This window comes from Narcine bancroftii, chromosome 8 (genome assembly GCF_036971445.1).
Source record: "Narcine bancroftii isolate sNarBan1 chromosome 8, sNarBan1.hap1, whole genome shotgun sequence".
Lineage (NCBI taxonomy): Eukaryota > Metazoa > Chordata > Chondrichthyes > Torpediniformes > Narcinidae > Narcine > Narcine bancroftii.
In genome coordinates this window covers 153,715,692-153,859,870 of record NC_091476.1, presented here as the reverse complement: position 1 = coordinate 153,859,870, position 144,179 = coordinate 153,715,692, and the positions used below count along the sequence as shown (strand labels likewise).

At 40.7% G+C, this 144,179-nt stretch overlaps 1 protein-coding gene across 1 annotated transcript; it reads left to right on the top strand.

Moving 5' to 3' along the window:
* Positions 1-55,443: 55,443 nt before the first annotated feature.
* On the top strand, positions 55,444-125,976 carry LOC138742133 (beta/gamma crystallin domain-containing protein 2-like). The gene is made up of 21 exons (XM_069896316.1): positions 55,444-55,731; positions 72,380-73,170; positions 84,590-86,402; positions 90,534-90,581; positions 93,528-93,646; positions 95,939-96,113; positions 96,230-96,369; positions 101,679-101,805; positions 103,490-103,525; positions 105,715-105,851; positions 106,663-106,789; positions 107,865-108,007; positions 109,487-109,613; positions 111,934-111,966; positions 114,326-114,438; positions 116,585-116,714; positions 117,874-118,013; positions 120,031-120,154; positions 121,242-121,400; positions 123,016-123,178; positions 124,647-125,976. The coding sequence occupies exons 1-21, from the start codon at positions 55,444-55,446 to the stop codon at positions 124,733-124,735; spliced, it is 5,022 nt and encodes a 1,673-aa protein (XP_069752417.1). The 3' UTR covers positions 124,736-125,976.
* Positions 125,977-144,179: the final 18,203 nt, after the last annotated feature.

The window sequence follows — 144,179 nt, the reverse complement described above, 5'->3', positions numbered from 1 at the left end:
CCGCTGCAATCGTGTCTGCCTGTCCCGCATCGGACTGGTCAGCCACAAACGAGCCTGCAGCTGACGTGGACTTTTTACCCCCTCCATAAATCTTCGTCCGCGAAGCCAAGCCAAAGAAGAAAAGAAAGAAGAAAGAAGAATGTTAGTTTGACATTGGAAGAGTGTGAGAGATAATAGATTATAGGAAGTAAAGTTAGTATGAATAAAATAAAGAATAAAATAGACTAGACTAGAGGAAGTTAAGTAAGTGCTGAATAGGGATGAATTCCGATAAGAGTGTGAGGAAGGGTTACGCAAGTACAATAGAAGAAAGGTCTTATAGTGATAGAAAGAATTAGCAGGTTCTGCATATAGAATTAGTAAGTCCTGGGGGTTGAGATGTGTGAATAAGGACAAAGGCAGAATCGTGAATAAGGACAATGACATGATGGGACCCAGACAGGATATCCCATGGTCTTCCAAGTTTACAGAAACTGCACGTAGGCAGACAGAATTACGAAATGCCAAACCAATCCAGGAGGCAGAAGAATGTTAAGGGGGGGGGGGGGGTGGGTATCTCTACACTGAAATGAACTGTATAAAAGTTGGCTGAGCCCCAGTATGTGTGTGTATTCCCAGGGTAAGGGGAAGCACCCAACTTTGCACTGTTGTATAATAAATGTTCTTTGTTCTCAATTTTTGTCTTGAGTGAAATCTGTGAAGGTACTTCTGTTTCTCACAGGAGTAAGTCTCAAGCAACCGCAAAATCCACTTATCCGGCATCATAGGTGCCAGATACCTGGAATTTTACAGCTCTTTTTCCCTCTGCCATTGTCTTGCTGTTCCGCTCTCTCTTTCTGTCCTGTTTTGATTCACTGTCCCTTTTGCTCTCTCTCTCTCTCTCTCTCTCTCTCATACTATTTCTGACTCTCTCTAACCCCATTGTGGCCCTTTCCTGCTTCCCCTTTCTCGCATCCAGATTCTATCTCTCACTCTTATTTTCTTTCTCCCCTTGCTCTCCTATAAATCCCACCCCACCACCACTCCTCAACATGTTTGTTTTTGGCCTGTTAAGTTCAAGCTCAAATCTATTATTATCATTCAGTTGTGTAAGTTCGACTGAATGTAACAGCCTTTCTTTAGTCAATGGTGTGAAAATATGCAAACACAAATAAATCCAGTTCTTCTGTGAAGTGTGTGTTGATGCGTTCCATCACCAGATGCTTGAAGCATTTGATAATGATGGAGGTCAGTGTCATGAGGCTGTAGACATTGAGGCCTTTTACTGACTCCCTCTTTGGTATCGAGTTGTTGGTGGCTGTCTTGAAACCCTTGGGGATGATGGACTGCTGTAGTGACATGTTGAAGATATCTGTTGAAGATACCTGTCAGTTCGACTGTTTAGTCCTTCAGTCCCTGACCAAGTATACTGTCTGTTCCCGCTACCTTGTGTAGGTTAACCTTGCACTGTGTTCTTATCTTGCCGCCTAATTAACCCAATTGACCTACAATCCCCTGGTATGTTTTGAACAGTGGAAGAAACTAGAGCCCCCAGGGAAAACCCATGAAGACTTGGAGAGAATGAGCAAACTCCTTATGGACAGTGTGGGATTTGAACCCCACTCCCAATCACTGGTGCTATAACAGCTTTGTGCTAACTGCTACGCCGACCGTGCTGCAGGTATTAAATCTCTGAAGTCTATAACCTGTGAAGCCTGGACATTATTTTCTTCTGGGGCATCAGTCAGCAATAGGGTTTTTGCTCAGTCGCCCCGCCCCCCCGCATCCCGCACTGAAAATGTACCCACTCAATCAGATAGCAATGTCAGCAGCTTTTTGTCCTTTCACTGGTCTTGGCAAGGAGAAAGTTGCATCTGGCTTCCTTCAAAAAGAAAAAATTCTAGCAGCAAAGCTAAATCATGGATATATTATTAGTAGCAAGTTCCCCCAAGATGTATGGACAGGTACAACATACATTCGAACAAGTAAGAGCACACATTCCTGGAAGTGGGATCAAAGAGTGCCAATGAACAGATGGTAGTGTAGAATGACTGATTGGCTGAGAGTGTAGCCACACCTACTGGCAGGTCTTAACGGATTCCTCCTAGCCAGACCAGGTCATTCTGGACTGGTCAACCTACTTCGGATATGCTCCAGTCTTTTAGTTAATAAAAGCCTTGGTTTGGATCAGCAAGTCTTTGGTTCTTTCGATGCACACTACAATAACATTTACCCCCTCCATAAATCTTCGTCCGCGAAGCCAAGCCAAAGAAAGAAGACAATAACCATATAACCATTTGCAAAGCAATTGAAAATTAGGGACTTACCCATCTTGAAAAAAATCTACAGATTTGGATTCAGTACTTCTGCCCAGCCACCCACTGGGGGTGGGAGTGGCCCAAGCACATTCTCTGGTAGTCTAAATCCTCAATTAGAAGACCCTTTGCTCCAATTCGCATTGCTTGGGAACCCTGAAACTGACAACACTCAAAGCCTTGGAATGTCGCAAATACAAAACCAGTGCCATTTGCTGGTTTAGTAGTTCATGTGGTCACATTTACAGTTAAATTCCATTCCATCCACCTACCTTTGTGGCACTGAGCTTTACCCTTTGTTGTGGTTGATTGCCGCCAACTGCTCCACGCTCAACGATCCAGAGCTGGCTGCAAGGTGTTACAGACAAACCCTGTGCAGATCCTTGCCCCTCTCCTCCCTCTCTGCCCAGCCACCCTCATCCATGCCCTCATCCATGCCACTCCCTGGAGCAAGTTCTTAGTCAGTAGGTATCCAGACCAGAAAAATCTACATCAGGTAACATCCTATTTCAGATTTTCTTCCAGTTGGGTTGGGGACCGAGGACTTGGGGAATGAAGAGTGGATCATTGCCTGTGGCTGTGTAGAGGAGGGAAAGAGAGAAGGTGAGATTCAGGTCTCCCTGGCTTTGCCCAAATTTTCCCCGTTTTTTTTCTAAATTCCCCCCCAACCCGGGTGATATGCCTATGTTAGGGACAGTGATCGTGATATGACCTCAACTTTCAAAATAGTTAAGGAAAAGGATAAAGAAATTAGGAATCTGAATTAGGGAAAAGCTGATTTCAAGATCATAAAATAGGACCTGGCTAAAGAAGACCAGGATAGGTGTTTGAGGCAAGGCTACATGGAATAAGTGGGAATCATGGACAAGCAATATAATGAAAGGTCAGGGTCAAGGTGTGATTAGATGGTAGCATTAATGATTACCTAGTATGAGATATAGAATTATACTGAGTAGTTGATAAAATTCGCAGAGTAATGGCTAAAGATGAAGTGATGTATCTTAGGAGGACTAATAAGATAAGGATATACTCAATGAATGCTAAGACGCTGGGGAGCATTGACAAACAGATGTTTCTTAATGTACAATTCCAAGGATCTCTGAAGGTCACTATCTTCTGAAAGAAAGGCCCACTTTATGCTGTTCGCTCTCCATAAGGAGACTATTTGGGAAATCCTGACCACTTCTGCTTCAACCCCAATCAACTCAATAGACACCACTGTGTCACTGTGACCTTTGGTCAAAGTCCCCGTGCTATCTATCCAGTCTGGTAATTCAAACTGATTGTTGGTCTATTGGGAGATTGTTAGGAATGCCATTTCCATAGAAAATCGTCCCAGCAATTGGAAGACAGCTGATAAATTTCCCAGCTGTTAAAATGGAAATCTAGAAGGCCGAGTGTAGTTTCCTGAAGCACCTGCAGTGCAGAAGTGTACTAAGAAAGTCTTGCTCTGTTGGAAATGGTGATGTTCGGTGGTGATTCTAAATATCTTAGGAAAGTGTAAACCATTTCATTCTGATAGTGAAAGGAATTTCTTCTACATATTGTGGTCACATTTATCCCTCAACTGCAGATTATCTGGTAATGCACTTACTGTGTGTAGAATCTTGATGTGCATATTGGCCTTTGCAATCTCTAAATGAATAGCTTAATTTCACAAGTATGAACAAGAAAGTGTGTTATGAATGCAAGCTACTTTGACAATTGAAATTCTGGGAATTTGCTGTTTTCAGATGGTTATATTTGCTCTAATATCAACAAATCAAAAGTACTTTGTTAAGTGTGAGATGCTTTTGATGTCCTTAGAACTGATTTTTTTTCTTATTGAGTGGACAATTGAAAAATGTGTTATCAATTTTGTTGATTACAATGGTAAGAATGATACAGAGAATTAAAAATGTAGTTTCTTCCCCACCCAGTTAATCTCTTGAGGGAAGTTAGATAATAGCACTTCCTGTGGTCCAATTCAACAAGCAAAACCAGTCACATTCCTCCATCCCTATGGTGTGACTCAAACTCCACTGGGTCACATTCCACTGTAATGTTCAATTACCGTATATTTTGGTGTACAAGTCAAGTCTTGAAATCTTAACTGGAATGGGAGAAGTCTAAGCTTAAATGGGAAAATGATTTAACCTTTATTTTTCCGGAAGATAATTGGGCGGATCTGTGTTACGATGGTGTAACTAAATTGACGAATGCACGATATGGAATGGTTAATTATGATTTTTTTTACATCAGTTAGATTTAACTCCGAAAAAATAGAAAAAATATGGTTTTAGTAATTCGGATTCTTGTTTTAGTTGTGGTTTACGTACTGGAACTTTTTTACGTGCTGTTTGGTCTTGTGTTAAAGTACAATCATTTTGGAAAGAAATTAGGTTAGTTTTGGAAAAATTATACAATATAAAGTTACCATTAGACCCATCTATTTTTCTAATGGGCTATATGAATTCCTTTAAGGGGATTAGGGTTGGATAAGTTTCAAATTGCATTTATATGATTAGTGTCTGTGTCCCAAAAATGTGTAGCTAGTACATGGAAAGATAATATAGCGATTAGTATAATGTGTTGGGATAATGAACTGAAAGCTTGTATTGTTATGGAAAAAAATACATATAATCTGCATGAGAATTATTCTTTTTTTGTTAATAAGTGGCTACCTTATTTGGAATATATGCATTTGGATATACTTTGATTTATTAAATACTTTTAGTTTTTTTTGTTTATATTTTTGGCTCTCCTTAAGAGAGCTGGCTGATGGGGTGGGAGAGTGGGTGGGGGGTGGTTTGTTTGGTTATTTTTGTTGTGGTTTTTTATGTTGTGGTTTTTTTGTGTGTTTTCTTTTATATATATACTTATACAAAATTGTTCTTATTCGATTGTATACTGTTTTTTCTTAATGATCTTTTAAATAAATAAACTTTTAAAAAAGTCTTGAAATCTTCAAAAAGCACTCGAAAGTCAGGGGTCAACTTATACACCAGATACAGAAATGTATCTAAAATCCAACTAATAAAAAAAATGCTCAACATAGATTTGGCATATAAGACAACCCTTGAAACACCAAAAAAGAACCCAACCTTCATACTTTCATCATTTTGATGGAGGCTCCATGATAACAATTACTTTCCCACAACACTCAAAAGCTCAGTCAAAGCAATTTTTTTTTGGGGGGGATAGACTTGTATACCCAATATATGATAAAACCATGAAATTGAAACTGAAAATGGGAATCCAACTTATCTGAAGGTCGACTTATACGTTGAAATATACAGTAAACCATCAGATGACAATTAAGTTGGTTTAGAAAGTGTTTTGTGATGATGTTCCTTAACCATTTAATTCATTTATTGGCAGCCTCGATAGCCCAAGGAGACTTTGACCTGCTCTCTTCAAGTGTGGATCTCTGTTATTGAAGAAGAAAAAAATAGATATAGCATTTGTGCAGGAAACGCATCTAACTGAAGGTGAACATAACAAACTAAAGAGAGACTGGGTAGGACACATAACAGCAGCATCCTATAATTCAAAAGCTAGAGGTGTAGCCATACTAGTTAACAAAAATGTACCAATCAAAATAGAGGAGGAAATAATAGATCCGGCAGGGAGGTATGCAATGATAAAGTGTCAGATATACTCAGAATTTTGGAATTTGCTCCATATATATGCGCCTAACGAGAAGGATCAAAAATTTATGCAGGATATTTTTTTGAAGAGTGCAGACACACAAGGAAATATATTGATAGAAGGGGATTTTAACCTTAATTTGGACACAATGTTGGATAAAACTGGACAAAAGACAAGTAAAAAGAATAAAGTAGCCAAATTTATGGTTAAATCAATTAAGAAAATGAAATTTATGGATATATGGAGGAAGCAACACCCAAGAGAGAAGGAATTTTCATATTATTCAAGTAGGCACAAAACTTACTCAAGGATTGATATGTTTTTGTTGTCGGCCCATATTCAAGGAAGAGTCAGGAAAACTGAGTATAAAGCTAGACTACTATTAGATCATTCACCCCTGTTATTAGCAATAGAACTGGAGGACATCCACCAAGAACATATCGATGGAGGTTAAAGTTAAACTCCATGCTACTTAAAAGACAGGAATTTAGGGAGTTTATTGAACGCCAAATTAAAACATATTTTGAAATAAACACAGAATCAGTGAAAGACAAATTTATATTATGGGACCCAATGAAACCCTTCATTAGAGGGCAGATAATGTTATGTGACTAAGATGAAAAAGGATTACAATCGGGAAATAGAGCAGTTGGAAAGGGAGATAGTAAGTACAGAAAAGTAATTAGTAAAAATGAATGATATAATGAAAAGGAGAGAATTGGCGGACAAAAAAAATTAAATACGAAACACTACAAATGTACAAGGTGGGGAAGAACATAATGAAAACAAAGCAAAAGTATTACGAACTGGTAGAAAAAAAAAACACATAAAATATTAGCCTGTCAACTTAAAACAGAACAAGCTAAAAGAATGATACTGGCATCAAGGAAAAAGGACAAACAAATTACATATAACCCAACAGAGATTAATGAAAATTTTAAGGAATTTTATGAACAATTATACCAAACTGAAAATGAGGGAAAGATGATAAAATAAAGGAATTTTTAGCTAAAATTGAACTGCTGAAATTGCAAGATGAGGAACAAAACAAACTAAAAAAACCATTTGAAATAGAGGAAGCACAGGATATATTAAAAAAGCTGCCGAACAATAAAACACATTGGATTTCCATAGAATTTTATGAAACATTTAAAGAATTATTAATTCCTCCTCTCCTGGAAGTAATGAACCAGATAGAAGAAACACAAAACTTGCCAGATTCATGTAAGACAGCAATAATTACAGTAATAACAAAGACGGGGAAGGATCCATTAACACCAGCATCATATAGACTAATATCTCTACTTAACTCAGACTATAAGATAATAGCGAAATTATTAGCAAACAGATTGGCCGACTGTGTACCAAAAATAGTAAAACAAGATCAAACTGGATGTATTAAGAAAAGACGAACAGCGGATAATGTCTGTAAACTTATTAATCTAATCCACGCAGTTCAAGGAAATAAGAAACCAACAGTGGCTGTTCCTCTAGACGCAGAAAAAGTCTTTGACAGACTAGAGTGGAATTACTTATTTAAAGTATTACAGAAGTTCAATCTACCAGAAAAATACATAAATTGGATTAAAGCATTATATAATGGACCTTTGGTGAAGGTAGGAGTAAATGGATATGTATTGAGTCACTTTAAATTAAGTAGGTCAACTAGACAGGGATGTCCACTATCCCCTTCATTGTTTGCCTTAGCAATAGAACCTTTGGCAGAACTGATAAGAACAGAAAATAAAATAAAAGGGATAAAAATAAAGGGGAAGGAGTATAAAATCAGCTTATTTGCAGATGACATCATAGTATACCTAACAGAACCAGAGGTATTAGTAAAAGAATTACATAAGAAATTGAAGGAATATGGAGAAATTTTGGGGTACAAGATCAACGCAAATAAAAGTGAAGTGATGCCAATGAGTAATGCGGATTATACAGAATTTAAAAAAAGAATCTCCATTTAAATGGCAAACACAAGCAATCCGATACCTAGGTATTAGATTGGATAATAATTTAAGCCACCTGTGCAAATTAAATTATCAGTTACTAATAAAGAAATTGCAGGAAGACTTAGAACATTGGAAAGAATTACACACTAACGTTGATAGGGAGGGTAAATTGCATTAAAATGAATCTCTTCCCAAGGATACAATACTTATTTCAATCATTACCAATTCCCTTAACAGAGAAATTCTTTAATGAACAAAAGAGAATAATAAGGAAATTCTTGTGGAAAGGGAGGAATCCAAGGGTAGCATTAGATAAATTAGCAGAGAGGTGGTTTGCAGTTACCAAATTTTAGAAATTATTATAGAGCTCCACAATTAAGGTATTTATCAGATTTTTACTAGACAAGGGAAAAACCAGATTGGACTAAGATAGAACTATATAAAATAGGGGAAAAGATACCAGAACGTATACTTTATAGGTGAGATGAAAAGCTGGTGTAATATAAAAGCTCACCAGTACTGCATCATTTACTTAATACATGAAAGAAGATCCACTTATAAAGGAAAAAAATCAAATTATCAAATACCAAAATTACTATTGATGCAAAATCTGCTAATCCCTTTTACAATAGACAACCTTTCCTTTAGAGAATGGGAGAGAAAAGGAATCAAAAGAATAGAAAATTGTTTTTTTGGAAATAATTTATTAACATTTGAACAGTTGAAGTACAAATATGGAATAACTCATGGCACAATGTTTGCATATCATCAATTGAAAGCATATTTAAAGGATAAATTGGGAAACAGCTTGAGATTACCTGAAGGAAGCAGCTTTGAATATGTGATTGCAGACACAATGATAATTAAAAGATTTATAACCAACATGTACATTAAGCTGCAATATAAGGAAAATGAAATAAACTATAAACCTAAGCAGAAGTGGGAAAAGGATCTAAACATAAAGGTAAAAAATGAAGTATGGGAAAAGTTATGTTCTGGAACTATGAAAAATACAATAAACACAAGGTTACGCATGATACAGTATAATTGGTTACACAGGGTATATATTACTCTTCAAAAATTAAAAAATGGGATTCAACATTATCAGATAGATATTTTTCACTGTAAGAAGGAAATGGGAACAGCATTACATACAAGTTGGGAAGAATTCTATATATTTCAAAGAAATATCTCTGGTTTTTTTGGTATGTTATTTTTTGTAATTTCATTTAGTATCTGATTTAAGTAACATATGAAGTAGAGAATTAGGCCTCAAATTGGATAAAGTGCAAAAAAAATTCATTATGATAGCCTTAGCGAATACAAAAAAATGTATAATGTCAACTTGGATAATGGAAGAGAGCATGAGTATACAGCAATGGTACATGGAAATGAATAAATGTATTCCATTGGGAAAAATAACATATAATTTAAAAAATAAAGTCACAATGTTTGAACAAATTTGGGAACCATACATGGAACATATCAGAGAGAGCTTGCCTACGACCTCCATCCCCTAAAATGAGAATGAAAATGATAAGAAGACAAAATAACTAGATTCAGTGTGTAATAAATAGATGACAAATTTTTCTTGTTTATTTTCCTTTGTGTGAAGATATTGCTTTATGGTTTTATTGTATTGTATATGTTGAATATTTAAGGGTTTTGGAGGGGGATGGGTAGAGGAGAGGGAGGGCAAGGGGGAAAAAAGGGGAGAAAAGACCACTGTGTAAATTTAATGAGAAATGTTTGTACATATTTTGGTTGATATGGTTCATAGTGTGAAAAATAAAAATTAAAAAAAAAAGTGTGGATATCTGCTCAAAGATGGAAGCTGATGCCTTACCGCACATGGAGCACCATCTGCACACCATTGAAACAGTAACATTCAAAAATAGAATTGGGGAAGATTTGGGAAGGAGAAAAAGTTGAAGGTCAAAAGGAAAATGGAACCACTTGATCTCCTTGGGACATGCAAGTGGATTCTGGATATTCACTGACTGAGATTGTTAGACTTCTTGGCATTTTGCAAATCAGCAGATTTGGGGATTGAACAAATGGTGGACAAGGTACAGAACCAGCTCTAGCTTTGTTGCTTTGGCACCAAAAGCTTGAAGTCACGTCCTCCTTCTATTTCCGATATTCACATTTCAAATAGCAGCGTGAGCTACTTGTAGAATCTTACCACATATAGTGATCAAAGAGCACTTGCACTCTGTGTCAGATCTTGCTTGAGGATGTGATAGCAGTTGCGTTATCAGCGATCCAAGAACAAAAATGAATGATACAGTAGCACTCAAAATGTAGCAAAGTAAATGAGGGATAACTAATGATTAATGGAGTAATAAGGGTCCTAAGTTGAATTCTAAGAGAATGAATGCATATGGCATGAAAACAGCTAGTTTCAAAAAAGATGAGTCACTCATAGAGATATTCTTTCTCCTGCTGAGCAGTGAAGATGCCTGCTAAATTTTCAACTATAGCCTCTCTGGGTTAATTAACAACAATTTGTATTTGCATCACACTTTTAACATAGTAAAACATCTTATCAATTTTCACAGAAATATAATCAATCAATATTTGATTCTAAGCCATAGATATCAGGTTAAGTGATCGACCATTTCACTTTAAGATAAGCTAAAGCAGAATCTTTAAGAAAAACACAAATAGAAAGACAAAGAGGTTGCGGGAGAGAGATCCAAGCTGAGGGCACAAAAAGAGACCAGAAATTGCAAAACAGAAAGATTTGCTAAAGTTTATAACATTGCAGATGATTCAAGGACAAAGGCCTTGGAGAGATTCGGAGTCCTCTAACAACACATACAGTATGTGGGCTGTGTAGGCGATGAAAATTCTTGTGAGTGGCCTCCAGGCTGATGTTACATAGTAATGAATCCCATGCCACATGTCTGAGTACCATATAGTACTATCGTATGATAGTCGATCCCGTGTAAAAGTCGACCCCCTCTATTGGCCCAAAAATCGCATATTTTCTGTATTTTGCATGTAGACATCACCCCCCCTTCCCCCACCTTCCTTTTTTTGGCCACTGTATTGGACGCACAATGAACCTCGAGGGAAACAGCAATCCACATGGTAATTCACCAGTTTCCACCAGAAAGAAGTCTTTCAGGGAAATTGTATAGCATAGTGTGGTGAATGTCTGCCAAGCTGCCTGTCTCCCCCCCCCTCTGGTGAGCCTTGCTGTACTAACATTGGCTGTGCATTATCTCTACTGTTAAGGACACTCCCCTTGGATATAACTGTATCTGCATCTATTGTCTTTCATTATTGTGCCATGAGTTTCCGCTAATAAAAGCCATGATTATTGTTTGACCACAACGTCTTTGTCTACTTCATCAACTGGCATTTCACATAGCACACTACATGACAAATTTCAAACTTGCAATTTTATAAACTAGGAACATAGAGTGGAGGGATAATCATACACCAGAATCCAAAGGAAGGTTCAGGATGGGTTGGGAATCAAAGAAAATGATGAGCACTCAGCATATTTTGAGGAGGAGTTTGTACAATGGACTTGGTAACAAGTTGTCTAATTAGCATTGAAAACCAAAAAGAAAATCAATAAAAGGATTCAAATCAATTAGTTTTATGTTCCAAATTTTATTTAATTCTTTATTAACTAGTCATGATAACAAGTAGCTGCATCCCCCACATGGCAGTATTTTCCTTCTCCTTACACTAAAGGAATCATAAAGTGTTACAACATGGAAGCAAAGACCTCTTCTCTGTGCTGATCTTGTTATCTACTTGCACTTACCCTATTTACCTGCATTTATCCCTCTACAGTTCCTATCCTTGTACTTGCCCAAATGTCTTTTTAAACATTGCAATTCTACCCACCTCTGGCAGCTCGTTCCACGTACTTACCACCCTCTTGTGTGAAAATGGTGCTCCTCAGGTCCCTATTAAATCTTTTACCTCCCATCTTAAATCCATGCCCTCTAGTTTTAGACTCCCTTAACCTGGGGAATAATAGACTATGACTATTTAACTTTGGCATGTCCCTCATGATTTTATATCCCTCATACACCAATTTCAGCCAACCATTGATGACAAAATGGGCCAATTGACTATTTTAACCCTATCTTTATCAGTAGATACAAATTTCTTCAGGAGCACCATCTAAATCATACTTCTTGGATGTATCACAATGCGGCCTAGCAACATCTTGGCACATGATCAAAAGTAGTTACAGAAGGTAGTAATTGTAGTTCAGAACATAGTGCTATGACTCCATGTATATATTCTACTGGTTTGGAAAGGTAGCCAGCATATTGAAGGGCCTGACACACTCTACACACATTCCCTTCTCTGATCATGGAGAAAGCATAAGAGCGTGAAAGCACACACCAACAGGCTTAAAGAGATTTTCTATCCTGCAGCCATCTGACTCCTGTATGAATCCCATAACACACTGCCCTTGCTTAGTGCTAATTGATCTTTCCCCTCAATGCAATGCTCTACCCTGTAATTATTCTTTTTGTATGCCTGTATGAATGTTAGAGATATCTTAATAGTCAGTTTGTAGAAGAACCTTGCACTACATATTCCGTGACAAGTAAATTTAAATTTAATTAAAGCTTAACTTGGCACCTCCTAAATCCAAAACCTCAGTTTTCCAGAATAACAAAATGCATGGCATCGACACAGCTCGACTTTCTCCAAGTTAAACACCATCCTAGCGTTCAACAAGTTTTGTTCTGCAATGGCCTGTTAGATGATACAAAGGAAAGCAATAAAAGAAAACAACAACTCAAATGAGTGCATAGTTTCGAGCAACAACCGTGCCCTAATTGCACTGACTCAACCTGAAGCCTTTCAACCACAGGCAAGCTGTACAGAAATAGATAGTGACTAACTGCCAAAACAATTCAATAAACACTCAAGAACATGGAGCAAACGTTCACTCCTCATCAAAGGAGAATTTTATTTTCAAATGTCTATTGTTAATCGATTCACATTTCTAACTGTTATCTGCTTACATTGGACAATGAAGATTTTGCTTCCTGAAGACTTTTAGGTGTATTTTATGGATTGTTGGCTGCTGATCATGAAAATAGCCTTAAACATTTCCTATAATGTACTTTTTTTTTGTGATTTCCTGTCAAAAGTCTACTAGTATATTGCCCACAGAGCAAACTGTTTTGTTTAGTCCAAGCGTGCCTGGGCATGCACTCAGTGCAGGTACTATGCAAATGTTATCTTAGGCCTGGGCATGCTTAGTCAGGATAAATGCAGACAGACTATAAAAGCAGCTCACATATAAAAATGCTGTGTATTACATTGATTATAGATTGAACACATGTTGATGCATATGTTCTTCAGCCAATAGCACAGTGAGTGTACTTAACAATAGCCTTTATTGTCTTCAGGAATATTCAATACAGCAGAAATGCTGATTTTGGTGCAACGGTGAAAGATTTCACCAGGACATTGTGACAATGGAAAAGCAATATCAGGGCAACTGGAATCCATCAATGCTGGCTGAGTATTGTTGGACACTAACATGAGAAGCATCAAAGGCTGAGGACAAACAAAAATCAGCGGCAAAACATTTTTAGGTCAGTTGAGCTAATGCAGTGTGTTTGCATCATCATGCAAATAAACATGCTAAATTAAATAAAAGTTGATTTTATGTTTCTCCATCTTCCTACATGATGCAACAAATCTGAAAGTATCTGTGTTCAGCTTGAAGTGGCCTATCATAATTCCCAATTTTTTTCAGAAAGAAAACCTTTTGAAAAAAAAATTGTTGTCCAATGTTTTCAGTTGGGGTATATCTGAGACCAAAATTACTGAGCTTCGTCATCTGGTGAATTTTGTGCTTCTGTGTTGGTTAGTGAGACCTTGCTGCATTATAGCAATGCCCCAGATAGGGTTAAAATAGTCAATTGGCCCATTTTGTCATCAATGGTTGGCTGAAATTGGTGTATGAGGGATATAAAATCATGAGGGACATGCCAAAGTTAAGTAGTCATAGTCTTTTATTCCCCAGGTTAAGGGAGTCTAAGACTAGAGGGCATGGATTTAAGATGGGAGGTAAAAGATTTAATAGGGACCTGAGAAGCACCATTTTCACACAAGAGGGCGGTAAGTACATGGAACAAGCTGCCAGAGGTGGGTACAATTGCAATGTTTAAAAAGACATTTGGACAAGTACAAGGATAGGAACTGTAGAGGGATATGAGATAAATGCAGGTAAATAGGATAAGTGCAAGTAGATAACAAGATCAGCACAGAGAAGAGGTCTTTGCTTCCGTGTTGTAACACTTTATGATTCTTTTAGTGTAAGGAGAAGGAAAATACTGTCATGTTGGGGATGCAGCTACTTGTTTATCATGACTAGTTAATAAAGAATTAAATAATTTCATTTCATTCCATGATTAAGTTGTTTTCAATGTTTTTTCCTATTTTAAATAATTTATTTGGATTGCTTTTATAGAAGGGAACCCTGGACTTGAATCTCCCTGTGACGAGTTTGATAGTTAGGTTTTATTGTAGTGTAACCATTGTCAAGTGGGGGCACAACTCATTTAAAGGGGGCTGAAATCATAAAATATTCTTTATGTTTTCTTATGTAATCAGTAGTAGAGAAATCAACGCCCAGCAGATCAATCCGCGCGATCTATGGGTTTTGTCGTATACTCCAGTCAACGGCCCATCTCAGGTATCGCGAGCTTTGGGGGTCGACTTATACACTGGTCAATGGGGCATCTCAGGCAGCCAGAAAATTGGAGTCGACTTGTATGCCGGACATACCATAAAATGAGGCTGAAAAAGGGTGTGGAATTATTCACTGATCAACTTATACGCCAAAATAAATGGTAAATTGATCCTATCTGGTTTAATTATTGATTGTCCTAGATCATAACATTACTTAGATATGATACCAATTGTTGGTATAATGTAACTCAAGTGGTTTATATTCATAATTATTTTAACAAATGATGTCAAATTAACAATTATGGATGAAATTTGTTGGAAAGTGCATTTATATTAATTATTTGATATGTATATGTTACGACATTCCTTTGTTATGTTAGTAGATCATGTATATAGGATTATTATGTTAAACTCAATAAAAATATTTTAAAAAGAAAGTACCATTCTGAGGTGCCATAGATATTTCTGCCATTGAAGGAGGCCCTTTGTCCCATCATATCTATTGCAATCAGAAGAGTACTCTAGTCAGGTTCATTTCCCAGCTGAAGTCTGTAGCACTGACTCACAGTGTCTTCACTGTGATGAGAATTTCTCCTTCCACTTCCCCCAGACAGTGAGCTGCAGACTCCTACCAGTCTGTGGATGAAAAATATCTCCTTGGCTCCTATCAACTGTTCTATCCATTACAACAGCCTCTTGCTCCTTTAGGACTTTGCTCAATGTTTATGGTCCCCCTTCCCTGCAAAGCAGTCAAGTTACCTTGACGAAGGGCTCAAGCCTGAAACGTTGGTTAGGTATCTTTATCTTTGCTCTATAAAGTACACTGTTTGACCTGCTGAGTTTCTCCAGCCTTGTGTTTTTATTTCAATCACAGTCTCTGCACACTTTCCTTTTTTTTTACTCTTAAAGCAGTCAGTGAAGACACTGTGAGTCAGTGCTACAGACTTCAGCTGGGAAGTGAACCTGACTAGAGTACTCTTCTGATTGCAATAGATATGATGGGACAAAGGGCCTCCTTCAATGGCAGAAATATCTATGGCACCTCAGAATGGTACTTTCTTTTTAAAATATTTTTATTGAGTTTAACATAATAATCCTATATACATGATCTACTAATATAACAAAGGAATGTCATAACATATACATATCATATAATTAACATAAATGCACTTTCCAACAAATTTCATCCATAATTGTTAATTTGATATCATTTGTTAAAATAATTATGAATATAAACCACTTGAGTTACATTATACCAACAATTGGTATCATATCTAAGTAATGTTATGATCTAGACAATCATAATTAAACCAGATAGGATCAATTTACCATTTATTTTAGCGTATAAGTCGATCAGTGAATAATTCGACACCCTTTTTCAGCCTCATTTTAAGGGTTTTATGGTATGTCCGGCATACAAGTCGATTCCAATTTTCTGGCTGCCTGAGATGCCCCATTGACCAGTGTATAAGTCAACCCCCAAAGCCTGCGATGCCTGAGAAGGGCCGTTGACTGGAGTATACGACAAAACCCATGGATCGTGCGGATTAATCTGCTGGGCGTTGGCTGGAGGTGATGGCTATCATGGAGGGTCCATCAACATAATGAACCACAAAACAAAAATAGTTTTAAGTTGAAAGTAATATAAGTGGCCAAGAAAACCAACAACCGAGCTGCTGAAAGAAAATTTGATGTGCATGAGAAATAAGAGATTGGAGGAAGAAAGAAGAGACTTTAAGAAAAATACCAAAAAGGCATTGTTCTTTGAGAAAAGGAATCACTCATTGACCAGAGTTGGAAAATCATGTTTCAGAAAGGGTAGATGAACAGAAGCAAGATTGGTATATAGTCACCTGAAACAAAATAAGAACATTTGCTCTACAGTGGGCCAAGTTGCACCCAGACCTCAGTGATAATTTTAAGGCTACAGAAGGCTGTTGCAATCTTTTCATGAACAGGAAAAATTTGGCATTATAACCAAAATAATGCACAGCAACTACCAAAAGATATTGATCATAAAGTTATGTTATTCCTCAAAATCCACGGTTCTCTATGCCTGCTAACCTTGCCTTTAATCCTGACAGGAACATACAAATTCTGTACTCTCACTTTTGGGGCTTCTCCACTTAACTCGCACATCCTTACCCAAAAACAACTTATCCCAATTCATGCATTCTAGATCCTTTCTCAGTTCTTCAAAATTGGCCTTTCTCATATTTAGAATCTCAACCCTAGCCCCAGACCTATCCTTCTCCATAATTAACCCAAAATGTTCTTGTACACATACTTACGTCACCTGTTCTGTCTCATTCACTAATATATCCAGTATTCTTCTTCTTTGGCTTGGCTTCGAGGACGAAGATTTATGGAGGGGTAATGTCCACGTCAGCTGCAGGCTCGTTTGTGGCTGACAAGTCCGATGTAGGACAGGCAGACACGGTTGCAGCGGTTGCAAGGGAAAATTGGTTGGTTGGGTTTTTCCTCCTTTGTGGTCTTCTTCAAAGGAGGTTGCTGCCCGCTGAACTGTGAGGCGCCAAAATGCACGGTTTGAGACGATATCAGCCCACTGGCTGTGGTCAATGTGGCAGGCACCAAGAGATTTCTTTAGGCAGTCCGTGTACCTCTTCTTTGGTGCACCTCTGTCTCGATGGCCAGTGGAGAGCTCGCCATATAACACGATCTTGGGAAGGCGATGGTCCTCCATTCTGGAGACGTGACCTGCATGCCAAACTGCATGAGTTTTTCAAGCTCTGCTGGGACCAAGGAAAGCTGCCTCAGGACCTTTGTGATGCGATCATCATCACCCTGTACAAAAACAAAGGCGAGAAATCAGACTGCTCAAACTACATGGGAATCATGCTGCTCTCCATTGCAAGCAAAATCTTCGCTAGGATTCTCCTAAATAGAATAATACCTAGTGTCGCCGAAAATGTTCTCCCAGAATCACAGTGCGGCTTTCGCGCAAACAGAGGAACTACTGACATGGTGTTTGCCCTCAGACAGCTCCAAGAAAAGTGCAGAGAACAAAACAAAGGACTCTACATCACCTTTGTTGACCTCACCAAAGCCTTCGACACCATGAGTAGGAAAGGGCTTTGGCAAATACTAGAGTGCCTCGGATGCCCCCCAAAGTTCCTCAACATGGTTATCCAACTGCACGAAAACCAACAAGGTCGGGTCAGATACAGCAATGAGCTCTCTGAACCCTTCTCCGTTAATAATGGCGTGAAGCAAGGCTGTGTTCTCGCACCAACCCTCTTTACTATCTTCTTCAGCATGATGCTGAAACAAGCCATGAAAGACCTCAACAATGAAGACGCTGTTTACATCTGGTACCGCACGGATGGCAGTCTCTTCAATCTGAGGCGCCTGCAAGCTCACACCAAGACACAAGAGCAACTTGTCCGTGAACTACTCTTTGCAGACGATGCCGCTTTAGTTGCCCATTCAGAGCCAGCTCTTCAGCGCTTGACATCCTGTTTTGTGGAAACTGCCAAAATGTTTGGCCTGGAAGTCAGCCTGAAGAAAACTGAGGTCCTCCGTCAGCCAGCTCCCCACCATGACTACCAGCCCCCCCACATCTCCATCGGGCACACAAAACTCAAAACGGTCAACCAGTTTACCTATCTCGGCTGCACCATTTCATCGGATGCAAGGATCGACAACGAGATAGACAACAGACTCGCCAAGGCAAATAGCGCCTTTGGAAGACTACACAAAAGAGTTTGGAAAAACAACCAAATGAAAAACCTCACAAAGATTAGAGTATACAGAGCCATTGTCATACCCACACTCCTGTTCGGCTCCAAATCATGGGTCCTCTACGGGCATCACCTATGGCTCCTAGAACGCTTCCACCAGCGTTGCCTCCGCTCCATCCTCAACATTCATTGGAGTGACTTCATCTCCAACATCGAAGTACTCAAGATGGCAGAGGCCGACAGCAGCATCGAATCCATCCAGTATTACACTCTCTCTAATTGGCACAAAACCCAATTCAAGAGCATGCAGCAGCTCCACCTTGCGGCTGATGTGAAAATAACAGCTTTTTCTGGTTTGAGGATATTCCATCAGAAAAGGAAATGATCAATTTTGACACCATCCAACCCCAACTCAAATAGTAAACCACTTTACAAGGAAGTTGAAAGGAATTCTAAATTGACAAGATTAAACAGAAAGGAACCTTGGGTTGAGAGTGGAACAGGCAGGCTTAAGAAGTTATGGAAGGGTCGGCCTAATTAATCTTCTCTGAATAGCCTGTAATGATAAATCAATCCTAAAATAAGGGGTCGAAAACTATGCACTGCTCTCACCAGCCATTCTCAACAGGGGTCAAGGCACACAGCTGGTCAAGGAAGGGCTCTGGCCCAAAATGATGGTAATATATCTTAATTGCCTATGGAGGTTGCGAGACCACTTGAGTTCCTTTGGCGTTTCTGTGATTTGATTACAATCATAACGTGTAAAGACTTTCATGTTTCACTCTCAATGGGGACCCTACAGCTCCCACCCCCCCCTCCCTCCGCACCACCCCACACCCCCGCCCCCCCCCCCCACCCCGGGAGCCACAGCACATTTAAGTAAAAGCCTTGCTTTCCTTTCATCTCATGTGATATAAATATCTTCTATGTTTCCTTATGTAGTTGGCAGGAGTATAGAAAGCAAAACTTAACTGCTTCACAGGGAAGGGGGTCCATAAACTTTCAACAGAGTACTGAGTGGGGGGGGGGTGAGTGGGGGTGGGGGCATAACCAGATAAAAAGGATAAGAATGGCTGGTGTAAACGATGTTGTAAGACATCTCTGTTTTATACTGCAACCCCATTTGAAACAAAAACTAGCATTCTGACCTTTTCCTTTCCTTTAATTCAGACGCCTGTCTTTTCCCACTCATATCTTGAAGAAGGGCTCAGGCCTTCAGGCGCCAGTAATATATCTTTACCTCCTCTGGACGCTGCGAGACCAATTGAGTTCCTCCACTATTTCTGTGTTTTGGCCAACATTCTATTAGCTTTGCTGTCTACTCATTTGCTTTCTGTGTGAGGTTCCAATTTCCCTTCATGATGGTACTTCCTGCAAATAATATCCTGTTTTTTTTTTGTTCCTCCTCTCAAATTAAATTCACTTCACATTTTTGTACATTATAGTTCACTTGCCAATTTTCTTTCCTATTCACTTAACCTATCAATATCTCCCTGTGATCTATCTGAATCCTCCTCACAACTTGCCTTTGCACCAGTTTTGTATTATCTGAAAATGTGGCTATGGTTCACAGCTTCTTTCCTTGATTTACAAAACCTAACACCCCCCCTCCCTTTCTTGTTCCATCCTCTTCCACCCATATTTCACCACTTTATTCTTCACCCTCTTGCATCGGCCCTCCTTTCAGCTCCACCTGGTCTCTCATTTAATTTATTAATGTTATCACCTGCCTTTGTCTTGAGTTTTCAGCCCCCCTCCTCACTCTGTATGACTTGTCTTCCCCTGCTTGACCTCTAATTCTCTGTGTCCTCTTGATGAACATGCCCCCCACATAGCTGCAGCGAAGTGAGAAGAATTCTATCCAAGGTTGACCCACAGTGTACAAGAGCATGCAGCAGCTCCACCTTGAGGCTGATGTGAAAATAACAGCTTTTTCCGGTTTGAGGATATTCCCAGTCAGGTACCGAAGGACTGCACTGACCAATTGATGGAGGTCTTCATGGATATCTTCACAATTCACTGCAGTAGTCCATTGTTCCTGCAGTGCTCAAGACAGCCACAATCATCCTGGTACCCAAGAGAATGACAGGCCTCAATGACTTCCACCCTGTGGCACTGACCTCCACCATTATGAAATGCTTTGAGTGTCAAAGCACACCTCCCAGGGACACTGGATCTATTTCAATTTGCATATAGAAGAAATTGTTCCACAGACAATGCTATAGCCTGTCGCTTCACTCCATCCTGGCCCACCTGGAGAACGACGCCTCATACGTCAGGCTGCCATTCATTGACTTCAGCTCGACATTTAATATAATCGTTCACCAGAGGCTGATGGAGAAGCTGCCCTTGCTGGGACTCAACACTCCTCCCTGTAATTGGATCCTGGACTTCCTAAAGGAAAGACCACAGTCTGTGCGGGTCGGTAGCAAAGTATTGAACACTGTCACGCTGAGCAGTGGCTGAGCAGACTGCTTCTGTTCATGCTACTGACCCACGAGTGCTTCACCAGATCCAGCTCCAATGTTGTCTTCAGGTTTGCAGGTGACACAGTAGTTGGCCTCATCAGCAAGAATGATGAGTCACACTACAGAGAAGAGGTGGAAAATCTTGTGAAATGGTGTGAGAGGAACAACCTTAGTGTCAAAATGGACAAGACAAAGGAGATGATCATGGACTTCAGGAAGACCAGTACACATCAACAACTCTGTAGTAGAGAGAATGGGAAGGACCAAGTTCCTTGGAATTCACTTAACTGGTGACCCATTGTGGACAATCAACATCTCCTCGCTTCTTAGGAAGGCACAACAGTGACTGCACTTCTTGAAAAGACTTACATGGGCAAGGCTATAGGCCATCATTATGTTAACCTTTTGTAGGAGCTCTATCAAGAGCATCCTGACTGGTGCATCACAGTGTGATATGTTGCTGCAGAGAAATGGATCAGAAGTCAATCTACAGGTCCATAAAAGTGGCAGAACGGATGACTGGAGTCTCCCTCCCACCCATCTACACGATCTACTGGCATCGTTATCTGAAGAGGGTGCATGCAATCATTGAGGACTCTTTCCACCCTGCACACAGCGTATTTCAGCTGATCCCATCAGGGAAGAGATCAGCACCACCAGGCTAAGAAACAGTTAAAAAAATTTTTTTTCATTAGACATACAGCATTGTATCAAGCCAATTTGGCTCAATGAGTCTGTGCTGTCCATTTTACACCCAATTAACCTACACCCTGGTATATTTTTGAATGGTGGGAGGAAACTGGAGGCCCCGGAGAAAACCCACGCAGACATGGGAAGAACATGGGATTCGAAACCAGATCTGGTCCTGATTCCTGGCACTGTAAAGGTGTTGCGCTAACCGCTATGCCAACCATGCTGCCTTCACTAACCGTTTCTTGCCACGGGCAATGAGAATGTTGAATGGCCAAAGAAACTGCTCACTGTAAACATCTGATACTCTCATCTGTATGCGTGTTATGTCTGGTTGTATGTCTGCGTGTTTTTGCACTGAGGACTAGAGAACGCTGTTTCATCATGTTGTACTTGTATAATCAGATGAAAATAAACGAATTGAAATGAATTTTCTCTTGCCACTCTCTCTTCCTTTGTCTGGCACCTGCCAATCAACAGCCTTTATCACTCATCCTTCACTCCTCCCCAGTTCCCCAAACCCCTACTGACCCTTGTCCAAACTTACCACAATGTCCTTGCTATACTGGCTATCTCCTATCTGTAGTCTATCTTGATGAGGGGCTCTCATCTGAAATGTTAGCCATTCATTTTGTCCCACTGATACTGCTCGAACTGCTGAGTTCTTCCAGCAGACTGTTCATTGCTCAGATTCCAGCAAGTGCTGTTTCCTGTGTCTCCAACTCTACTATCCATGTTGCCCAACCACCATCCCATTCAACCAGACCTCTCCAACAGCAAATACTAAACCCATGAACTTTACCCTCAATTAGGGCAAGGCCAGATGTTGTGTGAAAACACCACCACATGCAAACACTTCTCCAAGTGTCATATCATCCTGATTCAGAAATACAATTACATCACAATTCCTTTGCCATGGTCGAACGTCAGTGCTGCAACTCCTTACCTGAAGCATTTTAGGAGTACCTTCACCAGAAGCCTTGCAGTCGCTAGGTCACCACCAACTTTTCAAATATAGATGGAGATTTTAATAAATGTAGACATATAGCATGGTAACAGGACCTTGCGGCCCACAAGCCTATGCCACCCACATACATCAATCAACCTATAACCCCTATACAGTACATTTTGAAGGGTGGGAGGAAACTGGAGCACCCAGAGGAAACCCACACAGACATGGGAAGAACATACCAACTCCTTTGAGACAGGATTCAACCCGGGTTACTAGCACTTTAATAGCATTGCACTAAACACTACTGAATTACGGATAAATGCTTGGCTAGGTGCAGTTCCCACATCCTAAAGGTGAAAAAAAATTGGATTTGAATGCACAAGCTTGTTTGTGGCCACTTCACCTGCAGTAACAACAGGAGCAAAACACGAAAGTCTACAGACCCCATAGTTGAAGTAGAAACTCAGCAGGTCAAACAGTGTATTTTATGTAGCAAAAATAAAGATATATAATCAACTTTTCAGGCTTGAGTCCTTCATCAAAGTATGGACAAAATGTGGGCAGGTGCCCCAACAAAATGATGGGGGTGGGAGGGGCAAGGGGAGGAGCACAGTCCCACAGGCTGGAGGTAATAGGTAGATAAGGGAGAGGGCTGGAGGAAAGAAGACAGAGTGATGGAGAAGAGAGAGGAAGAAACTGGAGAAGTCAACGTTAGTGCCATCCAGCTGGAGAGTGCCAAGATGGAAAATGAAGTGTTGCTCCTCCAATTTACACGTGGACATGGTTTGACAGTGCATGAGGCCATGGACAGACATGTCAGGATGGGAGTGGAGCATGGAATTGAAATGTTTGGCCACTGGGAGATCCCTGCCATTGATGTAGACAGTGCCCCACTCCAGTTCTGACATATCTGTCCATGGCCTCATGTTGTGTCAAACCAAGACTACCTGTAAATTGGAGGAGCAACACCTAATTTTCCATCTCAGCACTGTCCAACCGGATGGGATTAACGTCAATTTTCCATTAGCCTATTCCCTGTTCTTCCTCCTTCTTCTCCATCACTCTGTCCTCTGGCTCTCCAACCTCTTCCCTTTCCATTCACAGAACCCTCCTCCTCCCCCCCCACCCCACAGTTTGCTGGTGTGCCCTCCCTCCCTGATCCACCTATGACCTCTTGCCTGTGGGACTGTGCATCTTCCCCTTCCCTCCCCCCCCACCATTTTGTCCCTATTTTGATGAAGGGGTAAAGCTGAAATGTTGTTTATGAATCTTTATTTTTGCTCAGTAGTCCATTGTTTGACTTGCTGAGTTTCTCCAGCATTGTGTTTGCAACAACAAGAGCAGCTACCAAGTCTACTGCCTCTTCCTGAGTAGTGGCTAGGTTAGTTCATTGGCCAGTGTAAATTTACCCTGGTGTGCAGGTGAGCGGTAGAGTTTCGGTAGAATTAATGGTAATGAAGTCAGAATTAAATGAGCTGGGACGTTTTGATGGTCAGTGTGGGCAAAATGTTCTGCGCTGCATATCTCTGTGAGTCTTAGTGGGGGAAACAACGACTTCTTGCCAAGGTGATGTTTAGTCCGACCCTGCTCCTCTGCAGAGAATCTTTGCAAAGAAGAATATCCATCTGATGTTGCTCTATGTTTCCCTTCAGCCATAGAAACTTCAACCAGCTACACCTTGCGTGTGACCTCTAATTAACTTTTCAATAACTGTAACGCCTTGGAGTTTATCTAATCCCCTCCGTGTCTTGTTTAACTTGCTGATATATGCAAGCGGGTGCCGCCCCTCTCACTCTCCCAGGTGCTTCACCTGTGGTGGCTTCCAGCGGAACGAAGAACGTGCGCATGGCTCGGGAAATCTCGCTAAATCCCAGAAGAACTTCTCGGCTAAAGGCTATTTCTCAACTACCCTCTGCAAATGTCCTGAGTCAAAAAGTGCCTGGAAGGAATCGAGAGATCAAGCTACAGTAACACCATGGTGAGTGTTCATTTAATGATCTACTCTGTCTCTGCTCAACTGGAAGAGGGTGGTTTAGGTCTGTTGGCGAAAGGGGTGCGATTAACTGTGTTAATTGTGCAATGACTCAAGCATAGAATGCCAACGTTGAGCTCAGTTTATAGGGTGGACATGCGAGGTTCTGCACAGACATCACTTCCCCATGGAGAATAAGGTGTTGGTCTATGGGAGATAAGCAGAGTACAAGGGTGGAGAGGTATGACACTCTGGTCGCAAACTCTTTACCCTTGGGAAAGGAATTTTTAAATTAAACTTTTCTTGTAGCAAGCTCATTGAGCCCAACAAGTCTGTGTCGCCCAAATTACACCACCGTACGTTTATGAAGGCATTGCACTAGCCGCAACACCAACCCAGCTGCCCTTTCTTCAGAAGGTTCTGTGTAGACTTACTAGAACAAAACTAGAGCTAAGTAATGAAATCTGATTGCAGAGATTAAACTTGTGTGTTCTTGAGTTTGTAAATGATTGAAGTGGTTAAAGGGTTTGATGGGGTAAAATCTCCCAAGTTCTATCCTCTAGTGGCAAGTTCCTAATTGGGAGTTGGCCGTCTAGATGGTGCATATATATTTTATATATATATATATATATAAAATCAACGTTTTGGGCTTGAGTCCTTCATCAAGGTTTGGACAAAATGTGGACAGAGGCCCCAACATAATGATGGGGGTGGGAGGGGCAGGGGGAGGAGCACAGACCCACAGGCAGAAGGTAATAGATGGGTGAGGAAATCTCTCCTTCCCACATCCTACCTCCAAAAGCAAAATTGTAGGGGACTCCTTTTGAAAAATTGAAAAATGGATATTGTTTGATCTCCACTGTTTTGCATTGTTTAAGTAAGGCAAAAGGAATTGGGATATAGGTCAGCTGTGGTTAAGTTAAATGGAAGCTGAGGTTCCTTGCCTCATCTTCTACCTTGTAGAGGTGTCAAAGAATTTCTCTTTGGCCTCCTGAAAGTTTTCTTTGCTGAATTGTGGTTTTACAAAACTGGCCATGACCTTCTAATGTATCTACCAAGTGGTGGTTGTATTTGTGTAACTCCGATTTCTCAAAGGTATTCAGGACAATTGGTATTGCTGTCAAGATCCATCATTGCATCACTCTTGTGATTCCTCTGGCTGACCAGACCCTCTGATTGAAGATCCCATACTCTTTTCCTTGGACCATGTCAACCTTCTCCAGTCAGTAGCAGCTTTTGCCTTATGAAAATGGTTGGTTTGGAGCTTGTGCTTTAATGGATTGCTGATTTTAAAATAGTGTTGAATTCTCAAAGGATATTGATGGAAAGGTTTGTTTGCAGAAGGTGGTTTACCAACTATTTATTTACATCTATCCTCAACTTATCACTTGTCCATGCTTGATTATTTTGCCACCATGTTATTGGTTTTGTGACTCATAACATCACAGACACAATCTGAGTCTAATCCCACGCTATGAAAAGCCCTATTCTTTAAGATTGGCTGATGGCTTGCTTTTTGGTGTGGTTTCACAGAATGCTGTTAATTATGAAGCAAGGAAAAAATACCATGGGACCCAACCCCCTATTTTGGCATTTCTAGTCCATGTGAACCATGATTATACATTGTCTCAAGGCTTTGTTTCTGAACCAGACTTGATATAACCATATAACCGTTTACAGCACGGAAACAGGCCATGCCACTATCTGGTAAGTAAACTACTCAGGAAACAAAGGTTACATGGGTCAATGTATCCTTGCACATGCTAAGTGCCTTGGACAGATTGTATCAAGTAAGCATCTCTGAAGCTGTTGAAATAGAAAAAAGATTATTTGAGCAAATTGCAAGTTTGTCTTTGGTGATTCTTATTTTAATTGTGCAGCACTGGAGTGGATGAATGACCAGAATTGGCCATGGTTTCCTTATTGTATAAACCAATTAAAATTACTAATAATGGTTGGAAAATGCTGGAAATATTCAAGGGGTTACACATCATTTATTTAAAAGTAACATTTAATGTTTGTCAGGTTGGAATAAATTATCAATTGTTGCACTTTGCTGGTGTAAGTTAGGTTAAACAAATTCATCTTTATCTCTTGTCACAAAGTATCATTCAGCAAGTTAATTTGCATCTCCTCAATTTAAAATTTTGGACTAAACCTGTTTTGCAATCTGCAGAAATGCAGATAAAACCCATATTTCCACCAGTCCTTGCACTGGTGTTTCATTTTGATTATGTCCACGTGCAAATTGGCTAAACCAGTTTAGAATTTCCAGTGTGAGTTGCACCTATGCTGACTAGAACCCAGCTTGGGGGTGGGAGGGGGAATGGCCATTATTTTAAAGTTAATCAATTCTTATTGGAGACTACTAATTCTACTCACGTGAGGACAGTGGCAACACTAGGGTTGGTGTCACCCAGTGCAGTAACTTGTGGTGTCAATGCCTCCCTCCCCACCACCCCCCCCCCCCCTCCATGGATGACCTCCTGTACCAGACCAAACAGAATCCTTAGTAATGTTTTTTGCACTAATGTTATTAGTAAATTGTCATAATCGTATATCACTGAATTTCATGGCAATGGTAGTGAGATAAACAACTATCAAAATTAATATTACACCTTTAAATTACAATATCATACATACAGTCTGAATGTATTTACTTTTACATAGTTTCATGTGGTTAGAGTGAAAATTTGGTAAGAAAACAATAGAATTTGAATTAAAAACATTTAAGAACTGCATAAAAAAATAATTGATGTTAACATTGCTAAATGTAGTATTTCTTAGATTATACGACTACTAACAACAATTGTTTTGTAAAATTTTTCTACATTGAATTGCAACATCATTAGTAACTGAGTGGAAGCTCTTAATTTTTCTCCTTTTCCTTTAATTACTAATTCCTTCTCAAAAAAGTTATTGATATAGGTTCACAATTGCTAATTACCACAATATTGTAGCTAAAACACAAAATTTGATAAAAGTGGCAATTATAAAAAATCACCGGCAGTAAAAAAAGCACCAGTGCGTGCCTCGTGGTTCGAAGAATCAGTGTTCTTGCGTAACAATGACTGGAGCACAATAGAAGGTTCAAAAAGTAAATTAGAATTTTAGCCCTGTAAGTATATTGATACATAAACTGGGTTTACAAAAAATGTTTTTGCTGTTATAACTAACTATAGGGAATTTTTTTTTTAAATAATAAATTTCTGCTGAAACACTACAAAATGTTTTATACAGTCATTTTGCTGTTGCCTGGTGTTGTCTGGTTTCCACCCCCACCCCCCCAGTGACGCCAGTGCTTGAGGATCTTCAGGAAGATCATTTTTTTAATTTTTTTAAATTTTTCACACAATAAACCATACTGACCAAAATACATAGACATTTTTCTCTTGACTATATTCTCTCCCTCCCTCTCCCTCCCTTCCCATTTATTGAAAGTTCAATTTATAAGATACATTAAATCCGTTAAACAATGTCGTCACAATAAATTAAACAAGAAATTTTTATCTTTTACTTTTATATACTGAGTCAGTTCATTTCGTTGTCTTCTCCTTCTGTCATTTTAGGTGGTAGGATTTCTCTATTGTATTTCATGTACGGTTCCCATATTTGTTTGAATATTGTGATGTTATTTCTTAACTTGTATGTTATTTTTTCTAATGGAATACATTTATTCATTTCTATGTACCACTGTTGTATTCTCAAGTTGTCTTCTAATTTCCAGGTTGATATAATACATTTTTTTGCTACAGCTAGGGCTATCATAACAAATCTTTTTTGTGCTCCATCCAAATCAAGTCCAAATTCTTTATTTCTTATATAACTTTGTTTAGGTCTGATGATATTAGAAGATATTTTTTAAATTCTGGTTTAGTTAAAATTTGACCAGTGTACATCAGTATAACACAAGTGTTATTGTATAGGTTTCACAGTCATCTAGGTTATCTAAACGCACAATTGTATGTAGTGATTCCTACGTGGAAAAATAATTTTAAGCATTGTTTTTTAAAAAAAGCCTCAAAGGTTATCATCCTAAAAAAAAAAAATCAGCTATACATTTAAAACAAATTATTTAAAGGGAGGTTTGTTACCCAACTCTTGTACCTGGCAAGTGTTTGTATTCAATAATTTTCAAAGCCATTTGAACAGAATCTTGACTAGAAATAATTTCTCATGATCTGAGTAGCTGCTGGTTGTGAAGGCCACAGAAACTTTAAAATGGGTTGTACCTCTGGACAGTAAAACATAGAATCCTAATCTGTTTAGTTAGTACATGTTGAATAGTGTGAGCTTGGCTCTGCTTTGGATGAGATGTGGGAACAAAATGGCAAATATGTAAAAGCCCTGGTCGTGGCATCTGAGGATTTGTAGATGCTGGATAAGTGAATTTGGCAGTTGCTTGAGATTAAATGTTGCATGATTGTCAAACTGCTCGCAAGGGGTGCCGATTTTAAACTTTTGTATTTTTTAAATGTATTTATTTTCCACATTTCTTTTGCTGGTTGCTTGAATTCTGGATAATGGGGATTTTGCAGTACAATAAAATCCTTGTCTTGTCTAATGTTAAATAACTAGGGAAATGTTATGTCTCTGTACTTTTAATGAAAAGTAGGAACCAAATCATCTGGATAGGAAGTTTGGAACTACTTCAAACTGTTAGATCTGTTCAGCACTTTGTCATGCAATGTGATCACTAATTAGTGATCAACTTTTTATCTGAGATTTAGTAAATGTTTGTTTGAAAGTGCCATTAGCTATACAGCAGCTGCAATTGTGGTGAAGCCAATTCTCCTTGTCACAATTAGGCACTTTCAGGTGGCCAATTGACCTGCTTGTAAAGCTGCATATTTTGGCAAAATGCAGCTGTGGGAAGGCCACATGAATGTGCAGGAGGTGCCTGCAAGGAGAGTTTGGTAACCCTCCTCCGAGAGGGATAAACCCCATGGCACAGTGGCCTCCCCAGCCATCGGAATGCAGCCGCCTAAAAGCGGCTGCATTCGGATGACAGTCAGCTAGCTGGCGAGTGCCTGACAGCTTCTCTCCCAGTCCCCACACTGTCGGGCGGCCGGTGTGGGCTGTCAGCACGGGGATGTCCCCATACTGATCCCGCTGCCCTGCTCTCTCCACACTCATGAAATCAGACTCCACACTGTTGGGACTGATTTCGGGAGTGGGGAGAAGGGTGCTGGAGTGGCCGGTGGGGGAGAAGGGGGCTGGCCAAAACAATGCTGGTACCTGACTCGAGCACCCATGTACCCCCCCCCCCACCCCCTGCTGGCCATTCCAGCCTCGTGAGTGGGAGAGAGTGGGGCAATGGGATCAGTGTGGGGATGTCCCCGTGCTGGCTGTCCCAGCTGACAGCCAGCCATCCTGAATTGACAACCCAAAGGACAGGAACCAAAATGTGCTCAGATGTGCATCCGGGTGCAGCTGTCCTTTCAAGTGGCCAGCGCTGTGCTTTCAACGCTGCCATCTGAACTGTAATTTAAAGAGCCGCTTCTGCTTCTTCAGGTGCATTCTTAGCAGAGAATGCACCTGAAAAAGCCTATTGTCACAATCGCTGCACAGCAGATGCAATATCACTGGCTCTCCACTCAGCTCTCGATCACCTCAAAAACAGCAATTCATACATACGGCTGCACTTTATCGACTACAGCTCGGCCTTTAATACCATCATTTCCGGGGGGCGTGGCAAGATGGCGTAAGGATCAGACGTGCCTTCCAGTTCTCTCCTGACTCTATCTTACTGTTTTGTCTAGAAATGCCTGTTAAAATTCTTTAAAAGTTTAGATAATTTCAGTGCTGTTAATTTAACTTATGATGGTACAATTGGTGGAAAAGAGCAAAAAAAGATGTCAACAGATCATCAAAAAACTACATTTTCCAAAAGTTCAAGTTTTGGAGCCTACCTACAGGAAAGACACCAGGACTCGGCGTGAAATGGATCCCAGGAGAGAGATACAGTGTTCGGATGTAGAGCTCTATGTTACATCGGTAGAGCCCCCTAAAGAGGGCGCCAAACAGCCTTTAGAACAAAGAGTTACTCAAAGGCATTTGTCAATTGTAGAGGTGGCGCTGCAAACTGCATCTCTTGAGATACAAGAACCTATACAACTTGATGTACTGGGAGAATTTAATACATTATGGACTGGGGAAAACCCCGGCCAGTGTCCTCCAGTCATTGCTGGAGAGGCTGTGGCTGGGGTTTCCACACGCAGTCGTACTACAAGGATGGCAACCAGAATGAAGGAAGGAATAGAAGATCCTTTGGAGAAGAAGCAGGAATCTGTTGAGCCAAAATCTCTTCCAATTGAAAAGATTTTTGTGAATCTTGAATCTAAATTATCTTATACAATGCAGGGATTATCCAAGATTATGACTGAACTTGGTACTAGGTTTAATACTTTGGTGAAAATACATTCTCAACAGATGGCTGAGTTTGGAGCTTTTAAGCTTGAAGTGAGAGATAAATTTAATTTGTGTGAAAAAGATATAGACTAAATACGGGATCAAGTTTTTGATGTGACCAAAATGGTCGAAGACTTACAAACTCAAAATAAAAATTTGGTGAAAAAGATTGATTATTTGGAAAACCAATCCAGACGGAACAATATAAAGATTATTGGTTTGCCGGAAGGTATGGAGGGACCAGACCCAAGAAAATTTTTTACTGAATGGATTCCGCAGGTGCTGGGTCAAGAACATTTCCCGGAAGGTATAATACTGGAACGTGCTCACAGAGCCTTGCGTAGAAGACCTATTTCAGGTCAAAGTCCAAGACCTGTTTTGGTTCGTTGCTTGAATTATTATGACAGAGAAATAATTTTACGAGTGGCTATTAGAAATGCACAACAGAGAAAATCACCCTTGATGATTCAAAATAATTGAGTTTTCTTCTATGCGGATTTGAGTCAAGAAGTTATGTTCCAACGACGGGAATTCAATCCTGCTAAAGAGTTGTTGTGGAAAAAAGGTTACAAGGCAACCTTTAGATATCCAGCTGTTTTGAAGGTTTTTCAAGATGGTTGCCAACCAAAGTTCTTTGATTCTCCAAAGGAAGCTATAGCATTTGCTCAAGAGCTGCCAATTACTCAGTTTCAACAGAGACATAGTCCGCCGCGATCTCTAAGGAGACAAGAGATGGAAGAAAAGAGTCGTGCTCCAAGAAGGAATGGTTGTAATGGTGACTCGGCAGTTGGAGCTGATTAAAAGAAGAGTTGTCCCTTTATTTTTCTAATTTTTTTTTTTAAAAAAGGGATATTAAATAATGATGATGTTAGTTTAAGAAGTGAGAGTTGGGGGAGAGAACTGGATAGGCACCACTTCCTGAAAGTCATCTGCTACGTGTGAGTTATCCCACTCCCATTTTTTTTTGGGAGTTACCGCATTGCGTGGTTTAGACGGGAGGGGGTATTTTTAACCTCCTACCCGTTTTTTTCCTTTTTTTTTGTATTATTAGATTAAAGAGTGAAGGGGTTTTTTTTTTAAATATATATTTTTTAAAAAAAAGCATAAGAAAGTATTTGATTGTTTAAAAAAACTAAAAATTGATGTGGTTTTTGTAAAGTTTATTCAGTAGATAAGGAATATCTGAAATTTAAATATGAATGGGATGGATAAGTTTTTTTAATATTTTTTCTTTAACTTTAAGGTGAAAGGAGTGGTAATTCTGGTGTATATTATTTTGCTATTTTAGTTATAGAACGAAGGGAATAATGGTGAAAGTTATAAATTGAATTGTACAATTCTTAATGAGGCTTGAATTTTGTTTGTGGTTTATGCTCCATTTGTTGAAGATATAGATTTCGTTGTAGATGTGTTTTTATTTGGATATCTGAATTTTAACGTAATGATTGGGGATATTTAAATGTGGAATTGGAGCTTTTATTGGATAACTATTCAAGAGTAAAAGGGATAAATGGTGGAAGAGTACTAAAATTGAATTGTTCAATGCTTAATGAGGTTTGAATTTTGTTTTAAGATGGTGGTTTATGTGACTAATATGATGATAGATGTGAAGTTGGTTGATATTTGGTGAAGGTTTATCTCTATAGAGAGTTTTTTTTCATCTTTTTCATGCTACAATTTTTTTAAGAATTGATTATTGTTTAAGAATTTTTGATAGATAATGTTACTAACTTTACTAATTTTTTATATTAAGTTTGAGTTAAATATATGTTTCATCTTAACTCTGTTTGTTAAATATATGCATTTAAGTTTGATTTAAATATGTTTTTTAAGTCTGATATCTTAGTATTTACTTTTTGTTAGTATTTTAATCGGTTATGTTTTTGTTTTTGTAAGTGGGTTTTTTTCTCATATTATTAACTTTATTAATTCTTCACTCTTTATTTTGGGGGGAAGGGGGGGTTGGACTAATATGAGTCGGGTTATTAATGTGTAATAATTATTGGGGAGGGTATAGTTTATTTAGATTACTGATATTGTATTGTAATTTTATTATTTTCTTAATTTTTTTTAATGTAATCCTATATGTTATTAAAATCTTAAATAAAGTTTAAAAAAAAAAATACCATAATTTCCTCAATGCTGGTCGAAAAGATACAAACTCTAAGCCTCTAACTCCTTTGCAACTAGATCCTTGATGTTCTCATAAGGAGACCACAGTCAATCCTATTACAAACGAACAAGCCCTTAAATTTTGTTTGGAACTAAAGGGATTTTGTTAGCACTAACACAAGAACAGCAATGGAAAATTCACCAAGCAATTGTAAATTCAAAATAATCATTTTTATTAAACTATTAATAACATAACATTTCTCAAACTTGACTCTAAATTGTGTCTGTGTCTGTGATTAAAATCCCACTCTGAAAAGTCAATTTTAAAACTTCAGCATCATTTTAGACTTGCTTGAAGGTCTCAAATTTTCAGTTCAGAAATAAAATGCTTCTAAACATCATATCTTCAGGTCTCTTTAAACTCCTAATTCTTTCAATGAGTTGTCCTTGAGAGAGATTCTTCAAGCAGAAGTGACCATCTTCTGGGTCACAAATGCGTCTCCTATGGATAGGATAATACAATTCCTGTCTTTCCAGGAGGTCAGATTGTCTTCTTTTGAATGAAGGCTTTGGAATCTGTTTTCCAAATGATTAAATTGTCCTCTTTATCTTGGAGACAGAAGTAGGCTTCTCTTTTGAAATCTACTTATTCTGTATCTCCCATTTATTTGGAGTAACACATAACACGTAATTCAACCCTGTTTCCCACAAGGTTCAAACTCCTGTGTATGTAACAGGGCCTTGACTTCTGTAAACTGATCCAAAAATGACTGAATTTGATCATATATTTCTCCAAATCATGTGAGATTACATTGCCAATGAGGTCAGTCCCAATTCTTCGAAACCATGCAATCACATTACTGGAATCCTTAACAGTTTTAGTTTAATTTCTACAAAACTCTTTTTCTCATCTCTGTTCAAGGGGCTTAATTGCTTTTAGGAACCACACCTGGTACTTGAGTTTCCATTAAGAACATGTCTGTTCCCTTATGGCTCTGTCTTTCTTCACATATCAGCTATGAGAATGAATTCTGAGTACAATGGTTCTGTAAATGTGTTGTGACCTGTGTGTGTAACCCTGTAACCAACCCACAACTAATCTAAGACACATTTGTTAAAAAAAATATAGCTGAACATTAATCTTAATATTAACACAGATCCATTGCAGTATGAATTGGAAACCACGTCTCCTCCTCACTGATCATCAACACAGGTGCACCCCGAGATTGTATGCTTAGCCCACTGCTCGACACATTATACACCCATGACTTGTAGCCAGGCAAAATTCCAATGCTACCTACAAGTTTGCCGGTGACACCACAGTTGTCAGTAGAATCACAAATGGCAACGAGGAAGCACACAGAAGGGAGATAGATCAGCTCGTTGAATGGCGTAATAACAACAACCTTGCACTCAACGTTGGCAGAACCAAGGAGCTGATTGTAAACTTCAGAAGGAAGTGAGAGGAACATGACTCAGTCCTCATTGAAGGCTCAGTAGTGGAGAGGGTCAATAAATTCAAATTCCTGGGTATCAACAACTCTAAGGATCTGTCCTGGAGCCTCCATGTTGATGCAGTCACACAGAAGGCTTGAAAGTGGCTCTACTGTACTTTGTGAGGTGTCTGAGGAGATTTGGAATGTCACCAAAGACTCTCGTAAACTTCTACAGGCACACCGTGGAGAGCATTCTGGCTGATTACATCACTGTCTGGTAAGGAGATGCCAACTCTCAGGACAAGAATAAACTCCTGAGGTTTGTTACCTTGGTCAGCGACATCACAGGCACGACACTTCACTCCATTGAGGACGCTGACATGAGGCAGTGTCTTAAGAAAGCAGACTCTATCCTTAAAGACCCCCACCACCCAGGCCATGCCCTCTTCACTCTGCTACCATCAGGGAAAAAGGTACAGGAGCCTAAAGATGAGCACTCAGTGGCACAAGGACAGCTTCTTCCCCACTGCCATCAGATTCCTGAATGAACAATGAACCACAGACACTGCCCTACTTTTCATGCATTATCATTATTTTTATAGTAATGTCGTAAGATGGTTATAATATGAATGTTTGCACTAAGACGCTGCTGCAAACACCAAATTTCATGACTTGTTCATGACAATAAATTCTGATTCTGAAGTTGTGAATTCAGTCCTATCCCTGAAAGTTCAGAGCAGAAATATAGACTGCCCTCCAAGGCAGTACGAAAGATTGTGGGAGGTCTGCTATTTCGGATGAAACTTTAAATGAAGATCCTGTTTGCACTTTCAAAAGATCCCTTGGGATGACCTCAAAGGAAAATATGGGTATGACTTGGACAATATTTTATCTCAGAACATTAACACAATTAAGAAATTAAGTGCTTGCCATTACAAGACTTTTTAAAAAAAAAAAACAAACTGGAGTTTTCTTAAAATAGTGATTGCATATTGAATTGGTCTTTGGCTTAATATCAGTGGATGATCTTAATTAATGTTTTTCAATCTTTTAGCACCCACATACTACCTTGAGTTTTCTTTGGGCACCATAGATCACCAATATCCAACCAAAGAATCACTGGTGGAGTGGAGGTTGACGAGAGCCCTTTCCCAGAGCACTGGGATTTTTTGTCTTAGTGGGAATATTCATCAGTAATGTTTGACTTCGCCACAGAGAATCCATAACAAATCCATGGACCACAGATGGTCTGCAGTTCTAGTACATCGTTGACTGGCTGAAACCATGCACTAAAGAAAGAAAACTTTTTTAACTAGGGTGGGAGGGGCAAATAACACAAAACCCTACCTATTTACTCAGCACAATGTTGATAATTGGTTTTGTTTTCTAAAGGCAGTTCAGTGTGTTGTGTTGCATGAAAACTTGCTGGCTACTATACATTGATAAACGGTTCAGAACTAAAACCACCTCTTGTGTCGATGTTGGAGGATGTATTGCTATCTACTGATGCAATAGTTGTCAAACTTGGAATGATTGGCTGGATTTTAAATACCCAATGGATTCGTTAGACCAAAAAACACAAAATAGATGGATTATTTTTTGGAAATTTAGCTGATTTATCCTCCTGTTTTTCCCTATTAACCTGGAACTTGTTTTCCATTCTAAATAATAATCAATTTTATTTTTGAAAATCACATGGGATCTGCATCCACTTTCATGTTTTTTTTACTGTATCTCACCATTAAAACAAAATTGTTGTATTTGCCCTCTTGTTCTTTGCCAAAATGTGTTTAATTCAAGTTATTTACCATCCCATCAATAGAAATGTTTTTTTCTCTTTATTAAATGCCTCTTCTCAATATTCCTTCTTTCAAGAAAAGTAGCCACAGCTTATTCCAGTCTCCTCCATTAATGGAAGAACCTCATCATTGATATCATTATTGTAAACCCTTATCCATCCTCTCCAAACCCCCAATATCTTAAAGTGCAGGCATATAAACTGTACCCAATACAGTCGAGGCCAATGTTTTATAACACATCATTATTAACATATTGTCATAGAAGATGTAATTCAGACCATAGTCTATTTCAGCTTTATAGCATTGTTCCTCCCCGTTCCCCCACTAATTCTCCCAATAACAAATTGGTCCCACATTTCCTTCAATTTCTGTCCCTTGGATTCCATTGATCCCATCATTCATGGTGGGACTTCATGGCCAATTTAATTTACAATCAGCATGACTTTGCAACATTGAAGGAAACTTGAGCACCTGGGGAACGTCCATATGGTTATAAGGAGAATATGCAAGTTTGTCATAAATCACATTGGAGGTCAAGGTGCTGAGACATTACTTGTGTCACTGCACTGCATTGGCATAATAATCAAGAGGCTTCCATGTGCAACAGATTTGAAACCAGAATGAAATTGAGCAGGTTTGATTGGTCTGTGGTGAATTGGCTCCTTGTGATTGATAATGCCCCACTTGCCTTTGTCCCCATGCAACCAAGGCTGAGCTCCAGCTCCATTGATGGGATGAAGATCCAAGTTCAACCAGGTTTGTGATTCTGGCTGTAACTTTGCATTTACAGCAGGAGAATGCTTGTGTACAAATTGATGCTGAAATGACTCTCAGTGGAGAAAATCTGCTCTTCTACCATTCATGCCTTGTCTGATCTGGTCGAGAGAAAAGTGTCACCCCGCCCCCCCCCCACCCCCCCCCCCCCCCATGCCCCCCTGCTAACACCATCATCTGACCTTCTGCTTTCCACAAGATCAGACTGGCAGATTTTCCTCACTAAAAGTCCTTGGATGGAATTCACAATATGATTTGGAGTGCAAGTCTTTGATTACTTGAAGATGTTTGAGAACACTGCCAGTAATCTATTGGCAGACTGAATGGAGATCCCTCTGCAGTACCGCATTCAGACTTTAAAATTCTAAATGTTAAATTTAGCCATGCAGCATGGTAACAGGCCATTTCAGCCCATGAGTCTGTGCCACCAAATTTACACCCAATTAACCTATACCCCTGCTACATTTCGAATGGTGGGAGGAAACTGCAATCCCTGGGGAAAACCCATGCAGACACGGGGGAAACGTACAAACTCCTTGGGATTTGAACCCTCGTCCCGATCACTGGCACAGTAAAGACATTGTGCTAACTGCTACGTCAACCGTGCCGGTTTATTGGGGGAAAATAGATGGCACTTGACAGCAGCAATTCTTTGTGATTTCTCTGTGTGCTCTGATGGGAATCATTCAAGTATTCTTGTTTAGAACTACTACAGCTTAATTCTGAAATGGTCACAATTATCTCTGAATTGCCTTGAAATACTCTCCAAATATAGAGGATGTGACTGAAGATACTTTCTCTGAGATTTGTTTCACTTAGCTTTTATGATATTAGACAGTGGAGCTGGATTGATATGGGATGAAGTCAAGCTTGCATCAAGAATGGCACAAAGTGGTTCTTCCATCAGAACTGGCTGCCTCCCCCATGAAAGATCCTCTGCTCTTGATTCTCTGATGTAGGCCTTTGAATCTATGGGAAATGGATGATCTTAAATAATTTGCACTTATTGTGGTGACGTCATGCTCTTTAGATCCATGCCAGCTCCAAATAGACCAATTCCCCTTTTTATTTTCCCATCACTACAAAATTCTCCATTGAGCCCATCAACTCGCCTTGATTACCCATGCCAGGGATCATTTACAGTCGCTTCTTTGGGATAGGAGTGGAAATCAGAACATCTGAAACCTCATTCTAATAGCATGGGTCTAAGATAACTGCAGTCTGGGTGCTGCTACATAGAAGTTGACCTGCACTTCTGATGTGTGTCAGCCCCTGTTGGCATGTATTGCACTTCAGGTGAGAGGCAGGGTCCTGGGGAGTGTTGTTGACTAGGGAACCTAGGGATAAATGTACGTATTTCCTTGAACGTGATGACACGGATGGACAAGGTGGTGAAGAAGGCATATGGCACCCTCCTGAGTGCAGGAGTTGGGAAGTGTTACAAAATATTGGTTAGGAACACTTGGAGGTTAAACTGGAGATCATCCAGAAAAGGTTCACCAGGATGTCACCTTGGATTTGAGAGACAGGGTTTAGTTTATCTAGAGAAAAGGAGGATGAGAGGTGACATGATGATGCACACAAGTGCTGGAGAAACTCAATAGGTCCTGCAGCATTTATGTATAGCAGGGGTGTCAAACTCAAATTCACGGAGGGCCAAAATTAAAAACTTGGACTAAGTCGATGGCCGAACTAAATATTTATTGAAAATTTTCAACAACATCTGCATGTTTTCTCTTCTTTCAACATATGTAATGTTAAACTTTTTCTTATTAAAATAAATGTTTAATAATAGTTTTGGATAAACTCTTTCCAGAAGCATTAACAAATGAGGAATAAAATATTCAATAAATAATATTTCTCTATAGAGGATTTGTCAAATGTTGCTAGTGTGCTGTTGAATAGTAAAATCTGAGGGCTATTGAGAATGTGGGAGAATAACATGATTCCTGAAACAATCAAATGGGTGACTGATTGTGGGCATGAACTCTAGCAGGGTTATTTGCCATGCCCTTTTTCCATTGGTACAGATATCCTTTGATTTACACACTTTTCAAGTTTTATGCCTAATGAGCTTGTATCCAGGTGCAGGACCATTTTTAACCAGGAATATATTTATCACTGTGACATGAAACTATTGGAAGATCGTTTTATCCTGAGATTAAAGTTCATAATCCTTACTCAGGCCTGTGTGCGGGAGGGCAGGGTTTGCGGGCGATCGGGTTGGACAACGACAGTGCGGGGACATCGCCTCTCGCTGCAGAGCGGCATCTCGGCGGATCAGCGGCCCCGTCACCGTGAGTCACGGGTCGGCCTGCGGCAGGGAGTGGGAGTGAGCAACGGTCCTGGCGAGGTCAGGCCCACCCTGAGTTTCTCCCGGACCCCCCTTGACCTGCTGAGTTTCTCCCGGTCCTCCCTTGACCTGCTGAGTTTCTCACGGACCCCCTTTTCTTTCCGTGCCGGTGTCCCAGGACCTTTCCAGGGCAGTCTCCGCCCTCAGGATCGCGCCGGGATCCCGGTCACCAGTGGAGGAGCAGGTGAGCGCGGCTAATCCCGATCCAGCCCACACCACTCCCGAGATTGACAGGGGATTCCACCCTACCTGCCTGACCAGCCTCGCTCTCCACGTGTACTCCGGGCACCCGCCGCTGGTCCGGTGGGAAGGCGCAGGGCGGCCGGCACCCCCATCGCCCGGCGGGGAGCCCCAATCTTCCCTCCGGCGTCCTGACTCCATCTGCAGCTCCAAGAAATGCTGTGCCACTGGGGTTCTGGGCGCTGGGAAGTGGCCTTGGCTTCCCCTGACACCGGCCAGACCGCGCTGCGGTGGGGGGGAATGGGCGGGGGGACATGACAGCGTGTTTATAAAACCACCCACCACTACTTTTCAAGGACCAGGATTTTTCTCTCTCACCCTGGGACACAGCGGTTACTGTGTATGCGCTATACTGGCGCGGCGGCCAGCGGGCCACCTCTAATACATTTTTGATATGATCTTGCGGGCCAGATATAATTATATCGCAGGCCAAATTTGGCCTGCGGGCCAGAGTTTGACATGTGTGATGTATAGCATTTAAAAATGAACAGTATAGTTAGCCAGAGGATGTTTCCCATAGGTGTGTGTGGAGGGGGTCTAAAACCAGGTGAGAGAAAGGTTTAAAGAGGATGTGAAGGGTAAATTTAGTCCTACTTAAATTTGGATCGGGCAAGATTTCTTCCCCCAAAAAGAAAAGGGCAGGAATGCTTTGTTCCATCCCTTATAAGTGGTCATTCTGTCTCGCCTGCAGAAAAAATAATCTTTTGGTTATATGTGATGTCATGATGTACTGAACTCTAACAATAAATCACAGAGGTACTGTATCTAAGTTGGAGTGAGGCCTGGTCGCTCCCAATAGGTGGGTGAGGTCTCCCCAACCTCAGCATTCCACTTCAAGACTTTCAGTGGGTAGACATCCTATATTAACAGGAGGATAGTGAAATGTTTGTGGCCATCAGGTGGCAGTCATGTTCCTTTTCTAAATGAGTTCAATTTGTTTTTGAGGAGTCTGAATTACTGATGATATGTTGGCTCATGCAGACGGACACTGCATGGGTCTAAGATACCTGGAATCCTGAGGTAGAGTTGCTGGAGTCCCATTGAGAAGAGCAGCATTTTGTCTTTTGTTAAAGCATCAACAGCTGATAAATGAACATGTTGTTCTCTGTGCCCAGAATGTGCTCCACTTCCTCCTGTGCTGCCTATCAGTCCTTGAAGGCTTCCAATGAGTTGACTGACTCCACTGGCTCTCTGTGCACAGATATAATCTTGGAAGTGGGGTAGGGAGTCAACTTGGACAGACCACTCAGTGGCCTGCTGCATCGACGTTTGAGTGGAAAATCATGAGGTTGAATTCCATGCCCAGCTCACACAGAGCCAAGTCCATTAGCTTCTAGAACATGGAAATGTTGGGTCTGTGCTATATGCACAACCCATGTTATTCTCCTATATTCCCATCAACTCCCCCTTCCACTGATCCTACTTCACACCTACACAGTTGGGGCAACTTGCAGTGGCCATTCTCTTACTATGTTTTTATTTCCAATCCCCTTGTAGCCTCTCAATTGATGTCTTGAGAATTATCTGAAAGAAGCTGATGAAGGCAGACAATTTAGAAGGAAGATTCCAGCCCTTGGGGCAATTTAGTAAAGGAAGATACAAATGCTACGGTTGGAGAGGAGATTGTAAGGGAGAACATGGTAACAGAGGAAGCAAGCAATTCAAAAATGAGTTTTGTAAATGGAACTAATTGAGAACTAATGGGGTGGCTTGGTGAGTGTAGCAGTTAACATAATGCTATTACAGTGTAGTGACCTGGGTTCTACTCTGGAACCTGTTAGGAGGTTTGTTCTCCCCATCAAAATTGGAATTTTTGGCATGAACATGTTACAAAATGTGTTGTTTTGCAGCAGTATCATTATGCGAACATTTCTATGAAACCACCTTGCAAAATTGAAAAAACAGTGCAAGTAAAAGACAAACCAGGGTAGTGTTAGTGGTTCATTGATCAATCAGGAATGTGATGGCAGTGGAGAAGAGGCTCATCTTCAGGCTCCTGTAACTTTTTTGCTGATAGTAGTAGAGTGAAGAAGGCATGGCGTGGGGGTGGGTGGGTGAGTCTTTGAGGATGGAAGCTGCTTTTTAAGACACCGCCTCTTGTAGATGTCCTTGATGAAGTGAAGACTGGTACCTGTGATGTCGCAGGCTGAATTAACAACCCTCTGGAGAATTTCCTGTCCTGAGCATTGGCACCTCTGCACCAGCCAGTGATGCAACCATCCAAAATGCTCTCCACAGTACACCTGTAGAAGGTTTTAAGAGCCTGGTGACATACAGAATCTCTTCAATCTCCTCCTGCATGATTGTATCGACATGGATGCTGCGGGACTGATTCCCGGAGAAGTTGACACCCATGAACTTGACGCTTTTGACCCTCTCTACTGCTGATCCCTCAATGAGAACAATTTTTTGTACTCATGACTTCTTGAAGTCCACAATCATCTCCTTGGTTTTGCTAACATTGAGTAAAATGTTGTTGGTGGACGCTGAGCTATCTCCCTCCTATATGCTTCTTCGTGGCCGTTTGTGATTCTGCCGACAACTGTGGTGTTGGCAAATTTATAGATTGCTTTTGAATTGTGCCTAATCACGGGTGTTGAGTGAGTAGCGCAGTGGGCTAACCACGCATCCTTGAAGTACACCTGTGATGATCATCAATGAGGAGGAGACCTTGTTTCCAATTCATGCATTCCCTCCATTTGTTCTGCCCATCTTTCAAAGATGTATGGGGATGATAGATCAGCTTCGTGGGCGTAATTGGGTGGTGCAGGCTTGTGGGCAGGAGGGCCCTGTTGACATGCTGAATCTCTTTTCGTAAATTAAAAGGGCATGGGTGGCAGGTTTTTGGTTAAACCCAGGCTTCTGGAAGCAAAGTGAATCGTGAGAACTGAAACATTCCTTCAGCAACAAAAGATGAGCAGTATTGAAGTCTGTCAATGTTGCTCATCTTCTGAGTTAGCACTTGTCAGTTCATGCACCAGTTGATGTGTCCACACCCTAACTTTCGATTCTGGTGCTCATTTTCTGACAAATCAAATTACTCTTGAGAAATTATTTGTGATGTGATTCAGGCAATGTTGATCGACAGGAGATGTGGATGTAAAGGTTAAATTAATTTACTCTAATTCATACATGGGAGTGCCATAAACCGCATATATATATATATATATTTCCAATGTTAAGAAGAAAAATACTTTCACACAACAGCATTTTTTTTTAAAAAAAAAAGGACTCTTGTATGGACAGTGTAAATGGCATCCAAGTTATTTGAAGAGGGATGTGGCAGGGAATTGGTAAATGGTATGAGACTATTAATGGGCTTGAAAGTTCTCAATTAAGTCATTTGGAAAAGTGAACCAACATTCCATCTCTGAAATTTTTCCTTTTGTCCAAGGTTTTCTTGACTTTTCTGATAACTACTTGCATGGCTTGACTTCAATTGTGCCAAATGTCTTGTGGCGCATCTCGAAAGATGAGTGAGTTGTATAAATGTAGTTTGTTGTTTTTGAACCAAATTGTTTTTCAGCAAAAGGAAATCTAATCTTTCATGACCTTCCAGTGTTCTAAAACGGCTCACAGTCAGTCGGTACTTCGGACGTGCAGCCGTAAAAGTAATTTAAAATGAGATCTAAAATGGCGTTGCCCCTACTGCTAATTTGACTAAGACAAAAGCCCCTTTCATACTGCCAACCCTCCTAGGAGGGTTGCTGCACTTTCCCACTTCACCATGATTTACCTGGTTCATTGAGAACCTGGGATTTTAAAGGTGGGGGGTGGGGGGGGGGGGGGGATGGACTCCTGCTTCCAGGAGTGACGGTGCAATTGATGTATTATGTGTGGTGCTCTGACAGACCTGATGACTGCACAGTTATATTTCACAGCGTGGCCAGCGGTAATGTCAGAGCGTGGCCAGCCACGCTGAGGAATATAATTGCATTTCATAGTGCAGCCAGCCATGCTCTGACAGCTCTGCAGACTGCACAGTTTATTTCACAGTGCAGTCTGTAATGTCAGAGCAAGGCCAACCGCGCTGTAAAATATAACCACCAGACTGACGCAGGCACTAATGGTACCCAGCAAGTCAAGTAGACTATTTACACTGCCACAGAATGATTAAAGTGTTAACTTGACTGGGCTCTGACACTTGTCCAGTTGATTTTTACTTGCCACGCCCAGTTGGAACCTTTCACACCACCAGATTACCCGCTAAATTGGCCAGTTCAACCCACATGTACTTGACGGTGTGAAAAGGGCTTAAGGTTCCTCATGGTTACCATATTACCTCTGTAACCTCATTTCCTGATTTACGCCATACCCAAGGTTAACATGTTTTCTAACTCCCTTTAAGAAAAGTCACCATTTTGGATAAAGTAACCTGCTTAATTAGACCTTGGCAGCATACACTTTCAACACTGGAATTGAACATCCCATTAAGGTTTCTTAATCATTACTTTTCAATCCCACAACTTCTCCCATCTTGAAGGATAAAGGTGATGTGTGTACACAAGTGCTATCACCAATGTAGGTTTCGCTCCATGTCGAACTCCATCCTGGAATCCTTTATCACTGGGACACTTTTTAATTTAATCTGAGGACATTAAATTCCCAACACAAACTGCATGAGAGAAAAATAATGCCCCATTTGCTCAATAAATGGAAGATTTCCAGAAGTTTCTTCATCACATGAATGGATAATTTTTAAAAACAATCAATTTCCAACTGAAATTATTTGGATGTATACATAACGAATGAATTATGTCAATCTATTCAAATGCAAGATTAGATGATTCTACTCTCTAACCCATAATCAAGAAGATTGACTGCTCTGTAACCTCCCCATACTAACCTTTCTCCCCTTGCTAATCAAGAATATATTTTTCCCTCATTAAAGACTGATTCTCCAACCCAGGGGAAGAGTTCAAAGGCACATTATCCTCTGAGAAGAAATAAATTGCACTGCCTTTCTATAATGATGTGCTTTCTCTTTAAGCTTCATGCTACACTTCTGGTTAACCAGAGAAGATGGGTTTCCCCATAGAATTTTTCTTTCTCATTGGAATACTGTTTATCTAATGTGTATCCTGAAAAACCTCTTGAAAGCCTGCCACTGCGTTTTGATTAATTGATTCCTTCACCTTGTATGTTGGTTCACTTTAACAAGCTCTGCTTTCATTCCTTTGATTGCCTTATTTAAATTTTAAAAATTAACCTTCCATTGCTCTGACTGAATGCAAAATTTAATCACATTTGAATCATATTTGCTCCACCTTTGATCCTTTCATTAGGAGATCATTAATTAACCTTGTTGCTCGTTTATTTACAGTAGCAGTGCCTAAATCCTATCTACCATGCCTGCAAAAAATCATTCAGAATTAGAATCAGAATTTATTGTCATGAATATGTCACAAAATTGATTGCTTTGCAGTAGTGTCACAGTGCAAACATTTATGTAAACCACCTTACAAAATAAATAGTGGAAGAAAAAAATTAAAGTAAGGCAGTGTCTGTGGTCCATTGTTCGTTCAGAAATCCAAAGGCAGAGGGGGAAGAAGCTGTCCTTGTGCCGCTGAGTGCTCATCCTCAGTCTCCTGTACCATTTTCCTGATGGTAGCGGAGTGAGGAGGGCATGGCCTGGATGGTGGGGGTCCTTGAGGATAGAGGTTGCTTTCTTAAGACACTGCCTCTTGTAGATGCACTCGATGGAGTGAAGACTGGTACCTGTGATGTTACAGGGTGAGTTAACAACCCTCGAATTTTTGTCCTGTGCGTTGGCACCTCTGTACCAGACAGTGATGCATCCAGACAATGCTCTCTATAATACACCTGTAGAAGTTTTTGAAACTATGGTGACATTCCAAATCTCCTCAAACTCCTATATACTTTATATAAAAGTATAGCCGCTGGAGAGCCTTCTCCAAATGGAGGCTCCAAGACAGATCCTCGAAAATGTTGATGCCTAGGAATTTAAGTTCTTTACCCTTTCCACTGCTGACCCCTCTATGAGGACTGGTTTCTTTTCTGAAGTGTACAATCATCTCCTTGGTTTTGCTAACATTGAGTGCAAGATTGTTGGTGTGACACCACTTGAAGATGCGAGAAAATAGGAACAGAAGTAGGCTACGTGGCCCCTCTTTCAATCTGATCGTTGCTCATCTCCTCCCAGCTTCTACTTCAATGTTGTTTGCAAATAGCCTTGCGTTCCTCAGTCTTTCAATATTTCCAGGGATTTTCTCTCCACAATCCTCCTGGGTAGATAATCACAGATGTTGACGTGTTCAGAATTTACAAGTTTACTCCCAGCCTAAAGCTATGGCTTCACTGTAACTGAAACAAAGAGGCTGATTATACATTTTTTTAAACTGATCTCTGCACATCTAACAGCAGGGCAGGAGGATAACCCAGGAAATTTCCCATCGTGGTCTCTGCTTCAGGTAGCAATAGTTTCAATAAGACAAACTTTAAAACAAGAAGAAATGGCAAACTAGAGCAAGTCTCTCTGTCCTGACCCACCTGGAGAACGATTCCTCATATGCCAGACTGCTGTTCATTGACTTCAACTCAGCATTTAATATAATCGTACCTCGAGGCTGGTGGAGAAGCTGTCCTCACTGTGACTTGCATCCCTCTCTGTAACTGGATTCTGTACTTCCTAATGGAAATAGTCCAAAGTCTGTCTGGGATGGCAGCAGAATGTTGAGCACCATCTTGCTGAGCACTGGTGTGCCTCAGGGCGGTAGGCTTAGCCCACTCCTGTTCACACTACTGACCCAAGACTGATCTGGCTCTGACAGTCATCATATTTTCAGATGACATGACAAAGTAGTTGGCCTCATTAGCAACAATGAGTCCTACTTCAGAGAAGAGGTGGAAAATCCCGTGAAATGGTGAGAGAAAAACAACCTGGGTCTCAACCTGGCTAAGGCAAATGAGATGATTGCAGACTTCAGGATGACCAGGAATGATCACCCTCCACTGCAATTGAATAACTTGGTAGTGGGGAGCACCAAGTTTCTGAGTTGACTTGAGACACAGGACATCTCCTCACTTGTCAGGAAGGCGCAACAATGACTATACTTCCTTAGAAAGCTGAGCTGGGCAAGGCCACTGGCCACATTCTATCAATTTTCTGCAGGAGCTTTAGCAAGAATGCCCTGGCTGGCTGCCCCACAGTGTGGTAAGCTTGCTGTAGAGAATTTGATGGGAGGTCAATCCATAGGGTCATGAAAGCAGCAGGGAGGATTACTGGCACTGTTGTCTAGAGGGCTTGTAAAATTAGCCACCCCATATGCAGCATCTTCCAGCCTCTTGTGTTGGCAAAGAAATGCAGAAGTATCAGAACCAGCCAGAACCACCATGCTGAGAAACAGCTTCTTCCCATGGGCAGTGAGAATGCTGAATAAATAATGAACTACTTTAACAACTCCGAGACTCGATGATTTATTTATTAATCTTTATTTTAAACCTATATACGTGTACTATATTTCTCTGTATGACTGGAATAGCGTATTTGCCCTGTGGACTGAATAATGCTGTTTCATCAAGTAGTACTGGTGCAATATGATGATAAATGAACTTAAACTTGATTGGGAGATCAATAGAGTTACTCCATTAACAAAATGAAGCAGCAGCTTTAATGATCATCCATTACTGGCCAATCTTATTATGTCTCACTTTTAAAATATCACCGTTGCTCACATGGTCTCACTTCATTCCTTATTGCAATCTTGAGGTCTCGGATTGCTTCCATTTCTGGTCATCTGCATGTTCTTCCAATTTCCTGTGCACCATGATTTCCAGGTAGTCTTTCAATTGCATAGATAATTATTTTCTAAAACCATTTGCCCCCCCCCCACCTTCCTTCAAGATGCATATTAAAATCAATGTCTTCCACTAAGTTTTAGATGCCTGATCCAATGCCACCTATGTATGTTTGGTGTCAAATTTTTGTTGTTTATGGCCAACAGGTATTTTACTACTCTAAGTTGTTCTTCGAAGTGTTGAAAGGTGAGTAGTTGTCATCACTTTGGAAGAGGTAGAACAATGATGGAAACCCATCTGGTCTCTAAACAAATAACTGGAAGTTTAGAAAGCTTCCGTAGTAGTTCCAAACTGCAGCGCTTTTGTCACACAACATATTCGTTATTGTTGTCTTAGGCTAACCTTGAGAGATGGATATGCTTCAGGGCAGTCTCATCAAATTGGAGGGTATAGACACAAACATAGCTCTCCAGGTTTATGAAAAGGCTTGAATGATCATAACCAAAATTTGGAGGAGAGAGCCATTTGTTGAACTTGCAAGAGTTCATGCTGCAACTCTGAAGAGGAAAGATTACATTTCTCTAAAATCAATTGCGATGGATGAAGACATTGCAGTGAAAGAGATCTGGAAAAGGGTGATTCCGATTAAATTGATTATTGGCCTAAATTATTCAGATTTATTGGTAGACATCATATACCACCCTGAGATTATTTTTCCTGTTTTTTTTTTTAAAAAACTATATTCAAAGTACACATCTAAACAAATAAGGAAATGTAAACTAGAACACCGATTTTTAAAATCACCAATGAAGTGAAAGAGTCCTAAATGAGTCCCTGAATGAGTTTGTCATTGAGGAGTCTGATGGTGGAGGGGGAGCAGCTGTTCCTGAGCTTGGTGGTTTGAACCTTATGACTCTTAAGTGACTTTGGTTACTAAATATTCCCAAGATCATATCCTTGTTAGACAAGGAAACTTTTGCACTTGTGTGCCAGCAAAGGGCTTCACAATAAATGAAGTGGTTTTGAAGTGGAGGTCATGTAAGAAAAATGGTTGACAATTTACATGCTGCAAGGTCCCACAACTTGACTAAGAATAAACAATGGCCAGGATACATTCCAAATGATTCACCAAAAATTAATGGAGTATTTTTCATCCATTGAAAGAGTCCTACACCGTAATGCTGCCACAGCGTGGTACAGGAATGAGTGCTGCAGAACATCGCAACGTGAAGTTTCTAATATCCCCTATATGACTTTGAGATCTGTAGATATAATAGGTCTTTAGTTAGTACAAACTAACATTTAGGAAAGACTTGGTTGGAGAATCACTTGACAATCTCAAAGTACTTTTTTGCTCTTTTAAGCACAAAGATTAAAAATGGTTGCAAATCAACTACAAATCCTGTTTCAAGAGTTAGAGTGGCACAATTTAGTTCAGAGATGCAGCACGATTATAGGTCCTTCCAGCCCATGTGTCTGCAGTACAGAAATATACCGTGACTAGTTAACCTACTAACGTGTGAGGAAACCTGCGGAAAGCCACCACAGGCATGCGGAGAAGGTACAAACTCCTTGCCGACAGTGCCAGATTTGAACCTGGGTCTCTGGCCCTATAATAACTTTGTGCTGGCCTCTGCACTAACCATGCTATTTTTGGATATCTACAAGTAGCTCCATAGAATTGGATATTTACAATGGGAGCATATCATAACTGACAAGAATATCTCTGAATATTCAAACAAGTTTGAAATCTAGACACCCAAAACCGACTTCTTTATCATTACATTGTGAGATGGGTCTCTTGACACAAACAGCCCTTGTATTGATTGACAGAACAAAATTAACATGACCATGTGGAAATAAACACAAAAGACTATCCAAACATTTTCCTCATCTCTTCCTCGGAGTTTCAATGTAGTCCAATTAACACACAAGGAAACAACCGGTAAATATCTGATTTACAATGGTGTACAGCTCAGAAGTCCCATGGCTTAATGATTGGTTTTGATATCTTTGTATCCATGGGTGTCACATTATTTAACAAAGTTTTTTCATACAAATGTCAATGGAACAGATTGTTTTCCGTTTCAAAAGCACACAATTGAAGTGTGTGCTGGTAACATCTCCCCTCATAGACAGTGATGTTTATTCATGCAGCTGTCCTTGCCATTTTTAGAATTGATTGTTTCTTGTCTAATTTACATCTGACATAGATTGAACTTGTTTGTGCTACTGGCTGCAACCCTCTTAATTCCTGATCAAAGTTGCTTTCCTCCGAATTCTCCCTTTGCTGCAATATCCTGCATCAGAATTCACCAGTAAACATCTTGGCTCCTTTTTGGCCTTGTGCCTCTGAACTCCCAAAGACAGCAGAAATAGTATGCTTCTTTGTCCCCAATTAGTTCCCCTCATTAGCTTGAAAACTTTAATCTTCAACTAAATTCTGTGGAAGATTACTTTAATTTCTGCACTTCGAGTCTCAATTCCAGTAACTCTGCACAACACTCCCTTCAGTGCTAACTGTCTTCCTGAGGTGTGGGGCCCATAAATACTTTAAGCACTACACGTGTAGACCAGCCAGAGCATTCAATGTTGGTAGAATAATTCCCACCCATTTGTTTTCCAGCTCTATATGTATATAATATAATAAGGCCTATGTCTTCTTGGTTATTTTCTGTACGTTACATTTTAACAATTTATCCACAAACTTTCAATCCCAAGTCCTATTTCTAGATTCCTCTTTCAGAAAGTTCTTTATCATTTTAAGTCTAAAGTAGATGTCTTCAATTTGCCAACTGCAAAATTTATGTGGTAGATTGTTCATAGTGTGTTTAATTTTAATTTATCTGCATCGGACTTGTCAGCCACAAACGAGCCTGCAGCTGAAGTGGACATTTACCCCTCCATAAATCTTCGTCCGCGAAGCCAAGCCAAAGAATAACTGCTTAGCATCATGTCCATCTTTGCATTATTGTGAATGTGTTCCCTGACTCTTATAAATATGGTGAATGTGACAGCACGCATCCCAGGAGGCCCTATCCTCTCAGTTTGAGTACTTGACCATTGTATTTAATTGGCAGAGAAGCAAAAGAAAACAATGTTTTGACCAGTTCACTAATTTAGGCTTGATTCCACAGATATTTTTTTAAAAACTGTGGCAGGAAATCTACTGGGCCATTCTCCATTTTTCTGCTGTACTTCCAGTGAAAGAACCAGTGGGTTCGGAACCGCTTGGGTAATCTGTGCAGAGATGACTGTTTTCAGCTGGTATAGTTACCCTCCGTGTCCTAAATTTTAAATTTTGCATGCAAACAGGCCATTCTGGCTCATGAGCCAGTGCTACCCAATTGACCTACAACCCCTAGTACAGTTCGAACGGTGGGAGGAAATCAGAGCACCTGGTGAAAACAAGCTGACATGGGGAGAAAGTATAAACTCCTTACAGACAGCATAGGATTTGAACCCCTGTCCCGATTGCTGGCACTGTAATAGTGTTGCACTAACCGCTATACCAACCATGCTACCCCTAGGAACTATTGTCACTCAACTTCTGCAGGAAAAGATATTAAGTAGATGAACGAGCACAAAATGGTCACTTGGTACCCAAGTTGAGGAATGAAGAGTGAGGCTATTCAAATTTTTTTCATTGGAGCTTTGTACAACTCCCTTTAATTCCATCATATAATGAATTCATTAAAATAATTGACAGGAAAGCGTTGTAACGTTGCCTATCTTTGCATTATTGATAGATGGCTCGAGTTCTGTACACTACAGGCCCTTCATTCCACCACATTCATGCTAACTGTTGCCTATTTACATGCTTCTATTCCTTGCATATTCAAGTACTCAAGAGTCCCTTAAATATGGTTCAGTGAACCCTCTGTTATTCGGAATTCAAGCAACTGGCCACCTCCAGACCAGCAAAAAAATGCACAGAAAATAAATAGGTCAAACAAATGTGTAAAATTGGCACACTCTAGCAGTAAGTTCGCCAATCCATGCAACATGCAATCTCAAGCAACTGGCAAATTCAATTATCTGGCATCTACCAATCCTCATACGTGCTGGATACTGGGGGGGGGGGGGGGTTAATGTAATTGTATCTGATTCCACCAGTTCCTCTGGCAGCATGTACAGTATTAACCACTCTCTGGATGTAAAAATAAATTCAGCTCGGATCTCATTTACAACTCTTTCCCCTTAATTGAGATCCATGTCTCTTGTGTTTCATAGTCATGCTATGAGGGGGAAAATCATCTGACCATCCAGTGATTTACACCTTTTATAATCTTGTGCAACTCTCTTGGCTGACCCTCGCTTTCCTTTGCTCCAGAAAAAATGGGCCAAGCTCATCTAATAATTTCAGTTTTATTGTCCGAGAACTTGTATTACATCACATACAACTCTGAGATTCATTTTTTCTGTGGGCAAAGCAGAATTGCCACTTATTGGTGGTGCAAAAAAAAGCTGTACACGCAAAGAAATGTAAATAAATAATGAATGTAAACAAACTGCAATACAGAGAGAATTTTTAAAAAATCAATAAAGTGCACAAGTAAGCGTCCCTAAATGAGTTCCTGATTGAGTTTATTGTTGAGGAGTCTGATGGAGGAGTAGCAGTTGTTCCTGAACCTGATGGTGTGAGTCTTGTGGCACCAATGCCACTTTCCTGATGGCAGCAGCAAGAACAGAGTATGTGGTGCGGATACTTTGATTCCTACTGCTGCTGCTGCTCTCCCTGTGGATGTACTTGATAGTGGGGAGGATTTTCCCTGTGATGTCCTGGGCTGTGTCCACTACCTTTTGGAGAGCTTGTGCTCAGGGGTATTAGTGTCCCCATACCAGATAATGCAGCTGGTCAGGATTTTTTTCCACCACACATCTGTAGAAATTTGCCAGGGTTTCTGGTGTCATACCAAACCTCAATTCCTGAAGATGTAGAGGCTTTCTTCATGATAACTAGTGTGTTAGGTCCAGGAAAGATCCTCTGAGATAGTGACTCCCAAGAACTTAATTTCCTCACCCTCTCCACCCAATAATCACTGGATTGTATAACTCTGGCTTTCCCTTCCTGAAGTCGATAATCAGCTCTTTGGTTTTGGTGACATTGAGTGCAAGGTTGTTGTTTGTGCACCATTCAGCCAAGTTTTCAGTCTCCCTCCTGTATGCTTCCCCTTCCTTTATACTACCCACTACCATGGTATCTTGGGAAATTTGTAGATAATGTGGTGTCTCACCAAGCCACACAGTCGTAGATGTAAAGTGCATAGAGCAGGGGGCTAAGAACACAGCCTTGTGGTGCTCTGGTACTGATAGAGGTTGTGGAGGAGATGGCTTTACTACTTCTCACTGATTGTGGTCTGGCGATGAGGAAATTCATGATCCAATTACACAGTGGTATGCTGAGTCCCAGGTCTTTGAGTTTGCTGATCAGTTTTGAGAGGTGGATGGTTATAATGCCAAACTGTAGTCAATAAAGAGGGAGATGGAATTTAATGCAGACATTAAATGTTACGGTAAAATTGGTGAGGCCATATTTGGAATATTGTGTGCAGTTTTGGTCACCTAACCACAGGAAAGATATCAATAAGATAGAAAGAAGGCAGAGAAAACTTACCAGGATGTTCCCTGGACTTCTGGAACTGAGTTACAGGGAAAGGGTAAATAGGTTATGACTTTATTCCCTGGAGCATAGAAGAATGAGGGAGATTTTATAGAGGTGTACAAAATTGAGTATAAAGTAAGTGCAAGAAGGATTTTTCCATTGAGGGTAGGTGAGATACAAACCAGAGGATATGGGTTAAAGCTGAAAGGGAAAAAGTTTAGGGGGGAACATAAGGGGGAAACTTACTCACACAGAGAATAGTGGGAGTGTGGAAGAAGCTGCCAGCTGAAGTGGAGATGGTGGTCTCAATTTTAACATTTAAGAAAAATTTGAACAGGTCCATGGATGAGAGGGCTATGGACTGGATGCGTCAGTAAGACTAGGCAGAGTAATATAAACAGACTAGAAGGACCAAAGGGTCTGCTGTGCTGTAATGTTCTATGGGTCTATGAATCCCCTCTGTACTATCTTCCCGGCACAACACATTTTTATAATGCTGTGCCCAGAATTGCATACAGAAGTGCAGTCTACTCAGTGTTTTGCAACATGCTATCCCAATTTTATATTCTATGCCCCTACCTATAAAGCAAACATGCTTTTTTCCAGCATTGTCACTTTGAGGGAATGATGGACTTGGAACCGAAAAACCCTTCATTCATCAACATTCCTTGGGGCCCTGACTCAATGACAACAATAAAAAGAATATACCTCTGATAATTTTGTCCTTTCTCTGTTCCTGACCGATCAGTTTAGTGCTCAAGGCCAGGAACATAACCCTTCTGAATCTTGAAGAGAGAATGTTGATTAATAAAGCTTTCAGTACTCTAGCAACCTGAGGGGGAAAAAAGCTAATTCCATTTTGTTTGGCCCTAGGGCAGATGAAAGACAAGGCAACATACTAGGTTGCACAATAATTTACAGTGGCTACCTTGATCTTGTTTGTTTTTCCAATGAGCCAACTTATATTTGCAAAGGTCAAATCTCCCCCTCAGCGCTGAGAGATCTTCAATGTGATTTCTGTGGGAATTTCGCAATATGATACCAATTGACAAAAACCCCAATTATCTGGCACACCCTGCCACCTTGGGAAGCTGCCGATGCAGCTATTTTCATTCACACACTGGATTAAACAAAGTTTTGAAGTTTGACACTTTTAAATGTCAACCAAATGACTCATTCCCTCTGAGAAGAAATGAAGCTCCATTACATCTGAGATTCTGTACTGTTCTTGCTTGAAACACTTGGACAGCAAAGTGGCATACATTAGGATGCTCTTTGCCAACTACTGTCTGGCATTTAAAATTTGAGGACCTCAGCTGGCTTATTTGCATCTATAGGATATTTACGTCAGAGATATAGCCAGTTTTAGACCAGAGCCCTTCTAGGAAAAATCAGAAAAGACAGAAGTAGGATATATCAGAAAGTCTCAATTCAAACAAAGGGGGAGGAATCCAGACCAACAAAAGGCATTAATTGGATGTGATAAGGGTCTAGGTAGAATTTATTGTGTCTGTGTGAAAGGAGACTGGGAATGGAGAGATGATAAGGGAAGCAAGGGGAGGGGGGGAAATTTAACGAAAGTTATCTCGTGGAAGTCCCCAGTCAGAAGTTGAGGTGTTGTTTCTCCAATTTGTGAGTGGTCTCAGTCTGGCAATGCATGAGACCATGGACAGACATGTCAGCAAGGGGATGTGATGAAGAATTGAAATGGGTGGCTACTGGGAGATTCACGCTATTGCAGTTGACAGAGCTGAAGTGCTCCAATGTAGAGGAGACCACAGCGGGAGCACTGGATACATTAGATAACCCCTGCAGATTCACAAGTACAATGTTTCTTCACTTGGAAGGACTGTTTGGTGGCCCGAATGGTGCTGAGGGAGGTGGTGTGGGTGCAAGTGGAGCATCTTCAATGGTCACAGGGTTAGGTCCCAACGGGACAATTGGTGGGGAGAGAGGAATGGACAGGGGAGTTACAGAGGGAGAAGTCTTTGCAGAAGGAGGAGAAGGGAATGTGTTTAGTGGTGGGATCAAGTTGTAGGTGACAGAAATGGCGTAGGAGGATGTGTTGGATGCAGTAGCTGGTGGAGTGGTAGGTGAGAACAAGGGGAATCCTGTCCTTGTTGTGGAGGGGGCCAGGCCAGATGTGAGGGTAAAGGAAGATATGTGGGTGAGTGTTGATATTGATAGAGGGAAAGCCACATTGTTTAAAGGAGGGCATCTCTGATGATCTGGCGTGGAAGTCCTCATCCTGAGTGCAGTTGTGATGGAGACGGAGGAAGTGAGAGAATGGAATGGAATCCTTCCAGGGGACAGGGTGGGAAGAGGTATACTCGAGGTATCTGTGGGAGTTGGTGGGTTTATAGAAGATGACTGTCAAGGTTTGTGTCCTGAGACAACTGGGACACAACACCCTACTGTGTAATTGGATCCTGGGTTTCCTCACCTTCAGACCACAATCCATGAGGATTGGTAAGAAAATCTCCATCAGTACCAGAGCACCACAGGGCTCTTAGCCCTGTGCTGCTCACTTTACACCTATGACTATGTGGCTTGGTATGACAGCAGCACCATCTGGGTTCACTATGGTAGTGGGTTATATGAAAATGGGTGATAAGTCGGCATACAGGAAGGAGATTGAAAAGTTGGCTGAATGGTGCACCAACCACCTCCATCTCACCAAAAGCAATCTGAATCTGATTGTTGCCTTCAGGAAGGGAAAACCAGAGTTTTACAATCCAGTGATCATTGTGGGGGCTCAGGAGAGGGTGAGCATATTTAAGTTCTGGGAGTCACTGTCTTGGAAAGCACATCAGCATCTCTACTTGGAGTTTGCTGAGGTTTGGCATGACTTTGATGGTGTAAAGTATGCTGACTGGCTGCATGATGGTCTGGTATGGGGTAGCAATGCCCACGAGCAAAAAATCACTGCAAGAGGGAGTAGACACATCCTGGGACATCACGGATAAAACCCTCCTCATCATCGAGAGCATCTACAGGGAATGCTGGCATCAGAGAGCAGCAGCAATTATTTAGGATCCACACCACCTAGTGCATGCTCTGTTCTTGCTGCTACCATCAGGAAAGATATTTGGGTGCCACAACATTTGGACCACCAGGTTCAGGAACAGCAGCTTCTCCTCCACCATTCGACTCCTCAAAAACAAACTCAATCAGAGATTAATTTAAGGACTCTTGCACTTTGTTTTTTTCCTTCTTATTACACAGATGGTTTGTTTACATTTTGTATGTTTGCATCTGTATGTTGAGTTTTTTTGGACTTTCAATAAGTGGTAATTCTGCTTTGCCCGCAAGGGAAAAAAAATCTCAGGGTTGTATGTGAAGTCATGTAGGTACTCTGAATCTGTTCACTTCAGAACTCCTCTCCTGAGAAGCAGGATAACAAATGCCATGGGGCCTCGGGGTCCTTTAGTTTACACATCACAGTGTATGTAAAATGCCAGATCCTACCTGGGTACTGAGTGAAACAAGCAAGTCTACAAGACACTGTGCTTCATACCTTGAAGAAAGGCTCTGGCCCAAAACATCGGTAATGTATCTTTACCTCCTGTGGATGGTGTGAGACTAGCTTAGTTCCTCCTGCATTTCTACGTGGTTTTCTACCTGGATGCTGAGCTGACCGGAAGTTGGTGTCACCTGTTCAGTGGGCAACATGCTTACCTCCAAATCAGAGGTTTGTGCATTTAACCACTTGCCCCTCATTCAGGATGCAAGTGTGTCATGTTCAAAATGAATGAGATTCTGATTAAGCCGGTTTCCAATAGCTGAAGAAATCGCATTCGTGCCAGCCCAATAAAGACCCATAGAGACTGAACTCACTTTCCAGCTTTTGATTGGCAACTTTGTTATGGCACGTCATCCAGTTTTATTTTAAATGTCAGGAGGCTGGTACTTCTGTGCAGGACTGATCTGATCTCAGCACAAAAGTGCAATGGAAAAGACAAACAGAAATTTAAAAAAAAAACAGATTCTAGACTAGAATTTCTCTTTTGCAACTAGCAAGTTTAAAAAAAAATCTGACTGCGCATCTCTGTAAATTCAAAATTTATTGTCAGGAACATGTCACAAAATCTGTTGTTTTGCGGCAGCATCAAGGTCCAAACATTTCTATAGACCACCTTACAAAAGAAATAAAAATAGTGCAAGAAAGGGAAAAAGACCAAGTGAGGCAGTGTCTCTGTTTCCCTGTTCCTTCAGGAATGTGATGGCAGAGGGGAAGAAGCTGTCCTCGTGCTTGTCTTCAGTCTGTTCAGTTCTGTGCAATTGCTGGAAATGAATAGCACGGTAACAGGCCATTTTGCTCCACAAGTCCATGCTGCCCAATTGACACCCAATTAAACTACACCCCCAGTACATTTTGAATGGTGGGATGAGACTGGAGCCCCCAAGGAAAACCCACAGGGAGAATCTAGAAACTCCTTAAAGTGCATGTATAAGACCCGAGAATGGTACTGAAAAAGGGCCTGGTCTGAGACTCTTCAGGATTTAAGATGTCTGCCTTTACAATAGTTTTCTTTGTGCTTGTTCTCTCTTTCCCCCACCCCCTGGCACCACCCAAACACCTTGTTGCTGATCTTCTCTTGATTGCCTATTCAAATAGGCCCCTCTCCCTGGCCCACCTCAGACCTCCACAACAATCAATGACATGTCCAGACAACCACTGACCATGAGCCCAAGACTGAGTCCTTTACCCCATTGATGCTACAGTTTTCTCACTTCACACCCACCAAAGGTGTGAACTGTAGCTTTGCCTCCTCTGTCAGCTCCTAGAGGAAAGCCAGAGCTAACAGAAGAAAGAACTGTGTTGTGCACAATGCCTTGGCCCTTGTATATCAAAGTAATGGTCAACCAAATTAGTGGGATTTCAGCAAGACTTTACAGCTAATTTTGTATTATTTTGAGCTCCTAGAATGCAGAAAATTATATCTATACATTCCCAGAAATAAGTTGGAAGTGTTGCCTATGTCTAGTAGTGCTGAGGCAGGGAAATTGCAAAAATCTTCATCTTCGCAGATGACATTGTGTTAACATCAAGTCTTGGCTCTATTTATTCATGGACCAACTCCTAATTTATTTGTTGCTGAAATACGGTCAGGACATTCAATTCAAGTGCATCAAGTACTTTTCTACCTCTGATCTAAACTGCACCATGTCTTGTTCTCTCACCACTTGGACCCTCCCAATTTGACAAATATTGATTAAAAATGCACATCTGAATGTTCAAATCCTCCTTTTAGTTTTGCTCTTCTCTGAAACCTCCATCAAGTCTCCATGATCTTTGCTGATCTAAGGCTAACCTTTTGCACATTACTAATCCGATTAGGGAGTCTTAACAGATGGCCTTCTGAAATGAGAGACTGGGGGGAGAGAGGTGGTATAGATAGTCCCAGAAAGTCCAGAAGAAATAGAAGAACAAAAGTAGGAGCAGGCGTAGGCCATCCGGCTTGTTGAGCCTCCTCTACCATTTGATGTGATCATGGCTGATCTGATGGGCTTATCTCCACCCACCATTTCCCCATGTTTCTTAATTCCTCTGCTATGTAAAAAAAAAAAAATCTATCCAACCTTGTCTTAAATCTATTTACTGAGGTCACCTCCACTGCTTCACTGGGCAGCAAGATCCACCGATTCACCGCCCTCTGGGAAAGTAGTTCCTCCTCATCCCTGTCCCAAATCTACTACCCTGAATTTTGAGGCTATGTCCTCTAGTTCTGGTCTCCCCCCCCATCAATGGAAACAATTTGCATACTTCTATCTTATTTAGGACTTAAATAATTTTGTGTTTCTATTTGTTCCCTTCTTAATCTCTAAGTCCCAGACACCTCAACCACATAGGATGACACCATCATCTGGATTCAACCTGGTGAACCTCCTCTGCACCACTTCCAAAGCCAATACATCCTTCATCAAGGAAGGAGACCAGAACTGCACACAGTACTTCAGATGTGGCCTCGCCAGGACCTTGTGCAGTCCAGCATAACTTCTCTCCTCTTAAATACCATCCCTCTAGCAATGAAGGCTAACATTCTATATGAAATTTTATTGAGGATAAAGCTGCAATCTTGTGTCAGACAATGAACAACAATGGTTACTTGCATTTATATAACACTTTGGAGATTGTCTTAGATGCCTCACATTTATCAATAATAGAGCCATACAGCATCAAACAGGTCTTTCTGTGCAACTTGTGCATGCCAATCAAGTTGGGATTCTGAACTGCCTTTTGATTGTCCACAACCTTCTGAGTCCTGCCTACCCATGTACCCATCCAAATGTCTTGGATCATTGTAAATCCCTTTCTATAACATTCTCTGGTAGCTTGTTCCAGATACCGACCACCCTCTGAGTAAAAGGTCACATTGAGCCTATACCTTCTAGTTCTAAAGATCAATGTTTGACTCTGAGCTTCTACAGTAGGGAATATTTTGGGACGTAATCTAAAGCATAGTTAATGAGCAAAACATATGGGTGAACCTCCGAATAAGAAAGTGAGCGTGATTTCTGGAGGGAATCCGAGACATTGGGGCCTGATAAATTGAAGGTGGTGTGTTGTGAAAATTGAGGCTGTGCAAGAGAACCAATTTAGAGGAGCAGTGAACTTTAAAACTCTGAGCAGTTTGTTGATTGATTAATTTACACTGTATTGACTATTTCCATGAGAGGTTTGCTCTTTCTTTCCAGGTCGGGAGGGGTGCATGAGAGAGATGAAGGAAATCTGATGGTGTGCATACAATGGTCAAATCTCTTTAATGTGACTTCAAATGAACTCCGAGTGGCTGGATAATGATTACAGGGCTGGTTTATTGAATTCCTGGTAAAGTCGCAGCAGATCATACTTTCTTCAAGCAAGTTCTCGGAATGAAACACTGTGTGTAATAGTGAATGCTGTGTTTCTACTCTGTAACTATCAACAAATGCTAAAGAATGAATTGTCCTTGCTTTCTCCTGGTGTAATGTTTCACCATGTGCTTCCTCTGATAGTATTTTGCTGATAGTGCCGAGGCCCTCTCTGATGTTTCAGCACATCCCACAGAAATGAAACCTGGAAGTGCTGGAGGAACTCAGCAGGTCTTCTGGCAACCAAAGTTATATGCCTGACGGTTCTGGCCTGAGCCTTTCTTCAAGGTATGGGTAAAAGAGCCAAAGTTGAGTGCAAAATAAACTTTGCAGAGGCAAGCTCAGAGCTATGAAAGATCAGTAGTGGGCAAACAAGGTCAAAGGCCTTCGCAGACTGTAATGACTCAAAACTTCTATGACGCAACCAAGGTTGTGTATGTCCATCAAAGCATGGTACCTCACAACTCCTGAGCAAAGACAGTACATCAATCTTCACTGAGAAGTTGGAGCACGTGAAAAGATAGCAAGAACACTACTGTTAAATAAACCAGAAACCATCATCAATGTAGCACTGGGCAGAGTACATCCTCAACCTATATTATTCAAGGTAGATGCTCCCCCTATAAGGTCATCAAACAGCTAAAACCCAACAAGGTGCCAGGGCCTGACAGTATTACAGCTGAGATCTACCAGAATAGTGGCAACATGCTGACATCATGCCTGCATCAAAGTTGTGGGGATGTGCAAAACTACCACAAGACTTCAAAGACTCATCAATCATGACCTATCTACAAGAACAAGGGAGATGAGAGATTACAACAATTATTGTGGCATCTTTCTTCTGTCAGTTGCGAGAAAAATGCCTCATGAAGATTATCCTTTGACGTTTGGTGTCCAACATCAATGCCAACATCCTTCCAGAAAGCCAGTGTGGTTTTCGAACAGGCTGTAGTACAGTGGATATGATCTCACTGAGGCAGCTGCAAGAGAAATGTGTTGAGCAGCAGAGATGTCACATTTGATGGTAGAGATGGCCTGTGGAAGCTCTTATCAAAATTTTATTGAACACATGGGAGACAAACAGTGGAAGATGTCAAACAATACTTAATTACTCTACTTCTAAATAATTATAAAGACTTTGACATCAGACCCAGGTTGGACTCCAATACCAGTTGCTGCCTATCTTCTACATGGTATGAAACAAAAACTATAACTGTGCAAGCAGACACATTGGGCACAAGGGACTCTGATACTGGTGGCTGCTTACCCTACCACACTCTTCTGTATGAATACAGATTTCAGACAGGGTCTTTCAAAAACACTCCCAATTCCCCGTACCAACAGGGGTGTAGGTCTCTGCAAGCACTGATCTAATGCAGTAGTGCAGCTCAACTCAGTGCACATCTTACCCGCAACTCCTCCAGCAATGTCCACAGTAGCAACCTGGCGTGGAGTTACATCTGGAGCTTGGACCAAGAGGCAGAGGGAAAGAAATGTGGTGTACATCAATGTTTTTATGCTGTTCTGAGCTGGGCATCTGGCCAGTGATGACATTAAATCATTTAAATGAGCCAAAAGTAAGGTGTGCTCTAATGGTTGGCCAAGGTCCAACCTTGATTGGCGCGTGATGCGACCCCTGAATAGCTTTCATACAGGGAGATCACGTGATCCTCTGATAACCACAATGTTCCAGATAGGGAGGCCACATGTTCCTCAACGATCCACATATAACAGGCCCGAAACATCGGAAATATATGCTATGGACGCTGCGAGACCAGCTGAGTTCCTGCAGCATTTCGGTGGGTTTTTTTACGTCAATCACAGCTTCTGCAGACTTTAATATTTCACTCAACTCCACCAAAACTCTGATGTCTTTAAACTGACCTCTACTGCTTGCATGAAATCCCCTGTGCAATTGAAGACATGGCTCATTCACGTCGGGGACTTTACACTTTTCCAAAATTTGACTCCAAGGAGATGGTCAGGCAGGTTATCAAGAACTTGGCTAAACTGATAGATTCTAAGAAGTATCCAAAATTGCAGAGAAAAGTGGAAAGATTTTGAAGGAACTCCTGAACTTAGCACCTAGACAACCAAATGCACAGCTGTCAAAAGTGAAACCCTTGATGTTCATGAGGTCAGATTTCAATGAATTATGGAGTTTATGATACAGGAGGCCATTCGGTCTATGATGTCCCTGATGGTCAAGAAGGTTACCCAATCTATTCCCACTTTCTAGCATTTTATCCACAGCCCACAGTTCTTTAAGTATAAACTAAGCCATTTAAATGCTGAGGGCTTATGTTGCTAGTAATTATTTCAGGCCATGAATTCCAGACCCTGCCACCTTTCTACCAATTAGTTTAAATCTATGGAAGAGCAGAGGAAACCAAATCCCCCAGATTAACCTTGCCTGCTTGAATCTTGCAGCATATCTGAAGATGCATTTTGCCAGTTTAATGTTTTTGACATTAACTAATATCTCTAAAATTTCCCTCAAATGGACACCCTCAAGATGTTTCAAGGAAGAACTCTCAGATTATACAGTCAGGACAGAAAAAACTGAAATTGATCTTTTCCAGTTTTTGGAATAATAGAGAATCTTTACATTTATGTATTACCTTTATAAAAAGGGAGGCCTCAAAGGCACCAATGAGGTACACATGTAATGTTGCACTGTGGTGATTTGGTGAAGCAGAGCAGCCAGTTTTGCAAGTCAAAGTATCAATAACAACGAACTGTGTGAATGGATCATCTATTTTTAGGCAACACTTTACCCACCTCACCACTATTCAGGGCTGCAGTATTTCTGCAGCTTGCTGCTGCTCTCCAACGGTGGCACTCCCTGTAGATATTCTCGATGGTGAGGAGGGTTTTACCTGTGATGTCCTGGGCTGTGTCCACTACCTTTTTTGGAGGGCTTTATGCTCAGGAGCATTGGTGTTCCCATACCAGTCTGTGATGAAGCAGGTCAGCACACCTTCCCCCACACATCTGTAGAAATTTGCCAGGGTTTCTGATGTCATTCCAAACTTCCGCAAACTCATGAGGAAGTAGAGTCGCTGACATGCCTTCTTCCCGGTGACATTAGGTGTGAGTCCAGGAAAGATCTTCTGAGATCATTGTCATGATAATGAATATGTATGAGATGTACCGGAAATCACGTGGTATGAGAGAGAGAGATAAGAACACAAGCAAGAGAACAAAGGAAACGGGAGAATAAAGCCACTGAGAAGTTTACCGAAGTTTACCTGATAAAACTTGTGTTTAATGTTTTATCAACTTCACATTTAGGGCCACAAATGTGACATTGGCGACGAGGATGAAAGAAGCTTGAAGAAAATTAAAGACTAAACAAGATTACAGAGGTTTACAGACAACTTCAAGGTGATAAGAATTTTCTCTGTGACTCAGTACTTTTGGGGCTGGAATATTTCCTCATGGCTGGTGCAAACAGTGACTTTCTAACACATAGTGGAATTGCTCATTTTGACCCAACGGGTGATGCAAGCACTGTAAGTGTGATGTGGAAGGCATGGCTGGAAGAATTTGAATCCTACGCTGACAGTCGTGGCCTATTTCTAGATACCGGTACAGTTGAACAAAAAGCACAGAGAAGGGCGTTACTTCTTTTCACTGCTGGACCCGCAGTTCGGGAAACATTTAAGACACTTTTGAATACTGGAAGAAAGGATGAGTACCGGAAAGCGGTAGATGCATTAAATGCACACTATGTAGTGACACCGAATGCTACATTTCAACGCCATTTGTTTCGGAGAACGAGACAAGAAGAGGGCCAGACAATTGCTCAGTACGTGACGAGACTACGCCAGCTAGCTATTGGATGCAATTACATGCCAGCTGATTTGGACAACCAATTATTGGATCAAGTCATACAACACTGCAGATCAGATAAACTCAGAAGACGTCTACTGGAAAGAGGGAGTGAGCTGGAACTCACCGATGCTTTAACCATTGCTGCTGCATTAGAGGCTGTTGAAGGGCAATTTCATACCATGACCCTGAAAGACAACTCAAGCCAGCAAATTAAGAGGCTCTCACATCGCCATAATCAGCCAAGATATACGTCGACACAGGACGTGGAGTGTTATAGATGTGGAAACCGAGGTCACTTTGGAAAAGACCCATATTGCCCGGCCAAAGGCAAAGTTTGCAAAAAGTGTGGAGGTAAGGACCACTTTGCAAAGAAGTGCAAAAGCAAGTCCAATGCAGACCAGAAGGGGAAGAGTACAACTTCTAAAGGCAAAGTCTGGGGGAAAGGAAAGTATCCTGGAAAGAAAGATACCATTCGCCAGATAGACGGTGACGATGATGATACCCAGGAGGAACAGAGGTGTTACCAATTCACGTTGAATGAAGTACATCATGAGAAGGTCCCAGTGATCATTGGTGGAGTGACAGTGCAGGTCATTGTAGACTCAGGCAGTGACAGTAATGTGATTGATCGACATTTATGGGAGAAGTTGAAAAGGAAAAAGATCATCTGTACCTCAAAGAAGTGTTCCAAGAAACTGTATCCATACACAGCAACCAAGCCATTGCAGTCCATTGGATGTTTTACTGGAACTGTTGAAGCTGGAGATAAGTACACCGAAGCAGAGTTTATGGTCATAGAAGAGAGGGGAGAACCATCTACACATACAAAATACAAGGCAGCAACTCACCAGACCCTCTCTGCCAGCCCTTCCCACCCTACAATCTCTAACTTGGAAAAGAGTTGGAAAAGTATTGATGTCAGAAATTGAGAGGGTTTCTCATTAAAATGACTGACAGGAGGATGAAAGGCCATGACACAAACCGACTTCTCCTCCATAGTTTGGACCTTCCCTTCCTATTGCTTCACAAAGCAGCCAACAATATTCAAAAATTCCATCCTACCCTGATCATACTCTCTTATCCACCCTCTCAATGGACAGAAGATGCACGGGTTAGTAAACATGCACTGTGATTGAAGGAGAGTTTCTTTTCTGCTGGCATCGGACTCTTAAAAGGACCTCTCATTAGTAAAATGATGTCTTTGCACTTTTTTTAACTTCTTTGTAACATTTTACTCTGCACTTGCTTTATTTTGCACTACCTTTTATATTTAGGTACAGGTTGACTTGCCTAGATAACATGAAACAATATATTTTTACTGTTTCCCATTCCATTCAAATGGAAACCAAACCATAAAGACACCCAATTTTTTTTAAAAAATTGGGTTTATCTGTGTATAACAATGCAATGACATAGAAGGCTCGGCTCGCCAGTGGCTAAACTTTGTGAGGTGCTTGAGGAGATCCGGTATGTCACCGAAGACTCTTATAAACCTACAGGTGTACTTTGGAGAGCATTCTGACTGGTTGCATCATTGCCTGGAAGTGTCAACTCTCAGGACAAACTCCAGAGGGTTGTTAACTCAACCTGCGACATCACAGGCACCAGACTTCACTCCATCAAGGACATCTGCAAGAAGCAGTATCTTAAAAAAGCACCCTCTAACTTCAAAGACCCCCACCACCCAGGCCATGCCCTTTTCACTCTGCTACCATCGGGGGGTGGGGGGAGAAAGAAAGGTACAGGAGCCTAAAGGTGAGCACTCAGTGGCACAAGGACAGCTTTTTCCCTGCTGCCATCAGATTCCTGAATAATAATGAACCAAAGACACTGCCTTACTTTTTGGGCACTTTATTAAAAAAAAATTATTGTTGTACGGTGCTTAATATGAATGTTTGCACCATGATGCTTCAGCAAAGCACAAGAGTTTGTGACTTGCTCATGACAATGAATTCTGGTTCTGTATTGGAGGCACCTCCTTTGAGAAAGTGAAAGGTAGTATTGAGTTTCAAATCCTTCCTTTCTTACTTTTTCAGGTATAAGGTGTCTTAATTTGATCTTTAAGGGTCATTATTATTAGGCAATAAATGTTTTCCTGGCCAGTGATGACAACAATTAAAAGCAAGTTCATTTGTCACCTCCAATATTTCTGTAATTGTTTTTATTTCAAATATTTGACTACTTCCATGTTACACAGTATACAGTAGGGAATGGCAGAACAGAGAAATCTGGGAATACAGATACCCAATTCCTTGAAAATGATACCACAGGTGGATAGGATTGTGAAGAGAGCTTTTGGAACGTTGGCCTTCATAAATCAAAGTACTGAGTACAGGAGTTGGGATGTTATATTGAAATTATATGAAACTTTGAGGCTAAATTTGGAGCATTGTGTGCAGTTTTGGTCACCCACCTAAAGGAAAGATGTCAATAAGATTGAAAGAGTGCAGAGAGAATTTACAAGGATGTTGCCGGAACATGAAGAGCTGTATTATAGGAAAAGGTTGAATAGGTTAGGACTTTATTCCCTGGAGTATCAGAAAATGAAGGGAGATTTGTTCAAGGTATACAAAATTGAGGGGTATAAATAGGTGAAATGCAAATAGGCTTTTTCCACTGAGCTTGGGTGAGTCAAGAACTAGAGGACATGGGTTGAGGGTGAAAGGTGAAATTTTTAAAGGGAACATTAGCTGAAACCTCTTCACAGAGAGAGTGGGGAGAGTGCAGAATGAGCTGACAGTGAAGGAGGTGGATGTGGACTTGAGTTTTTTTACTTTTAAGATTGGATACATAAATGAGGGGGATAGAGGGGTATGGTTCGGGTGCAGATCTTTGGGCCTTGACAGAATAAATAGTTTGGCAAAGGGCCTCTTCCTGTGTTGTAGTATTCTATGGTTCTAAAAGTTGTTCTCATCATTGTTTATGCTTCCCAAGTCCAGGCAATTTTCCAACTAAAAGATTTTCAACTTTTCCCTTTTTTTTGGCTGATGATCCTAAATGTATCCGCTTGTTAACGACTCGTCAATCAGTGGAAACAAATAACCTTTAGTTTCCCTCTCAAATCCTCTCATAGAATTTTTCCCCTCGGAATACAGACATCACTAGCAATCCATCCCTAAATGTTCCTGAATGGAGGAAGTTACCGAATTTGAGAGTCTGGAATTGCATGTTGGGAAGAATGACATAATTTCTCCCCTGACATTAGTAACTAAATGGCTTTTTATAACTTTCCAATCATTTCAAGATCACCTTACTGATTTTTCTTTTTAATTAACTGAATATAAAATGTGAACCTCAGGCTCCGGGTGCTAAATTTGTAAATTGACTTTGATATTGTTATACTCATTTTGAACACCACCTTCGTACTTTTGACTCGTTTAATATGATCTCATATTTCTCTGGGATCTTGATTAAGGCTTTGAAGTTTCCTTTCCTGTATCCATATGATACCTGTTGTCTAACTGTCTGGTCAGGTTTATTAATATTTTCTTTATTTGGAGACAAAAAAATCTGAATTCCATTAGATTTTACCTTAACTGGTTGAGCTTCAAGTGGTTGAGATAAATGGCATGGAGAACCTTGGAAAATGAAGAAATTTGATGGTTTCAGGCTTTTATCTTTTATGTAATGTATCTATGTAATATCTGGGGTCACTTGCTTTATTTTTCTGAAGCAACATTAAAAATAATTTTAGAACATATTGAAAGTTTGAAATAAGTGCTGATTGATTGAAATTAATGTAGATTATATATTTGCCACAGGCTGGAGGTAGAATAACAAATGATCACTCAATAAAACCAGTTTAATCTAAAGACACCCATATTGGGCAAGAGCTATTATGTAGGCGTACCCTAATTAGAATTAAGAAATAACCTATGAAGGAAGTCTTCAATTCTAGCCATTTTCAATTTACTTAAGGATCGGAGTCAGAAATGCACAGATCAAGAGCATAGGTTCCTTTTCAAGATAATGCCACCTGCATTCTGTCCGGCAACACTACTCTTGTAAAGGGCTTGTGTTAATCCCAAGAACATTCCAGGTGCTCCCAAAAGCTGACGGAAGTGTTGATGGAAAGTAATCTAACTATTGAAGGTAAGGGTATTTAAAGGAGAAACCTCATAAAATTAAAATGGGCAACTATTAAGGTAAATACACTAGTGTCGAACAACAGTGAGTCATGTTTTGATGTCAAAGAAAGTGATTTGCAAAGGACATGCATTTTTTTTGACAGTGATTCCAATGTAATTGTTTTCATTCCTGCTTGAGAGAATTCTCAATTATGTCATGAGGAAGTGGGTTAAGTCTTGCTCCAGAGGCTTGAGTAAAAAAATCCAAGCTGACACTTTCTGTTATGCAGAAATGGCAACTTTTATATGGCACTGTTTGAAGATCAGAGGAGATCTCCATGCTGACGACAGATAAAAAATAAATATAAATACTGATGAAAAATAAATATTTAAAACAAAGTACAGTAAAACATTTAGTATCCAGAATTGAAGCAACTGGCAAAAAATAATTCGGGAAAATAAATTTTAAAAATGTAAATAAGTCAAAAAATACGAATGTTTAAAGTTATAAAATGTTCTCTGAAGTAATAAAAATCTTTGGTGAAGATGGGAGTATATTTAGCCAGTGAAGGGCCTTGGTCAGGCTTTGCTTGTAGCGACTGTTTGAATAAAATTGTGTGAAAGAGCAATGGCATCACCCAGGTTGAAGAGTTGGTTAATGTTGCTTGCTGTTGGGGTGACTTTCTTAAAGTGTCTCTTTATCCCTGCTTGGTAATAGTTGCCCTGGTCAGAGGCTTTATCTGTAAACCTGGGGGAGGTGGGATGTTTATTATCTATAATGTTGTTGATTGTCTTTTGGGCAGCTCCATGGAGGGGAAGAACCTGCAGCTATAGTGAAGGTTAAAAATTTTCAAAGAATATGACTGAATATAAAGTTAAGTGCTTTAAGGTTTATATATTCATGCAAGTGAAATTTGATTAGTGTAAGTACAGTATAGTTCTTTTGCCTTTTAAACTGTTTATTCTTAATGCAGGTGTATTGGGCATCACAAGTGTATTTTCCAGTTGCTTGAGACTTTCTCTTATCTGGCATCTACCAATCCCCATAGGTGTCAGATATCAAGGGTTTTACTGTATCTCCATTGAAGGTTAAAAGAATAATTGATAGAAGGGTTCCTATTTGTGGACACAGTGGAGTAGTTAGTAGAACAATTGCCTCTCACAGGTCCAGTGACCTGGGTTCAATCCTGACCTCTGCTGCTGCTCTCTGGAGTTTGCATGTATTCTATTTTTGTTTCACCTGGGTGCTGAAATTTTTACCCCCTCCTCCATCCTAAAGATGGGTCGTTTGGGATGTTAATTGTCCATTGTAAAGTGTCCCTTGTTTGCAGGGTGGATTAGAATCTGTGGGAAATTGATGGGAAAGTGAGTAAATTATTTTTAAAAATGTTATCGGGCCATTTTGGCCCACAAATCCATGCTACCCAATTTAAACCAAATTAACCTACACCCCTGGTACTTATTTTTGAACGGTGGGAGGAAACTGGAGCTCCCGGAAAAAACCCACGCAGACACAGGGAGAAAATACAAACTCCTTACGGACTGCATGGGATTCAAACCTGGTCCGGTCCAATCGCTGGTGCTGTAAAGGTGTTGCGCTAACCATTATACCAATAAAAGGCAATTAGAAGAACATTCAGCGGTGCAGCCCAGGAACAAGCCCTTAAGCTCACAATGTCTGGCTGATCATTATGTCAACTTAAACTAATTTATTCTGCCTGCACAATGTCCATACCCCTCTATTACCTGCCTGTTCATGTCTGTCTAAATACTGTTTAACATTGCAATCACATCTACTTCTACCACATGCATATTATGAATGCTGTAATATGGGGTGGTGGTGGAGGGTTAAGAGAGTTTAGTTTTTTTTTTGTATGTATATATAGGTCACCACAACATGGGCCAAAAGGCCTGTACTGTGCTGTAATGTTCTATATTTATTATCTCTTTTTCTTTCTGCCTTGGTATATTATGGATATGTAATTTCTACTTTTGGAGTTGGTGTATCTTGCATACCTGTGTGGCTGCAGGGAGTAAGAATTTGGTACATGGTAATATGACAATAAACTCTCATTATCACTTTCCCTGGCAGTGTGTTCCAGGCACCAACCAACCTCTTTTTTGAAACTTGTGCTTGTAAATCTCCTTTTAAACTTTCCCCATTTCACCTTGAACCTCTGCCATCTAGTATTTAATATTACCCTTTAGAGGAAAAGATTCTGACCATTTTCCCTGTCTATGCCATTCATAATTTTATATATTTCCGTCAGGTCTTAGTATAGGATCAGTGCAAATGGATTTGCGACATCAGGGCCTGTTTCCAAGCTGTGAATAAATCTTCTCTATTATCTTTGAGGGAGTAAATGCAGTGAAGTTGCTCATAGTAGCAGAATGTTTGATAAACCAGGAGCATTGATTGGCAAAAGGGGCAGAACCAACGAGGAAATAAATGTTACACAGGTGATCTGGAATGCAACCTGCAATTCAATGCAAGCAACACTGAATAGTAGCATTCAAAAGGAGTTGAGATTATTTTTGATTGGGGGGGGAAATAATTGCTGTGGCGAAAGGGAAGGAGTATGGATCTAACAGCATGGCTCTATCATTGTGTGTGATTGGCTGAATAGCCACTCTTCTGTGTTGTTCCATGCTTCTATGATATTTATTTGCATTTATCTTGCCACATAGTTTGATAGGGTAGTTAAGAAGGCTTATGATGTGCTGGCCTTCATTAGTCAGGGGGGATAGAGCTCAAGAGCTTGAGGTAATGTTGCAGCTCTATCGAATTCTGGTCAGACTTCATTTGGAGTATTTGTGTCCAGTTCAAGTTGCTTCAATACAGGAAGGATGTGAAAGTTTTGGAGAGGGTGCAGAGGAGATTTACCAGGATGTTGCCTGGATTGGAGAATGGATCTCGTGAGACAAGGTTAACATTTCTCCTTGGTCTACAAAATCATGGGAGGCCTAGATCTGTTTTGGCTTTCCACCCTATTTCCTGGGGCAATCATAGCAAATACCAGAGCATATTTGCTTAAGATTAGGGGAGGAAGCTTAGTGGAGATGTCAGGGCTAAGTAAGAGTGGTGGGTGCCTGGAATGGAATGCACTGCCATGTGTGGTGGTGGAGCCTGGTAAAAGATTCCATTTGAAAGACTCTTAGACAGGCACATGGATACAAGAAAATAAAGGGTTCTGGATGTGAGGGAGGTATAGTTCAGTTTGTTGTTTAGGTTTATATAGATCAGCACAATATCGTGGGTAGAAGGGCCTGTTTTACACTCTGTTCTATCTTGGGTGTTGGTGTGAGATGTTGCTTTATGTGAATGGCTTGTAATATTTCCATTCATTACAACTTTGACCATTATTCACAGGCTTTATCCTAGTGTTCATTCAACACTGTAATAGGCCCACGCTGACTGGCAATCACCATAAGTGCTTTTTTGTTTTGGTGTGATGCAGAATGGTACCTGATTCCAGGGTTTTCAAGTGTAGTCTTGACTGATTCCAAAAGCTCTAAGCCCCATTGCAAGAACCAACCCAATTGCATATGCACTGAAATATTCTTCCCTTTGTGGTTGGATCAAGTAAGAAATTTGAAGCATCTGTATTTGTGTATATGACAATGAACTTTGTTACAATCCAGTGGTTCCTGGGCCACCTTTGCAGACTGGAACATAAATGGGTCCTCAATGTTTTCAGTTGATTTACTATCTATAAACGTTGGTGCATTTGTTGCAGCTATTTAACCCCCCCTCTGGAATTTTTTTAAAAAGCATTGTGTACACCAAACCTGAACTATACCAACTCAAATTTTTATAAATATAAAATGTAAATAGAAAAAAAAACTCAGTTATATAGTTGTGCTGGGGAAGGTGATATGTTTGGTTGAAAAGGTGAGTTGAAAGTTGTAATTTAGATTATGGTAATGTACTGAAATTCTTGTTTGCTGCCGCTCAACAGGAACAGATAAACTATAACAGTAAACTCTTAAAATTAAAAGAGACAATAAATACATAAAATTGATAAAGTAATCCTAGTGCAAAAATGGTAAAGATGGTGGAAGAAGCTTGTCAAGTCAAGAAAAATCAAGTTTATTCCCATCAGATTGCACAAGTAGCACCAGACAGAACAGCTTTATCCAGTCCTCAGTGCAAATCATGGAAACACACTACCAGACAAGACCGATGCAGGACAAGTATTCATATATGCAAAAAAGATATTGTTTAGTGAATGAGTCCATGGTTAGTGTGAGCAGTTCCTTCGGTCCTTCACCATTCCCACTGCCCAAGTGCTGTTCCTCGGCCTGGTGGACCTGTCTCTGATACTCCTGGATCTCTTTCCGAAGGGAAGATGCTGTGTGCCGGGTGGAAGGGATCCTGGATGATTTTTTTTGTGGCCCACTCACTGAGATCACATTGCTGCGCTGTGAAATTAGGGATGCAGCGGCGTCCCTTATTTTTTTCAGACTGCGAAGGTCTTGAAGGGTTCTAGAGATGGGCAGAGACTTGGACAGAGGAAGCTGCATGTGGCTTTAAGCTTTACAAAACAGTCTCTCCACTGGGTTGTGCAAGAAGACCTGAAACCCTGACTGCTTTTTCCTTCCACAGATGCAGCTTGACCTGCTGAGTTTTTCCATTTTTACCCTTGGGGAGAAGTGCCTCCGCTTATTATGTATCGAACATAGAAACGCGCAGGGGCTTCGCGAGGGGTCGGCCAGTTCCTCCTGGCATCTTGTGAACCCCCGAGTTTAATGATCTCTCTTGTTTTCTTTCCATCCTTAGAAACGAAATGTCATCCCTTCTGATCCGGACCAAAGTAGAGACGGAAAGGGTTCGAACGAACGTGGAAGTTTGGGGGCTCCGTGGGAGAAAGGGAACGGGTTCATCCCCTCCGACTCCTTGGGGGTAGAAACGGGTGGGCAGTCGGAGAAGGGGGAGTGGGAACCCGGCCGGAGGGAGCGGCCACACTCTGCACCCAGACCCGATTCAAAGGATCCCACTGAGTTCCATGCTCCAAGTTCCGGGAGGCTCAAGTTACGCCCAGTGGAAGGCATCGAGTCCCCAAATCTCGGCATTCCTGACACCCTAGAGCAAACGAGTTCTCCAGGGTCTGATGGGGAACGGAACCTCCCTGCTTGGGCTGAGGAGATTTTAAATACCTACCTGGGTCAAGTGGGTGAGAGAGTCCGCAACCTCCCGGGGTCAATACACTTTGCTGCTCGACATTTGGAGGGTGGTTGTCAGCCCCCAGGTCAAACGACCCCAGCCCGGGTTTCGAGGACGAAACTGGACATCGTTATAACCCTCGCTCCAGCGGGGCATGCGGGGGCGGAGATCGGGGACCCAGAAAGATCCGCCGAGGTGCAGATGGCAGAAAGTCCGAGCAAACCTGTGGAGCGAGTTGAGGAATGCGGGAGGTATGCGGCGAATGCAGGGGACACACCTGTTGCTGGTTCCTCCGGGCTGGACGAGCTCTCGCCACACCTCGGGAACCCGATCCCACCGCGTCCCAGTGGCCGGGAGCCGGGATTTAGCCGCTTCCTACCGATGGCGCTCGGTGCCCAGGTGAACAGGTGAGTGCTCCACGGACGGGTCCCACTCGAGCGCTATTGTCCGCGTTGGTTTTCTCTTGGAGCTCGAACCGGGAAGTAAGGTGCGCGGTTGGAGAAGTTACTCACCTGTCCCCGGCTCTGAGCCAAATTCTAGCTGTGAATGACACAAGCGATGCTCCATCTGAAGTCAGGTGTTAATGTGGTTTCGAGAGGAGCAGGCACCTGTCGACCTGTCAAAGGCTCTAACGTTTGGTGGGTACCATTGAAAGTCTGCGAGTCTGGCCGAGTTTGACCCTGGTTCCTCTTTGAGTGTGAAGGGTTACTTTCGCCGTCTCATGGAAGGTTTGATGATGTAAATAACATGGGGTGGTCACTGTTACCTGTTCCACGCTGGAATCTCCTTGCCCCAGCACTGCAGCCCGGGATTGAACTCCCGCTGTAAAGTAGGTAGCACTGAACAAACATCGGCCAGTTCCTCTTCATCCTTTGCCACAGGGATGCAATTTGTATAATTAGCAAAAAAACAATTCGATTCTGATTCCAAATTAAGATGCAATTCTTTTGAGTAGCATCGTCTTGTTCAGAGCTAACTAAATGTTTAGTCTCCTGCCAAATCATCTTTATTTATCCTTCATCCTATGCTTGCACGGTAAAGATGAGATAGTGTTTCTCCAGGACCACAGATTATGTTTACATAAATATAAGTTAGAATAGAAGTTAGCACATTCAAATATATATTAAGACGTGTACTGTAAGAGTCCCTGGTAACACAGTGTCCACATAGGTTCTGGGAATTCAGGAGTCTGATGTCCTGGGTGAAAAACCTTTTGCCCAATCTGGATGTAAGAGCCCAGGTGTTATGGTACCTCCTGCCAGCTGAGTGGTGTGAGGAATCCTTCATAATGTTTATTGCCTTTAGCCTATATCATGTGTTGTAGTTGTTCTTTATGGTAGGAACAGTCCCCAATGATGTTTTCCGCTAACTCTGCAGGGTCTTGTGGTCTGAGCTTCTAAACGGTTTGGGGAATGTAATACTAGAGTAAATTGTGGTTCGAGGGTGTCAAATAAGCAGGTCCTTGTAAATATCATCTAGCACCCATGTTTAGCTGATCCAGCTCTGATGAGCACATCAGTGGTATGGAACTTTTTTTTCCAAAAAAAAGTTGATGAGATTTGGCACTCCAAATGCCTCCAGAGAGCTGCATGAATGGAAGGCATTTAATTTCAACTGCATTTATTTTTTTTAAAGACATTGTATATGGAGAGAAACGTTCAAACATTTGTTTCTGTTTCTAACGTTTAGATGAAACCAATAATATTTCCTTGTTTAAAGAATAGGGAATGAATCATGCAGCATGTTAACAGGCTAAGTCCATGCTAACCCCAGTGGGTATCCATCCCAATTAATCCCGTCATCAGGCACCTAGTCCACAGCTTTCTATGCTCCTACAATTTGACATGCTCATCGAAACACTTAAATGCTGAGAGGTGTTCTGCTTCCAACACTCTCTGAAGCAGTGTATTCAAAGTACAGTTTAAAAAAAAAACACCCTGGTATCGGGTACCTTCAGGGATTGTTAGATGTCAGCTAAGTGAATTTTCCAGTTGTTTGAAACTGACTCTTACAATGCCCAATGAATGCACATGCATTTAAAAATAAACAGTTTAAAAGACAAAAATACTACATAGTACATGAGTGGAACAAACTTCACCTGCATGAATATATAAACCTTTTAAAGCATTTTATTTTCTTTGAAAACATTTAGCCGTCGCTACATCTTCAGGGTCTTCTCCCTCTACAGAGCTGCCTGAAGGACTAACAATAACAATAACCACCCCTCCCCCAAGTTTAACGATGAAACCTCTGACTGAGGCGACTCTTACTAAGCAGCTCTTCACCCTGGGTGACACCATTGCTGTTTCACACAACTTTATTCAAACAGCTTCTATGAGCAAAGCACAACCAAGGTACTTCACTGGCTGATTATTTGCTCGCATCTTCACCAAAGCTTTGTGTTACTTCAGAGAACATTTAGTTTTACAATTTTAAACTTACATATTTTTATCTGTTATTTTATTCTTATTTTAATTTTTTTTTCCTCTTTGCCAGGGATTTTACTGTACTCCGCATTCTCTTCAAAGATCTATTTTTTCCTTGTGATACAGCATAGACCAGCAGCAATAGAAATTTGCCTAGTGTTATTTTTTAAATAATATTTTTATTATTAATTACTAATAATATAAACACCTTATTTGACTTGTCCAAATTTATCCCATAACTATAATATAAATTGTGTGTGTATGTAGGTGTGTACAGCTTAGCCACAATTCTGGAAAGTTATCCCAAAGTCAGTTTTAGAATTCCAGAGTTAATACAAAGAATCTTAAATGGAAGAAAAAGAAGTGCTTATGAATGAGATGAGAAAGACTGGGTGACAATCTGCTGAAAACTCTCAAAACCGTGTTGAATTACTTCCAGAGCTAATGTCCTTTCCCACAGACAGTTGTCACAACTCCCCTTTTCCTGGCTTGGAGGAAATGAATCGAGTGACTTTCACAATACTTCCAGAACCCAGACGAGGGTCAGTCGAAAATGGTCGCGATCCAAAATTCTCATGCTTCCAGTACCTAAATATGGGTCAGTCAATATGATATTTCCTTTGGTCATGATGGGATTTCAGTAGTTCCATTTTAAAATGACCATTCCTTTGGTCACGGTGGGGATCAAAACTTCTCCTGATAAGAAGAAACAAACAAATTTCTATATTCATGCAAGTGAAGTGTGTTCAGTGCAAGTACTGTGTAGTATTTTGAGCCACTCCTGCACAGTATTCCTTCAGATAGCTGCAAGTGAAGTGTGTTCAGTGCAAGTACTGTGTAGTATTTTGAGCCACTCCTGCACAGTATTCCTTCAGATAGCTGCAAGTGAAGTGTGTTCAGTGCAAGTACTGTGTAGTATTTTGAGCCACTCCTGCACAGTATTCCTTCAGATAGCTACAAGTGAAGTGTGTTCAGTGCAAGTACTGTGTAGTATTTTGAGCCACTCCTGCACAGTATTCCTTCAGATAGCTGCAAGTGAAGTGTGTTCAGTGCAAGTACTGTGTAGTATTTTGAGCCACTCCTGCACAGTATTCCTTCAGATAGGTGTTGCACCAAGTGCTGTTCCTTTAAAATGGCCCCTGATATCTTTGCTCATTTAAGTGTCTCTCACTTATCTCTTCACACCTGTGCCTGGATAAAAGCAACAAATGTTCCTTCGCTTCCTCCAGAGGCTAAACCTTGGGCACAGTCTTTCCCTGATTGTCACTTAGTTTTCTCCATAGCTGTGAATATTAGCCCTAAATTTGTTAACCCTAAAAGTGACAATCACTCTAAAATGAAAGGCCTTGTAATAGTTTTTATTTAATTTGGCTAGATATGCTGTTTGCAATCATTTCTCAGTATTAAGAACAACCTTCCCCCCCAAAAAAAATTAATTGCTTAAAAAAAAACAAAGCTTCAAATATTAAAACAATCTAAATTCACCCCTGTACTTCTCTGTTTGTCTCCATGATACTGACCACAAATCTCCATCATAAACATTTCCAGATCAAACAAATGTCTGAAATTTTAGAATTTCTGTTTGGCTGATGTCCTCAGCGTACCATTTCTCTTCCACCTGCCTGAAGCCCCCCACCCTAAAAAAGATTTCAGTCATATAAGCTTGCAGATTACTCTGGGCATGTCTTTGGCCATTCACAATGCCACCCATAATACTTGCAGAGTCACCTGATAAAGGTGGATGAACAGGAACAAGAAACAATAGAAAAAAAAGTTAAGGTTTCTATGAAAGGTAAAGGACAAAAGAACCGAAGAAACATGAGGTTGATTATTTTAATCCAGATTTATTGAGAGAATTGAAAGGAGAATTAAAAGATACAAATAGGTTAAATAAATATTTTGCTATTGTGACTAACATGCAAGTTTGGATGAAAGAGTTAATGTGGAGGATGAACAGGGAAGAGTGGAGAATGAGTTAATGTGGAGGATGAACAGGGAAGAGTGGGGAATGAGTTAATGTGGAGGATGAACAGGGAAGAGTGGGGAATGAGTTAATGTGGAGGATGATCAGGGAAGAGTGGGGAATGAGTTAATGTGGAGGATGAACAGAGAAGAGTGGAGAATGAAACACATTCATGGACTATGGAAAGGGAAAAAACTTTGGGGGGGGAAAAGCTGGATACAGAAAATTTTAGAAGAAATTTTATTAAGACTGTTGATCTCAAGGACTGTATTGAAGGTCAAGATCCAATTTATTTTTTTTTAAGATTGGTACCTGATGTTTTGGAAGTGGAAAAATTTGAGCAAACTATTAAAATTGAGAGGGCACACAGAGCTCTCAGAAGATCCAAAGCCACATTCTAAACTGATCTAAACTGATTAAATGCCTGAGACATCAAGACAGAGAGAAGATATTGATTGCAGCAGCAGAGGGAGCAAAAGCAAGAAGTGGTCAGCTTGATTATCAAGGATGTAGTGTTTGGTTTTATCCTGAAACGAGTGCAGCATTACTAAAGCAAAGAAGAAAATGTAATCTCGTTTAAAAAGGATACAAATTTATACTGCATCATCCAGCTACTTTGAAGATTTTCTTGCCGGACGGCGGAGGAATTTCTTTTCTCTGATAGTGACCAGGCAGAAGAATTTGTGGAATTATTGCTGAACGTTAGACTGGCGGAGTGACTAATTTAAGATAATGTCGTTTCTTTCGGTCTTATTAAAATATAATTTTTATATATGAAAGAATGATTAAAAAATATATGGTGAACATCCAGGGGAGGAGGTTTGGGGGAATCGGTGGCTAACTACTATCAAGTCATGTGTGCTTTTGCGGCATCTGCCACAACCCGTACAATGGAGCGGGGGTAGCGTAGTGCATTTTTTAAACAATGCGGAGGGGGGTGACATAGTCTGTATATTTTTTATTGTTATGTATATTATATTACTTGTATTTTAATTACATTTTTTTTTCTACTTGGATTGCTGGGGAAGGTATGCTCCAACACGGAAGATAATAATTAGAGGAGGCACACAGGGAGAGGTGAAGGGGGTATATAGGGATGAGTAATACAGTGAAATTTATGTCTTAATGTTAACAGGTTAAACAGGACAGTGAAGAGGGAGGTTTTTGGCATACATTTAAAAATGGGAGCTGATTTAGCCTTTTTGCAAGAAACTCGCTTAATTGAAAAAGAATATCAAAAATTAAAAAGAGATTGGGTGGGACATGTTATAGCTTCTTTGTTTAATTTGAAGATGAGGAAGAATCTTCTAGTTAAAATACAGAATGTAGTAACAGATCCAGCAGAGAGATATATAATAGTACATTGTCAGATATATTCAGAACTATGCACCCTCATGAATATATGTGCACCAAATGTTGATGAAAAATGTATTCAAGAACCATTTCTTAATTGAGCAGATGCTTATGAAAATATTTTAGTAGGTGGAGATTTTAATTTTTGTTTAGACCCTGCATTAGACGGATCAATTAGAGTAGTGATGAGGGCAAAAGCCACTTTGGCATTAATGAGAGAACTTAGTAGATGGATGGAGATGAATACATCCAAGGGAGAGAGACTATTCTTTTTATTCAAATAGACATAATTCTTATTAAAGAATCAATTTATTTTTAATATCAGTACATTTTCAAGGTAGGATTATTGAAACTGAATATAAAGTGAGAATTTTATCAGATAATTCACTTTTATTAATGATAGTTACAATGCCTAACAAAGAATTGGTATATAGATGGAGTTTCAACTCTATTGTTTAAAAAAAGTCCAGATTTTTGTGATTTTTATTAGAAGGAAAATTCAAATATTTTGTGATACTAACTCTAATTTGGTTAATAATATATTTATTATATGGGTTGCTCTGAAAGCATATTTAAGAGGACAAATTACAAGCGAAACTTAAAAGATTAAGAAGGATCATATAAGAGAGGTGGAACAATTGGAAAAAGAGATAATATATTTGAGGGGGAAAAACAATTTTCAAAGAAGAGTCTCTGAGGATAAGCGTAGACAATTTATTAATAGAAAAAACTTCAGTATAATACATTGCAAGCATGTAGAACAGAAAAAGCAATAATAAGAACTAAACCAGTATCATGAAAGAGCTCATAAGGTACTTGGCAGTTGAAAGTAAAACGGGTCTCAAGAACAATTAATACAATAAAAGCAGATTTGAATGTTTAAACAATTTTATTCTAAGTTGTATCAATCTGAATTGCAAAGAGATGATAGAAGATTTTTCTGTCACAAATAAGGCTTCCAACATTAAATTTAGAACCACAGGTAGAATTGAATCCTCCCTTCACTCAAACACGGAGTTCATTGCAAAGGAAGAAATCTCTGGGAGAAGATGGTTTTCACCTGAATTTTATAAAGAATTTAAAGATTTATTGATTCCTCTTTTTATGGATATATTGGATCAGCCATGAGAAACTGATACTCTCCCAGAATCTTTTTCAACAGCGATAATTACTGTGATAACAAAAAAATGGGGACCTGTTAAAACTTTCATCCTATAGACCTATTTCATTGCAATAATTTTATAATCTGAATTTAACAAAAATTTTTTAACCAAAATTAATAAATATGGCTCAAACAGGCTTTTTTAAAAAAAAAATATAGTATAATTCACTTGGCACAAAAGAGAGGGGATTTGAGTATGGCAGTGGCTCTAGACACAGAAAAAGTGTTTATTAGACTCTATTGGGACTTCTTATTTAAAGTGCTGTTAAGATTTGGATTAGGATAGACATTTTCAAATTGGATTAGAGCATTTTACAATGATCCGAAAACCAATGTTGCAACAACTGGACAAGTTTCTGCACCATTCCAGTTAAATAGATCCACTAGACAAGGATGTCCATTATCTCCAGCTCTATTTATTTTAGCTATAGAATGCTTGCAGAAGCAATTTGGCATGATCCAGGCATTAAGGGATTTATGGTTAATCAAAAGGAGTATAATATTAATTTATTTGCTGATGAAATTTTGATACATTTAACAGAACCAGCAATTTTATTAGGAAAGCTGCACTTAAAAATGGAAAAATGTGGGAAAGTTTTGGGCAATAAAATAAATTGGGACAAAAGTGAAATTATTCCTCTACAGAAGGGGATTACACTCAATGTCAAAGAGATAATTTAAATGGATGACAAATGGGATAAAATATTTAGGGATACGTATAGATAATTTAATTACTCACTTTTACTTAAAAATGTTGAAGATTTGAATAGGTGAATGGATTTGGCAATAACATTAATGGGTATAGTCAATTGTGTAAAGAGGAATATATTCCCAAGAGTTCAATGCCTTTTTCAAACATTGTCCATATCATTATCTCAGATGTTCTTTCAGGAATTAATTGAATATGTAAGTGTGGTGGCCCACCACCATGGAGATTGAGTCAGCACATGGCGTGCATGGTAGTAAACAGCAACATGACACACTGTACCACGTCTTTTAACACAGTGAAATGGCGTGGTGGAAAGCTGGAGCAGTACAAGACCAGCAGCCCTAAAATGGCACTGGCCAAGTTGCCCAGCTAGCAGATCAATAACAGGCTGGGGAAGAAGGCTATTCATATGCAAGAATATTCCCACCTGCTATTGTTATTCATGCAGCTGATGTCAGCCAATCAAACAAACGACGGGAACTCCAACTGTATAAAAGGAGCCTTTCCAGCCTCCATAATTCTCAGAGTTTAACCTCTCACATTGCGGATGTGTGTGTTTCTTTGTGACAGTCGGCTACAATTGGTGACCACGACAGTTTAGATGGCACCTAAACCCATCGACGGATAGTGAAGGAGTGATCAGTGCAGTTGGCCTCAAGCTCCCGACTTTCTGGACAGTTCGACCTGTCGTGTGGTTGGACCAGGCTGAGGCTCAGTTCCAGATTTGGGACATCACATTTGAGTCTACACAGTACTACCATGTGGTCAGCAGCCTGGACCCAGAACCTGCAGACAGAGTGGCCAACTTCATCCACAGGCCACCATCAGAAGGAACTTGCATTGCCTTCAAAGAGCTATTAACTGAGAACACAATCACAGGGCTGCAGCTTCAGGACATCCCAGTCAGCACAGGTGACACTACTCTCCTGTGCGATGTGGCCACCAGGCAGGCTGATCCTATCGTTCCAATGGCATGGAGGCGAGGAGTTTTCGACTCCATCCACGGGCTGGCACATCCATGATCTGGTTGGTGGCCAGAGAGTACACGTGGCATGGGATGCAGAAACAAGTCGGAAACAAGTATGGAATACTTAATAAAACACTTCTTTGCTATTTTCATGGGAGCATATTTAAGGGATAAATTAGGCCCAACAATGTTATTACCGATGTGGAGACTAATCCACAAACAAAATATAAAGAAATTTACTTCAGCGATGTATCATCTTCAAATGGGAACCCCTAATCAGGGGGTTCATAATTCTAGACAGAGGTGGAAATCAGATTTAAATGTTAGAATTGATGGAAAAAAAACTGGTCTGATTTTTGTCTGGATAGTATAATAAATACAATGAACATAAGGTTCAGTACAATTTTTTCACATCAATTATAGCTCATGCTGCAGAAATTAAATAGGTTGAAGACAGATTTATTAAATCAATGCTTTAGATGTGGTTAGGTATTTTTCTACATTCAACTTGGTCATATCCCAAGATAAGACCTTTTTGGATAGATTTAGGAATTTTTTAGAACCGGTTACAGAAATTAAATTTCTACAAAATCCAGAAATTTTTTTGAGGGGGGAATATTGTAGGGACAAGAATTGAAATTTTCTAAACACCAAACAGAATTTGTCAAAGTGGCATTAGCAGTGGCAAGAAAATGTATAGCAGTCACTTGAAAATCTGATTCACATTTAGGTATGGCACGATGGAATGCTGAGATGCATAGTTATGTTCCCCTTGAGAAGATTTCTTATAATTTAAGAAATAAATACAATACATTTTTGCAAATGTGGCACCTGTATTTGCAAATTTCAGGTATAAATATGTAGACATCTTCCTAATCCTAGAGACTTGTGCTAATCTTCTCCAAAGAATTAAATAGAACATATACAGGAGATCTGTTTGGAGAGTGGCACTTTCTTGGCAATCCTTTCTGCTTTTCTTTCTTTCCTTTTTTCTGTTCTTGGCTTTTTCTTCTTTTGAGGTTTCTAGGGTGGGAGGGGGTTTGAGGGAGTGGGGTGATTTAACCTTCATGAAGTGTATAATGGATTTATTTTTTCTATTTGTATCTTTTCAATTTTGTAAAGGACAAAAATTTCAAATAAAATATCCAAAATTTTTTATAATCATTTTAATAGAGTTTGATTGGACCTGCCAATGACAAAGAAAGGGCGACCAATTTGATATTGCCCCTTTCATGTTTTTGATTAAGGTGAAGAAATTTTCTCTGAATAAATTTTTATGGTTTTTAGTAATTGTTACACCTAAACAGGTAAATTGATTTCTTACAATTTTTAAAGGAAAGTTAGTATTTATCGATGCCAAATTTTTCAAAGGAAAAAGCCCACTCGTATGAAGATTTAACTTGTAATCTGAAAATTGACTGAAATGAGAAATTAAAGAAATTATAGAAGGCAATGAAGTGTGAAGATTAGAAATGTAAAGCAATACATCATCAGCATAAAACGAAACTTTGTGGGCTGTGCCCTTCCTTAAAATGTCTGTGTGGTGCACTGTGGTGCAGCAAGCAGACACAAAACATAGAAAAGACTACTACAGGCTTTAATCCACTGAAGCTCTGATGTACACCAGTAGTAGTCTCGATGGCTCTGCGTGCGACTGGCCCAGGAGAGACTAGCTCCAGTCTATATACAGGTTGGTGATTGACAGCTGGCTAGATGGAATCAGCCTCCCAGGTGGTCTTCCTGTAGGTATAGGGGTTGTCCCCTTCAGTAGGTTGGTGGGCATGCGGTCCAGTGCTTGGTTGTATCACCACAGCCAGTAATATCATTAGATTCTCAGAAAACAGGAGCTAAGAGAACTAATTCCAGCCCAAAAAGCAGTGGACTTTTAAGGGCATCCTTGTCTGGTCTCACGTTGAAGTCAAAATGATTTTTTTTAAAATTAGTTAGAACACAGGCAGAAGTGGATAAATATAATAATTTAATCTATTGAATAAAGCCAGCCCCAAAATTAAAATTTTCTGGTCTTGAATAAATTCTTCCATTCTACTCAATCAAAAGCCTTCTCCACATTCAGAGGTATCACACATTCTGAAATTTCCTTAGGAGAGTATATAATATTTAATAAATGGTGTACATTGAAATGGGAGCACTGTTTTTGAATAAATCCAGTCTGATCATCAGATGTAATATGTGATGAAATATTTTCGAGTCTACAAGTCAAAACTGTAGTTAGAATTTTAGTGTCAACATTGAGTAAAGAAATTGGCCTATATAAAGAATATGCGGCTGGATTTTTGTTCTTTTTTTTTAAGAATTAGAGAAATAGAAACCTCAAAAAGACTGGGGAAACTTGCCAAACTTAAAAGAATCAGAAAGAACAAAACATAAATAAGATGCAAGTAATGAGGGAAAAGCCTTATAAAATTCTCCAGGAAATCCATCAGGGCCTGGTGACTTCCCAGAGTGTAGTGAACATAAGGCTTCGACAATTTTTTCATGGGAAATGGGTTGATCCATTTGCTTTTGATTAGCAGCAGATAAGAAAGGAATATTTAACTTATCCTTTGGAGAACCTATCAAGCTACTTGATCATTTTTAAATTTCTCTATATTCTTGGGATGGCACATTGCAGCAAGTATTGCAGCTGCTGCACAGATTCATTGGCCACAGTTCTCTCTGTGTGAAGTTTGCATGTTGTTACTGTGACTGGGTTGGCTACCTGCAGTATATGAGTTTCCTCCCACATGTAGATGTTGGTATCTGAAATATTTTTCAGAGCTGAAGAGACTGCATATCTAAAACAAAAATTGGAAAATCTCAGCAGACCAGATAGCATCGGTGGACGGAGAACCAGTCAACATTTTGGACCAATTGAGGGTCACAGACCAATTCTCTCCTAAGCTGCTGAGTATTTTCCAGCACTTTCTGGTTTTATTGCAGGCTGGTAAATTAGTTGCCTACTGTGAATTGCCATGGTGTTGGTGTTAAGTAGAAGGATTAGTGGGTTGCAATTGATGGACATGCAAGAGAGAACAGATTATGGGGAAATAAGTCAAGGAATAGGAATGCTGTGAGAGCTGGATTGGATTGAATGACCAGTTCTGATAAGAGAAATGCTTCACTGTCAACTTTAAGATTCAAACTCTTTAACTAAAAACAAATTCCTCCGTAGTTTTGTATTACCTTTCTTGTATTTCAAGGTTTCTGGAGAAACAAGTTATATTTTTAAACATTTGTTTTTCTTAGGAAGCCAGATCTTCAAAAGAAGGTCAGCCTGCCTGGAGGTTTGGCAGTCGACTGCAACAAAGGGGAAGGTGAGACCAAGATAATGAGCACCAACAGCGAAATAGGTCCTGAAACTGACCAGCACCTATCCATTTGCATCCCTTCTCAAACTGCAGATGATTGTCAATTTACACCCATTGCAAACAGCACATCTCAGCAAAATGTCAATGGAAGTCTTGGTGTTGAAGAGTCAAGTGAGACCAATAGCTCTTTGCAGCCAAACAAAGAAGATTTGAAACATGTTTATAAAGAATTCATCAAGGATGAAAGTGTTGTGAAAGGAAGTGGCCCAGTATCAAAGGTTGTCTCTTTTTCAGACCATCCAACACTGAGTGATGGTGCAGGAAACCAGAGTGCCATTAATTCTCTCATCTGCATTGGGACAATAGAGAATGATCCTTCTCAGCTGGCTGTCAAAGATCCTCCATGCAGTGAAAGTTTTACTTTGCAGTATGTGAATCCTTCTGAGGATATTCAGCAGTTAAAGTCTTTGCATCAAAAGGGCCTTGATCAGAATGGTGATGAAATGGTTATTTCTCTAAAGAATGGTGAAAGTACATCAGGAAAAATGAAATTAGATTCTGAACAACAAAGTCTTCTCTTCAATTCCCAACCAGAACAAAATTCTGTAAATTTCCCCATTGATCTGATGAGAGGGCAGGCCACTGAAACCTCAGCGTTAAGTTCACAAAGTATACTGCTGCAAGAGCCTGTGGAGAATTCAAAGGACTTCAAGATTGAAAGCCCTTCAGTGGTCAATCTAGAGTCTCAAGCATATGCCTTCAGATTTGCAGAAAGGAATGGTGACCAAGTCTTTCATCCATCTGGAAGCTCCTTATCAGAGAATCAGCAATTATTGGGAGTCTTCACTGAAAATAAAATGAAGGAAAGGGTCTCAAACAGCATGGATGAACCTGATGGTGAATTAGAAATAGATGGATTTGTAGATGCCATTCGTAACTTGGATGTTCCCATGCTCTTGAGTCGTAATAGAAATTCAAGGAGCCAGAGATCTCATTCCTACCCTTCTCCCCTTTCCATGTTGCCTCCAATTGAAGAAGATCAAATGAATCCAAAACATTTGCCAACTTTGATCCCTGAGGAGCCACCAGACCTTGAGACCACTGATGGAAAACTTGTGTCAAGCTCACACAGCCAGTCAGTTGTGGAAATACCTCGAATAAGTTTCTCAAATACATTGACAAAAAGAGAAACTCTCAGCCCTGGGATGATGATGAAGATGCATTTTGAGGAGAAGCCCAAAATTGGAATTCCGCGTGCTTCTGCAACGAACAGCATAGTCTTCCAATCTAGCCATCTGAAGAGAACCAACGTAGAATTCACTACAAATTTAGAAGGCAATGAGGCCCTCAGTGGAAATGGCAGTTGGTCTCGAATTAACAATAGCATATTGTTTTCCAATTATAGAAAACCGATAGAATCTTTTTCAAGCAAGTCTTTGGATCTCAACCTGGGATCAACTAAAAGACAAAGCAGTGTACCACCAAAATCATCGCAAAACAGTTTGCAGAGAAGCAGGTCACAAGATGATATTGCCACAGCAACAGCTGCTGCAGATAAACTGTCAACATTTAATTTCCTGGCCAACTCTTCCAAAGGGAGTTTAGACACCAATGGGGCATTGAACCTATCAGAGAGACTATTACCTGGATACTCTCTTCTGCTGGATAATGGAAAGAATTTTTGTGCACACAGGAATTCTCTACCTTCTGAAATAAAACCAGGGAAATTGACCGCTTTTCCAGATGGTTGGGTAAGTTGAAAGATACCTTCAAACTAATCTCATCTGCTGGTCCACAAAGCTTCCTGTAAGGTTCCAATTTCTTTATCCACAGATTTTGGTGCTGACCTCCTATGTCTATGTACCAAAACTTGCTTATTTGGCAAGTTAGGGCACAGCTTAAACTAAGTCACCAATCAGGTACCAGCCTATCACTGCAACTCCATCTTTCATTCAAGGCTACATTTAATTCCAAGAAATATGATATTTGCAACAAAATATTTTGTCACTTGATCAAACCATTTATTTGTCTCTTTCATAATTCAATCCCTAAATTATAAGTGTTCAATTATTACTGAGCTATTGTCTGCAACTTGCTAATGCCATGGATTCCTGGGCAGGAATGAATGGTGAATAATATAATTTGTGTATTAATGTGGAATTTTTTTTAGGTTTATCAGTTCTCTGCCGATTAAAGTCTGCATTTCCATGGTGCTTTTCAACTGGTTACTTGATTCCAAAGGAGCTTAGGTCACAGCCCATCCGAAGGAATAGTGCATTATCTGCAGGTTGAGGAACGTCCCCTGACTGAACCTGTTTTCTTTTGGGGGGGGGGCAGGGATGGGGGAAAGAAACAGGAAATATTCCAAAAAAAATTCTGAAAACTTGCGTAAATGGTCGGCCTTCCTACAATGAAATGTTCCGAGGATGCGTGAGTGCACTTATATGGGTCACAAAGGCATTTTGTTGAAGACTTTAATAAAGTAAGTTTTCAGAAGTCTTTGCAGGCAGTTGAAGGCTTCTTGAAGGAATCTGCAGAGATGAAGCTAGTGACTGTTGCAGGTCATACCACGTGAGGATGTTTGAGAGGCGATTGCCTCAAGTGATATCACATGCAATGTAAAACTTTTTTTTAAATTTCCCCTCTTTATCAGTATGGCAACTTGTGAGCAGAAAAGTGCAGTTATTCTGTATTTGGTTTCTTATTCTACAAGTGCAGCGATGTCAATGAATGTGTCTTTGTATTACAGGCTATCTCACTAGAATGATTCCTGGAATGAAGAGGTTAATACGGAGGTGATCTTATTGAAATATGATCTTGAGAGGATTAATAGGATGGATGTTGGGAGAAAATTTCCCCTTGTTGAGTATTTAACATTAGAGGCAGTGTTTCAGAATAAGGGGACACATTGAGTTTGGGAATTTCTTCTCTGGTTGGGAATATTTGGATTCTCTACCGCTGACAGCTGTAGAAGCTCTTTTCTTTGGCTTGGCTTCGCGGACGAAGATTTATGGAGGGGGTAAAAAGTCCACGTCAGCTGCAGGCTCGTTTGTGGCTGACAAGTCCGATGCGGGACAGGCAGACACGATTGCTACTAGACAATTAAACTACCAAGGAAATTGAGGGATATGGGGGAAGGGTAGCAAAGTGGTGTTGAAGCTACACCACTTTGTTGGTGTTATAAGGATCTGCCAAAATCTTATTGAATGTGAATCCTTCCTCAATCATTTTTAGGGAACATAAGTGAAGACACAAAACTGTCAGCAATATACTTTCTCAAATGTCTCTTAGTGAGGTACCTGTTTGATTGCTGACAATTCACTGTTCACCTGCCCATTCATTGTGTGAGAATGGGCATTAACAAGCTATTTAAACAAGAGCAAGGTGAAGATTTTCATTCTGGTCTGATCCAACCTGAGTGAAGTCCATAAATGCAAGTTCATAACAGATTGACTAGTGCCCTAGCCTGGCATTTTCCCACCCCTCACTTGGTCCAGAGATGCAGAGGCCAATTGCACTGCATTTGGTGCTCCTCCCAACTAACTCGGCACAGGCCAGGGTTTGAATCTGGACTTCAATGTCCTGATCCTTCAGGACTACCTGGATAGGATGCATACCAGGGGTAAAAACATATTGCTGGGGACTCATAGAATTAACTTAAGGTGTGTCCTGAGCATTTTTTTTTTATCAGGGTTATTAGAGCTTCTATAGAAGCATGTCTTTTGGACCTATGAAAGAGGAGTTTATGTGAAAGGTGACCTTGTAGAAGTTTATAAAAAATGAGGAACATGGAGAGGGTAAATAACCAAAATCATATTCCCAGGGAAGGGGAGCCTAAAACAAGAAAGCATATGTGCAAGGTGCATGGGGGGAGGGGGGGAACATAGGGGAAAAAAACATAGGGGCAAGTTTTTCCATCAGAGGGTGGTAGATATATGAAACAAGCTCCCATAGGAGATGATAGAGGTAGAAACAATTACAATGTTTAAATAGCATTTGGCCAAGAACATGATAGAAAAGGTTCAGAAGGATCTGAACAAAACACTAGCAAATGGGATTAGTTTAGATGGGTATCTTGGCAAGGACAGGTTGGTCTGAATGCATGGTTTCTAGGCTGCATTGCTCTTTGTATCTATGTGATGTCCATCCATGTGCTCAATCTCAAGGTTGACATTCGTTGAATCTCTGAAATAAATTTATTTTTGTCAAGGATTGTCAAACACTCAGGTTAAGGTGTCAATTATTTAGTGGGTATGTGGTTTGGGGAATTTAATTCATTTCTAATTTTCTTGATGTGATGTAAAATTGGATTTAAATTTTGACTGATTACCTATTGGAATATTTTATGAGGTTACTTAAATGTGGACTGTCAGGTTGACAAACTTTAGTTGAACATTTTCCAAGATATTTCATCACATGTTCATTATTCCATTTCCAGACTCCTGCTCCAAGTCACTTGATGTGTTCACCTTCACATCCACACAATTCCTACTTAATATTAAAAGGAGAGGTTAATGTAAATCAATTTACAGGTTCACGCTATGGTGTTCCATATGTTGGTTATTTTCCCACCAAGTTCGATGATACCCTGGCAAACTCAGTAGATGGCTACAGCACTCCAAGAGCAGGGTCAAGCTCAACGGATTTTTTTAAAACTACACATGTTGCTGGAGCATCAGATTGGTTTTTCTCCTTTAAAGAACTGCATATGGGGTGGATGTAATTCATTAAGAGCAGAAAACAAAAACAAGTGAAAATCTTCCTTCTATATTTGGCTTGCAGGAGATTGGATAAGGCAGGATTGGCAATAATAGGTGTGGTTGTCTGTGGAGGAAGGGGGGTAAGTGAAGAATGAGATGAGATCTGTGCAAATGTAGATGGAGGAAGAGTATCCAGATCTAAAAGTGGTGGAGCATGCATTGTCAGTGAAACAAAGCAATAGAGAGATTGAGGGCAAGGGACTTGGTTATCTTGTTGGATTGTGAGTTCCAATCGAGTATGACAGGGGCAACATTTTGGGAAGTAGAGGGAGTTATGTCAAGTCCTAAGGAAAAATTGGATCTTTGGAGGAGATTGGAATACTGTAATTTGGAAATAATATTCAAACCATTTCTTCCAATCTGTCATTTCCAGCTTTACTTCCTTCAATACTTTAAAATGCATAGAAGAACATTAATTTCCAATGGTGTGTAAAACCTGATGGGAGATTGATTCCAGTGTAATGCAAGCAGCCAATTTATCGGGTGGCAATGTACAGTATGTACCTTCAATAATGCCCATTCTATGCTTGAGCCAGGTCTTTATAAACTTCATTTCTCCAAGCATATGTCTAGAAGAGTGATGGCAATCTGCTTGCTTTTTTGAGATGCACTCATCTCTTGGTCCAATCCTGTCTCTTTTCTCCTCCACGTCAAATCTTGATGTTCTGTGTCAAGTCAGCCTGACTTGAATGTTGTTCTTCTGACCAAATGGATATTGTGATTTCTTTCCACATCCTGAAAATATGCTGGTGCGTAGATTATTTTGTATCAATAAACTATCCTAAATGAGGTCACTTGGAATTGGGAGAATGAATCATCTTTCTCTGATGGTAAATATTGCCATTATTAAACCACACTGAGAGAAGTTGATGTCCAGGGCGCCTTGGTGCAGTTACAAAAAGCAATCCATGGAACTATTTGCTTGTGATGGGAGGCCAGCATTTGGCTCAATCCACAAAATCCATGGAGTAAGCACGGGAAATTTCTCGGTGGAAAAGCTTTTTTTATAAAGAGTTGTGTTTGTAACTTCTGGACACGCATGCTATTTTGACACTCACTTCCCAAGAACTCTTTTCACTGATTGTGGGGCAGTTCTAATTAATATGTCATTTTGCTTTTCAGAATTACAAACCAAAAGTACAGGGAAAAATTAACCCACGACCTGGTAAGGTAAGAAATATAAACTGCAGGGGAAGGCTCACAAAGTCTAACTTTAATGTACAGATTGCCTTGTTCTGTAATATCAGAGGAGTTTAAGGACCTCAGAGATTTGCACATATCTCAGTTAGTCCTCAATCCCACCAACCAGCTCTGACACCCAGATCCCTTGCTGTGTTTTCTGATTTGTTTCATTCTTTACCAGGAGCTCAATCACTTCTCAGGCCACGGTTTCCCCTTCCTGTCGCACTCGACAGCTTTTGTCACATCACTGATTCTTAAAACCTTTATTTTCATCTGTGATTCTTAACCAAAGACGAATGGCTAAATTGATGTTTATTTCTGACCTTGAACTGGTGGGTGTTGATAATTTTGACATAATATTGTACTTGAGAAAGCAAATTTATGACATTCTGTGATATCTGGAGAATTAAATCTTTGAACCAAATACTGAACAGTGTCAAATACTTGGAGAGATTCATTAAAGCAACATGGATGAGCAGGGGTACGTTATGTGGAGATATGAAAGGAAATGGATCATTTTCATCACTACGGGAAAGGAAAATGGAAAATGAAGGGTCTTGAAAGAGTAAGTAAATAGCAAGGACCATAGGTGATGATTTTAAGATGAACAGTACACATTGCTTGAAACTGTGATGAAAAGAAATTGAAAAGAAGGCGTAGATATTTGTGAGTTTGAGCAGAAACTTGAATTGTGGATGCAATAGGTCTTTGTTCTGTTTGACAAGGAGGCATTCTGAAAGAATCTTTTTGAGAATCTCTGAATAATCTCTCTAAATTCAAAATATATTGAAGTGCTTTTTTTTAAGATCAAGAAACTGATTAAATACAGTTTCAACTTCAATATTTTGGGTGTGGAAGATGGCTTGGTGGAATTACACATTTACAAGTCAACCAACAAGAACACTTCTGCATGTTCAAATACCCATGGGAATCCAAACTCCAAACACAACCTTCTTTAATCACTATATTGAGAGCTGTCTCTCCCTATGTCTCCCCCCCCCGGTCGGTCACTCCCCCCCCCCCCCCCCCCGGTCGGTCACTCCCCCCCCCCCCGTCAGTCGCTCCCCCCCCCCCCGTCGGTCGCTCCCTCCCCCCCCCCCCGTCGGTCGCCTCCCTCCCCCCCCCGTCGGTCGCCTCCCTCCCCCCCCCGTCGGTCGCCTCCCTCCCCCCCCCGTCGGTCGCTCCCCCCCCCCCCCGTCGGTCGTCTCCCTCCCCCCCCCCCCCTGTCGGTCGCACTGGCACAGAGTTATTTCCTTCTCTGCTTTCCAAGAAACCTGTCAAGTAACAAGCTGCTTTAATTCCTCCTCGTATTGTTTTGTGATGTTTAATATCTGGAGAAAGTTTAACATTCCATACTGTCAAATGTATTCACGTGGAGATGAAGCAGACCTTTGACATCAGAAGACCAAGATTATAATTGAAATCAAGGAGGTGAAATTTGGAATTGAAGCAACAGTATAAATGTAACATAAAATCAAAATTATCGATTTAAAAACTCAGCAGGTCAGACAGCATGTAAAGAGAGGGAAAATGCATACCTTGAAGAAGGGCACAGGCCCAAAATATCAGTAATACATTTTGACCTCCTATGATTGCTACGAGATTGACTGAGTTCCTCCAGTATTTCTGTGTGTCTTTACAACAATTACAGCATCTGCAGATTTTTGTGTTTAACTCCTAGTTTTAAACCCTCTGGTAAGTGGAAACGTTTTCTCTACACCTCACTCAGAACACCTGCAAAATTTAAAACATTCTTTTTGGTTCACTTGATAAAAAATTGTGCCGTTCTGTCCAATATCTCCAGATGGTTATAAACATTTCATTTCTGCAATTGACTCTTTTCCTTCACAGCATTACACAGTCCTACTGTTGACTGTGTGAACATTATTTCACCAGTGCCTCATTGTCCTTATTCATAATGCAGAGACCAGAGCCATTCACAGCACAAAGTTATTCTGGACCCCAGTCACTTTGGGATTTTGTTTTACACTTTATAGTATGGGAAACAGGCAACAATAGTGGAAAGAGAAATAGAGGTTGCTTTATAGATTTCAAATCCAAGATGCATTTTCCCTCTCCCTGCATAAACAATACTATATATCTTTACCTCCTATGAACACTGCAAGACCAGCTGAGTTCCTCCAGCATTTGTGTGTTTGAGTTTAAAACTATGGGCCAGAAATTTATAATGGGTCATGAATAAATCCAATAATAAATATAAGAATTTGTTTTGACTGTGGTTTTAAAAAAAAAACTAGTTTCTGCAGCAGAAAATTATTCACTTTGGCGCAGAGCTTCAAATAAACCCCAACGTGAAAGTTACAACTACACTCAACACATATATATCTCTCTATGTATATATATATATATATATATATATATCTCTCTATATCTCTCTATATATCTCTCTCTATATCTCTCTATATCTCTCTCTCTCTCTCTCTCTCTCTTTCTCTCTCTCTCTCTCTCTTTCTCTCTCTTCTCTCTCTCTCTCTCTCTATCACATGAAGGTCAAAGTCACACTATGGTTGAGGTGAACAGAAGTTAAAAGATTGTCCTGAGTTAAAGGAGGCTATTTGTCCAACTCCTAGGAGAGAAATCCTCGTTATTCTATTTGCCGCGCTCACCCAAACCTCTGCACTTTATTTCCCCACAAGTGCCTACCTGAATTTTTTCAGAAGACGGAGATTGATTTGTTTCCACTCCCCCAAGTGGTTAGTGATTTTATTTTTTTTAGATCCTAACTGCTCTGAGCTATTTTAAATAAAAGCTTTCATACACAAGGGATGTGACAGGATGAGATGATATGGGTGAAAATAGTTGTATGGAGAATGTACTTTGGCCCAAACTGATTAGGCTAAGAGGCTAGTTCTGAAATTTACTGCTTGCAGCTTATGATTGTTTTCCGTCTCCCCAACCAATCTTGGGATTTAGATCATCATTTACGACAAGCCAGAGTTTTCTGGTTGCAAGAGAGAAATTAGTTGTGACGTCTCTGATTGTTTGTCCTGGGCGTTTCCTGCTGCCATTTCAATAAAGGTTATACGAGGATGGTAAGTCCAACAGACACTTCTTCGCAATTAGATCCTCGCATTCTACTCTATTTAAAATTTACATTAACCATTCATTTTCTTTTATTCCCCAAGTCTTGCTTCTTCTCTCAAAAGATATTGACTATTCCTACTTTAGAGTGTTAAATTCTGCTGAATGCACAACCTTTTCAGCCATAACCCCATCTCCTCATAACCAAGAAAGGGGTACAGGAAGCATAGCCCTGAGAAGGAAACATGCCATCTACCTTTTGGAAAAAGAACAAGTCTGGGGAAGGCAGCATGTTAAAAGAAATTCACACTGGCCTCTTCTTCCTCTCTTAAAGCACATACTCAATTTGAAAATGTGTTCAGTTTCTTTCTTTCTGTTATCATACTCTTGAATAGACATCTCCGTATAAGATGACGTTTAACTTCTCTTTAATACCATGCCATGTACTTTTCCTGTATGGTCACTCTCTCTTTTCTTGCTATACCATATGGAGGCTAACTTACCTGGATAGTACACAAACCAAGTTTTTTACTGTATGTCAGTATGTGTAATAATAATCCAGTTCAAAGTGCCATGCTTGGAGCAAGCCTGATGTACAAGTTACCGAGGCCTACCTCAACCTGGTGCGGGGCCAGGAGAAGCTGTGCGAGTTCTCAGAGTCTGTGGCCAACAGCAGGACATGCCTTGGCACCAAGGGCAGCCCGTGGTGCCTGCACTTCAACGGGCAGGTCTACCTCAGCTTGGGAAACCCCTACCTTGACCCCAGCGCTTTCTAGAATACACTTCAATGCTTTGAGAAGGCTCTGTGCTATGCACGTGGCAACAACAGCAAGATGCTGGAGTGCCACATGTGCTGCAGCCTGGGCACCTTCTACATGCAGCTGAAGGACTATGAGAAGGCGCTCTTCTTCCCCAGTATGGGCACCGAACTGGTGGCTGACTCTGGAAGAGGCTGGAGTCTCAAGTACAAGGCTATGAGCCACCACACTGTAATCCTGGCTCAGTGGGGTGGGGGGGGGGGGGGGGCGAGGGGAAGACACTGAGATAGGGCAGCAATTTCAAAGTTGCCAACATAGAGGATACGTTGGGTCAGCATCAGAAACTCTTGGGTGAGAGAGGGGAGGAGTTCGGCGCCATCACACTTCCCACTCATTGAGCATGCACCAGCCAGCACTTATGTTCTGCCATTACACTTCCCCCTCATCAATCATGTGCAAGTCTGTACGGATGCATACAAGAAGAAATATGGCTGCGCAGGCAGTTAAGTCCCCTACACCCCCAAATGGAGGACAAATTAATGTCTGGCTTGAGATTTATCTTTCAATAGCTCTAGTGAATTTATCAGTGATGATTTCCCTTTCACAGTATTAAATTTTCCTGATTACCAATTTTTTCTAAGGTCCTGCCTATTATGGTTTTAACTGTTAGGAAAATTTTCTTCATGGCAGATGTTAAAGTAATAGTCATTTTCCTCCTTTGTATTAAGGAGTCATAAAATAAATCTGAAATGCTAGAAAACCTCATTTCAAATGTATTTAATTGATTTTGCCTCCCTTGTCCTCCTTTGTCATTCAGATATTCGGGCTTCTCCTGTATTACTCCTTGCCTCCTAATGAAACTGCTACAGTTTGAATTTCCAGTATAACCGCTGGGAATTCTGTGACAGTCACAGGATGTATGAGCAGAAGTAGGCTGATTGGCCCATCGAGTCTACTCTTCCTCCGAAGTCTGGGCAGGGGTTTAGTGTTTGAGTGGGGATAACCGAGTGGAAGTTTGGAACTGAGATTTCTTTATGCAGGAATCCTCAACTGCTCAACAGAAATGGAGGTCCTGAATTTTTGCACAGAGCCATCAGATTTTTTTTTTTTAAAAACAGTAGATTTGGATTGTGGAGCATATTTTATTTCTTTAAATTTGTTTTAATTTACACATGCAGCTATTTCGGCCCACGAGTCCATGCTGCCCAATTTACTTAATTAACCTACACACCGGATACGTTTCGAATGGTGGGAGGAAACTGCAGCCCCCATGGGAAAACCATGCAGACCTGGGGATAATGTATAAACTCCTTATAGACAGTGCGTGATTTGAACCCCAGCCCCGATCGCTAGCGCTGTAAAGATGCTGCACTACCACTGCACCACTTATGACAGGTGCTCATCTCTTGGTACACAGTGAGTAGTGTTGTTGGGGGCAAGTGGAGTGATTTCATTTCTAGAGACACAATGTTCTGTCTGGTCCCTGGTGGTAATTGAACTTTCTTTAAAAAAAAACTGATTGAGAAAAGTTCTGATCTTTCTTAGCTGGGTGATATGTGAGAAGCCAGATTATAAAGGAAAGAAGATCTTCCTTGCAGAGGAAGATGTAGAATTGGTGGATCCCTGGGCAGAGGAATTGGAAGAAGAGACTGAAGACCATGACTCCAAGTCTCCTCCTACCAAGCGCATCATCATAGGATCCCTTCGCAGAGCAATTAGGGTAAGAATGAATGAAATCTTCAAAAAGCTGATTCAATGAACGTCATTCAATTTTCATTGACATTTATGAACTGGAATAATTCCATGATAATTCTATTCTTTGCTGTGGCATTTCAGGACTACACAATACCACAAATATCATTGTTTCCAGAAGCTGACGGAGAGGGGAAGAGGCTGAAGTTTTATGGTGAATCTGAGGACGTTCGAATGTTTGGCTATCCACCAAAAATCACCTCCATCGTCGTGAATTCTGGACTGTGAGTTCCTCCTCCCTTCTGTTGACCTGTTGGTCTCAGATGGGCTAGGGGCACTGGTGACTTTAATCTCTTTAATCTGTGCTCCGTGTCTGGTGGAGAGGTGGTGAACTCTGTTCACTCGCCACTTGTCCGTGCCATGAGAAGATGGATGTGGAAATCTGTAGAAGGACCGCACTACCCCGATTCATAATCTCCAAGCAGCCTAGTCCTTCTCAGTCAACTGCACATTTTCATGAGGTGTTTGGAATGTGGAAAAAGTCACAATAAATTAGTATTTAGCAAAGACCCACAAATCTTAAGTCACAAGTCAATGAGTTGTTAAAAGGATAGACATTCCTTTAAACTCTGGTCATTTCAACATTGTTCTCACCAAGTGGTTGGAAGAGTGGAATCAGAATTTGAGGACATTCACAGCCATTGTTCTGTATGATGGTACTAAGCAAAGATGACCTGGGATCAAAACTGCTCTCCCCATTTGAACCCCAGTAAAGATGTCTTCATTGACCTCCAGTTTTCTGCCCTGCCTGTTCCAGAAATCTACACACAGCTGATGAAGACAGGGCCTGGCCTTGTTCCTGCTTGTTCTGGTGACACTCAATGTCTCGGTTCCCTCATGGGTACATGGGCAGGCAGCCACACTTGTGTAATTAATAAAGTAACAGTTGATGACTTCAAGTGAAGAGAGAAATGGTTTGGTGGATGGGGTCAACGAAAGTTTGCAATTCTATAAAGCACTTTGTAGTGACTACTATATATTTTTTTAAAGCCGCTTGGAAGCTAAGAGGGCTTTTTTTACTGTGAGGTGTTTGAATAAATTCATAACAAAGTCCAGATGTGTTTTTAAAGTTTAATAGTGAACATAATGTGGTAACATCTATGAACTCTAACGATAAAGTCCTTGCTAATGTGACTAACAAACTCTAACGATAAAGTCCTTGCTAATGTGACTAACAACTGTGTAACGGTACCATGGTAATGGTCACAGAAAATATCGGAGCCCAACTCACCCACCGTCTATTTGCCATTCCAGTCAATGCAGGCAAACTAAACCCAACCGCCAAACTCATACACGTGCACACTGGCAGCGCAGCCTCTGGATCCTGGAATGCTGTCAACACCTGCAGCCAAACCCTTGACCACAAACAACACATTTTTGGCTCTTACAATACCAGTCCCTAATTATTATATCTCAAATAATTACACAATTATAAATAACAATCAAATACAGTAAATTCCAATGTTATGTAGATCTTCTTTCTTCAATCTTCAAAAGGCCGTAGGTTACTAGCACATAGCCTTGAAAAAGAGTGATATTTACCACCTCTCTGAACCAGTAAAGTCTGTAGTCTATGGAGTGGGCAAGGGGAAAGGTCCCAAAAATAACAAAATAATGTTAGTCTTGGGCTTGTCAAAGCTCCTCTGTCTCCTGTAGAAGGCAGACTTTGTTGATGGGTCTGTTCAGAAAGCTAATTTTGGTCTTGATCCGAATGTGATATGCAAATCCCTTTTTGTCCAGAATGGTCTCAACAATTTTTCCAGTTAGCCAGGAGTTTTGAGGTGCTGAATCATAATGATTACTGTCTCCTGTGTGAAGTTGCATCTGATGTTAGACCATTTCTGTTGTTCCTGCAGTTGGGGAAGATACTTTTTAATCCATCTTTTCCAGAACAAGTCCAACATATTACTAAACTTGCCACCACCTGCAACAAAAATATATGTCTTCCTACATTGAATTCCACGACACTCTAAAGAAGTTCTTCCTCCTCTCTGTTTTAATTGGATAACTTATAATTATAAGACTGATCCCTTGTCCTCGATTCACCCATCAAGGAAAATATCTTATCTGCATTCACTCTGTCGAAACCTTTCAATATTCAAAATCTCTGAGATCCCCCTCATTCTCCTATACTCCAACGAATACAACCAAAGAGCTGCCAGACGCTCCCCATATGCCAGCCCCTGCATTCCAGGAATCATCCTGGTAAATCTTCTCTGCACCCTTTCCAACAACATCACAACTTTTCTAAGATCGGGGCCCCAAAACTGTACACAGTACTCTAAATGGGGTCTCACCAGTACCCCAGAGTCTCATTAACACCTCTCTAGTCTTATACACTATTCCTCTTGAAATGAATGCTTGCATAGCATTCGCCTTCTTCACTACCTGGGCGTTAACTTTTAGATTTCCCTGGACAAGGACGCCCAGGTCTATTTGCACCTTCAAGGATTGAATTTTCTCCCCATCCAAATAGTACTTTGCCTGCTTATTTCCACTGCCAAAATGTAGAACCAAACACTTCTCAACATTGGGCAAAAATATGGCAGATGAACTACAGTCTCCCAATCTCTCTACATCCCTCTGCAATTTTACGATTTCTTCAACACTTCCGCCACCTGTCTTGGTGTCATCCGTAAATTTGACCACAAAACCATTCATTCCACAATCAAAATTGTTAATATAAATTGTAAACAGAAGCGGCCCCAAGACCGACCCCTGCGGAACTCTGCTTGTTACGGGCAGCCATCCTGAATGGGATCCCTTAATTTCAGCCCTTTGCTGTCTGCCTATCAACCACTTTTCTATCCAGTCCTGCTCTGTTCCTCTGACTTGTTTGCTTTTCCAGTTCCTTTCCCATACCATAATTTCCTTTATTCCACTGAAAAATTGATACACCTGGCAACATTTTCCCTTTTCAAATTAGAAATTGACTGCTTCCTAGAGGTTCTAAGACCTTTAACTCCCTAATGGCCTCAAGTTCATTGCACATGACCCAATCAAGAACTGCAGATCCCCTGGTGGGCTTCTCAACAAGCTGTTCAAAAAATCCATCTCTTAGTTTTCTACAGACTCACTCTCCTGTGATCCAGTAAATACCTGTCCTTCCCAAAATCCCCTACCATGTTAAAAGCTCCCACAATTATTTTGCTATTATCTTTGTGACATGCCCTTTGTATTTCTGTCTGTATCTCATAGTCCACTTCCCGGCTGGTGTTTGGGGGCCTGTATATAACTGCTAATATAATCTTTTTACCTTTGTCATTTCTTAATTCAACCCATACTGATTTTACTGCTTAGGCCCTATTTCCCTTCTATTGATTTAATGTTATTACATCATCAGAGCTACCCCTCTGCCTCTACCCTCCTGCCTATCTTTCCTATAGACTGTGTATCCTCGGATATTGAGCCTACATTTGTTGTTGTATCCCCCTTCCTGGCCTTGACTTGGGCAGGCACTATTGAGAGCTTGCAGTTATCTTCACCGGCCCCAGTAAGACCACTTGTCAGAACAAAACCTACAGCACTGTTTTCAGCTGCTTCCTTTATTTCTACTTTCTCCTTTTCCACTTGCTCCTTTTCCATTTCCTTCTTTCTTTGGTGAAGATGCACCATTCTGGGATGCTTTAAACTGCATATGTTGCCGCTGAATCACTTCCTGCAGATTTTACTGATGTGTCCTTTACGCAGACAGTCAAAACATATTCCCTGTTGTTTTAGGAAAGCGATTCTCTCATTGTGTCTTCTTTTCCGACTGTGGACACATCTCCAAAGCATGTCCACCTCCACGGAACAAATAACTCTTCACTGCAGAAAAAGCCTCCTTTTCTTCAGTTCTTCCATCAGTTTCCTTATCTGCAACTGTCACAGTGGTGGCAAAGATGCTTCCTTGTATTCTTGGATGAGGCTGTGACTTGGACTTCCTTTCATTATTGCTCACTGTTGGATTGTCTATAATAATTAGATCTATTGCAATATTCACTTGCCTTTCAAGGAAATTCACTATATCTGTAGCGCTATCAATTAGACCTGACAGACCAGAAATCAAGATTAATAGGCTTTAATCATTATAAACTTGGTCAAATCTTGCATGGTGTTGGACCAATTCCAAGAAAATACAGAGGAGTGAGATTGGGCAATACCAACTTTATTAGTAATCTTGGAGGGGAGGAGTTACAGTATTGGGACGGGCCAACCTGTACATTGACTGCAATACAGTGTTCCACTACATTCACCCCATTCTTTTGGAACAAAGTCCGGCAGGGTGAAGTGTCAATCAGTCTCTTTACAGGTTCAGTATATCTGGTGGTTTCATCTGTTGAACTGACTGCCGCAGTGCCGGCTGTGATGTTGCTGTAGGCTCCTGGCAGGTACTCTGTGTGATGGGCTGCGATTCGGATGGCTCAACAGCTCAAATTGCCTGATGTCCTCAACTGAGTATGGGAGGTTGCGGGGTCCCACAGTGTGGTAGAGCCTGGTGACCCCGTGGTGGCAGACTTTGTGTTGGATCCCTCTATGGCCGATGCTGAGACTGATGGAGGTGGATTGCTGTCAGTGACCTGCAGTCAGCATTTCCAACATGGCCACCATATTGTTTTCAATATCATTCCAAAACAAAGAGGGGAAACAGTCCAAATGTTCCAAGAATGTCCATTCAGTTCTACTGTAGATGTGGCTATTTTCTGGTGTCTAAAATTGCTGCATATTTTCTGTTGACTAGAATGTAGTGACTACCAGTGCTAATTTTTAGGTGCCAGAGCTAAAAATAAATTGTGACAAGGAGGTACCGGAGCTGTCCCCTGAGGTGCCTGGAGCAACGCTCATGTGAGCTCTGGTAACACTGCATCCCGGTGAATGACTATCCATTAAAAAAAAGCTGCTTGAAGACCAAGTGGGCTCTTTACTGTGACTCATTCAAATAATTCATAATAAAGTCCAGATGCATTTTAAACTTTATTAGTGAACACAAAAGGATTCTTAATGTGGTAATGTCTGTGAACTTGGTAACGATGACATCCTTGCTAATGTGACTTGCGTCCATGTAACAGTACCGTGCTAACGGGAACAGCCAACAGAAAATATTGGAGTCCTGTTCTCCCACCATCTATCCCACCGTACCAGTCAACGCAGGCAAACTAAAACCCAACCGCCAAACCCACACACGTGCACACTGCAGCGACAAAATTTGCACAGCCTCTGGACCTCGGAATGCCGCCGACATCCGCAGCCAAACCCTCTACCACAAACAGCACACTTTTGTCTCCTACACACTTTAATATACAAATCAAGTAAGTGGTTTCACAGAAGTATTATTGAACAACCTGTCAGAGGAAGATATTGGTACAGGTGTCGCAATAAAATGCAGTGATGAGCATCAGACAAAGGGCTGCATTGAGTGAGTTTTAAGATCTCAGAGGATGGTAGGGATGGTGATTGCAAAGAAGATGGAGGAAAACAATGGAGAGATTTTGAACACATGAAAATTCTAAAGTCTATTTTGAAGATTTGCACTAACTTCTCTTTATCTCTACAGGTGGTTGGTTTACTCTGAACCTTTCTTCAAAGGGCAACAGTGTACCTTGGAAGTGGGTGGCTATCGCACACTGCAGGAATGGGGAGCAAAGAAACCACAAGTTGGGTCGCTGATGCCCCTACAAATGGTACACACATCCATGCTACTTTAAAATAGAATAGCAACTAAGAGAGGGACCATTCCTGGCTAAGGACTGTGGATAGGCAGTATCCCAGCTGAGTAGAATGATCACCCATCTGTGTTTTGTCGGTCCTATGAAAAACCAGCTAAACACAATCTGCTAGAGGAACTCAAAGGAGCAAAGCTCATCAGTGGTAGAAAATGATGACCCATATTTTGAGCCAAAAATCTTTATCGAGGTGTCCTGATGAAGAGTTTCCGCTCAAAATGATGACCATTCTTTAACTCCCATTGATGCTGTTTGACCTGTTGAGTTCCTTCAACAGATTGTGTTAAACTTCAGATTTCAGCATCCAGAGTCTCCTGTATGTTTCCTATCTAGTCCTGATCCTGGGTTGAATAGCTCCAGAATGGCATTAATCCCAGAGCCCCTTCTGGCCCTGAATCTGTTGGCCGTTGGTGAATTATTTAAGTTAATATTTAATCTCCATGGAAAGTCCAAACGTGCTTCATGCAATGTCCCCAGCAAAGTTGCTTGCCAAAGCCAACCCATCACTCTTGGCATCAACGGCACTACCCGTGGAAGAAAGCCATCCAGTGCTCCCTTGCAACTAGGCAGGCAAGCGTGATCATTTGGCCACCACTTTGGACCATCTGCATTGGCAAGAATGGCATTGCAGAAGTTGGTGTCAGTTACCTGGGTTAATGTCAGGAAAACAACAACTTTGGAAGTGGTGATTACAAAGCAGATGGTGGAAAACGATAGGGAGATTCAGGTCAGTAGTTGAAAGTAGTGTAAGGAGGGTTTTGATCTGTCTGCAGAATTATAGTGATGGAATGCCTCCTCTCGAACCCACTTCCCTGCCCCAGAAATAGTACAGTTATCCGGAATTCAAGCAATTAGCAGGTTCAAGCAACCATCAAAATAAATAGGTAAAGAATACAGAATTTTAAAATTGGCACGCCTCACCATTAGTTTGCCAATCATGCAACATGCAGTCTCAAGCAACCAGAATATTCACTTATCTACCATCTACCAATCAACAAAGGTGCTGGATATCAAGGGTTTTACTGTATTTCCTGGAACTAGAATGTACCCTGATATCCTCCCATATCCCAAATGTCAATAGATGGGGTGAGGATTGTGGGGAGAGTAGCCCTGTCCTTAATGGTTAACAATCCATTGCTTCCTTTTATAGAACACTGGAACAAAGTGAAGAAGCTAAAGCTTTAACCTTCCTCTCTAGATACAGTGGTCATTGACTGTAAATATGATAGTGGAGGATGTTGTTATTGGGTAGAATCTTGCATTAAAATATCTGTTTTAGAGTTAAATCCTCAATCTACTGCGGTTCAGTAGTGGGGCACTCCCAGAATGAAATTGCCCCATCCTGTTTGAGAGGACTATTCTCCCTGTTCTTGCTCTCTTCAAAGAGCTGTACAATTAGTTTCCTTTGCCCTTTCCCCTCCACTCTTTGTCAGGTCATCATGCTTGACAACTCTTTTTCTCCATCCCCCTTCCCTAACTCTTCCATTGTCAGCCCTGTCATTCCCCAAACCAGCCTTTGCCCTGGGTCTGGCCCAAGCCAGAGGGTGGAGTCCCCTGGTCCCATGTTCTGCATGCTGGTTGTTGATGTTCAAGCTGTCATTGGTTCCAGATCTAAATGCCTTATTACTGATTTATTTTACAGAATGGACCCAGAGTGGAGAAGCCATATGAACCAAAGGTATGAAATCATCAAAGGAAGTGGATCAATTGTTTGACTGCAAATCGATCGTATTAAACTGTCTCAAGAAAAAGGAAGATCTCTAGCTTTTTCCACATAAAATCCTTTATAATGATGCTAAAGAAAATATTTTCCTTTTTTCTCTCTTGTCCACCTTCTTTCCTGTCCTCACTCCATTCTCTGATTTAATAAAGCTAGCATTTGGTTCATTTTTCTCTGATGAAATGGAACCACAACAGGAGAACTTTGATCAAATAAAGGCCCTGACTGAATCTTGATGAAGATCCATTCATCAAAGAAGGGCTGAAGTAGTTTGCAAGTTCAACCTGGGTAATTAGCCTTCCCTCCAAAATATCCGTAGAGCAAGCTGATATTTTTCTGGTCACTTTTGCTGGGTTTTTTAATTTTTTAATTATGTAAGTTTAATTCGGATTTACAAACGTCTGGTGTGTAGTAGCAGATTGTGGTAAGTGATGGGTTAGGCAGGAGTGGCCAACCATCTAATTTTTAAATTAGACATGCATCACGGTAACAGGCCATTTTTGACCTATGAGTCTGTACCAACCAATTAACCTATAGCCCCGGTAGGGACTTGTGGGCTGAAATGTCCTGTTACTGTGCTGCATGTCTAAATTAAAAGGTTAGCCACCCCTGGACTGGAGTAATATAATGACCACACTGGTGAGCAAGTAATTCAGATACTTGGACAAGACCTATGAATTTGAGTCCATCATATCAAATGGGATTCTATTGATTAAGTAAATCCAGAATAAAAAGTTATTCCAGTTAATTTTGACTGTGAAACTGGTGAATTGTTTTAACATCCCCTTGAGCTTCTGGAATGCCTTTCACAGAAGAGAATCTGCTGTTATTCTTTGGTCTAAATTGATGGGATTGTTGTCAGGAGCTGATGTTAGACTTGCATAGGTCACCTCATTGCTGTAACAGCTCTACCTGAGAAATGATTCTGGATTCACAGCTCCTAATTGACAAGTGAAACTTTGGCCACTGTTCAGGGGTACTGTGGGAAGGCAAATAAATTTGGGCCTTATGAGCAACACACTCATCCTGTAAGAAATCCTGTGGGGTGGTGCAGTTTGTGTAACGGTTAGCACGATGCTATTACAGTGCTAGTGATCCAGACTAGTTCTAATCCTGCACTGTCTGTAAGGAGTTTGTACATTCTCCCTGGGTCTTTGTGGGTTTTCTCCAGGTGCTCTGGTTTCCTCTCACCTTTCAAGACATACCAGGAGTTGCAGGTCAACTGAGTGTAATTGGGTGGGATGAGCTCATGGGCCAAAAAGGAGCTATTACTAACCCCGTATGTCAGTATTGGAGCCAAGGGGTGGGGGAATTCATAAGCATCCCCCCCCAACCCACCAAATGAGGTATTATGACCCTTCCCCCATCCACGCTAGGGTGCCTCAATGTCCAGTTTTAGACTTGACAGCCTGGCTGTATTTGGGGGTGTAGGGGCAGAAAGGGAGCACTTACCATGTTAAATGTGGTGTCCCGGGGTCCGTAACTTGTGTGCGGCAGTGACACTCATGGTCCCGGTACTCCAATCCATTGCGCATGCAGCAGCCAGCACTAGCACATGCACAGAAGAAGAAACATGGTTGCACACAGGCTATGGACCCAAGGACACCGCATTCAATGTGGTAAGTGCCCCTTCCTCCCCACCCCCGCTGAGTGAGTTTTCTGGCTGCAAATTGTGCCCCCCCTACCCTGTTACCCTAATGCCCTTCCGCTCGGACTTGTTTTGGCGCCATCCCTGACATATGTCTAATATGTCTACATTTAAATTTTTAAAATGTAAGACCACTTTGGCAGTTGTGATGTGGGACTGGATTTATACAGGATGAGGGCGTGTAAAAAGATACCTTCTCTGAGGAAATTATTGGTTTGATTGTCACTTGCTCTAGCTTTCTTTTTTAGTTCAAAGTTTTAAAAAATGCAAAATTTTCCAACTTCTGCTGTGGATCCATATGCTTGTTTTCTAAATGTTCCCACCCTCAGAACTAACAAATCAGTACATCACCATGCCTAGATTCCATACTGCATGACTCCAAGTTGATGATTCAGTTGTGACGAGCAGTCATGCCTTCATGGTTGTCCTGCCCAATGAACTTTACTCCTTGACGTGGGATTCTTGATTTTTTTAAAAAGGCTACTTGTCTTTCTTTCAGCTTGACATCTTTGAGAGACCTTATTATTTGGGGAGAAGCCGAGTAGTGCGGGAAGACTCTGCGGACTTCCTGTCCTGTTACCCCAGTACTGGTTCACCCCTCTCAAATGCTGGATCTATAAAGGTGCTAGGAGGAATGTAAGTACTGTGGCATAGGAATTTGATCCAGTATGAAGAGGGTCAAAGTGATGGAGGGTGGGGTGGAGGATGACTAACTTTCCCCGAAACTACTTCTTGGCTCAGGGATTGGCAGTGTGAGTAATTGTATCTATCGTTGACATGATGAAGGGGTTTCACCAATCTGAGGCATTCCTGCTGCGACTGTCAACTGTGGCCCAGTGGTTTTTCGCTCCCTTGAACCGAAATCAAAGGATAATTAGGCCTCAACTGAAAAGCAGTATTTTCAGCACTGCTTCACTCCACCAATGCATCAGCCCACATGTTGAACCCAAACTACTTCCTGGCTCAGGGGCTACTGATTGGCAATATGAGTAATTGTTTGTATCTTCTCCCCATGTCTAAATGGGCTTCCTCTGGGCGCTCCGGTTTCCTCCAACATTCCAAAGACCCATGTAGGTTAATTGATCACATGAATTTATTTGGGTGGTGTGGGCCAGTAGGGGCTTGTTCCCTACTGTATCTCTATATTAACAATTAAAGACGGTTCTCGCATGTCTCCAGGAACCAGTTTCTCCCTAACTTAACATCTCAAAACAATTGAAATAACGTCTTCAGTGATATTTGTGGATCTCACCGTCAGTTGCCTTCCTCACTGTGTGATGCTTTTAAAGCATTTCATCAGCTGCAAGGTTTTGGAAAGCAGTAGAGAGGTGCATGTCTTCCTCCTGCTCCAAGCTTCCTGCAAACATCAGATAACCTTGCTGCCTTTTTAATGTTTTAGGCTGACAAGTTTTTCATTTTTTATTTGTTTTTTAAATTTTGCTTGCAGCTGGGTTGGCTACTCAAAGGAAAGGTTCAGAGGTCACCAGTATCTTTTGGAGGAAGGCGAGTACGTGGACTGGAGGTCATGGGGTGGCGTCGATGAGGATTTGAAGTCACTACGCGTCATTCGGGCAGTAAGTATTGAGATGGGAGTTGGTACTTGCAGGGGCCGGGGGTGCTGCAGTGCTTTGCCTGGCGAAGCTGGGCAAGTAGTTCAGCTGGAGAGAGAAGACAGGCCTTTGATTTTTGAATTGTCCTCTCTGGGCGGCAGTGCTTTGTCTGGTGAGGGGCATCAACTGGGGAGGGGCGGGGAGATAGTGGGAGTATTCAAGCAGAAATTTATGCTGCTCTTCTGAAGGAGCAGTGTGGTGACTGGGACAAATTGGAAGGCACGTTTAAAGGATGTAATGAGCCAGAAACCTTCCTCTTCTGCAGTACTATTTGATTGGGAGTAACAATTTTAATCCTGCTGATCTTGTGATCTTTGATCCAGGAACAAGGTAAATTCATCTGCGATTCCTACTCCTGGTTAATCTATGTGGTGTGCAACAATGGAGATTGGATACATTTTTCTCTGTTGATGCCCCAATGGTAGAACAGCCTCCTGAGTGATAAGCAGAGTGTGTGGTGGTACACCACCAGCCTACTGCAGGGGGGCAACCTCTGTACCTGGAGGAGTGTAAGGGGGCAGGACAACACCTGCCCGGCTGTCAATCAGTCGGCCTGAATGGATCAAGCCCCACCCGGTCGGGTGTCAATCACCCTCTGGGATATAAGCCTGCACCGGCCTCCCGAGGCCTCACTCATAGTTGCTGCAGCCACAGCCAGCCTGGCTCCTTGGAAGTCTTTGTGGATTAAAGCCTGTTGTACAGTCTTTATCTTTGTGTGTGTCTGATTCTGGCTAACAGTGCACCGCAGAGTGTAAACCATGTAAAGCTTCCTCTGTGGAACAAAGTCACGGAGACGATACCCACCGACTTCTGAAACTTTTATTTAAAAGAAGTTCCCTTATTATTACTTTTAAATTATACTTTCCAGTATTTTAGACAGTGAAAGAATAAGAATGTAAGGAAAGCAGCAGTAAGTTTCTTGGCCCTGGCGAATATATTATGGGGCTACAGGAGAAACTGACATGGAACTTGATCCATTCATAATACTAAAGTGTGTGTGGAGGGTAACCCTGTTTGATACTTTTTTTTTGTTTTGAAGGATTTTTCCAACCCGACGATCGTTCTGCACCCAGAAAATAATTGTGAGGGAGTGAGTTCAATTACAGTGACTGCCTCAGTGCCGGACCTGGAACAAGCTGATTCAGGGGATATAATACAATCCATTGAAGTACTGAGTGGAGTGTAAGTGGCAGGAACAGTGAGAATCACACTTTAATTTGCACAGGGAAGGAGTGAGCACTGCAAATTGCATTTCAATTTGCATAGAGGTTTGATGTGGCCGTACTGTTGAGACTTCAGTTCTGTACCTGTGTGATCTTCTGCCCCTAGTGATAGATCTCTTCTCTCTTTGGCTTGGCTTCGCGGACGAAGATTTATGGAGGGGTAAAGTCCACGTCAGCTGCAGGCTCGTTTGTGGCTGACAAGTCCGATGCGGGACAGGCAGACACGGTTGCAGCGGCTGCAGGGGAAAATTGGTTGGTTGGGGTTGGGTGTTGGGTTTTTCCTCCTTTGCCTTTTGTCAGTGAGATGGGCTCTGCGGTCTTCTTCAAAGGAGGTTGCTGCCCGCCAAACTGTGAGGCGCCAAGATGCACGGTTTGAGGCGAGATCAGCCCACTGGCGGTGGTCAATGGGGCAGGCACCAAGAGATTTCTTTAGGCAGTCCTTGTACCTTTTCTTTGGTGCACCTCTGTCACGGTGGCCAGTGGAGAGCTCGCCATAGAACACGATCTTGGGATAGATAAAGAGATACTATTCTACAGACTTTCTATGCAGATCTGTTCTTGATGATGCAATATCAACTGAAAGTGTTGTGAATACACAATGTGCTGCAAGAGAGAGGAAAATGGTCAAAGTTTGTCAGTGGTGAAGGGCCACAGATTTGCTGTCTGGCCTGCTGAATATTTGCCGCAGTATGGGGTGAAACAAGAAAGGAACATACGTCACTCCATAAAGAACAGCTCTCTTTTTTTAATCTTTTTATTAATTTTCCACAGAATAATAACAGAAAATGAGAAAAAGTAATCTATATTGTCCTTGAATATAACAATCAAGTACTTTCAAATTAATTATTTTCATATATTGACTGCAACGTTGAGTAAGGAAATAAAAAGTACCATAAAGAAACAGCATGTTTCATTTACCCCATGCCTATCATACTCAAGATGGATTGCAAGGTTCATTTGATATTGAAATTTTAAAAATGCAAATATTGAAAATCCAATATTAAAACAGTGCTGCAAATATTTACAAAAGTGCTGGAGAAACTCAGCAGGTCCTGCAGCATCCATAGGAGACCAATTGACCCTCTCTGTGACACAGGGATGAAATCACTAATAAAATAGGCTGTCAAAAGAAAAAAAAAATGTATGACTGAAGAGTTTGTCCGGGTATCTTCTGAGGTTGTTGCAGTTCCCACTACTGAGGAGAGGGCATATCTGATTGAGGCCTGGGGAATATCCTCAATATCCAGCACTGTAAGGGAAGGATGTTTTTCCATACCCTAGCACTCAGATTATACACATTAATGCTGGAAACTGAAACGTGGACCATTCTTCTCCCACCAATGCTGTCTGACCCGCTAGGTTCCTCCAGCTGGTTACATTCTTGTTAATGTTTCATTGTTACTTGATTGCTGCTATACACTCACTTCTATTTTTCCAGCTGGGTAGCCTATGAGGGTACCAACTATTCTGGAGCTCAGTACATAGTAGAGAAAGGAGTTTACCCAAATCCTCAAGACTGGGGCGCTCAAAGCTGTAAGATTAGTTCATTGCATCCCATTTTACTGGTAAGCAGAGCAATTACCTGGCTATTGTGTGTACAAAACTGTGTTACCATGACTGCAAGTCCCATTTTCTCAGTAAAATATGCCATCTCCTTAAATGTCCAAAGCTGGCCAGTCCTTTCGCAAAGTTGAGTCTGGACCAGGAGCATTCATGGACAGGACAGCCAAAATGTACATCTTTTTCCTTTCCAAACAAAATTTACAAAAAAGCCCCCGCCCCCCACCTCCCCTCAGCAAAAGGAAAACGTAAAATTATCAAAGGCATAGATAGGATAGAGTTAGGGACATTGTTCCCATTGGTGGGGGAGATTGGAACTAGAGGACCTAGCCTCAAGATTCAGGGTAGTAGATTTAGGACTGAGATGAGGAGGAACTGCTTTTCCCAGAGGGCAGTGAATCTGTGGAATTCACTCCCCATGGAAGCAGTGAAGGTGACCTCAGTAAATATATTTAAGACAAGGTTGGATAGATTTTTTTACATGGTAGGGGAATTAAGGGATATGGGGAAAAGGCAGATAGCCTATCATTATATCAGCCATGATCTCATTGAATGGTAGAGCAGGCTCATCAGGCCAAATGTCCGACTCCTATTTCTTATGATGGGGTATTAAAACAAAAATTTCTAAATTTTTCTTGAATGATATTTGTACATTAATTACACTTGTGGAAAAAAAAACTTTCTTTTTATCCAGAAACTGTCCAGAAATGGGTGAGGGTAACCATTTTGGGTGGTAAATGTGAAGAATGGATAATTGGCGGCATCAGGTGACATGATTAGATCTCCAGGAAAAAAAAGATTAGTGACTCCAAGCCTCCACTGAGAACAAGAATCCTGAACTTGTTCATGTTTGCTGCTCTCGATTGCTGTTAGATAGTGAGTGGTAGTTGATGAGGAGGAAAATCAAATTGACCAGTTAACAAATTAGTTTTAAATCCTGTAATAGAAAAATCAATAGTCATGGTCAAGGCTAACTGGGATTGAAGTGGATTCAACGTGATATGTTAACTCTGTTTCTTTTTCCATAGTTGTGTTTTCCTCTTAATTCATACTTCCAGCACCTCATTATATTGATTTTTCAGGCTGGAGGTAATGTCAAGCCAAGTCACCTTTATTTATCATTCATACTATGCTCGCAGAGTAAAGATGAGATAACCTTTCTCCAGAACCACAGAGCATTTTTACATAAATATGTTAGAATAGAAGTTAAATGCATTAAAATATTAAGAACTTATACAGTCCCAAATGTTCTGGGAGTTCAGGAGTCTGGTGGGTTGGGGGGGGTGGGGGGGGGAGGGAAAAGCTGTTGCCCAATCTGGATGTAAGGGCCTGAGTGGTATAGTACCTCCTACCAGATGGCAGAAGGGAGAACAGTTTACTTGAGGGGTGTCTGGAGTCCTTCACAATGTTTATTGCCTTTTGCATGCATTGTGCATTGTAGATGTCCTTCGTGGTAGGAAGAGAGCCTCCAATGAGCTTTTCTGCTGAGTTCACTGTCCGCTAGACAGGGTCTTACGGTCCAAGGAGGTACAGGTTCCAAACCAGGCAGTGAGATTCATTTGCACACGATGTTCTCGATACATCCTCTGAGAATGTATTGAGAGCTCCCTGTGCAACGGTGCTGATGGAATCTGTATCCCAGTAATGGGTTAGCACTGTGGATGTTATTTCAAATATGGAGGCAATTCACTCTCTGACCTATCCACTAAAAGTTCTTTACAGAAATGTATGTAGTTAGAAGTAACGAGAACCAAGTTCTGGAGGTAATATTCAATTCAGGGATAATTTCTTCCCCTGTTGAGATGCCAACTTTTCTCAGCTTTAACTGTGATGTTGGGAAAGGTTTAACGCAGTATCTGTCTTCTATTGGAACCTGCTTCAGAAAAGTGTCAACCGGTAATCCTGGGCACTGCAAACTCCTGACAATGTGAAAAGATGTGACAAGAGAGCAGTTAGCTGCACAAAACATCCTGTGTCACAATTAAGATCTTTATAAAATGAAACTCTAAGCCATTGGAATATTGTACATAATTTTGCTTAGCTTTGAAAAATAGTTTTCCAATTTGTAGGTTAAGGTGGGTCGTTACACACTTTTATGGTTATATCCTTAAGCTTAATCATTTTTTTTACTCAAATCCATTTGCTTGCCTTTATTAGTATACTTTCACAACTCTCTCAAAAATCTAGCAATAAACTTATCTGCGCAGATTTCCAGCTTACTATTATTGTACATTGTCCTTTATGTTGATGGTAGAGGTGGGCAACGCAGTTTGCTTTCAGCAGTGGCTGACTTTTGAAGTGACACTCTCATATTTGTGTGTTCAGGTGGAGCCAAGTGGTCAGCAGTTCAGACTGAAGGTAAGGATTGTTCTCCATATAACCATTTACGGAGAGGAAACAGGCCATGTTAGCCTTTCGAGACCGCACCGGTTCACAGATTTTGTGCATGTAAACTGGTTGGGTGTATTTTTAAAAGAAAATCATTTGTCTTTTATTGATGGAGACAAAGAGTTCAGAAGTAATCAAATTATGCTGCTTGGGTCACAGCTGGAAAAATCAAGCCAACTGTGGGCACTACACCTTAACAGAGGTGTTAAAGGCCTGGAGGCAATACTGCAGGATTAACTGGAAAGGTGAGTGGGTTAAAAGGATTCAGGTACATTAAAACCCCTGTTAGCTGGAATTCAAGCTGTTTGTTCACAAATCACGCAACACTTGATCTGAAGCAACCAGAAAATTCACTTAACTGACATCTACCCACCCCATAGGTGCCGGATACCAGGAGTTTTACTGCCTAAGAAGCTGAGGTGGTTCACCTTGAGCAGAAAGAGGGGAAAGGGGAATTTGAGAGAACATCGAAATGCAGAAAGGGATGAGGAGGAGGAGAAGAAATTGTTTCTCCTGTTACTGGCATAAAACATCAGAATTGAACTGTAAAAATTTGAGTGGGAGGGAGGAGTGGTTGTTTACATTCTGAGTAATAAAGTGTAATAGAATTTATATGTCAACACTGTAAACCTGATTGCCCGTGTTAATTAATTACCAAACTGGTTGAGTATAATGAAAAGTCTTTCTGATCTCCCACCACATACCATGGATTCAGAGGCCATTTACTGACTCAGTAAAATCCCAAAACCTGAAACTCCCTGGAATCAAAAGAACTATTCAACTAAATATCCTGTGCTGACTCACCCAAAAAGTTGTCCAATTAATTCAATTTCCTGCTTCCTAGCTGCATCATCCATGAACTTCAAGTATCAATTAATCAATCAAGGCATCGAAATTATAATATAAAGTAGTAATATTTCAACTTTGGCTAGGATGAAGTTAGAAGGGGAAATGTTTCATTAGCTATGGGATCAAGAATAAATAATTTGTCCATTGATTTTAACTGTTGACTTAAACAGAGAACTGATGATTTTTCTTTTGGTGGGCCTGCTTCTGGTGTGGACCCAGAAGAGCGGGGACACATTGCTGCTCTGATGGTTTCAACTGCCTGGACCTAACGCCGGTGGTTCGGTGCAGGCTTTAAATGGCCTGTTAAAGGAGCCAACAGTGCTTTTAAGTAAATTCCTGCAACCATGAGGTCTGTGCCCAAGATGGTGGTGCCTGTGCTTGGCAGTGGCCACAAGAGATTGCAGACTCCAGGGTGCAGCACACCAACACAGGGCACTAGAAACTACCACCACCACCACCAAACCACCCCCCCCCCTCAAATTGAGAAGAAGCACGAGAGATAACCCTACAGGACGGTGACCATAGTGGCTGAGGGGGGGCCTAAAGGCTAAGGGACCCACACAGGCTCTGGGGTGTTGGTGACTTGTGATTGGGGTACTCACATCGGCTGCAGGACTGCTGGACATTAGCTCATGGGAACAAGGTATCCAAGCTGGGATTTGAGAGGGTGCTGAGGGCAAGAAAGACTTCACAAAGACCTCAGCTGCTGAAGGATTCCTGTTGGGGTTGGAGGCTTGGAGTTCGGGTTGTTAATGAATTGAATAGATGCAGAGGCTGGAGGAGAATCCATGGGCCCTCAGTGACCTTTGAAGGGAGTTTCTTGCTTCTTTTTCTCTCTTACTGTAAGGGAAACTGGGCAATACTAATGGCAGCTCTTTAACTGCCTTTCGACAGGCAATAGTTAAAGTATATCACGTATGCTACATTTTCAATTTATTATCACATGACAATAAAAGAAACGTTTGAGGTCCAAAGAAATGTTTTCATTACCAGGAACTTTGAAATTAAGGGGTTCACTTCCAGAATTAGTGATTAAGGCAGAATCTACAGATACCTTTATGGTTAGATGGAATAAGAAGTCAAATATTATTCCCTCCACTAACTTGCTAGAAATTAATCATCTGGTCAACATCAGCCTGTCTGTGGGGGTTGCAGAACACACATTGTCTGCTGTGTTCCTGCAGTAGAACAGAGGTGTCCTTTAAGAGTCTGCATGAACTGTAAAACATCTGGAAGAGTTTTGAGGAGAGGCATTGAAAAGGTGTCATTTTTTTTTCTTCCGCTCTCTCTACAATTCTATTTAAGGCCATCGTTTATAGAAATCAAGATGAAGGTATGAAACAAAGTTGCTGAATGTTTTCCAGTTCACTTTGCTCCCATTTTGCTGATGTCCAATGCAAATTTGCTTTTGCTTCCTGTTGCTTCTTTTGATCCACGTGCAATTAAACCAAGTTGCCCATTCTTTCCTTGCCCCACTTAGATCCAGATCTTTTCTGAGTACGACTTCAATGGGCTCTGCTATGTAATCGAAGAAAAGAAGATGGGGATCCCAAAAGACTTTAAACTTCAGTCGTGCAGAGTCCTAAGTGGCAGGTAAGTGGATTAGAGGTCAGTGCATGCGATGTCCATGGAAACGTTCCCTCTAATAAATCTGGATTATCCAGGACTAGCTTTTGACTTGTTTGATTTAATTCAATGATCTTACTGTAATAATTTTTCTTTATAAATACCTGTTTAGTTGCAGCAAGTAAGAATTTCACGCATATGGGCAATATGTATGGTAATAAACTGGTTATCATAAATTGACCAGTCAATACAGAGTAAATGGTAGGTGCTGTGGATCAGATTTTGCTCTATCACAATTTTTTTTAAACAAGAATCTGGCTACAGTTGTGTTTGCCTTTAAACCTTTGGGATGCTTGTGTTTAAGCAATGATTTTAGGATGCCTCTTTGATTTAGGAGATGTGGCTCGCTGTAGACTCTGCTCCCTCATTAGTCACTGGAAGCTCAAATGACAAATCTAGCAATAGTTTTAGCCCAGTTACCTCACATAGATAACTATCAGCATTTCTGTTCAATGCCTCCTCCTACTAGAAGCCTAAAGTATTGTACTCTGCAGTCAGTATCTGGTACTGTCCGTGAGGAGTTTGTACTTTCTCCCTATTTTTGCATGGTTTTCCCTTGGATGCCCCAGTTTCTGCCCACCCTACAAAAACATACAGGGTTTGTAGATTACTTTGGGTGTAATTGGACGGCCTGAGGTTCACCAAGTTGATCCCAGAGATGAGGGGGGTTGTCCTAAGAGGAGAGACTAAATTACTTGGGATTATAGTCACTTGAATTCAGAAGAATGAGAGGAGATCTTATAGAAATGTATAAAATTATGAAAGGGATAGATAAGATAGAGGTAGGAAAATTGTTTTCATTGGTAGGTGAGACTAGACTAGAGGACACAGCCTCAAGATTCAGGGGAGTAGATTGAAGACAGAGATGAGGAAAAACTGTTTTTCCCCAGAGAGTAGTGAATCTATGGAATTCTCTGCCCAGGGAAGCTGTTGAGGCTACTTCATAAACCATATTTAAGGTTCAGTTACATAAACAAGGAATTAACAGATATGGGGAAAAGGCAGATAGGTGGAGATATGTCAGTGATCTTATTGAATGGCAGAACAGGCTCAAAGGGCCAGATGGCTGACTCCTCCTATTTCTTGTGTTCTTTATACAACCCACTACCATGGTATCGTCGGCAAATTTGTTGATGGTGTAATTGCCGTACCATGCCACACAGTCTTAAGTGTAAAGTGAGTAGAGCAAGGGGCTCAGTACACAGCCCTGTGGTGCTCCTGTACTGAGGAGAAGTTCTTACCAATCTTCACTGATTGTGGTGTGGAGGTGAGGAAATTCATGATCCAGTTACACAGTGGAATGTCAACTGCCAGGTCTTGGAGTTTGCTGATCAATTCTGATGGGATGAAGCACTCATCATCCCCTCATACAGAGCACTGTTCTCAACTGAATTAAATAGAACTGCATCACTTGACTGGCTCTGACTGCATTTCTGCTATTTAACATCGAAGTACTCGAGATGGCAGAGGCCGACAGCATCGAATCCACGCTGCTGAAGATCCAACTGCGCTGGGTAGGTCATGTCTCCAGAATGGAGGACCATCGCCTTCCCAAGATCGTGTTCTATGGCGAGCTCTCCACTGGCCACCGTGATAGAGGTGCACCAAAGAAGAGGCACAAGGACTGCCTAAAGAAATCTCTTGGTGCCTGCCCCATTGACCACCGCCAGTGGGCTGATATCGCCTCAAACCATGCATCTTGGTGCCTCACAGTTCGGCGGGCAGGAACCTCCTTGGAAGAAGACCGCAGAGCCCACCTCACTGACAAAAGACAAAGGAGGAAAAACCCAACCCCAACCAACCAATTTTCCCCTGCAACCATGTCTGCCTGTCCCGCATCGGACTTGTCAGCCACAAACGAGCCTGCAGGTGACGTGGACTTTTTACCCCCTCCATAAATCTTCGTCCACGAAGCCAAGCCGAAGAAAAGAAGAAGAATAAGATATAGGAGCACAAGTGGACATTTGGCCCAAAATGTTCTCATGGAAGATGAACATTAGCATGGATCAATTATGCTTAAATTGTCACCTTCCCAGTAGAATATTGTATATAATTTAGTCTGCGATGATACTCTGATATTACGTACACTGATACAAATGGATTTATCTTTCAGTTGGGCGCTATATGAAGGCCAGGATTATAATGGAAGGGTCTTTGTAGTTAGTGAAGGAGAGTATCCAGACCTCCAGTCAATGGGCTGCAGAATGACCACTCACATCCGATGTGTCAAAGCCATACCACATGTAAGTATCCAAAATTTGGGCCCTGTTGTGCAAAACCAAATACTGTAGTCGAGGTGAATGATCTTGTGTTAGCAAATGGCATTTATAGGCTGAGGGCCACTTCTCACCTTTCTTCTTATCATATCCAATTAACACCTTTTGTCTGTTGGTCTGTACTCCTCCCCCTCCCATTCGTCCCCCTTTCTTTCCACAACCTTTAATTCAGTCACAACTTTTTTCACTCACAACTTGAGGAAGGGCTCAAGGTAGAAACATTGGTAATATTTTAACATCCTATGGTCGCTGCAAGACTGGCCGAGTTCCTCCAGCATTTCTGTGCTTTGATTACAATCACAGTGTCTGCACCTTTCTGGGTTTCACTGAGGATTAATTTTAAATATGACCCTTCTCTCCCAGAGGAAGCCAGACAATATATGCAATAAAGACTGCCCCTCCTCCCCCACCACCACCCCCCCCCCCCCTCTGCTGGACAACTTTATTTCTCCTGTTTCATTGAGTCGTAGAGTTTTTACAGCACTTGCCCATCATGTCCATTCCTGGATCACTGGAGTGTTCACTTGGCTTCTGTGGAAATCTCGTTTATGCTGACCAAGGTTTATTACTGAACTTGTCTCATTTGCCTGCATTTGGCCCATATCTCTCAGAGCATTTCTTCTGTGTCCTTACCGAAATGCTTTCTTTAATGTTGTAATTGTTCATGCCTCTACCACTTCCTCTAGCACTCACCTCAGGAACACACTGACCCACTACTATCAAGAAGGGGACACAGGAGCATCAAAATCAGGACTGTCAGACTGGGAATAGCTTCTTCCCACAAGGCTGTGAGATTGAACAGTGTCCTGTAACAGAATAAATCTTCCCAAATATATTTTTTAATTTTAATTCTGTCTTGATGTATATATGTTATTACTATATACTATGTATGTGTATTCTCAGTGGTCTGGAGAAATACTGTTTTGTTAGTTTGTAGATATATAGTCAGATGATAATGAACTTGAACCACCCTCTGTGCAGAAAAGTTGCCCCTCAGGGCACCTTTAAATCACTCTCCTCTCATTGTAAAGCTTTGCTCTCTCCTTTTAGAAAAAAAACTGTGCCAATCTATCTTATCTATTTCCTTTATTGGTTGACCAGCAAATTCACTGGCTGTGTTCAACAGGTCTTCTCCCAGCCGTTAATCACTTTGCATGGTTTGGAGAATTTTGAAGGAAAGGAGATTGCATTGGACACTGAGGTGATGAATCTGATCTCCGATGGTTACAACAATCAGATTTTGTCTCTGCAAGTCGTCGGTGGAGTGTAAGCATGAAACTAAATTTATTGAACAGTATCACTTTCATTGAATTTGAAATTTCACAGCAAATGTATCCTAATTCCTGTATAGAAGTTAATCTTCCCACTCAACTGATTGCATGTCATGAATATTATGTTCTTGGTTATCACAGCTAGTAGAGTTACTGCTTCACAGCTCCAGTGAAATAGGAGCAAGCTTGACTCCTGGTGCTGTCTGTGTGGTGTTTGCCTGTTCTTCCTGTAACTGAATGGGTTTCCCTGGGAAACCTCTGCTTCCTAGCTGGTTCATAAATGTGCAGAATACAGGTACAGCCTTAATTGATGACACTAAATTATCCCTAGTGTTTCAATGAGTGGTAGAAAGTGGGGTGGGGAGAACGTTGCTTGGTCTGTGAGGAGAATGAAATGGGGTTAGTATAAATGAGTGAATGATGGTCAGTGTGGACTAAGGGACCACCCTGACTCTGCAACTACAGTAACTTCGCCCAATAAAGTTAATCCAGTGACCAGCAATAAATGGAAGATTGTTACATGATGCAAATTATATGCACAATGTCATTTGCGGCAACCTGCCAGCATATTCCTAGTTAGGAGTGATGTAGAATAGTCACCCTTTTTCCAATTTTGCAATCTTGCATGTGTAATCTTATAACTTTAGAATGGGTTACCTGCAGCACTGAGCTTCAAAGAGTATCATAAATGAACAAGCAGGTTCGTAATTTTCTTGTTCAACTTGTCCCCAAGCCATGTTGAAGCATTGGATGAAGTTTGTGGTGCAGTCCAGCTGAGGACCTTCTCCAGCTTCACGAGTAGAGGCAGTAATAGCTCAGACCCAGACTGCACAGTGATCAGGGCAATCACAAGGCATTTTGGTCGTCATGGTCGTTTTTCACAGTACAAGAAGGAATCATTTCACTTTACTGATGACAGACGCACATGTCTTGTCATGAGGGTACTGCATTTGTTTCTACTTATCAAATGAATGGTTCGATGGGCCTTGCATAGAAACACCAACACTTCTGGGACATTTTTTCTTAGTGGGCATTGTCAGGTGACTTCCTACTTGCAGCCATTCTGCTTTCACAGTGCTGTCATTTTAAAAACTGAAATTAAATGTTTAAATTTTAAAGGTTAAATTATTATCTTTTATAAATTTAATGTTAAATTTTAGGCATACATCACAGAAGCAGGACCTTCTGGCTCCTGAGTCTGTGCCTCCCAATTAATCTACAAACCTGTACATTTTGAAGGGTGGGAGGAAAGTGAAGAATCCAAGGGAAATCCACGCTGGTGTGGAGAGAATGTACAAAACAGCTTAAAGACAGCGCTGGATTTGAACCCTGATTTCTGGCACTGTGCTAGCTGCTGTGCTAAGCATCCTGCCCATTTGTTGTCTTCCTGTAACCAGTAGAAAAATGAGCAGTCTTTTGCTTCGCTGATTGGATAGTTTCTGTTCTGTCAAACAGATATTTATTTTTCCCCACAAAATGCAAACCCAAATTTTATTTTTAATTCTAGCCTTCCAGCCCATGAAACCTATGCTATCCAGTTACACCCAATTAACCCATGTCCCCTTTAAGTTTTGAAAGGTCGGAGTAACTAGGGCACCATGAGAAAACCCATGGTGAGTGGAAAGGGTATAAACTTGCAGACCGTGTGGATTCGACCCCAGGTCACCAATGTAGTATGACCCAATGACTTTTGTAGTGCTTGCAGTTTCAGCCAGGAGACGAATGTCTATTTTAAGGATTTCTGGGCAATAGGTTAACCCGCATTCCTACCCTACTAAATAGCATGAGGTTATGCTGTGTGTTGGACTTTGCAGGTGATGTGGAGTAACTCTCCGACTCAAGGTGGAGCAAGCAAACTCTAGCACTAAGATCTACTTACTTTGTTGTTACGTGCTGATAAATGTATCCAGGCAATGCTAGTTCAAATCAGATCAAAGGTTAAAGAACATTGTGGAACCTGGTTTTTATTTGCTAAGTTGTGACTCTGCCTTGTCCTCTCTTTTTGTCCGCAGCTGGGTTATTTACGAGTACAGCAACTTCCGAGGTCGGCAGATCCTCCTGGAACCCATTGAGATTCCAAATTGGCCCAAGTACAGCAGCTTCATCAGGATTGGATCCTTGATGCCAATCACACAGGTTAGTGCGAGACCTTGGGCTTGCAGATCAGTTACCGAGATTGAATCTCAATCCCACCCAATTCAATGTGGTACACTTGTCACGGATGTGAACCTGAGCACCATTCTGGTCCAGAGTGGACTCTCGTCCCTACCTTGCCACCTATCAGGACTATGCTGAAAAAATTGGCCATTCTTCGCATTCATTTGTACTGTCCCACCAAGACCACACACATATTTTCTGACTGAGCACTCTTTAGCCAGATGGCATTAACATTGACTTTTCTGGTTTCTGCTATCCTGGTTCCTCTTTTTTTTGTATTTTGTCTGCCATCTGATATTTGCCCTTTTTCTGCTTTGACTTCCCAGCTCCACCAACTCCTCTAGTTATGGCAGTCCACCTTTCCTCTCCTTGGAGTCCACTAGACACTTCACCTTTCCAGTTCTCCCCCCTCCCTTCACCTAGCCATCCTTCCTCCCCTTGATTGCTGCTGTCCCCTCCCTCCCTTCTCCCTCTATCTCCTCCTGCCTTTGTGACCACCCCCCTCTTTTGTTTGGACACCTGCAGACATTTTTTCCATACCTTGATGAAGGGCTCAAGCCCAAAATGTCAGCTAGTACTTTTACCTTTGCTATATAAAGGACACTGTTTGACCTGCGGAGTTTCTCCAGCTTTGTGTTTTTAATTCAACCACGATGTCTGCAGATTTTTGTCTTACTTCAAGCTCACCTTTAACCTTCGGGATATTTTATTCCTTACAAATAAGACAAATAAGGAGCAAGAAAATCTTTACTGTGGATTACCTGACATTTAATTGGTGAAGCTCTCCAACTTCTAATCTTTAGACCTCCCTACATTCCTTGTCTTTCCTTCTCTCCTATAATTCACAAGCTCTTACAGCCGAGCTTACAGGTGGAACTGACTGGCTTGGGTCCTCTGCACTGAAGACGGTGGTCCTTCAGCTTATGACGTCTGAGGAACCTGGAATGCTCTACGATATCCCTTGCACATTATTCATTTGATTCCTCTTTTGCAATTACAAAGAGAGAACATGTACTCACTCTTTCATTGTCCTGTGCTAATACCAAAACATCTTTTGTGCTTTCAGAAAGTGGCGTTTTTTAAAATCAAGAACAAGGAGATGGATGGCCTGCTGTCAGTACTTCGAAGTCAGGAGGATGTAAAATCTGGCCGGGTCATTGTTGCTCCTGAGAATAAGGAACTGGAGCAACTCTGGTACTATGAGGAAGGGCTGTTGAAGCCCAAGGTAAGGGCCTCTTATTGCTTCACCTAATCCACGGGAGATCTGCTGTGGCTCAGTGATGGTTTGGATAGCACTCTTTCCTTAAAGAGGATCTCATTATCAGGCCATGACCTTTCAATATGAAGTGCTCAAACGGTTGGGTATCAGTGGGCAGTAGAATACTTAAAGCTGATGAGGCTCAGGATTTCAAGATACTGGGGTGGAGTGAGAGTGGGTTAACTTGGCATGAAGAAATATTGTTAAGATGTTCAGGGCTTTCTAATCTTTGATCACAATCTCCAGCTCTATACCATTAGGACAGCCAATGAAAGAATAGAGATAGAAAATGGCCATTCAATTGAAAAGACCATTGTCATTTTGATCAATACCGAGCTCCACCCTCTCGAAAGCCAAGTCCATTTCACCGATTTGAGAAAACTGGTGAATTGGAGGCAAAAACAGCCAGAGCAAAGGGGAAGGAACAGCATTGGAAGAGGAAATTATTTGGGAAGTGTCTAGTGGACTCCAAGGAGAGGAAAGGTGGACTGCCATAACCAGAGGAGTTGGTGGAGCTGGGAAGTCAAAGCAGAAAAAGGGCAAATATCAGATGGCAGACAAAATACAAAAAGCACATCAGGAAGTGGAAATGGAAATAATGGAGACAAAGGTAGAAGAGAACCTACTGGTGGCTTCTTACACATCAGCTGGAAATTATAGTAATACCTACCTTTGAAAGTGAGTGTGATGCATTCAATATTATGGAAAGACTAATGGGTAGAAATTGCACGAGGGCCAATCACAGACCACCTAACCTTTAGATACAGGATTGGCACTATGGGCTGGAAGTTCGCTTAGGTTATTTTTTTTTAAAGAGAAAGATTGATCTTGCAATTATTTCTGCCAAGATAAATGCAACAACTGAAGTCTAACTATTTCAACATCAGTGACAAGATAATAATAGGAATAATAAAACTGATTTTTTAAAAGAAAAAGCCAAACATCTGAGAAACATCAAAAAGTGCAGCTGCTCGAATATTGGGCAACCATTGAGCTACTTGGGGAACCCAACAGGTCAGAGAGCACCCATGGGCAGAAATGGTTGGGTCCTTCATCAAGTCTCAATAAAGGGTCCTGATCCAAATCAAAAAATGTATTGGTACTTGAAGCTTAGATTGCCAAAGGGTGAATGAGGGCAATGTGAATGTTTAAAATTTCAAAAGACATTTTATAGCGTACAATACATTAAGCTTGTTTGGACAATTTTAGAAATCCATGGGATGAAAAAGTTAGTAGAAACATGGATAGAAAATTTGATCAAAAGGGCAGTTGTGAGAATCTTGTTATCAAACAAGATGGAGTTCCCTGGTACTTGATACCATAGCCGTGCTGCTTCTCCTTGTAAGGACATCAGTGCACTTTCTGACTCAACGCAGGTGCTACAATCTGGCTGATAAAATCACTTTAATAGTCAAATAATCCAAATGATATACAATTGACAAATTTATTAAGAGTTCTTTGGGAACCACAAATCTAAAAAGAGTCAACATGATGGAAAAAGTATTTTTTTTAGCAAAGAGGAATGTCATCTGATTTTCATCAATGTTTTGTCATCCAACTTGATTTCTATTTGGATTTACAGTTTGCCCCAGATATGAGCCTTCAGACCATTGGCACTCTAGGTGACACTGGCTCCAGGGTGGTGCTCTGGTCAGAGATAAGAGTGCCAAAGCATTTCTGGACATTTGAATTCAGTGGCACGATCCGAAGCCTCTTGTATGAAGGATTTGTTCTTGACATCAAAGGTGAGTGTTTCATAAACCATCAGTTTGTGAATGTCACCCCTTCAGCCGAGACAATAGCTGTCTCCTCATTGCCACTGGTGTTCCTAAATATTGCGAAGACTAGAACAGTTGTGTTCAGTTTGAGCTACAAATTCCAACGTCTAGACATCAACACCATTTCTCTTTCCAGCAACTGCTCACCAGCCTCATTAGAACCATATTAATCCATAAGTTAAGCTACTAACTATACATCAGCATCATTGTCAAGCTAATTTCATCCATCTCTACCATTGTCTTGGTCTAAACCCTAAATCATGCCTTTATTATTTGTTATTGATCATTATTCCACACCTTCCCTGTTGGCCTCTCAGCTTCAACCCTCGGTAATGTAAACTCAACCAAGACTCATTTCCTATCACTCACTTCCCATCAGTCCTGTGCTTGCTCCCTCCAACATGCATAATGCTTAGGATATTTTAAGATGCTGTAAAAATGCAAAGTATTGCTCTTGTCCTCACACACACAGTTTCTTCTGTTGATGCTGCCTGTTTCACCTTCTCATTAGCTTATAATTTCCTCAGAAGTTATTCAGTCTTTAGCTACCTGTCAACTCTAAAAACCCCTATTCCTTCCTGGGTTCTGGCTTCTCATCGCCTGTGATATTCAGCTAAGGCAGGAAAGCTGCTATCTTCATGATTAGTATTGCTTCTGTTTTACTCTCCCCTTCACCATCTAGCTTGATAGGGACCCACATTATGGTCTTTTGTGTGTTACACCTTTGTTTTCTACTTCAAAAGAGAATTACAGCAGGTCCTCACTTAATGTTGTTGATACATTCTTAGAATATTCGGCTTTAAGTGAAATGACGTTAAACGAAACCTACCAGCATCTGGTTCAAACCCAAACAATAACAAATTGGGCATGGCATTTTATTTTTAATTTTTTTTATAATCAACGTTAGAATGAAATGACATTGAACAAAACAGTTATTCAAAGACTTGCTGTACTGTACATCTTATTCATATAAAACTAAAGCAGTTTTTAAATTTGTTTTTGAATGGTGAAGAAGAACTTTTGATTCCAAATGAGGCAGCCTAAAACACAACTGCCTTCCCATCCATCAGTCTGTAGCTCGTGTGCACTCCATCTTTTTACCAAGAGAACACCAACCAATTAATTTCCTCCCTCTGCTGATTACATGCAGGAAAAGGTGTGATTCTCAATTATGCATTCATCTGGCTTCTGTGGTCCCCTGTCTCCAACCTCCCCAAATCTAGGGAAGGAAAGACCCCTCCTTGGTCTTGCAGTGTCGAATCATTTAATATGTGCGCTGTCAATAAATTGTGCCAAGAACGCTTAGAGATGGGTGGCCTGTGGATGTGGCAATGGCCTCAAGATAAGGGCTCGTATCCTCAGAAAATAGGGGATAAGAAGTCTCCATACACTTGAATATTTGTTCACTACATTTTATCTTTCTCCTTTACATTAGGTGGGAAATCTTATGATAAGGACTCTGCGATGATCTGTAAATGTGAAGAGCAGAATCCAGTCCAACAATGGGAGATTCAGATGCTGTAACAACACAAACTCCAAAGTGCTAGACTTCTGACACAGGAACTATCTTTCTCTTGAGCTACCTTTCCAGATTTCTGTTATGTCTTACAAAGAAAGATGGGCAGAAATTGAGGGATATGTGTGAGATGGGCAAAGTGTAAACCCCATTCACCAACAGATACCAATCTTTGAAAAATAATTACATCAGTGTGATACTTTATCATTGTCTATTTTTATAACTTCCACCAATATTTGTCTTTCATATTCTGCAATTAAAAAGGGTGAACCATTAAAAAAATTAATTGATCCCTTTAAGAGAAATAATTCAGCCACTGATTACTTGAGGTTATTGATCTGTGGATAACTGGGCAGGTTCACCTGTATGGTGCTCTGTTGGCTCAAAGCTGCATCAAGTCAAGCAGGAAGGGGGAGGTTACAGGTTCTCTTTCCTGGACAGTTCAGTGAGTTGATCTGGTTGTTGTGATTGATTATTGGAAATAAATTATGAAATAATTAAATCCCATTTCACAATGGACTGGTACCATTGGGTGGTTACTCCACTGTATTTCTAACCTTGCATATGGGGTCACAATTGGATGGTTTTGTCAGACTAGATAGTTCTTTTATAGAAGCTTTGTAAATGACCAGATAGCTACACAGTGAGCAACTGGAAAGGGAAGTTGTTAAACTCCAAACTATGTTCACATTCCATTATCCTACTGGGGTCATCTCTGAGCTTAAACCTAATTTAGGGTGTAACTAGACACCACTACTGCTGACAGCAGAGTAGGTCTGGTGTATTTTTCACTAAATTGTGAGCTTTGGAATTTTTGTTTCTAACTCAGAAAATAGGACTGCATTCTGGTGACGGTGCCGGTAGAATTGTGCACCCCCCCACCCCCACCCCACCCCAAGAGTCAGAGCACCTGGTGCTGTGGCCTGGTGACTGTTGGAGCCCAGTAGGAGGGAGAACCTGTGGAACTGTACCCCTCTAAAAGTTAGTGCCTTTGAAATTGTAGGCAGTCAAGAAACAGCGAATGTGGAAGGCTCACTGTGTGACGTCTCCTGCTCTTTACTTGGGCTAGCAGGATTATTAAAGTTCAGGATTTATTTAAATTCCCATTTAGATATGCTTTGAGATGCTAAGCATGAACAGTGTCTATTCTGTCTGTATTGTATAATAGGGACAAAAATGGTATTACTTTTTATTGAGTTTTATAGTTGGAAATGAATGTTATAAGCAAATAAACAATTCCATGTTTAAAAAAAAAGATGCACTATATATGGTGTTCAATATAAAATATATTTTTTTAATTTAGATAGATAATTCCATAATAAAACTTGTGAATACCCATTGATTAATGAGAATATTGTTCCTTCAATCAGTTCAATGAATTGGGAAAAGGCTGTGTGGAGGTTCTCCTTCAGGACAGAAGGCAGAAATCATTGTGCAAAAAAGGTGAAAATCCATTTTTCAGTGTGTTCACCAAATCCAGGCATCCTACATTTTTGTGAAGTGAGCACAAAGGCAGAGTTTAATCAGTAGCTTAACTTCCTGCCCTCTGCAGCTGCTTCCAGGAGAGTTGAATTGAATATTTCCAGAGATCCACCGATCTGCAGCATCTCTGGATGCTATGATGGTTTTTTTATTGTGTAATAAAGAAACTTGGGTTCTTTTAAGACAACTATACTTTATTAGCTAATGTACACACACAACTGTGTGGAGGCATCCATCTTGAATCCAATCCAAGCTGCCATAAAATGAGTCTCCAACTCCCTCTAGTGGTCACTAGCACTCTCACTATAGGTGCCACTGTATTATTTTCAGCAAAGAAATGCATTTGAACTGTATCTTCAGTATCCAATAAGATCATCAAGATCCAATACATCTATCATAACGTACACAGTTGACATCAAACGTGTGCAGAGCAAGGTCCTACAATATCCATTGAATAAGGCATGTGCTTACTGATGTTGGTTGATCAGTAATTATTATCCTCAGGGCATAAAGGTTTTTTGTCCATTCATGAGAGCAGATGAGACCTCTCTTTTAATAACTCATCTAGTAAGGTGTGTTACAGATAATGAAACTTTCCTTCACTACCACTGGAAGCATTGGCCTGGATTCTTCAAAGGGGTTCAAACCCACAATACTTTAATGCTGTCGAAAGTATCACTCAATAAGGATCTCTATGAATTTTTTTTTTAAAGTTTTCTTTGGCAGAGTTTTGGATTTGACTCTCCGATTTCTGGACTCTCTGACCAAGTTGATACTTTTTGCTGAGGCCTACTCAGGTCCCAAATTATTATTTTATATACCAGATTCAAGGAAGAGATCATGTTGTACTTGTCACATGCTGCATTTGTACTAAGTATGCCAGAGTCTCTCCGTCCTTGTGCAAACCAAGAGCAGGATGCCATTCAAGACTGTGTTCTCACTTGAGTACATCCCAACTGCCACTATCTAGAGGGTCATCTTCCTAATCTTAAAAGTTTAAAGTTTCTCAAATAATTTCAGATCTAAATCATGTCCCACTTACAGCATTTAGTCTTGGGCTGATGTGTGGTATGCAATAGCTAGACGATAACCACTCCCATTAAGAAAACCCTAACCTACAGTATTCCCCTTGGCATTCAAGTATATATTTTTGACCTCATTTGTACACAAGGGTGATCACTTTCGACCTGCAATATAAATTTTTTATTGCATTAGCTGATCAGGTTGGGTTAATTTCTCCAATACTTTTTTAAAAGTCGTGTTATCTCTTTGATCTCTTTTCTTCCTGTAGATTTTTAACTTCCAATAATTTCTGGGAGATTTTCTGAGCCATTTTTATGAAGGCAGAAGAAATATTTGCCTAAGAGATTCTCCAGAATCTCTTTACTATAATGTCTCCACATTAACTACACCTAACCTTTTCCATTTCATGGAAGCCTGAAAGTGGTTACAGTTTGTATGTTTCCTGTTGATCTACTCTCAGATTCTATTTTCCCTTTCTTTATCAATTGCTAAATTCTGAACTTGGTCATTCCCCTGGCTTGCTGCCCTTTTTGGCAATCTTGTACCTTTCCTTCATTCTAATATTGTTTTGATTTCCTTTCAGTGCCATTTGTAGATGACTTTTCCTGCTTGGTTTTCTTAATAAGGTTTATGGTGTGTCCATACATGTGCTTTAAATGTTAACCATTATGTTTTTTCACTTTCCTACCTTTTTTAATATAGCTTTCCAGGTTAACTTAATCTTCTGTCTTTGTAGTTTGCATTATTCAGATGGAAAACCTAATTTCAGATTGAACTAAATCACTTTCATTTTAAAATGATCACAAAACTGTACTCATTTGCACATTATCAATTAAACGTTTATCATGACACAATATAGGTACTAGATTTAAATATGCTGTTCTTTCATAGGTTCTTCAATATCTAGCTATTAACAGATTTGCATGTTACCTAGACAATGTGTCCTAGTCACAGTCTGATGAACATCGCCCTGCCCTCCACATATTCTCTGCATTGCCTTGCATGGTGTTATACTCACGTAAACATTGATCAGTAACATCATGGGATACAACCTATGCCTGCAGTGGCTGTGATGGCCGTATTCCCATCACTGACAACAATGCGAATTTTCCTTGAACAAGAATAAAGTTCTTGTTTCCTTGACTTCAATTCAGCATAAGCTGTACAAATTACTTTCTAAGCATTTGCATAAATTTCTCCACTTCGTTGCTGGTGTGTGGCCACAGTGCACTATGAAACCTGTGTAACCACAAACATCCTAAAATTCACTGATTTTCGTCAGTGGTCCAAAATCTCTCCTCTGTAGATTTTGGTACTTTTCAAGATGTGGAGTAGTTTTCATGGATATGGAACTAGTGATCTCCAATAATTATCAACAAAGAGAAGTAAATTTAACATTGGTGAATGGAGCCGCATAACAATATCAACCCATGGTCCACTGGGTAACTTTGACATTTTAATCAGTTCTTGTTGATCGGTAATATTGTGGATCCTTAGAATACTGCATATTTTTGGTTTGTGATCAACTAAGCAACATATTCATGGGATTATATATTCTCTCATTTAGTTTTCACAGTTCATTTATGTGAGTGGAAAGAAAAAGGTTGAGGAACACTGGCCTATAACAATAATAATAAACTTAATTAAAATCTGAGTTTGAGATCTGAGGGAGGTTCTTGCAGTGTATCTGTGCCATCACTAGAGGGTGCCACGTTCCTATTTGACTGAATTGCACCCGGCTTTGTTGCAGCTTCAGTTTTACTTGGTGTCATCGTTTTGAACATGCTGTCCTTGCTCGCGTAACCAATAGATTGCAAAACAGCCTATATCAGTGCTCTTAATGAGGCAATTTGAGGAACTTCCCATGTGATCAGTATGTTAAGCATTGATACTGTGCTGAATGAAACTCAGTGTGTCATGGATAGGTGAGATTACAAAAAAAATGTGTTAACATTCTTGAATTTGAATGTCAATGGCAATGAAAATATTCCAAGGCAAAGATGTTAACGTCACAATTCAAGGACTATGTCAGAAGTGGTAAGGTTCTGGTAAAGGGTCTTTGATGTGAAGCATGAACTCTGTTTCACTCTTCACCGATGCTACCTGGCACTGAGTATTCCTGCCCTTTTCTCTTTCTATTTTAAATTTTCCAGCATCTCTAGTTTTTAAAATAAGTGATATCATTTTCCTCGCTAAGTTAGAGTGGAACACTATTCTAGCGCCAGTGATTCAGGTTCAAATCCAGCTCTGCTCGTAAGGGGTTTGTATGTTCTTCCTGTGTCTGCCTGGGTTTCCTCCAGGTGCTCCAGTTTCCTCCCACCCTTCAACATGTATGGGGGAGTTGTAGGTTAATCAGGGTATTTATGCAGTACAGGCAAGTGGGCCGGAAGGGCCTGTTACCATGCTGTGTGCCTAATTTTTTTAAAAAAACAAGATGCAAAAGGATTTTTTCACCCGTTGTGCTGCTTTGCCAATAGCAATAAATCTATACCTGTGCTTAATTATTCAATGATTTTTGGGAGGAATGGAATTCATCCTTGTGGCTTCGAAATTATTGAGAAAACAATGAGCTGCTGCCACCGTGCAGCTTTCTTGGATAGAAATGGTCTTAATACAGGGTCTTGACCCAAAATATTGACTGGCTATTTCCACACACAGATATTGCCTGGCCCACTGAGTTCCTTCAACACTCATTAGGTGTTTTTTTTAATGGAGTGACACTACATTGATGCCAGCTCCATTGGGGGGAGGGGAGTGGAGGGAGAAAAAGACAGGCTTACCTTTTTATGGAGAATGCCTATAAGGCTGCTCCAGCATTGCTTTAATAGACAGAGGTGTCAGGATCCACCCTCCAGAGCTGAAGGAGGCTGAGTGAGTGTGCAGTAGGGCCACCCGTTGCAGGGAGTACAAACTTGCACATCGAGCAATGGCCATCTTCATTACTCGTAAGCCCCCACGCGGCTGGAACCGCTCTGGAAATGCGGAGAACATCTGCCTTTACGTTAGCTCTTTTTCTCCGTCGATTAAAAAGGCCTATTGTTTGCTAATGTTTCAGACCAATGATCTTTCATCAGAACCAGGAAATGTTGAAAATCAAGTAGGAAGGCTGCAGATCTCCCAAAAAATGTCTGAGATGTTGAGAATGAGTGACACAACAGAGAGTTGAGCCAGCTGTAAGAGGACAATGAGGTCCAACTAATTGCAGATGAGCTGTCCTATGACCAATCTGCTGGTTATTTTCTCCCTGGGAACACAGGTTCAAACTGCTCGTAGAGTGAATTCATCCCTCCTTGGACAGAATCAGAATTTATTGGCTCGAACAAATTTGTTGTTTTGCGACAGCGTCACAGTGCGAACATTTTGAAATAAATAAAAATGGTGCAAGAAAAGGAAAAAAAAAAGCTGTCCTTGTGCTGCTGAGGTGCTCATCTTCAGGCTCCTGTATCTTTTTCCCGATTGGTAGCAGAGTAAAGAGGGCATAGTCTGGGTATTGGCGGTCCTTGAGAACAGAATCTGCTGTCTTAAGACACTGCCTCTTGTAGATCTCCTAGATCAAGTGAAGACTGGTGGCTGTGATGTCACAGGCTAAGTTAACAATGGTCTGGATTTTATGTCCTGTCCTAAGCGTTGGCACCTCCATACTGGACAATGATGCAACCAAACAGAATCTCTCCACAGTATACCTGTAGACGTTCTTGAGAGTCTTTGGTGACATACCGAATCTCCTCAAATTTCTCACAAAGTATACCTGCTGGCGAGCCACCTCCATGATTGCATCGACGTAGAAGCTCTAGGACAGATCCTCAGAGATGCTGACACCGAGGAATCTGAAGTTCTTGACCCTCTCGAAGACGAGCCCATGTTCTCATGATTTCCTCCTGTTTAGTCCACAGCTATCTCCTTGGTTTGATGATGTTGAAAGGTTGTTGTTGTGACACCATTCAACTAGCTGATCTAGTTCCCTCCTGTACCCTTCCTCACTGTCATCTGTGATCTTGCCGACAACCGTGGTGTCATCAGCAGATTTATAGATATCATTTGAATGAAGCCAAGCTTCACAGTCACGGGTATGGAGTGAGCATAGCAGTGGGCTAAGCACACATCTTTGAGGTGCAACTATGTTGATCATCAGTAAGGAGGAAAAGGCAAAGTGGCAATTCTGGAGGAAACTATAGACGTGCCAGCTATGGCATTACAGCCTATAAAGCGAAGGCAAAAACTATAGATGGGAACATTACCCAATGAACGAAATACCTTCTATGCCCACTTTGAGAAGAAGAACCATAAAATGCCTTCTAGAATCCTTGCAAAGGCTGAGGACCCTGTGGTATCTGTCTCTGAGAATGATATCAGAACATCATTCAAGTGGGTGAGCCCTCGCAAGGCATCAGGCCCTGATGGCATGAAACTGAAAATCTGTACCAACCAACTAGCAGGACTGTTCACGGACATTTTCAACCTCTCATTGTGGCAGTCAAAGGTTTCCACCTGCTTCAAAAGGACATCATTCATCCTGGTACCCAAAAGAGTAGTGTGAGCTGCCTCAACGACTATCACCCAGTAGCACTAACGTCTACTGTGATGAAATGCTTCAAGCGATTGGTCAAGGCCAGAATTAACGCATACCTAAATAAAGATCTGGTCCCACTACAATTCACCTACTGTCCAAATCACTCCATAGCAGATGGAATATCGCTGGCTCTCCACTCAGCTCTGGACCACCTCAAAAACAGCAATTCATACATATGGCTGCTTTTCATTGACTAGAGCTCGGCCATCAATACCATTATTCCCTCAGTCCTGGTCAAGAAGCTACAGACTCCAGGCCTCTGTAACCCCTCTGCGATTGGGTCTTTGACTTTCTCATAGGAACTCAGTATGAATTGGAAACAATATCTTCTCCCCACTGATCATCAACACAGGCGCACCCCAAGGATGCGTGATTAGCCCACTGCTCTACTCACTATACACCCATGACTGTGGCCATGCACAAATCATGCTATCTGCATGTTTGCTGATGGCACCACAGTTGTCGGAAGAATCACAAATGGCAATGAGGAAGCGAACAGAAGGGAGATGGGTCAACTCGTTGAATGGCATAATGACAACCTTGTGCTCAGTGTCAACAAAAGCAAGGAGGTGATTGTGGACTTCAGGAGGTTAGGGGAACACGACCCAGTCCTCATCAAGGGCTCCGTAATGGAAGGGTCAATAACTTCAAATTCTTGGGTGTCAACATCTCCAACCATCTGTCCTGGAGCCTCCCCATTGATGCAATCACAAAGAAGGTTCTCCAGGAGCTATACTCTGTAAGGTGTTTGAAGTGGTTCGGTATGTCTCAGACTCTCGTAAACATCTATAGATGCATCACTGCCTGGTACGGAGGCACCAACTCTTAGGACAATAATAAACTCCAGAGGGTTGCTAATTCGGCCTGCAGCATCACAGGCACCAGACTTCATTCCATTGAGGACATATACATGAGGTAGCATCTTAAAAAAACAGCCTCTATCCTCAAAGACCCCCACCACTCAGGCCATGCCCTCTTCACTCTGGTACCATCAGGGGAAAGGTACAAGAGCCTAAAGACGAGCACTCAGTGGCACAAGGACAGCTTCTTCCCCACTGCCATCTTGAATAATCAATGAACCAAAGTCACTGCCTCACTTTCCGTCCACTATTATTGTTATTATATTTTTTTTTATATAGTGATATCCTAAGATGGTTATAATATGTATGTTTGCACTATGAGGCTGGTGCAAAACATCAAATTTCATGAGGTTCATGACAATAAATTCTGATTCTGATTGTGTTTCCAATTCGTACTGACTGTGGTCTTCCAATGAGAAAATCAAGGACCCAGGTGCAGAGGCCCAAGGTTTGGAGCTTGGTAAATGTGAGGTGAGAATTATTCTTGTTGGTCCTTGATTATGGAAGGGAAATTAGCTCTATACATCAGCTCCCTTTTCCTGCCTGTGAAATGTGCTGCATGTGTGGAAGTGGAAGGAACCTGTACTCAAACACCAAGCTCACTTTCCCATCACAAGCCTCAATAACCTCCAAATGCAACTTTCTAAAGTTGTATATGGAAGTCCAATGCTGCTAGATCTGGTAACTTAACAATGTCTTTCATTTGATAAGAAGACGCAAAGTTATAAGGAGTCATAAAATTATACAGCAGAAAATAATGCTCTTCAACCCTACTGCTCTAATCCTACCAAGTTGTCTGCCCACAGCCTGGGACTAGCTCGGATAATGTGATTGGGGGACCTTCTGGTGACATGCTCATGGGAACCAGGTATCAGAACCGGGATTCAAGAGGGTGCGGTGGGCTCCTGAAAGGCCTTGGGCACTATAGACTTCCTAATCATGTCAGAGGGTTCGATCTGGAGCTGCTTGATTAAGCAGCTGTCTGTGTGGCCGCAGAAGCTGTGGGAGCACTGGAGGTGAATCCACGGAGACTCAATGACTCTGAAGGGAGTCTCTTTTGCTTTACCTTTTCTAGTACTGTAAAGGGCACCATGAGCCACTAAAGGTTGCCTTGCAACTGGCAAAAGACAATTTCATATAATTTTACTTATTCTGTACTATTGCATGACAATAAAGGAATTTTTTTTTCACACTTCCAATGAGAAAATCAAGGACCCAGGTGCAGAGGCCCAAGGTTTGGAGCTTGGTAAATGTGAGGTGAGAATTATTCTTGTTGGTCCTTGATTATGGAAGGGAAATTAGCTCTATACATCAGCTCCCTTTGAACCATATCAACCAAAATACACATAAACATTTCCCTCTTAAATATACACAGTAGGATTTTCTCCCCTTTAATCCCCCCTACCATCCCTACCCCCTCCAAACCCATTAAATGTTCAACATATACAATACAATAAAATCATTAAACAATGTCATCACACAACGAAAATAAACAAGAAAAATGTGTCATTTACTTTTACAAGTCATTTTGTCTTCTTATCATTTTAGGGGGTGGAGGTCCAAGGCAAGCCCTCTCTGTTATGTTCCATGTACGGCTCCCAAATTTGTTCAAATAATGTGACTTTATTTTTTTAATTATATGTTATTTTTTCCAATGGAATACATTTCTTCATTTCTATGTACCATTGCTGTACTCTCAGGCTCTCTTCTGATTTCCAAGTTGAAAGTTTTTTTGCTACAGCTGAGGCTATCATACTAAATCTTTTTTGCACTCCATCCAGTTTGAAGCCTAATTCTTTACTTATGTGACTTAGAAGAAAGATCTCTGGACTTTTTGGTATGTTATTTTTTTGTAATTTTATTTAATATCTGATTTAGATCTTCCCAAAACTTTTTCACTTTCTCACATGCCCAAATTGCATGTACTGTTGTTCCCATTTCCTTCTTACAGCAAAAACATCTATTTGATAATGTTGGATCACATTTATTTAACTGTTGGGGCGTGATATATAACCTGTGTTACCAATTATACGGTATCATGTGTAACCTTGTGTTTATTATATTCTTCATAGTTCCAGAGCATAACTTTTCCCATGATTCATTTTTTATCTTTATGTTTAAATTTTTTCCCACTTTTCTTTGGGTTTATAGCTTATTTCATCATTTTCCTTCTCTTGCAGCTTGATGTACATGTTCATTATAAATCTTTTTATTATCACTGTGTCTGTAATCACATATTCAAAGCTGCTTCCTTCTGGTAATCTCAGTCTGTTTCCCAATTTGTCCCTTTAAGTAGGATTTCAGTTTGATGGTATGCAAACATTGTTCCGAGTTATTCCATATTTGTACTTCATTTGTTCAAATGTTAATAAATTATTTCCCAATAAAACAATTTTCTATTCTTTTAATTCCTTTTCTCTCCCATTCTCTAAAGGAAAGGTTATCTATTGTAAAAGGGATTAGCTGATTTTGCATCAATAATAATTTGGTAGTTGGTAATTTGTTTGTTTTCCTTTCTAAGTGAATCTTCTTCCATATATTGAATAAATGATGCTTTTCATCCCACTTATAAAGTATATGATCCGGTACCTTCTCCCCAATTTTATCTAGCTCTATCTTAGTCCAATCTGGTTTTTCCCTTGTCTGATAAAAATCTGATAGATACCTTAATTGTGCTGCTCTATAATAATTTTTAAAGTTTGGTAACTGAATGTGGAAGGTCTCCTCTGAGATTGGTTTGATTTGAGACGGACAAGAAATATCTAATATTTCAATGACTACATTGATACCATAAACAAGTGCAATAGAATTACTGGTCTACATGAAGAAATGTATAGATAAGCAATTAATTGGGTTTATAGGGTGTCTTGTACATCAGGATATCCAAATGATTCTTTGCAATGAACAAATCATTTTCATTTTATAGGCAGGTTATGTGGAAAACATGGGATCCTGCAGAATGTGTGAAGCTTTCTTACTGGTATCACTGTATTTAAAATATTAGGTTTTCTAAGAATGTTAATATCATGTGATATTGAGAATTTGTTAATACCTTTTGGAATTTGAGGTTTTATTATTATTTTACAAATTCATTGGGAGTGTTTTAATATTTTAGATTCTGGGAGTGTATGGCTGTAACTGTACCAATATATTTTGTGGAAATTCCTGGAGTACATTAATATTTTAAGGCTCCCTTGGGACCCTTGGAAGTTTGCAAATATTTTATTGACTTACTGGGAGCTCATGAATACTTCATGAAGTCCCCCAGAGCCCATTAATGTTTTATGGATTCTTTGGAAGCTCATCAATAATTGAAGGGATCTCTAGAATATTTTTAATATTTAATGGCTGTTTGGGAATGTTCAAATACATCCAATGGAATTCCCAGTAGCATGCTAATATTGAGGAGTCTTTTGGCCTTTGGGGACATTGAATTGAACGGCACAGAGATCAGTCCTTTAGCATAATTTGTCCATGCCAACCTTTGGCCCATCCACACCAATCCCATTTGTCCACATTAGGTACATATCCTTCATTGCCTATTCAAATGCCCACCTAAATATATCAAACAAATCTGATTCCACCACATCTTCTAGCAGCGTTTCAGATATCAACTGCTTTCCCTCTCAAATTAGTTTTAAAAATCCTTCCTCTCACCTTAAACTTATGTCCTTTTGTTTTAATATTTCTACCATGGGGATAAAAGATTCTGATAAACTACCCTATCCATGCCTCTCATAATTTAATATACCTCTCTCAAGTCACCCCTCACCCTTCTTCACTCTAGGGAAAACAAGTCCAACTTATCCAATCTCTCCCCTTAGAGACCTCAAATCTAGGTAGTGTCATGGTGAATCTCATCTGATAAAAATACAACCACATTCTTCATGAGAAATAATGTGCAACATATTTAAAGTGCCTTCTCACCAACGTTTTAGATTTAGAAGGGCACTTGAAGAGGCAAATCATTGAAGAATATGGACCTCATGAGGGCCAGTGGGATGATAGAAGTCAGCTCATAAGTACAACCTGACAAAACTGTTCTCTGGTCCTCGGTACAAAATATGCAAATGCACAACTAGACATACCACACATACAGATATTCAGTACAATTCAGTGTCTCCAAAGGCCCAAAGACTCCTAAATATTAACATGTAAAGTTGTGAAATATCATATTTATACCAAATTTGTATTCTATGCCCCAACCTATGAAGGCAAGCATGCCATATGCCTTCTTCATTACCCTATCCACTTGTGCAACTACTTTCAGAGAACTATAAATTTAAAACCCAAGGTTGATCGAGTTTATTGCACAAATTTAAAAATTGGTGGTTGCAGACTGTGAGGAGGAGAGAATATGGCCCGCCAAATTCCAAAGTGATGCTCTTGAGGTGGTACTGGAAGTCCAACCCAAGTATCACAAATGTGCAGAGATGGGAAATGACCAACAGTTTAAAATTGTCATAGGTAGTGCCCTGTACAGTTAGTGTTACCATGTAGTAACCACGAATCTCTGCCGACTGGGACTTGGATGCCATGGGTATCTTGCAGCTGAATGGAGTCACCATGAGTGAGCAGTCCTGCACAACATCAGGTGGACAAAACTTTACGTGGGGGATGTCTATTCATTTTGACCTCCATCACTGAACGAGCGAGCTGGTCAGGGTTGTTCTGTTTAAGTGTAATCTAAGCCAGTACCCGGTCATTATCAGAATCTATATCAGTTTCAGACTGGTAAGAATGGCAGCCCCCATGGCACTCATGTGGTGCAGTTGTTCGGGGGCGGAAGTGACACCGGAAGAGACGCTGGCCAAGGTGGCAACCTCATGTTGGCTGGGGAAGGAAATGATTCTGAGTATGATGCTGGCCAAGATGTCTGCCCCCACTGCCCACAAGTGGCGCTGCTTGGGAGAGGGGGGTGGTCTGGACTTGCATACTTTAGCATAGTGTCCCTTCTTCCCATACCGTGAGCATACAGCTTCCTTGGCCGGGCAGCACTTCCGGGGGTGTTTTGGTTGACCACTGAAGTAGCACTTTGGGTGCTCTGTGACAGAGGAGAGGTTGGGGCACCCCAGCATGGTGGCAGAGTTAGACCCTGCATCCCAAAGATGGCAGTGCCCATGTTCCCCATGAGGCTACTGCATGGTCAGATGTGAAGGAGTCTGAGTTACGGAGGGCTACATCAGCATTTTGGAGACCTTGAAGGCTTTCTCCAAGGTTAGTTCATTGAGTTCCAGCAGCCGCTGATGGATATAGTCCGAGTGGATGCCCACTATGCAGGCATTGTGAATGAGCTCGTCTGTGAAAACTTCTGCAGTCAATCTTTACAGCTGCATGCACGCCTGAATTTGCGCAGGGCTTGAAAGTACTCTTCAAGGGGCTCACCGGGTTGTTGCTTAAGTGTAGTCAGTAGATGCTTGGCGTAGACGGTGTTAGTCCAGGACCAGCACTGGCCTTGAAGCTTGACCGTGGCCTTGTTGAACCTCAAGCCACCTCTGAAGATAGCGTTGGCTGGTGGTCGATCCTCAATTGCAACAGGCACAGCTTGTTGGCCTCAGAACACACAACTTGAGCATTGGCATGTAAGAAGTTGTTAAAGCAAAGAGGCTAAAGCTCAAACCAGTCTGGAGGTTCGGGCATTTGCGGATCTATGTCTAGTGTTTCCGGCTTTAGCAGCTTGTCCATCGTAAAAAAATGTTATACACCATCAATTACACTACAAGGCTGGAGTTATAGAATGACAGGCTTTTATTGCCATAAGACTGGACAAATGCTCCTGTACTAGCCTGATTGCAGGACTCGTACTGAGGGAGAGACTCAAGCATAACCACCTTTATTAGGGGATTCCAGAGAAGTTACAGAGGCGGGCCAGCCATACTTGGGATGCAGTGCCAGTGACGTAGTAACAGCATACAGTGGTGTATCACCACGCATGTCAAAGGAGATGATTGTAGATTTCAGGAGAATGAACCACTCACCACTACATGTCAGTTGCTCCATTGTAGAGAGAATGTGGAGCACAAAGTTCCTTGGAATCCATTTAAATTATGACCTATCCTAAACCCACAACATCTCATTAGGAGGGTGCAGCCATGTCTACACTTTCTAAGGAGGATGAGGAGGTCAAGGCTACCAGCCACCATCCTAACAATGGTCTACTGGAGCACAATAGTGAGTGTCCTGTTGTCCAGTCTGCCTGCATGATAGTATGGTAGCTACGTGGCATCAGATCAGAGGTTATTACAGAGCATGATTAAATCAACTAAGAAGACAATGGGGTCTTTCTTCCTTCTATCAACAACAACTACAGGGGAGGGAGGAGTCACGTGATGGAGTAGTGGCTGGCAGGGGAATACTGGCCCTCTCCAGAAAATAAGTTCAAGAAATACAAAACATAACAAATAAAAGATAAAGTTGTAGAGAAAAGAAAGAAAATGGCACCCAAGAAGGAAAAAAGTAAAAACAATGGGAAAAAAAGAAGAAAAGATGCCAGAAGAGAAAGGAGAAGGCCTTACCTGCATGAAGAAACAGGGAGCCATCATGGAGAAGAGAGCCCATTCTCCAAGGTCGGTGACGACCCCCCCCCCCCCCACCCGCCCAACCCTGACTGCTGGACTGCAAAAATGACTCTCTGAGCCAAACAAAAGGGCGCAGTGCACTTACCAAAGAGAACACCAATGGGAGGGGGGGCTCAGCTGAGGAGCGGGCAAATACAACGCGACCAGCTGAGGGATGCCCGACACCAGGGCTCTCATCTGGAAGAAGAGGAAAGTGACAGGAAAGGGAGTGAAAGGAAAGAAAGGCAGCAGCAGGAGGCCCAACAGATGAGTAGCTCAGAAGAAGAGGACCAACAGCAAGAAGCCAAGCAAGAAGCAGCCCAGCAAAGTGAGACAAACAACTCATCAGGAAAGTCAGAAGAGACACAGAAAAAAGGAAGAGAAGAAGAAGACACAAACACAGGTGCAGACACAGAAGAAGAGGAAGAAGAAGAAGACCAAGATCTACACGGAGAAATAGAAGGTAAAACAAATGGGCAGAATATAAATTAAAAAAAAAGTAAGAACAAATGAGAGCATTAAAAGAATGGTTGATGTTAGAATTTAGTGAAATTAAAAGAAAAATGAAAAGTACAGAAGAAAAAGTGAGTAGAATGGGGCTGGTCATGACAGAAATAGGGAAAAGATTGGAAAATATGGAAGAACGAGAAACGGCTGTAGAAGAAAACTGGAAGAAAGTGACAAAAAAGTTAAAGAATCACAAGAGTTGTTAGCTTAGAAGATGGATATGATGGAAAACTAAGTAGGTGAAACAACATAAAAATAGTGGGCCTAAAGGAAGATGAAGAAGGCACAGATATGAAGGAATTTATAAAAGGATGGATCCCAAAGGTCCTGGGAATGCCAGAAATACAGGAAGGAATGGAAATAGAAAGGGCTCACAGAACACTAGCTCCGAAACCACAGACACATCAAAACTCAAGATCTGTTTTAGTAAAATTTTTGAGATATATGACAAGAGAAAATATACTAGAGCGGGCAAGGAATAAAATTAGAGAAGTTAAAAAACCATTGGAATACAAGGGTCAAAAAATATTTTTTTTACGCAGACATAAGTTTTGAACTCTTAAAGAAGAGGAAGGAGTTTAATACAGCAAAATCGATCCTATGGAAAAAAGGTTATAAATTTATGTTAAGATATCCAGCTATCCTTAAAATATTTATCCCTGGGGTGCAAAACAGACTGTTCTCTGATCCAGAGGAAGCATGAGAATTTGCAGAACACCTGCAGGACAGAAGGAGACATGAAGAGATGTAACAAGATCGAAGAACAATGACAAAATACATATAAAGATGTAAAAATAATGTATATGTAAAAACTAAAGAAGGGAAAGAAAAGGGAAGAAAGGAAGTAAGGGAAAAAAAAGAGGGTGAGCTTTGTTATATATGAAAAAAATATTTTCGGGGGGGTTGGGTGGGAGAGAATAACCATCACTGCAAAATCAGTTTACGCTTGCGAGTGGGTTTACAATCCAAATGAAGAGGGGAGTTGTGGTTGTCCGGCAAGCAATAAGGGGCAACTCAGAGAGGTGGGGACATTTGAGGCTAAGGGAATATTGGATGTGGGAGTTGTTGAAGTATTTTATGTTTTAAATGTGCTGTCATACATTGAGTTTAAAAAGGGAAAACTGAAAGATGAAAATGGGGAAAAGGGGGATGGTGGTGGTGAGGAAGTGGAAATGAGGTGTAAACAAGGTATGAGATGGCCATGTTGAACTATATGACTATAAACATTAATGGAATACATAACCAAATTAAAAGGAAGAGGCTATTAAATTTACTGAAAAAAGAAAAAAATAGATATAGCATTTGTGCAGGAAATGCATCTAACTGAAGTGGAACATAACAAATTAAAGAGAGACTGGGTAGGATATGTAGCGGCAGCATCATATAATTCAAAAGCTAGAGGTGTAGCTACATTAATTAATAAAACTGGACCAATCAAAATAGAGGAGGAAATAATAGATCCAGCAGGGAGGTATGTAATGATAAAGTGTCAGATATATTCAGAATTTTGGAATTTGATCAATATATATGCACCTAATGAAGAGGATTATGCAAGATATTTTTTTGAAGATTGTAGATACGCAAGGGAATATATTGATAGGAGGGGATTTTAACCTTAACTTGGATCCAATGTCGGATAAAACTGGACAAAAGACTAGCAAAAAGAATAAAGTGGCCAAATTTATGGTTAAATCAATGCAGGAAATGAAACTTATAGATATATGGAGGAGGCAGCACCCAAGAGAGAAGGAATACTCATATTATTCGAGTAGGCATAAAACATACTCAAGGATTGATATGTTTTTGTTGTTGGCCCATATTCAAGGGAGAGTTAGGAAAAATGAATATAAAGCTAGATTGCTATCTGATCATTCACCCCTGTTATTAGCAATAGAACTGGAGGACATCCCACCAAGAACATACAGATGGAGGTTAAACTCCATGCTACTTAAAAGGCAGGAATTTAGAGAGTTTATTGAACGCCAAATTAAAATGTACTTTGAAATAAATACAGAATCAGTGAAAGACAAATTTATATTATGGGATGCAATGAAAGCCTTCATCAGAGGGCAGATAATAAGTTATGTAACTAAAATGAAAAAGGATTACAGTCGGGAAATAGAGCAGTTGGAAAGGGAGATAGTAAGTACAGAAAAGGAACTAGTAAAAAGGGATGATATAACAAAAAGAAGAGAATTGGCTGACAAAAAATAAAATACAAAACATTACAAACGTATAAGGTGGAGAAGAACATAATGAAAATAAAGCAAAAGTATTATGAATTAGGAGAAAAAACACACAAAATATTAGCCTGGCAACTTAAAACAGAACAAGCTGAAAGAAGTATTGGCATCAAGGAAAAAGGACAAACAAATTACATATAATCCAATGAAGATTAATGAGAACTTTAAGGAATTTTATGAACAATTATACCAAAATGAGAACGAGGGGAAAGATGGTTAAATAAAAGCGTTTTTAGCTAAAATTGAACTGCCGAAATTGCAATGAGAGGAACGAAACAAACTGATAAAACAATTTGAAATAGAGTAAGTACAGGATATATTAAAAAAGCTGCCGAACAATAAAACACCCGGAGAGGATGGATTCCCAATAGAATTTTATAAAACATTTAAAGAGTTATTAATTCCTCCTCTCCTGGAAGTAATGAACCAGATAGAAGAAACACAAAACATGCCAGATTCATGTAAGACAGCAATAATTACAGTAATACCAAAGACGGGAAAGGATCCACTAACACCAGCATCATATAGACCAATATCTCTACTTAATTCAGATTATAATATAATAGCAAAATTATTAGCAAACAAATTGGCCGACTGTGTACCAAAAATAATAAAACAAGTTTAAACTGGATTTATTAAGGAAAGATGAACAGCAGACAATGTCTGCAAACTTATTAATCTAATCCACGCAGTTCAAAGAAATAAGAAACCAACAGTGGCTGTTGCTCTAGATGCAGAAAAAGCCTTTGACAGAGTAGAGTGGAATTACTTATTTAAAGTGTTACAGAAGTTCAATCTACCGGAAAAATATATAAATTGGATTAAAGCATTGTATAATAAAGTATCAGTAAATGGATATGTATCGAATCACTTTAAATTAAGTAGGTCAACTAGACAGGGATGTCCACAATCCCCCTCATTGTTTGCCTTAGCAATAGAACCATTGGCAGAACTGTTAAGAACAGAAAATAAAATAAAAGGGATAAAAATAGAGAGTATAAAATCAGCTTATTTGCAGATGACATCATAGTATACCTAACAGAACCAGAGATATCAGTAAAAGAATTACATAAGAAATTGAGGAATATGGAAAAATATTGGGGTACAAGATCAACGCAAATAAAAGTGAAGTGATGCCAATGAGTAATGCGAATTATACAGAATTTAAAAAAGAATCACCATTTAAATGGCAAACACAAGCAATCCGATACCTAGGTATTAGATTGGATAATAATTTAAGCCACCTGTACAAATTAAATTATCAGCCACTAATAAAGAAATTGCAGGAAGACTTAGAACATTGGAAAGAATTACCACTAATGTAGATGGGGGGGGGGGGGGGGGGGAGTAAATTGCATTAAAATAATGTCTTCCCAATACTTATTTCAATCATTACCAATTCCCTCAACAGAGAAATTCTTTAATGAACTAAAGAGAATAATAAGGAAATTTTTATGGAAACACACTTCATAACCATATAACCATATAACCATTTACGGAGCGGAAACAGGCCATGTTGGCCTCTCGAGTCCGCACCGGTTCACTGATTTTGTGCGCCCTCTTCAGGCATTGGTCCCGGTAGAATCAGATAATAGCAAAACTATGAGCAAACAGATTTTTTTTTATGGAAAGGGGGGAAACCGAGGATAGTGTTGCAGTTACACAATTAAGGTATTTATCAGATTTTTATCAGACAAGGGAAAAACCAGATTGGACTAAGATAGAACTAGATAAAATAGGGGAGAAGGTACCAGAACATATACTTTATAAGTGCAATGAAAAGCTGATATGATATAAAAGTTCACCAGTCTTGCATCATTTACTCAATATATAGAAGATTCACTTAGAAAGGAAAAAAAAAACAAATTGCCAACTACCAAAATTATTATTGAAGCAAAATCAGCTAATCCTTTTTACAATAGATAACCTTTCCTTTAGAGAATGGGAGAGAAAAGGAATTAAAAGAATAGAAAATTGTTTTTTGGGAAATAATTTATTAACATTTGAACAAATGAAGTACAAATATGGAATAACTCATGGTACAATGTTTGCATACTATCAACTGAAAGCCTTCCTAAAGGATAAATTGGGAAACAGACTGAGATTACCAGAAGGAAGCAGCTTTGAATATGTGATTACAGACACGATAATAAAAAAGATTTATAACGAACATGTACATCAAGCTGCAAGAGAAGGAAAATGATGAAATA

Excerpts from the sequence above, each read along its gene's own strand:
- LOC138742133 (XM_069896316.1), top strand. The coding sequence starts at position 55,444 with ATGGGTGATAAGTCGGCATACAGGAAGGAGATTGAAAAGTTGGCTGAA. Across the intron at positions 105,852-106,662 it reads ATAAAGGTGCTAGGAGGAAT|CTGGGTTGGCTACTCAAAGG; the intron begins GTAAGTACTGTG and ends TTTTGCTTGCAG. Across the intron at positions 116,715-117,873 it reads GTGTCAAAGCCATACCACAT|GTCTTCTCCCAGCCGTTAAT; the intron begins GTAAGTATCCAA and ends TGTGTTCAACAG.